Below are 144,179 nucleotides of genomic sequence, written 5' to 3'. Positions count from 1 at the left end.
CATCCACGTTGTTGCAAATGGCAAAATTTCATTTTTTAATGGCTGAGTAGTATTCCATTGTATATATATACCACATCTTCATTATCTATTCATTTGTTGATGAAAACTCAAGTTGCTTCTATATCTTGGCTATTGTAAATAATGTTGCCATGAACATTGGGCTGCACCTTTTTGAATCAGTGTTTTTGTTTTCTTTAGATATATACCCAGGAGTGGAATTGCTGGGTTGTATGGTAATTCTATTTTTAGTTTTTTGAGAAACCTCCATGCTGTTTTCTGTAGTGGAGGCACCAATTTACATTCCTACCAACAGTGTACTAGGTTTCGCTTTTTCCCACATCCTCGCCAACATTTATTATTTGTTGTCTTTTTTTGTATTTCTCTATTCTTGTCTCATCTCCCCTGGGAAAATGGCCTTTGCTCTTCTATGTAGCAACAATACAGGTTAAAACCTGTCACTGTATAACCACAGCTCAAAACCTACTAAGTTCTTTGTTATGTGCAGGGAAGATATTCAGGATGGATTTGGACTATTGTACAAATCAGACATGAGGAATATGTTTAGTTCTGCCTATGCTGGTTTTAATCTGCAAGTATGCAACTATCTTTTAAAAAATTCTTGCAGATTTATATAGAAATTAGAACATTATCAAAACTATCTAGTGTAATCAGATATTCAACAGAAAGAAAACTCACTGTGTAGAAAATTTGAGAGTCAATGCATCTTCAAATTGAAATGATCTTGAGAGATTATGCAGGCTTCCCCATCTTGCAGGCTTATTTGAGGATGAAAGAGGAGAAAGGAAAATGTACAGCAACCTTGCTAACTAGAATCCTGGATTTTAAAAAGCCCTTTAAGTGCATTTAATTCTATTCTTCTATGAAATGGCTTCTCAGTACACAGGAGAGAGAACTTTCTTTCTACTGCCCCTTCCTGGATTTAATTCTTAAGCCCCTTCAGGCCACGAGGGCACTAGTGGTTACCTAATAGTTCTGCATTAGCCACAGAGGGAATGGAAAATCCCATAGACATTGAAAATGCCAAGCCAGGGTGGATGTGTAGGGTGGGGTTACTTGAGGTTGGGTGGGGGAGGGAGAGGCTCAAGATTCTGAGTTGTGTTAAAGCAGAATTTCCCATCTTGCTTCTTTCCAGTCCTACTTACAAAGAGCCATGTCTTGATGTGGGCATTTTGTAAAAGCCAGTTTGAAGGATTATGAGCTGATCAAAGGGGATGTAGGAGGTGGGGAGGATAGGCCCCATTTGAAACTCAGATTTTTCTCTAGAGGGAAGGGAAGGGAGCACTGAATCTATTTGCCTTCTTCAAACATCAGCTACCCAAACAAAATTGGCTTGTCTAAAATTTGCTGTTAGCATAAAATTTCCAAGTTGTAGTTATTGTAGCTGGTGATGGGGTAAAAATGGAAGAAAAATTCTAGAATAAACAATCATACAGTCTAAATAATATTATAATAAATCTCTAGTAATAGAAAAGTGCAGTGCATACAAATGAAATTACCTTAGTAACGACAAACGGAAATACAGCTTCAAATTTTAATTTTGTATTGAGAAATATGATGGCCCAGTCCAGTGATGGCATCACTAAAATGAATGAAATTTCTGGAACAATGTGAGGACTTTGCTTTTCTTTTCCTCACTTTCCAACAGAGAAACCTAGATTAGTTTTTCTTCATTCCAACTATCCTAGACAGGAGTTTCTATTTCAAAATGGATCATTGTACAAGATACCTTGCTGATATTACTGTTAATAGGAGAGCATTTTATTTTAATATTTCCCAGCAGAAGAAGGCATGTCCTCTTTTCAATACCTGGTGGAGGTATTTGGGCCTTGCATTACTGTTCATTTCGTGTCCTTAGGTGGGAATATGACAGATTTGCACTCTATTGCTGCCTTTTTTCAACAATGCATGTGTCATCTAAAGGAATGAGTGAGTCTGGATTACACCACCTTCAGTCTTCTGGTTGGCTGTGCATTCTTGGTCTTATACTCACCCAGTCAGGCTAAGGTTGTAGCCTTTTAGCATTAGGAAGAAGGAACATCTGGATAGTGACTCATGGTAATCTACCTTGTCTACTAAACTGAATTCCATGTAGCATCCAACAAAGTACACACTCCATCCTCAATAGTTTGACCAGGATTTGGAGCTATTAAACTGCTTTATATTTATGTCCTTTGCTTTGAAAGTAGTGTTGATATGCAGGATTTGTACCTAAGATTTTTCTCAGGGCAGGTGGTCAGCTCTGCATATAAGGAATTTGAGTGAATTGACATGCATCTTTTTGAAATTGATTTTTTAATTCTTTAGTCTACTTAGCATATCATGACTGAGTAGAGTGATCATATAATTTATTATGATATTAGGGAAGCTTTTGTCTGGGAAAATGGTCAAGTAGAAGGACTATTTGGACAACAGACACACACTGAGATGGCCCCAGGCAAATTGAAACTGTAGGTCACCTTACATATGAGCAAATGGGCTGGGAGACAAGGGACTGGACTCCAGACATGTATTTTAAATGAGGGGTGTGACAGAGAACTGCATCTTCTCTTCAACAAAGGCACTGTGTATTTTTTAAATGAAATCTATGCCTATGAATTGTCCTAGTTGCTTGGTCTAAGAAAGAGTGAAGGCCACAAAGAAGTGGAACCTGTAGGATGTTGGCTGACCTCTCAAACCATGGGACATCACTGGAAGTATAAGAAAGGTCTCTGCTAGCATATGAGTTCAGTTAGCTCAACAGAGAAGGTTGAAAGTTGAAAGATGGGGTAGAAGAAATATATTCTCATTCATGGCTCAAAGAACACATCACCAACTCATCTTCAATGCCAAAGTAAAAGTGAGATTATAATCTTGCCATTTTCACCACCATCAACCATGGTGTTATGAGTGAATTCTCTCATTTCTTTCTTCTATTTCTTTTTACAGGACTTTAAGATGTATCACTGATTTTAAAACACCTATAAAACTTACTCTACACTTATTATACCCTGTGATAATGATCTTGAAATTCTTAGCACCATTAGGACTTTACTATGAGTACTTGAAGATACATATGTTTTTACCTGTTTTTCCTAATTTGTTAAACTCATTGGTTGGTTTGTTGGTTGATTGGTTGGTTGGAGCTGTTTCACTGACTTAGTTTGGAATTTGACAGTTTCTCTTTAATGTTAGTTGGAAGCTGTTGGCATTGATCAATCCCCTGGCGCCAATCCTAACTAATATTTGAGTGGGTCACGTCATGTCAACCTTGCCAAGATTTGGAGATTTTGTGCTCTATTTTGACTGATTGGTGGTTTCAACTGCCTGCTTCCAAACTGCCTGGCAGATGACAACCTTCTGCATTTAATAACTTCTCATTTCTCTGCTGGATCATAGTAATTTTTAAGGTATTTCAAATGGCAACGGGTGAATGACAATTTTGATTGAAATTCAATCACAGGTGGCACTACAGTTGTAAATATCTCAATAGAGGTGACAATAAATGGGCAGGTACATTTATACACAGTTAAGTTTGCACACGTTCAGGCAGTTACCACAAAGCATAACTTATGCTTCTAGGAGCTGACAAGTTGCTTTTCTTTTAATTATTCAAGGAATACCTGATTTCAAAAATATTAGCATGTTGACAAAATATGTCCATAAATCAAGAAACTATGGTCATGTATTTGGCTGGTTAGTTTTGTACAGGGAATAAAAGCCACTGAAATGGCCAAATGGCAAGAATTTTCATAGTGACAGAGTAAACAAGGTAACGAATAAACTTTCACTCATACTTTGGTTGTTTTCACCCTGCTTTTTAGAACATGAATAATTCAAGGGGTTGCACGTATTTGTTTTTAAGAAGCTGGACTATGGCAATGGTTAGCAGTGTCTGACTTTATAAGGTAGTCAAATCAGCTTTAAAATGGTGTGTCAGCAGCAACAAAAACAACGAATAACATATGAACGGCAAACAGTAATGACACATGGATCTAGGGATATTATGAAGAATGTGGTGAGGCCTTATGACCTGATTAATTGAGAGGATAGATAAATCAGCTCAGGATCATCACCCTTCCTTCTCTCAACTGATTATATCAATTTGGTTCTCATTATCTATAAGGGACTCTGCATGGTCCATTTTTATGAGTTCTGCCTAGGACTTCCTCCCGTCCTTCCCTGTGCAGAGCCTGTGTGTTGGGTTCTGCAGGCTTACCCCACACCTGATGTATCCCTGCGTGTTTTACAAACTTAGAATGGCATTTGGGCTGCTTGGCTTCAAACCTTGCTTGGTGATTATGACAACAGAGTTGCTGCTGGAGAACTATCGTGAGCTTCTCGTTTGGAATTGAGTAGGAGGTGGCACCTGCTGGGCAGGACAGCTCAGAGACAGTGAGGACAAGAAGGTACTCCCCCACATTTCTATTTCTAATGAGTCTTTCTCATGCCATACAGCCTACTAGTGTAGAGTTTTCTGCCACTGGTCATGCTCACCTTGTACTACCTGGATGTTTTAAGAGGAGCCAACACAGCATTGCCAAAAAAAAAAAAAAAAAAAAAAAAAAAGTGGCCACCTATTTAAAAATCAATTATCTCTTTAAGTAATCATATGATATCTATCATTCTGGAACCTATATGCTCCTATATATCAAGAATGTACTGAAATATATCAGGTTCAAATGTGCCAAGAACAGACACTTTAGGATAAAGATGTCCCATGACAGTTGTGGTATCCTAACCTGCCTCCTAATTTCATTCCCTGTCTCAACAAGAGCCAACCTTGAGACAGTAGGCAGATTCAGAGACTGGGTGGCACTGGGAGGAGGTTGGGAGTGCAGGTCAAGTTGAAGAGTGGGCATGCCTTAATAGGATTAAATGAATGCAACAATATCTTTGTAACTAAAAATGGAATAAAAATGGATTATAAAAATGAACTGAAGTAAAACCCTCATACTGTGAGACTAGGATGCAGTAGACAGAGAGAAGGCTCAATCTAGACTGATGGGCTGGACAGAGACAGTGCAAACAGCGGCCCCATGAGGGACAGAGGAGGTGGAGGGTCAGGTTTAAGTCCTCTGTCTGAACAACAGCTTATGAAGCACTCGGAATTAAGTGGAGTCATAAAAACATGCACACACACATCCTAGCTTCGAACAGGCTAGTTTATCATCCTTTAAAACTTTTAGACACTGAAAGGTCTCGTAGTTGGAAAAGTCACCAAAACATCTGCACGGGACTCACCAGAGCTGTCTCTCATTGACTGGTTATGCATCCAGTTAAATGTCTTCTTCATGCGATTCTTGTTTATCCTGCAACAAACTGCATTGCCTCTCCGTGCCTGTGGAATGCATTTGCCACTTCCATTTTTACAGATGAAGATAACTACCCCTGTGGAGTGATATACCAGTTAAAAACTGAGGAGGAAATGGTAATTAGAATCCAAGACCTGACTTGCTTTCCTTTGGCTCTGCCTACTGTGCCAGGCTGTGCTGTTCACGGTCCTCACACTTCCTGGATTTAGTAAACTGTGATATCGAAGTCTATAGAAACTTGAGGAAAGAAGAACTTTCTAGTTTATTTTTAGAGATTTATAGCAGGTGAAGAGCGACGAGGGCCAGATGTATTTTATGAGTTCGCAGACCATTGCATTATGGCTGCTCTCTGCAGGAGGGTGCTTTGGTAGTCTAGGTCTTCCTGTCCGTACCTTTTCTGTTTCCTCCCTTCCTTGCTTTGTTCCTTTCCCCAGATTAAACCTAGACATGACATACACTTATAAGAACAGGAAGACAAGGAAGAGGAAATGCCTTTGATACTTTTCCCTTGGAAGATCTCATCCATATGCAGCTCTTACTCCACTGGGATTAGAAGGTCTAGGAAACAGTCTCTGGGAAAGCTGGTCCCCAGGGAAGCATCCACTGGATTCTCTGGTAGTCATTCGACGGGCCACGTCATTGTGCTACAAATCAATACGTCCTGCTCCTAACGTAGAAAAGCTCACAGTGTGGGCCAGAAGTGCCTTTGAGGAACGCTATCTCCAGGAAATGGAGCTGAACCAGCCCACTGAGAAAGAAGAGTGAGAATGCAGGTCACTGCTTTTCTGCTGCGAGTGGTAATAACTGGAAGCCTGGAGCAGGCTTCTCTGGGGGGTGGGGTGACCTGGGGGAGTGTCTGGATGCTAAGACACTTATCCAGTTGCTCCACACTCATCCACATGGAGACTGCCTTTAGTCTAAAGGTGAGTGTGCTGGGTTTCATATTGAATGCCTTCTATTTCCTCCGTTGCTTTGAAAGGCTATCATCTTACATTTCCCCCAGGGTAGCTTCTATTGCTCTCTTGGCATGATTATCTTAATTTCACACTGATTCTAAACTCAGAGTAGGAAATGCTTTAGGCTTTATTTGTGTTAAAAAGCTTCTTTTTAACTTTCCACATTTTTCAACATTCATTTGTTTTTCCATGGGTAGCCACAGCATTTAGAGAAGAAAAGAAAGTTGTAGTTGGATGTGTTAGTTGGTACCATCAAATTAGGGCACAGAATCATTTTTAAAACACTTATTCCATTACTATACTCTCCAGTTTGATTTGTACATTAATATGCAGTTAAACTTGATTTTTCTAGTTCCCAACACATACATAATTAAAATGGGCACTACTTGTTTTAGTGTGAGAGAGTGACATAAGTCAGATATTGCAGAGAATTTGCAAAGGATAGTCAAACAGAAGGTTATAGAATGGCTAAGAAATTAAAAAAAAAAGAATTACTAAAAATGGCATGATTGAAAAAAACAGGGGAAGCAGCATATTTAAAGAACTCAGTATGCTTTTCAAATTATAGCCTTTGAAAGGTCACAGTGGAATTTAATAGGCTTGTATTGAATACTAATGCATAACATTGGTTGGGTTTCCAGCTGGAAAAGAGTTGGTTCATCTTGCAGTTCCTAAGTGAAGTAGTTGGAATCCAATCCCATGAGCATACATGAGTATGCACAGACAAGTTTTACCGGTATGGGCATTGTTGTGATAGCCTATATAAGGTATACCAACAGGTGAAGGAGCAAGTAATTGACAGCAACAAAACAAAGCCAGACCAATCCATAGAATCATGTCTGTACACAAGAAGTCTTCAAAGGGCTGATATGGTGAGGCTGTCATTATTACTCAGAGGGTGACGGTACTGGCAATCTTCTTGATGTTGGTGTTATTCATGTAAGACACTCAGGGTTACAGTGTGAGAAAATATTACAGAATGATTGTCCTAAAGAGAATGCATTCCTGAAGTCAGAACCTGTTTCAGAATGAATTATATGAGATCAACTAACAAAAATAAGAAGTGTTTGATTCTTATTTTCTTCTTACCAGGGAGCAATGCCAGATAGAAGTGGGGTTTACATTCTGTTTCTACCACTCAGAGTGAATCCCTTAACCTCTTTGAGCCTAAGTTTTTCTCACCTATAAATGAAAATAATGATGACATTTTACATAGTCATTACGAACTTAGAGTTTTAGATGCATGATCCATGCTCAATAAATAGTAGTATTTTTAAAACCTTATCCTCTCACTTATTTCTGAGTGAGTTCTGTGTATTTGATTCAATAGATATTCACTGTGCACCTGTCACTGCTGTGAGGTAGTCTAGATTCTGGAAACAGAAAGATGAATTAGACATAGATCCTGCTTTCAAGGAGCTTGCAATCTAGTGCAGCGGAAGAATGATGCACGGGCTTGATATGGTTGGTGCCAAAAGTGAAGTATAAGCAAAGCTGTACTGGATGTACTGGATCCTTGATCAGGGAGCAATGAGTTCTGATGGGTGGGATTGGAGAAGGCTTCACTGGGGAGGTGGCACTTGAAGTGATGCATGAGTAATGGGTATGTATTTTTCTCTAGTTCAGTTTGTCAGCTCGATTTATTCCTGATCAATTTGTCATGATAATTATGATTGCAGTGAATGGCACACCCTGGACTCGGTGTCTAATTTGGGACAGGACATAGAAATCATATTCCTTCTTCCAAATAGTTTGTCTACTTTATCACTATTGATTATCCAAGAAGTAACATGGGCTTGAAGAAGGAAGATGGTCTGCAAAATCATTTTGGGGGGAGGGATACGAAAAAAAAGAAATAAGAAAAAATTTCCCATTCCCATCCAAGATTCACTACTGCCTAATTCTATATTTCCAGCAACTAAACACTCAAAAACAATAACTTGAAAGGGTGTTTTAAGTAGAAAATTAATTGAAAGGCAAGGTGGAAGTAATAATAGCTAATGTTTACAGAGTGCTTACTATGTGTAAGCGTAGACTGCATAGAGTGCTCTTCTATGCAATTTAAATATATAAATTTATTTATTCCTCACAACAGCCCTGTAAGTTAAATATCAGTATATTGCCCATTTCACAGTTCAGGAAACTGAGTTAAGAAAAAGTTCAATACTGTTCCTGAAACCACACTGCTGAGTAAGAAGAATATTAATTTGCAAATTGGGAGATTGTTAGTTTCAGATCTACGCTACTAACTAGCTAAGAAACCTTGGACAGATCACCTACATTGCCAGAGGATAATAATGAAGTGAATTCTCTTCATTCTTCTAATTGTGCTAAAACTATTTATAATCATTATTTTAAACATTATTAGATGTTTTAAATATTTTTATATGACATGCATTTAATATTTACTTTAAAGAAATTTATTTAAAGTAGCACTTCATAGTTCTTTGCCTTCCTGTTTAGTACAATTAAGAACATTAATACAAAAAGCTTTTATTAAGAAACATTAATAAGAACTTCAGGTGGAAAATGGTGGGAGAAGGACAAAGTGGAGTCATACCTATTGATTTTATCTTGCATCTCTGCTTCCTATTTGTTTTCCTACATTTTCCTCTTGCTTCAAAGTGTCCCCTGGGATGAATTTTTATACTCCAATATGTTAGAATTTAGATACATAAATCTTAGTTAACATAGGACCATGTGGTCATTATTTTTATTCCATCATTTTTTTTTTATTAGGTCCCTCTCTTCATTGGGTCCTAACTAGACAAGTTAAACAATTGTATTTTATCATCATAAGAATGAACAATCCAAACAGAAAGCTGAAGGGGACAGATGAAAGATACTCACATGATGAGAAAACATTAAAAAAATTGCCTGAGTCAAAATGGCGACTCTCTTCGAGGCTTTGTCGGAAGGCTTCACTTGAGTGAACTTGGGAGGAAGAAGAACGGGTCACACAGTCTGGTTGCCAACTCAGCTGGAAACCAGCCTTCCCGCAGATTGGGCTGACTGAGTTACTCAGCCTCTGGCTTCCCCATACAGGTTGTCAGAAAGAAGCCCAGAAAATTGATGGGCCAGAGTCTCACTCTGTGTGACTCCAGGGAAGACTTTTGGGGGCCCGCTGTGCGTGATTTCAAGCCCATCCAGGAGGCAGGATTCTCCTCAGAAGAACTTTAGAATAGAGCATTGTTTGAAAACAAAAGGTTGGATTTGGCCCCAAACAAATATATGAGATTTGGAGAGAAAATCTAAAAATCCCACGGGGCATGATATTTTGCCAGCCGGTTTTCCGGAAAAGCCCTTAGCCTAACATGGCCATCCCTCCTTTACCAAGACATGAAAGTGAATCCAAATTCTTGACATCTTACATTTGGATGAACTGTCTCCTCCCTTGCTTACTCTTAAAATGTGCTTCTTCAAACAATCTCAAGTGCAGGGATGACCTCATAATCCTTTCTGATTTTAATCATGTGTCTTTCCTTCTGAAATGTTTGGCTTCCTTAAGATCATTCCCCCAACTTAAAGCATTCATATTTTATATCCTCTTCTACTTCTCAGACTGTCTTGATTAGTCAAGGCAGCTGTCCCTTCTCTTTGGGATTCACTTGTTATCCCTTCTCTCCTCTCCATTCCTGGAACACTTTAAATTTTGCTTCTTGATGCAGGCTATATTCCATTCCTTGCTTCAGTGCTGGGGAGGGATTCTGTTTTATGCACCTTGTTCCAACTGGTAGCTGCTCATACATTGGGAGTGATGAGGCATGTCATGAGTGAGACGTCCACAGACACTCCATGAACTCACAGGGTGCCTGGGCCTGTCTATGGCTGGGTATAATTTTCCACCACAGCTGACGGTGTACTACATACACATGCACAATACCCCTGGGCTGTAGCCATAACTGTAATAGATGTGGAAGTAGGACAAACCCAACTGCAGGGCTAAAGCAGTTCTAGAGCCCTAGTACCAATGAAATTTATCATCCTTTGATGAGGAAAGGGGAATAGGCAAGTCCTCAAATTCCTTTCAGACTAATATCCCTCCTCTACACTCTACCTTGCGAGTATGCTCTGAAACATTTAGCAGCTACCACCACATCTGCTTCTCTTCCACGTTTCACCCCAATGCCTTAAGACCTCCTATAATCACCAGCAGTAGACATGGCAGTCAAGCAACCTATTAGTTGTTTTTCCCTTTTTCTTTCTTTCTCTTTTTCTCTCTATCTCCCAGTCTTCCCGCCTTCCTTCCTTCCTCTCTTTCTTTCATATACTTTCTGCCTTTCTCTGTCTCTCCTCCCTCCATCCCTCCCTCCTTTTCTTCCTTCCTTTTTATTTAATGGAATGTGGGATACTTTTTCTTAGTAATAATTAAAGGATTTATTCTCTTTATTTAAGATAAGCTTGTTTTTAAACCATTTTTATATTCAACACTGTAATCTACTCTGTTTCACTTTACTTCTGAAATGAATCTGTTGCTTTCATGACTATCCCTAGCATTGCATGTATTTGGTAGAATGTCAGTTATGTGAAATTTTTGTAGCTTCTGGGACGTGAGACACAAATTAGAATACTAAAGCTCTGCAAAATTCTAGGAAGTATAAAAATACCTGTTTCTCTGGATACTCATGCCCTCCCACATTTCAGGAAGGACTTCCATATTTAAATACTTTTTAATAGTTATTCATTATTAAAAATGACAACAGTGATACCTTCCTACTGTACCTGTTAAACATTACTGAGGTTCACACACAAAGCTAACACACACCATTCACAAATCCTTATTATCTATGTCCCTGAGTAATCAACATGAAAGTGTTTGTGTTTATTTTCTCTACATAAAATTATATTAAAATGTATATTCACAAATATACAGCAGTGTGTTGTATATTTGATTTGAGTAAAGGAGATATCCTATATATTCTCTGTGAGCTTGATTTAATCTGTCAAAAGGCCTTAAGAGCAGAACTGAAGCTTCCCAGAAGAAAAATTGTGCTGTGGACTGCAGCTTCAACTCATTCCTGACACCTCCAGTCTGCCCTTCCTGCCCTACAGATTCATGACTTATCTCGCCAGCCTCCACAATTGCATGAACAAGTTCCTTGCTATAAATCCTTTAATTTATGTCTCCTACTGGCTTTATTCCTCTGGTTGCATGCTGACCAAGGCAGGGTCTTACAGGTCTCACATAGGGCCAGGCATTACTCCTTTAGCTACTGGGAGTGTGGAGGTCCAGGGGATTCTAGGAAAGGGGCAAGATGGATGTATGTGAGGGTGTGTAGGGACATGGGGTAGTACTGCTTCCCAAGGGGGTGGAGAGGTATTTTACTATTTCACAACCAGAGCAAGTGTATGAGAGCATGCTGGCTGAATATCAGCTAAGTTTCCAGAAAGAGGGAAAAGAATGTGTGAAGATCCTGAGGCCAGAAAGTATATTCAAAGGCTGGATATAGTAGGTAAGAGAGAGAGTGGAAGGAAATGAAGGAAGACAGGACCAGGGGGTGCAGGTCTGGTAAGTACAACGGCTTTTATTTAAAAGCTCATTGGAGTATTTCCAACGATTGAGAGAATGCTCTGTGGGGAACATATTAGCCTGGGGTTATGGTGAAACCAGACACAGGAGTACATGTAGTGCCTAGGCAGGAGATAATGGTGGTTTGGGTAAACATGACAACAGTGAAGATGCAGAGGAATGGATGGTTTCAAGATATATTTTGGAGATAACAATGTGAATGATGTGAGTGCTTGCTGGAAAAAAGAAAGGAGAGGGAGCTGATGACCCCCCATTTCTATAGGGGATGATAAAGAGAGGATTATTTGTGCCCACAGGGAGGCTTTGCAAGTCCCAGTTGGTAATCCACCAAGTAGTGTGAGGAGTTTTGTTTAGGGGTAGGGGTGTGGCAAAGTTGGCTCTCACACTGTGACACCAAACATCTTGTGGGAGAGAGATTTCACCTCCCCTTCAGATTTCCACTGATTCTTGCCCATACCCAATCTTTGTTTCCCTAACCCATTTCCTTCTGCCCTACGTGTAAAGTGCTTATTTCCCCATTGTGATTTCCATGTTGTTGTGAAGCAGTGTGTTGTATATTTGATTGCTGGATTGTTTCATGTTATGGAATTTTTGAAACACTAAGGTTGTTCTTATACGACTGCAGAAATATTGGACCGGGCTCAAGGAATGTGTTTTGTCTTCATGCAAAATGAGTGAGGGACTCTGATGTCCTCCAGAAGAATGTTGTGCTGAGGTTTTATATATACCTTGACTAATTCTCGAAAAGGATTAGAGGTACATGGTTAATTGACAAGGACCTGTTTAAGAAAACATCAATGAGGCCAACAGGACAACTTTTTTAAGGGTCTGTGGCTACTACTGTGGTTTATACTCAAATATTAAGTGGAATGTGTTGAATTACGTCCCTCTAAAAAAAAAAAAAAAAAGATATGCTGAGTTCTAACCCTCAGTACCTCAGAATGTGACTTTATACGGAGATAAGATTTTTACAGAGGTAATTAAGTTAAAATGAGGTCATTAGGAAGGACCCTAGTCCAATATGACCGGTGTCCTTATAAGAAGAGGAAATTTGAACACAGGCATGCATAGACAGAAAACGAGGTAAAGAGACAGAGAGAGAAGACTGCCGTCTACAAGCCAAGGAGAGAGGCCAGGAGCAGTTCTTCCCTCACAGCTCTCAGAGAGGGACTACCCTGATGACACCTTGATCTTGAACATCTGGCCTCTAAACCATGAGACAATAAATTTCAGTTATCTAAGTCACCCAGTTTGTGGTACTTTATTAAGGTAGCCCTAGCAGACTGATTTTGTTAAGTCTATATACTAAGCATTCTAAAAGATAGGCCAACGCTTGGGTAAATCAAATTCAGCCTCTTTAACCTAGGATATCTAGATCATTGCTAATTTATAAAAGAAATGAGTTCACATAGTTTTATTTTGCTGAATGAAATGAATCTAGATAAATAACTCACTGATTTTTATAAAACATTTAAGTGTTTATGTCTATTTGTCCTTTTGTCAGGGAACTATGTTAATATGTGGATGTGTCTCAATCAGATAAGCCTTTCCTATTGTTTTGAGGAGTTTGGCTTCATCTAATGTAAAATTAATATATAATCACTATGTATGACGCAGTATATTTCTGGATATTCTATATTGTCATACAGATCATACAGTCAACATACTATATTGTTTTAATGTTTGTTATCTTATACTATTAAGATGAGTTTCTTCTTTTTATTTTTCCTTCTCATATTATTATTTGATACAGCCTAGTGTCGTGGCTAAGTGTTCAGTCTTTATGTATACTGATTAGCCCTGCAAACTTAGGCAAATTCCTTAATCTCTTTGTTCTTTGTCCTCCTTGAAGGGTCGCTATGAAGAAAAATAAATAAATGTAAAGTGATAAGAGCAAAGCCTCATGCATAATAATCACCCAGTCAATGTTACCTATTATTGTTGCTATGAGCCAAGCATTATTCTAAGGTCTTCAACTCTAATGGATGGTACAAATAAAAAACCTGTTTACAGATGGGGAAGCTGAAGCCACAGAGAGGCACAGTAATGAGCAAGTGGGGATCCAGAATTCACCTGAGTTGTTCAAAGGCCATTATCCTCACCAAAATACAGTAAGTGCTCGTGTGAAAAGTCTATTTTCTAGAGTTCCAAAATGTCCTGGTTGAATTTCTATCGGTAGAGCTTTAAATTCAAAAATTAACTTGGAAAGTTTATTTTGTATTTCTCTTATTATGAGTGAGGTTGAACACATTTTTCTCTGTTTTTGTTTTGTTTGCCACATGGATTTCTTTTTCTGTGAGCTCTTTTATGTTCATTTTTGCTTATTTTGCTATTAATTTATTAGTTTTCCCCCCAAAATTTACCATTATCTTTTTTTTTTTTTTAAGTGCACTTTTTAAAAAATTAATTAATTAATTAATTTATGGCTGTGTTGGGTCTTCGTTTCTGTGCCAGGGCTTTCTCTAATTGCGGCAAGCGGGGGCCACTCTTCATCGCGGTGCGCGGGCCTCTCACTATCGCGGCCTCTCTTGTTGTGGAGCACAGGCTCCAGACACGCAGGCTCAGTAATTGTGGCTCACAGGCCCAGTTGCTCTGCGGCATGTGGAATCTTCCCAGACCAGGGCTCGAACCCGTGTCCCCTGCATTGGCAGGCAGATTCTCAACCACTGCGCCACCAGGGAAGCCTTACCATTATCTTTTGAGCACACACCATGTAGCCCTTTGTTTCCATCATTCCACCACTCAAAAGTAACTATTGCCTTCATTGAGCTAAAATCGGTGGTTATTTCCTAGACCTCATCTTATTTGAGCTCTCGGCAATGCTGGACACAGCTGACCACTCCCTCCTACTGGCACTGACTCAGCCTAGTTACACTCGCTCCCAGAAAGGGTTCAGCTAGTCTCATGGCCTTCAATACCATCTATCGGCTGATGACTCTCCGATGTAGACCCTCTACCCTGAACTCCACCTCCACGTACCTGCTGCTCACTATCTCATCTGGATGGTCAATCGGCATCTCAAAATTAGCGTCTAAAATCCATCTTCCCTCTATACCCATGCCTCTCAAGTTTTTTTTCTATCCTTCTAATAATGTGAGCAAACAATTTGGATTCATGTTTGATTACTTTCTTTCTCTCAGAGTCTATATCTGATCTCTCAGCAAAACTCATTGAGTATTTCTTCAAATTATATCCAAAATCTGACGTCTTTAATGATCGTCTCTCTCCTGGGTTACTGCAAAATCATCTTAACTGGTCTTCTAACTTCCACCCTTGCTGCTTTTATACGTTATTCCAACATGGCAGCCAGAATGATCCTTTTAAAACGTAAGTCATTATGTCCCTCCTCTGCTCAAAGCATTGCCATAGCTTCCCATTTTACTTCAGATAGAAGGTAAATGTTTACAGTGGCTACAGATCTTATTGGATCACCTCTGGGCCTCTGCCTGGGCCCCATCTCACCCTCCTGCTTTGATTCTGGTTTACTTCACTCCAGCCACACCACCTCTGTGCTGTACTCCTACACACTGAGTATGTTTTCCCTCAAGGGGGTTTGGCTTGCTATTTTTCTGGAACGTTCTTATCCTTCACTTTCTTCACAAATCTCTTCAACTATCCATTTATCAGTAATGCTTTCCTAGATTACCTTATTTAAACACAAACCCATCTGCCTCTACCTCCTCTAGATGGTAATACTAGTTCCCATTCTCCATTTTTCTCTGTAGTACTTGCAACTACCTGACATACTATATACATTACCTGTTTATTCGTTTATTATCCCTATGTGCCCACTTGAATATAAACTCCGTGATGGCAAGAGTTCTCATTTTGTTCATTGCTGCATTCCCAGTGCCTTAAAACAGTGATGGGCTCCAAGTAGCTGCTCAAATATTCGTTGAACAAACCACTATGTGCACAAAGTGTTAGCCTCGTTTTCAACTTAGGAGATTGGGGCTTAGACAGTTCAAGTAACTTTCCCAAGGTCTTGCAAATGAACTCAGGATCCACGCTCAGGTGCAGCAGATTCCAAAGCACTCCCTCCTTGTTTGGTATTGTGCAGCCTCCCAGGAGGAGGGCTTTGTATTTACATTTTAATTTTGAGGAAATAGAGTACAGGATAAATCTTCAGAGAATCTGGGCTCTGGTCCTAGCTTGGCCACTAAATGATGGTGAGATCCTGGGGAAGAAATTTAAGTTTTTTTCGTTCTCAATGATCACTTTAGTCATGAGTGATCTGAAGATAAGAACAGTGTCTATAATCACTAAATTTTTTTCCAGCAAGCATAGTCTATGACCTGTGAGACTTACACCAGGGTTAACTGGATGATATACCCAATTCTTCTTTAGTTCTTAAGGTAATAAACACAGAGAGATCCTAGGTTAGTTTTGTTTTCTTTGGTTTACCTCCTTTTGCTAAATGAGATGGTAACATTCCACAAAGATTTCACTGTTTTTCTCTGAAGCTAAAGATACAACTGAGATGCAACTTAAAAAAAAAATAACTTGTTCCATATCCTTGCCAATGTTTGATAGGGTCGGTCTCTCTCTCTCTCTCTCTCTCTCTCTGAAACAAGACATAATTTCACATCACTGGCCTCAACAAAATTGCTGCATGTTTTAGAAAATCTGCAAATAATATATCATGGCTCGTCAAAAAAAAAAAAAAAAGAGGTCTTTTAAAAAATTTGTTTAAAATCCAGGCATGCAAGCACAGTACAGTAATTATAACTTGAAAAGCTTCTTTAAGAATGTTGTGGAAGTATAAAAAAACTGTAAGGGTGACGCATGTAGCAACAGATTAGTTGGTCTCTTAGCAGTTACTAGATTCTTCCTCTGTCCCCAGGTCTCCACTCTGCTAGTTAAAAACAAAGAGACTCTCACAGAGAAATCTGGGAACTGACAAGCTGGTTCCTGCCACCTCTGGAGAGTGGCACTTGGAATATATTAGGTGAGTTATAAAGGAAATAAATCTCACCTGTAGTCTCTCCAGTTCTTTAATTAGAAAAGAAAAAACAAAAGCACGACAAGCTGTCCTAGGCCCCATGAACTCTAGCTGGCAGAAAGTAATGTTTGCTCTTGGAGCCTGTGCAAATGCTCAGGGGCCAGGTACGAAGCCAGATGCAAATGAACACACACAGGATTACATAGCATCAAAGATCCTGCTGCAGTTTTCACATTTTACCCCCAGAAATGTGGCTTCTTGTTCACTCTTTCCTATAGTCAATAGGGCCAGATGGGAGGCCCATTCCTCACTTCATTTTCTAGAGTCTCTTTTGTGAGATTTATCCAGGGTAGGAGTTCAGTTCTAGAATAATTTCTGGATGAACCTGCAGAGAAAATCCTCTCACTTGTCCACTGCAATGACCCAGTAGAGTAGGGGGATTCACACCACTTAAAATTAGGTTCTAAGCTTCTATTTACCTCCCTGAAATTGTCACTGCTATCAATAACACAGAAGCTAAGGGTGCCAATAATGTAGTTTTGTGGATAATTGTTCAATTCCTTTTGTTTTCTAGTGTGCATCAGGATCACTGGTTCACATATTCAAAGTTCAGATTCATAGGCGTTCCCCTCAGAGAGTATGAGATATTTAGTCTTGTATAAGGCTCAGGAATCTGCACTTACACAAGCAATCTAGGGGCTAGAGATCAAACTGGATGCACCCTTCTCCCAGACCCTGTGTTGGGTTGGAGGAGGGGGCGAGAATCACTAAAAACAAATCAAGAAGTCCCTCTCAGGCCTTCCTGAAGTTCAGTCCAGGTCCTCTCTCAAGAATGTATCTCCCTGATCTTTCTTATTTCTTGACTGGTACTTCCAACCTTCGGGCACTTGCAATTTTTATCTCTGTCCCTTTCTCCACACCCAGCACTTCTGCAGAATGGGACAGACACCCCCAATTCCCCTTGCACCATCAAGACAAGCAAACATATTCTTTCCATTGTAAGACTTTTATTGAAAATTCTTATAGAGAACAAACTGGACACAGATGCAGGGAAATGAAAAACATCTTTATCAAAGACCTTGTATGTCTTATAAAGCTCTAGTCTGCTTGCCATCTGAACGAACTGAAGAAACTTAGAGTTTTAGCCTTTAACTCTTATTCCTGAAACTAAAAATCCCCAGCCTTCCCTTCCTTCCTGCCCGACTTCTTGCTCCATCTTTGGTAAAGGCCTCGAAATCTCCAGTGTTTCATGGACCCCTGCCACCTGAATCGGTCATTCTCTTTGTTTCAACTGTTTGAGCAGTAAGACAAATACAACTAACGTTCGTTTTCTTAGGAGACAAATTTCCTTAGCCAGAGGAGATTTTCAGTATTGGAAAAATAAGAACTATTGGGAAGAGATAATTTCTTTCAGAAATTGACCATTTCTGATAACTGGCACTTCTCTATATGATTGTGAGCACACGAGCTCATGGGGACAGACCTTTGTCTTCCCTACAAATTCTAACAGGTCCAGATTTTTTAAAGTTAACTCATTATTTCAAAGCTCAAACACACCCAGGGGGTTTAAACTGCCAGTTACTTGTTATGCCATAGTGAACTCCTTCCTTCCTTCCATTCACAATTTTATTACTTTTTTTGTGTGTGTTCACATGTGTCAGGCCCCAGAGGAACAGAGCTGAACAGGATAGAAAGGGTTCCTAACTTAATGGGCAATTAAAAAATATACATAATTAAATACATAAAATATTTTTCATAATTATATGTACTTGAAAAAAATAGGAAAATGGGATGGAGAGCGATTGACATACCACTTAACTAAGATATGCAGAAAGTAGGGTTTTAATTGGGAAATACTTATTTTAGAGCAAGGGCACTGCTAGAGAAGAGAAACCTGGGAATAGTTATAAAATACAGGTAAAGACTTCTGGAAGTGGGGCTCATGGGAGGGAGAGGTGAGGGTGAGGAGAGAGGAGAAAAGATGTGGAATGAAACTCTCTCTTTTTTTAAACTTTCTTTTGATTTTGCTTGGTTTGCAATGTCTCTTAGATTCCTGTTGATAATCATCTCGTTCCCTCTGTAAATAAGCATCAAGCTCAGAATGATCAGCTCTTCAGTCTGGATTCTCCAGACTCCCAGCTCCATGTCCCCGATGAAGAAAGTCCACTGAGCTCTGCCTGGGGTCTACTTACTCAGCTGTGCCCTGGTAACTCTCTCCAGATGATTAACTGGGTCAACTGTAGGGCTCCCCTGATTTGTTTCCCCTCCATAAGGGTTCACTGTCCTTTACCAACTGATATTCAATGTCTGAACATTATTATTTCACGTGCTGTGCCTATTTAAGAAAATTATTTCAGGCAGGAGAAAAAATCTGGTCCATTGCTGCCATGAATAAAAATGAGTCCTCATATTAGTGTCAGGAGCCACAGACCTGCTTTGCACCTGGTCACACACAACTGATTCTACTTGAGATCTGCTCCCAAGCCTAGGATAGCACCTATGGGCTGGCTAGGGAACAATGACTAATGTCTCTTACACTTTCCTTTATGGGGACAATAAATATAAAACATTCAAAAAGACCATGGTAGCAGAAGGATAAGAAGACATGGGCACTGAAATAACCCAAAAGCCAAGAGACACAAAGAAAGTGGCAATCAGAAACCATGTGGGAGAAGAAGTCACAGGTAAGAAAGAAGCATGGAACAGAGAAAAGGGGAACGAGAGCTGGCAGAGGGTAGCTTGAGTAGAAACAGAGATAGAAACCAAACTGGAGGCAAGAGTCACAGGGTAGGCAGATGAGAGATTCTATTGTGTTCTAAATGATCTTCCCATTTTCTATAAAGCTTGGCTATTCTGCTTATAAGATCTTCCAATGCTCCCTTACTTTCTTCTGAATTTTGCCAGTAACGGTCATCACTTGAGGTAACCTGACCCCCAACTCTTAAACTCAAAAGAGTTTGAAGTCAGCTGTTGGATTGCTGGTAATGGCAGTTGGTTGAAACATGAGGCAGGGTACCAGGTATGTATACACACTGGTTACCTGTTATAAAGCCATATAGTTGGGATCCGTGTAATGGGAGATAGAAATACATGCCACTTCATTTCATTAATCATCCCTCCTTTGATAATTAATCATCCCTTTCTTTGGTAATTCTATTGAAGAAAGAAAGAAAAAGCTGTTTCAGGACAAATAACAGGATATGATACTCAAAGTGCATTCATTCTTCAGATGACAGCTTAAGCGTCCGCTGCTCAGAGATGCTTCACCTGATCCCTCACTCTAGGTCAGGTATCCTGTGATGTACTCTCACAGCACTCTGTCCCTTTCCTCTGTGCACTTGTGAGACTGCGTAATTAGTATGTCTCTCCCCAACTAGACTGTAAGCAATAGAGGATAGGGAATCCATAAACACACTGAATTAACGAATGGATATTTTAGTGCTGTGGGAAAAGAGAATCCATGTAACAGAAACTGTTAGTTTTCACCAAAATCCATTTTGGTTTTTATCCTGGAGACAACTAACTATATATCTCAGGCTCCCTTTCCCATAGAAGTGGCCATGTGAGTGAGAGCAAGGGAGGTGGTCATTTCCAGGCATGGTCTATTAATGTCTCCCACATGCACTCTCTTCCCGATATTTTCTCCTTTTGAATGATTTTGATAATAATCTCTGACCTCCCTACATTACTTTCCTTCCCTGTCCCCTCCCCTAAAGAATCCCTGGGAGCCACAAGGTGAAGATGATGGAGCCACAGTACGAAAGCAGCTTTGGTATCTGAATCACCACGTGGAATGGAGTTACCACATGGTAAGAAGCACCTGATTTGGTCTATTAAATAAGTGAGAAACAAACTTTCATCGTGTTTGAGTCTATGTACACTTGTGGATCTATTTATTATAGCCTAGCCTACCCTATCACAATCCATATGCACAAAGGTACTGGAGAGATATTAGGATGAAAAATGCATCAAACATGGAGAGCAGGAATGCCCTTCCATAAGTAAATGTTTGGAATTAGAAATTAGAGATGCCAAGGTTCAGGCAATGCCTGGATAGTAAGTTACAGACTCGCCAGTGTCCAAGGGCTTTAAAACACCATCTTGCAGAGTACAGGTGAATGAATCTGGTGATTTCTTGAAATTCCTTACAGCTTTATTATTCTATGTCTATCTACCATGGCTACTTGGAGGAAAATAATTCATCCTTGTTTACAAAGGGGTACATTGTTATGGCATTGAGAAATATGGCATCAGGCTCTCTGGAATAATTAAGCAATCTATTATCCTATTGGATGAAGTTCTAGATTCCATGCCAACAGAGTTCTGTGGGGCTGACTTCATAAAAATAAAAAACAAGAGAAAAAATGCCCATGCATATCCCTCAAATATGTTTTCAAAACTAGCTTTGATAAAAATTCTTATGGTTGAAGGACATAGGTGTCCACCAATCAAATAGGAAAGATCCATTCAATCTACCTGTATCCAAATAACATGTCCAAATAACAGGTAACAAGTTCATTTTATGTCAAACTTATTTGATGTCACTATGGAGTAAAATAATATACCATGCTCTACTTTGGGAAACAAAAGGCCTATTTAGCCATTATTTATTCTTAGCAAGCAAATGACGAAATGCCTATGTATGTGGTCTTTTAAAAAATACAAAACAACAAAAACAGCCTACTAACTCAGCCTAAAAACTCTTGATGTCTGTCCTTTACAATAATTACTTAATTTAATTTGCCAATCTATTTTTCAGGCCATGAAACCTTTTATTAGAAAAAGTAATGTCTTATGTTTAAAAAATACATGCTTTGAATTTGAAAAAGAATGGATGCTTGTATGGGTATAACTGAATCACTTTGCTGTACACCTGTAACTAACACATCATTGTTAATCAACTATACTCCAACATAAAAGAAAAATTAAAAAAAAAAAAAAAACTACAGAATCTAAAAACAAAATACATGCTTTATATCAGGCAGTCAACAAATATCTCTAGCACAACATACTGTGACCCTGTAGGCAAATGGGACGTGGTCCCTGCCCTCACATAGTTTATAATCCTGTCACAGAAATGAATTATGAATCTAACAATGGATAAGCGATGTTTAACTTGCAAATTAGAGGTAAGTATAAAATGAATAATATAAGAATTCAAAGGAAGGAAAGATAGGTCCTGACCCAACTGAAAAAAAGAGTTGCAGAGAGGACATTTTAAAAGATTTGGGATTTGAGATGGACTTTGACTTTGGATACACTATTTTATTGGTTAAGATTTAATTTTAGCTGCACGTAACAGAAAATTTAAATAAAGTAGCGTCAATAAGATATTTTTTTCCCCTCTCCCACATTAAGCAATATGGAGGTAGGTAATCCAGGTCTGGCACAGTAGCCCACGAATGTGTCAGTGCTAATTCTGCTGTGATGCTCATGACCTGCCCTTCACAGGTGCCATGCATATGCTGCAGCTCCAGCCATCTTTTCCTCGGTGATAGGTCACTCACTGGGTATTTGGGTCAGTCTTATAAGGCCAGTATTATCATCTTTTTAAAATATACATTGGAAAATACCATGGGGCAGTTAAATATTTTTCTCCAGAAAATGCAGAGTGCAGCAGCAGCCTTGGGAATCACACTGATGTAGTTTGCTTTCAGAAACCATTCTGTTAACCATTGCACTATATAGTCCTCCTAGGTACTAGTCTTGGCAAAGATGACGTGGGCCCAAGGTGGTAGTGAGGGTAGAAGGTAGACTGAGGTAGAAACAGAAGTTTCCACTGAAATTTCTACTTTTAACAGAAACATTGCGTAAAGGAGAAGTTTATAGTGCTTGTAATTAAACAAACAAAAAAAATCACACGGAGTTAAAAACCAAACCAGGAAGTAATTGAAATACGATGTTCATTTACTTCAAAGCAAAAGAGGAAAATGGTAAAGAGGAGGAGGGGGAAAAACTGTCCAAGATACTCAAACTGTAGACCAAACACCTTTGCCACGTGGTTTAAATTTTCTCTGCAAGTTTCTTCTATCTGTCCCACCCAGTTCATAAATATTCATCACCAAAAGTTTGGCCTTTGTTATTTTTTTAATCATTGCTCTTTTCTTTTTTCCCAGTTTATCCTGGATCTCAGGGAATTTCCTTTTGTCCATTTCTTATTTCCTTTTTTTCCCCATCATCCTTCAACCTAGAGATCTCCCCAGCCTCTGGGAATCTCTTATTTTTATTTAGTTAATTAACTTACAATTATTTATCTTATTGAGATATAATCGACATTTAACATTACATTAGTTTCAGGCGTACAACATAATGATTCGATATTTGGCTATGTTGTGAAATGATCACCACAATAAGTCTCGTTAGCATCTATCACCACACATAGTTACACAATTTTTTTTCTTGTAATGAGAATTGTTAAGATGTACTCTCTTTGCCCCTTGCAAATATACGGTGCAGCATTGTTAACTATAGTCACATGCTGTGCATTATATCCTCAGAGAATCTGTCTTTGAGCTACTGCAGAATTTGAAGGTTTTAATTTGGGGCTTTACAGCTGAGTAAGTGGCAATGGTTTATCTGTCCTCTAATTACCACCGTATCTCTTCCCTGTGCATCCACTTGTGTCTTCTCCTGACATTACTACTGGCTGACCACTGAAGTGCAGTCATTTTTATTTTGGGTGGGAGTGGGAAGGCATTTGACTCATCCGGGCCATGAAGTTTGGGATTTTATGTTCTTAGTGTGCATAGGAATACAGGTATAATCGCGTATGTATATGTTTTTGTAGGCTTCAAGAATGTCAAATCCAGACAAGATATATGTTTTATCAGATAATTTCTGTTAGGACTGTTAACTTGTGCTAAAGAAGCCAAAGTTCAGTTTCTTGATGAACAGGTCCCTAATATGGCACCCAAAATGCTTCATGATCTTGAACCTGCTTCCCTCTCCAAGTTCATGTTTTAGCATGTTGCTCTTTTGCCAGCCTCCCCAGTTACTATGAACCACTCAGACCAGAATCTAGAGTTGGTTTCTTAAAGGAATCTAGTCTGTCTACCCCGTGGCCTTGCACATGCTTGTCCTTCCATCCTGAGATGCCCTTCTTCACCTTATTTTCCTTCCACCTTCTCGGTGATCCATCTCCCTGGACCCCTTGCTTGCCATGACCATTCTGGGTTTGTTGCTGCTTATTTGAGGCCCTTTGGCATCCTGCCAATTATTGCTATGATGCCATATTGACATTGATTACATATTTGTTTCCCCAGTAGACGGTAAGCTCTTGGAGGAAGACTGCATTTGAACTTTGTATACCTAATCAAGCATAATGCCTGACACCTGAATGGGCTATGAAGCTGTTAACAATGAAATATGATGGATGTGTCCGTTAGCTGCATGCAGGGATAGCCCAAGGTGTTGATTTCAAATTTTATTCAAGGATAAAGTTTACTGAGTCAAAACATAAGTCTATTCCAAGAAAAATCCTGAATACCAATGGAAAAAAATACACTTATTCCTATTTCAATTATTTTCAAACTTGATCCTGACAATTTCATCGCCCTAAATCTCATGGAGGTGTCATTTTGATTCTGAAATCATTATGCTTTGAAGTCAGACCTATCACTGCCTCAAATTCATTTACTGATATAAAAGAATAGAAAGAAAATTCGGTAAAATAATAGGAAAAAACCCTCAGGCTAACATGCAGTCCTTATATGGCTTTTTGCTGAAAATTACAAAACTCCAAAACTATGTCTTTCTGATAGGAATTCAGCAGTGCATTTGAAGGAAAACTCATACTGAGAGTACTTTCAAAATTCAAATTTGACATTTTTGTGAGATTTAACACCACAAAGAAGAGAGATTCTGTCAAATAAAAAAGCCAATTTGGCTTTTCTATCCTTTTATTCACTATTTTCTAGGCTTCTTTTCTACTTATCACCTCATTTAACTTGTTGAGAAAAGACAGGGCACTTAGTTGAAGAACTGTGCCCTCCAAAATAATTCACAATTTCTACAGCTAGAGTACTTTCCAACCTCAGTAGGAAGCAAAGATCTGTAACGGGGCCATTAAGGGAGATGAATGATTATTTAATGTATTTTAAAGGGTTGCTGGTTTGCAACCTCACATAGATGCTTTCAAAACTGGAGCATTGGCAGACTTGGAGAATAGTAGCTCCAGGTCATAGCAAAACGAAGTTGCTACTGAATTCCCTTGAATCATAGTCTTTTGACACATTTGGAGATGTTACTGTAGCAACAGATTATGTCACCTGAAGTTCAGAAGAACATTTGAAAATGTCAGAGGAAATGAGTAATCCTTACCTGGAGAAGTAAAGCAGGTAGCTACGCCTCTTACCCGAAGGTGACAGTGGTAACTACAGCACTAATTACCCCTGTCTTTTATTAAAGAAATATACATGGTTATGGCATTTGCTATTAATGAGCATGCATAGACAACCTGTAAGAATCACAATATTTTAGGCATTCCTCTCATATTTTTAAAGCACACAATAAGTCAAATTTGGACATTCTTCTTTTTTTAAATATTTATTTTTATTTATTTATTTGGTTGCACCAGGTCTTAGTAGCGACAAGTGGGCTCCTTAGTTGCGGCTCCAGGGCTCCTTAGTTGCAGCTCGCAAGCTCCTTAGTTGTGGCATGCGAACTCTTAGTTGTGGCATGCATGTGGGATCTAGTTCCTTGACCAGGGATCGAACCCAGCCCCCCCTGCATTGGGAGTGTGGAGTCTTATCCACTGCGCCACCAGGGAAGTCCCTGGACATTCTTCTTACTTTAAAAAATGGCAAGTAATCTGTTTTCTTTTTTTGGTCTCTACTGGTTTACTTTTTAAAAACTTGTTTGGCTGCCAATACATGTGCTGTAATTTTAATGTGTCAGTATCTTAAGAAGTGGAAATTATTCTGCAAACTATCTTTTGTTGGAAAGGTAAGGTGTATTAAGATAAATTTCATTAAACTGTGATGGATGATTTTCACAACAAAGTGTGTAAGATAACTAAAAGTGATGTTTAAAATGCTATGACAGTCTTAAAAACAAAGTTACTAAAGGTGATAGACATATATATGTATAAATATATACATACACATACACACTTATATACTTATAGACCTAAAAAGGAAAATTTGTTTTCAAAGTAGGTTGCCTTTATTTATGTGAATATGTTCTCCTAAATTCATAGGTTCAAAGCCAATGCTGCATTCTTATTGCAATTCTACTTCAGTTTTTTAAGTTTCGTAATCTAACACTTACAGGTAGCTCTCAAATGGAAAGTAGAAATTCAGCTTCTTTGAAAAAGTTGGACTGGTAAGTGCAAGGTATTTCTGGAGGCCACAAAGCAATTGTTCATTAGCACCTAAGTAGAACATCAGTAACTCTGATCACTAATTGCATGTTTTGTCAAGCCAAACTTTTGTCCCAGGGACAAAAATTTTAAACCTGTATATAATTTTTAAGCAATTAAGTCCTAGTTTCCTGGACCATGGTGATTTGTTACGTCTAGACCTGCTTGTAGCATTCTGAATTATGTGAGCACTGCTTTCATGGAAAAATAAGGATACCTGCTGAAAAATGTCCTTCCAGATTTTGACTTAGGCCAACCAGTAAAGACAGAGAGGAGAAAAACATTCCTCAGGGTTAGGTTCATATATGACTCAAAAGCTAACAACTTCAGTCTTGGAATCAGATGTGAATAATGCTTGTTGTGTTTTTTCCTGCAGCAAAGCCATTTTCTCCACCCTCTATTGCCAACTTCCCACCCCTAAGACCAGGTTAGTTGTCCCGTCTGTGAGCATTCATAGACCCTGTGCAGGTCTGATGTGGTCTTCTTAACCTGTGCTGTAATTGTCTGATAACTTGCCCCCAGCACATCCTGGCAGTTATGACAATTCAATGATTGATTTATTAAATACTGTATTTCCTCAGTTCTAATGGGTACATTTTAATATCACTGATGTGTCTTGAAATCAATGATGTCTTGTCATTGCTGTTGACCTGAGGACCATGATCGTAATTGAAACAAAAGTTGTTCATGCAGAGCCATAGAGTATAATTTGGTTTTAGTGAAACATTTATTCATTGTTTGAGGAATAATCACAATTTTCTCTGTTCTTGCAGAGTAACCACTGATTGCTTCTATGGCCTTCCTCCTTCAGCGTATGGCCTGCAGACAGCAGCACATCACCACCTGAGCGCTTGTGAGGAATGCAGACTCTCAGGCCGCATCCCAGACCTCCTGAATCAGAATCTGCATTTTAAAGAGATTCCCAACTACATATGCCAATTAAACTTTGAAAAGCATTGCTTTATGGGACCTATTCTTAGGATGATATCCACAAGGAGAGGAGGCTGTGTCACGTTTGTTGTAGTGATATACGGAAGAGAATTCTCCCTTCTGCCATGCTGGAAACTGCAGCCAAAGGCAGGGAGATGGCTGCAAGCCCTCAGGTTACAAGGAAGAAAATTCAAAAACAAAATAGGTTGGTATCAGTGATTTATATGTAGAACATGCCTTCCTTTAAGGCACTGCCATACTCTTTAGTTAGAAGCCATGCTTTCTTTTTCAGTGATATTTACATTAATGTTCTATCTTCGAACTCCTGTTTTTGTGCATTTCAATGACATTCAATGGTATTTCTTCCCTCTAAAGATCAGCTTTCTGAGTGTAGGGGCAGGGTCTTAGCTGAGCCCCTGGCTCTATCTCTAACACCCAGTGCCGTGTGTCTGGCAAATAGTGAGCACACAATAGCTATTTATAAGAAGGAGAGGAATTTATGCTTTTTAAACTTTTTTCTTTCTTTGAAAAAAATGTGGTAATTGTTCCCGAGGTTTACTCTTTCAAATCACTAAATCCTGTGAACCAGATGGGTATGATAGTTTGTGCGTCTCAAATATAAACTGGGGCCAAGATAAACATTAAGTAGAAAATGATTTGTACAGGTTCAGCATAGGACTTATATGGAGTACGGGACAGAGATCCAGAACCTGAGTTATGGTTCTGGGCTCACAGCTTTATGCAAAGTTCTACCTGCAGCCTCTCTGCTTCCTCATCCTTCTAAGGAATTGGACCACCTGAGGTCTGCAAGATGAGCTCTATGTCTTTTTCCAGGTCAAGCCCAGGTGGGTTGCTTGGCCTTCTAAAGCTCCCGTTGTCCATCCCCATCCTACTTGGTGTGTTTCTTTGTTTGTGCGTAAGTTTGAACTCCCAGTGAGATAAAAGTATACTCGAGAAGGTAAGGGTCATGTTTTTGTCCATATTGTGTTCAGTAACACCTACAAGCTTGCAGGGCATCTAGTTGAAAATTAAATACATAACTGAATTGAAGAAAATTGAAGAGCTAAATAGAAAATTTGAGCCATCTTTTTTGCTCTGTTTCTAAAAGTTTTAATCTTAGCATATTTAGCTTTAAGATTTTTTGATTCTGACACTGAAGAAGGTTTTCTGTCTTTGAACAAGATAGCTTTTCTTTCTTTTTTTTTTCTCTGTCTTTTAACTTTTTACAGACTGTGGGAAATAATGACAACTTTATTTCTAGAATTTTCCAAAGATCAAATAGTCCATTTATGTTCATAAAGATGAAGCCAAGCTGGGGAGACATCTGAAAATAATATCAGAATTGAACTTAAGTTTCAATCAGATGAACAAGTCAATATTCCATAAAGATTAGTCATACAGGTGTTGGTTATGACTTGAATTCTCCACAGCTCTACTTAATAGTATTTTCTGATCATTTTCTTTAAAATGATGACTTCATTTTCATTTGTTTTGTGAATTACATACTTTTCAGTAAATCGATTGGGCTAGAACTGGTATGAAAGGGACTGAAAAATGTACATCTAGCATGAACATAGATGGCAGGCAGAGTCTCCTTCAACTCCCAATTTTGGCTTTGATTCTGTGCTCCCGTTTCTGGCTTTGATTAGAGCTCAAAGGTGCTGTTTTATTGTCCTCCAGATGTAATTGCCACACATAAGTTTGGGGCACTCGAAGGAAGTCTAAAATAATGGGTGTTTCAGGATTGGGTTGAAAACCCCGTTTTAGCTGATTTTTATCCTCACCTTCTTAGAAATTGATTATTAAAACTCTGTTTGTAATTACCCACTATTCATGATTTAGAATATGTAGAATACGATCTATTTCCAGACAAATGTAAATTAACATGCATTTCGGTATTTTCAAAAGAAGGTTTTCGGAATATGCAAATATCCTTAAAAAACACTGAAGGGCTACAGAGTAATCAGAGTATTTGATCTTTGCCTCTTCTCTATGCCACTTGTTCATCTGGATTTTTTTTCTCACTTCACTCTTTTATTTTAAAAAATGTTATGGGCTTCTTACTTCAGTCTTTTTCCTTTGCTGGGCTTACTTTTCTTATTTCTTTGTCAACTAGTTTAACTAAAGTCTTGTAGCCTAGGCCTGAAAGCATGTGCTCATTGCTAGATAAGTTTCTGTGCTCAGAGAAGTCACTTCTGAAGGCATACTTCTTCCCCAGATACCATCTACTAAAAATTTCAAGAAATATGTATGAAAAAGAATTAGAAAGGCCAGAGTAGCAACACTAGAAAGAATCTTAAAAATCAAATAGTCCAGAAGTTGCAAACTGATGACCCTCAGGCCCACACATTATTTTGTTTAAGAGCTTTATTGAAATGTGATTTACATACCTTAAAATTCACTTGACCCACATTATTTTCTAATGGATTTGGTTTCAACACTCATAGAATCTAAATTTTTGGTTTATGTTGGAAAATTAAAGCATTTAGGAACACAGGGTCTGAATTTGCATGAGAACGAATTGTATTGGCTGGAGTTGAGTTCATTTTTTTTTTTTCTAGATGAGACATAAATTCTCCAGTTTGACAGTTTCCTCTGTGCCTTTTTGTCTTCTACTCAGTGTGCTTCATTCCTTAAGTAGTCATCAGGATCCTGTGGGCACTACTCCTGTGATACCGGTAGGTTTAGTCCAATCCCCATTTAATAAATAAATGCACTTGGGCAAGAGAGGTAAAGGGAGTTGCCCAAGTAAATTAAAAACAGTTTATCCACTTATGGTACCTACCATAAGTTACTTTAGAAATATTTAGTTAAACAGGTTTTAATTATAATTCCTCTGACAAAAATAGAATTCATGTAAATTGCTTTCAAGAACCACTAATGAATTTCAATCTGCAGTCTGAAAAACATTGCCCAAAATAATGCCTACGTATTTGAATTCATCACAACAGATCCTCAAAATATTCTAATAAACTTAAGTCTTTAAGGATTAATTTGGGGTCAAAGGTAGGTAGTATATGAGTAATAATAGCGTAACAGCTAGCATTTATTGAGTACCTATTATGTGTAAGACATGATTAAGAGATGAGATTAAGGGAGAAGACTTGAAAAGAGTACATAACAAGATAGGATTAAAAAGTCATCCTATTATATTTGTGTGATTTAATTTTTAGGACATTAATAGAAAAGTGGGCTCTTTATTTGGTTTGAATTCGCATGGAAATTAAAAGTTCCAGAACTGGGCTGTCCAATATCTTAGTCACTAGCCATATGTAGCTATTTAAATTTTTATTTAAATTAATTAAAATTAAATAAAATTAAAAATTCATTTTCTTTGTCACACTGGCCACATTTCAAATACCCAGCAAGCTGTGTGTGGCTAGTGGCTATCATTTGGACAATACAAATAAAAAGCTTTTCCATTATCACAGAAAGTTCTTTTGGACAGCACTGCTCTAGAACAGTAATATCTTTTGAGGCATTTGAATCATGTTTGGGCAAAAATTTAAATTGCCGTGTGCCACTATTTGCAATAACCAAGACATGGAAGCAACCTAAATGTCCATCGACAGAGGAATGGATAAAGAAGATGTGGTACATATATACAATAGAATACTACTCAGCCATTAAAAAGAATGAAATAATGTCACTTGCAGCAATGTGGATAGACCTAGGGATTATCATACTAAGTGAAGTAAGTCAGACAGAGAAAGACAAATATCATATGCTATCACTCATATGTGGAATCTGATTTTAAAAAAAAGATGAAACAAATGAACTTGTTTGCAAAACAGAAACAGACTTACAGATATTGAAAACAAACTGATGGTTACCAAAGGGGAAATGTTGTGGCGGGGCGGCAGGGGGATATAAATCAGGAGCTTGGGATGAACATACACACACTACTGTATATAAGATAGATAACCAACAAGAACCTACTGTATAGCACAGGGAACTCTACTCAATATTCTGGGATAGCCTATATGAGAAAAGAACCTAGAAAAAGGATGATTATATGTGTATGTATAAATGAATCACTTTGCTGTACACCTGAAACTAGCACAACATTGTAAATCAACTATATGCCAATAAAATTTAAATTAAAAAAATAAAAATTGCCATGTGCCAGCTGTATACAAATTAACCCATGCATATTCTATAGTCTTTTATAAAATCCAGTAAGTGGTAGCTGTCATCAGCCAGTCAATATCCGTTTCCTTTAGAGAAGTTTAAAAGTAAACTAATGTGCACCATGAGTTGGCTGTGGAGTTATCTTAAATTGGTTTCTTTAAGCCTATATTTCAATCTTTCTTCCACCTTAAGTGCAAGTGTTTGACATGACTAACATTAATGTCAAGCAATTCTCATTTCATGAGAAGTAATTAGGGCAAAGGCAAGTGTTGATAACTTTCATGGAATTTTCCCAAAAGCTTAATATATAATCTGCAAGACAATGCAAGCCTCTCTGTCTATCAAAATACTGAATCTCTTGCAGTAGGTTCTGAAGGTGAAAGATAAAGTGGCAGGTAGATACATGCCTGTCTCACTGTGGTCTTCAAGCCCCCATTGGCTTGTTAAAGGAGAAAACACGACTTTGGCGCTAAAGTCAGGAACTGAAGAAATGATCTTACAGCTACTCGAATTCATCTACCTAACGCAAGTGACACAGGACAACTGATCCATCTCACCATCTTTTCCCTAGTATGTTATCCTGATTTGGAGAACAAGGAGCTAGATGTACTTAAATTCTGCAAAGTTTCTCTGGCTCCGACTTCAGACTCAAAGCCCTTTCTCTCTTCATCCTCACTGGAATCTAGTCAGAACTCACAGCCCCAGACCAATGTTTTCTGCCTTTTTGACTACAGCTCGCAGAAAGAAATACCTCCTATGTTGGGATCAAGCAAAAGCACACACCTGGAGCAACAGTTTCACAAACAATATTTATCTTTACTACTGAGTGCCTTCTGATATCTTCTATTTTTTCTATTTGGTGTCATTATTTTAAATGACACCATAAATTGCTTTCTGGTTGAGACCCATAAATTGCTTTCGTGACCACTAACGGGTTGCCAGCTGCACTTTAAAAAATATTGCCCTGAGCAATGCTGGAATCGTCTTTATCCATTCCTGGATATGAAGCTTCCTTGAAATTTGGCTAAAATATGCATAAACATGATAGCTCATGCAGATAGGTTGGTCTTTCTGAAACATGAATGGAAATACTTTTTTGCTGCTGCACTTTTGACCTGAGCTTTCCCCGATGATTTGTTGGGGCTGATGTGTCCACTTGCCAGAAGTTCAAAAGCTCTTCTCAAAATGGGCTTATTAATATTTCCACTTGCCAGAAGCAAGTTCACCGGCCTTTCTCGAACTAGCTCATTATGACTTGGGAGATAAATGGGTTCACCTTTCGTAGAGAGCTATTACCATGAATTATTTTTCCCTCTCCTTATAATCTCTTCCAGTACAGTTGTGGTAAAATTATAAAAACAAAAGTTGATTTTTTTTTTACAGGCATGGAAAACATACCATCTGAAAGATTCTGTAGAATATGATGCAAGGAAAATATACTAGCTGAGTGATTTTAGGGAATAAAATTCTTTCTACAATCATTTGTATTCCAACTCTGTAGCGAAAAATATATTGATTTAATAACAATATCCGTATTAAGAATTATTCCCAAAGCTCAGTCACTGTCTGGATTATTTCCAATAATTTTTACAACAAATTTTCAACAAAGAAAAATGTTTTACAGGTCTTTGTAGTTCTCTATTATATTATTACTTTATTTGTTTATAGTACCTTGTGGTCTATAACATTTCTTTTTTATTATGTTGATTAATATTATCAATTAATAATAATAATAGTCTCACAACAACCCCAAGGCCTCAAAGGGCAGGTATTTTTGTTTCTATTATGGAGTAGAAGAAAGTCAGAAATTGACCACAGCAAATAAAGTTCCTAAACTTTACTGATTACCAGGTGGGTGATCCTGGACAAGTCACTTGATTTCCCTTTTAAATATGCAGGATGTTCTATAATTTAAAGGACATAATTTAAATTAAATTGCCAAGCTCAGCAATGGGAGCATGGTATGTCCTGAGACGTTTGTTGTGTTGAATCTGAATGTGGGGCAAGTGTGTTTTTAAGGCTCCACAGCCTGCTGTCTTTCCCTTTTTCAAGACTGCCTCTATCTTCTTCAAGTGGAATTTGTAACATACTTAATTTAAGGAAGAAAGAAAATCCAGAAACCTAAGTCAACATATAAGTTCAGAAAATGAGAAATCAATAAAAACTCTACATTAGGAAGTAGGAGAGGTTAAGAAAGATTATTTCATCAATCTCTATTGATTTGGGTGATGTGGTTTTCTAGTTAACTCAGATTGGTTTCGAACTGTTGTCTTGGTTTGCAGTCTACTGAGAATAGATGACCAAGAGAACCAGGAACAAGGATCATGGAAAGAAAAAATAACATGTCTATTGCTTCCCCAAATATATCATTGATTCCTGAACAAAGAAAAAGGAAAGTATATCTCATTAAAATAAAAACCCAGATGGGGTTTTTAACAAATTAACGTGTACCTACTTCATACCGGGCACATTGCTATGTGCTTTTACATAATGGTGATGGTGATTATGAAGGTGATGGTGGATGTAACCAATAGTTATTGAGTTATTACTCTATCCCAGGCATTCTCCTAAATGTGTATGATATTAAATAAGTTAAATTCCCCCACTAATTTATGAATGGCCACTATTTTTATCCCATTTTACTGATGAGGAAATTGAGGCAGAGAAAAGTTAAGTATCTTGTCCAAGTTACAGACGTATATTTGTACTAGTGCATTTATATGTATATATTCACCGGTAGAACACAGAAGAAACTTAAATAATGAGGCAAATGGAATGTTTCCTTCTATAATTGAAGAACTTAATAATTCTATTTTCATACCTCTTTTATTAGGGTGTAGTTTTGTTCATTTCTGAGAGATAGAATTTTTTAGAGTCAGGAAAAAAGGTACATTTTTTTTTTTCTGCTCTTGATCTTAATATCTTACAACCAAAATTCTGAGACACCCTTTATCATGCCTAGACTAAAGACATCAAATACATTTTAAAATATTCTTGAATAATAAAATAGTTGTCTTTTTGACAGTTTTATCACAATTCAGTTCTCAGTTAAGCTACTCTGATTTAATTGATCCCCTTTCTATAATTCAGAGTAATAAAGGCAAACATTTGGTTTTTATCTTTTACACACTGCATATTGCTGACATCCATGATACTGAATATAAAGCTCTTCACTTAGACCTATTGTCTTAAGAAATCAGCCACAGCCCAATCCAACATCCAGATATGAACACGTTCCATAAAATCATAAGGCATATTTTGTTTCTAGAAGTTTATCTGTGAAATGGAATGAACTTATATAAAAGAACAAAGAAGACATAGTATAGATAACCCCTCCCTCACCCTTACATATTTTCTGAAGGAGATTGGTTTCTAGTCAAGTACGTTCAGCTCCTTTCACTGCCTCACCCATATTTTTTGTCTTAGATCTTTCTCTTAACTTTTCCTTAAACTTCCTAACACTTGACATGCAACAGTGACCACGCTGGCAGAAATGACTGATGTGCTGAAAACATTTCATGAAGGACATAATGCGGTGTTCATCTGAGGGATGAATTTTAACATTTTTGTTGAGAAGAGAAGTTCTTTCTAATCACTGGTGAGGATAGAGGGAAAATGATATTAAGAGATTCATCATTTGTTTTTCTGCTTAGGAATGTTCACAGAATGAAAGCTGTCTTGCCTCCCAGTTTACTTCTTCCTGGTAGGATCAGTGTCCTTAGGGAGAGGCCAGAGGAGGGTGTGATGTCTTGGCAATCATGTTATCTGTCTGGAAAACCTCTTTTCCCTTTGCTTCACTTCCAACTTTACTTTATTAAGACAACTGTGTGAAGTGACCACTGGACTATTTTACAGCTCTTCCTAAGACTTGAAACAGGTTCAGTTTTCCTTGGAGTCAGCTTTGTTTGGAGCAAGTACACAGGGAAATTTTTGCTAAGTAGCTGTCAAATCCAGTGAATTAGACTGACCCTCTAGTTGAGAACACAGAATTGGTTGACTGTCTCATTCAGATGAATACCTAAATTCACAGGGAAGTCTAGCTATTGTACAACTAAATTAATTAATCTAATAATGGTCAAGGAACTAACTTTCTTTCTACTTCCCTCCCTTCCTTCTTTCCCTCCTTCTTTCTAATCAATAGTCAGAGCAGGGTGGAATATGGCTAATGAGAGAAATTGGCACAGAGTTGAGAAGACAAGATTGATAGAATCTTAGGTATTAATTTTGTAATAGAGCTTTAAAGTTATCTTATTTTAACTTCACCAGGGTGATCATAGCCATCCTCCTCTGACTTGAAAGAACTAAATTTTCTTTCCCCAGGAATACACCAAATTAAATTCTGGTAAAGCAGAAACATATGCTAACACAGCTGATCATATTTTGAATAATTAAATGCAAAACTTGAATAAATATTAAAAGTTAAGTGACATGACACCAAGTGTCCCTAGGCTTAAGTGAAATGATATCCTAGGGAATATAATAAAATGTGTCATTACTTGTCAAAAAAGCTAAGAAAAAAAGAAAAGAAAAAGTAAAATACAAACTAACCTCTAAAATTTATCCTCTAATCTAAAATTTCTCTCTTTTCTCTGTAGCCTGTAGAAGAATGAAATAGATATGTATGCAGAAAAATATTCATATAAATAATTAATAAGTGAAAAAAGTAAGCCAGACAGTATGCATAGTGTCAATTCAGCTTTTTAATAAAAACAATATACATGTTTGAACATCTATAAATAGTGTCTAGAAAGATTCCTCATCAGACACGTCTCCTGTAAGAATCCAGGTCCTCTCAGCCTCACCCATCTCTTGTTCTAGGTCCTGCTGGATGGATGTCCTGAGATGCAGTTTATAAGGCTTTTTAGAGGATGATCCTGAGAGATTAGCAATCAACAGCACTTAGCTGCCCCCAAGGAGATAATGCCCTCCTGTGAGAAATCCCTCTTTCCCAGCTTTGTCCTCATTCCTGTCCCATGGACCGCACACCTTAATAAAGAAGAATTCATGAACCTTTGTCTAAGACACACACAAACACACACACAAATTTAGGAGTGGCCATGTAGAAGAATGAGATTAGGGGTGAGGAATTTTGCACCTTTCTTTTTCCGTACTATTTTCACTTTTGTTTTGATGAGCAGATACTACTTTCCTTTTTCTTAGAAGCTTAACATACATGTATTATCTCATTGTCCCCATGAGTCAGGAGTATGGGCACAGCTTAACTAAGTCCTGTGCAATCAAGACGTCCTGGGCTTTGTGCTGTCTGGAGCTTGGGGTCTTCTTCCGAGCTCACATGACTGACGGCAAAATTCAACAGAGCTCAGGTCCTGTTTTCGTGCTGACTGTCATCTATCTGGAGGTCACTCTCAGCTCATAGAGGCTGCCTGCATTTCCTCCATATGTGGCCCTTTCCACAAGTGAAACTTTCCAATTTCATCAGATAAAGGAGGTTTTAAGGGAAACTATTTTCTATTTCTAAACAGATTCCTGGATTAAGAAAAACTTCCCTGTTAATATTGCTCATTTTGTATGTTATTCAATGGTTTTGAAATGTCATCACCCAACCCAATCTACTTCTTATTGTCCTTAGACAAAACAGACTTGAAAAAAAAAAAATCACAGGAGCCTGTATCTACTCCTTGACCTGCCTTTATAGTCAGTGACTTAGGACATATATAAAAATGAACCATTGTTCTTGAAGCTTGAAACTATACCAGGAAAAAGAAACAGAAACAGGTAAAAAATGTCATCATTTTGGTCTAGTTTCCTTTTGTTGAAATGACATATTTTTATTAGATCTTTCCTGGCTCCTGTTGGATCAGTGGTTGGTAGTGACTCCAAATTGTGAAGCAAAGGGAAAATTCTGTGAATACTTTCTACATCTTCCAAAAATTCAATGCCTCCAAATGTGAATAAATCTTATGAAACATAGTCAATTACTATCCTTTAAACCTTGTCTTGATCATCATTAAATATCTCTAGACTTTATGAACTAAAATGATCCTTTGATTCTGTCATCAACTATTGGAAAGCAATCATTTTCAAAACTCTTTGTTAGTAAGAGATTCCAGGAGAAGAATCTTACTTACCATATGTCACCCAGACACATGGGTGTTCTCTATCATTTAGAGCTACACTGTCCAATAGAATCTCTGTAATGATGGAAATGTTCTCTATCTGCCCAGTGCGTTACAGGAGCCACTAGCCACCTAGGACTACTGAGCACCTGAGGTATGCAAATGAAACAAATTTTAAATTTTATTTAATTTTATTTAAATTTAGAGAGCCACATATGGCAACTGGCTACCATATTGGATAGCACAGACTTAAAACAATGGTTTTCAAAATGTGTACCCCATTTGGTTTGGGCTCATAGGTTATTTTAAAAGTCCATAAATCCATAAGTGCAGTGAGCACACTATTAAGTGTATGGGCTTAGAATAGGGAGGCAAGCATTATGACCTTGGGCAAATTACTTAGCCTCTCTGGGCCTCAATTTCTACTTTTACTAAATTTGGAATAACAATAAAGATGCCAGTTCATAGAAATGTTGTGAAATTAATTAGATAAATTAGATAACACTTGTGAACACTTAACATAGTGACTAGATTTTAAGAAAGAACTGATGAAGGCAAAGTGGTGAAAAAAATTTTTGGATGCATGTAAATTTGCTCTGAATTTTAAGAATTTTCATTTAAAAGAGTTACTGATCTATAAAAGATTTTTGTCAATTTGTATTTTCTCCATCAATAAATATGATAACTAAAACTTCTAGGTATAGGGACATTTTTTAATATTAAAGTTGTAATTATAAGGAATGAATATACTGAAAAAATGCACTGTCTAAAGATTTTTATATTGGAAAATAAACAAAAAGTCAGGTCTTTTTTTTTTTAATGATTGTAAATATGTCACTGACTTTGGGGCATTGAAACAGACCTAAGAACAAACATAAGATTCAATTAATTTTATTGACACATTTTCTGTTGATTGTCCAGTTGATACCTATAAATCTTTGAGATAAAAGGTAAGTCAAAAACATATAGTTTTCAACTTCCTTCTGTTAAGTGTGTAATTCTTTTTTATACATTGTTGGATTTGATTTGCTAGTATATATTATTGAGGACTTTGCATCTATGTTCATGAAACATATTGGTCTGTTATTTTCCTTTCTTGTAATGTCATTGTCTGGTTTTGACATTGTGGTAATGTTGGCCTCATAGAATGAGTTATGATGTATTCCCTTTACTTCTGTCTTCTGGAAGACGTAGTAGAGGACTGGTATAATTTCTTCCTTAAATGTTGATAGAATTCAGCAGTGAACCAATCTGGGCCTGGTACTTTGTGGTTTTTGAAGGATATTAATTGTCAGTTCAATTTCTTTAATAGATACAGGCCTATCAAATTGTCTATTTCTTCTTGCATGAGTTTTGGCAGACTGACTTTTAAGGAATTGGCCAGTTTTATCTAGGATATAAAATCTGTGCACAGAATTGTTCACAAAATTCCTTTTTATCCTTTTAACGTCCATGGGATCTGTAGCGATATTCCCTCTTTTATTTCTGATACTAGTAATTTGTGTTTGCTTTTTTTTCTTTGTTAGTTTGGCTATAATCTTATCAAAATTGCTGGTGAAATTAGTGGTCTTTTCAAAGAAAGAGCTTTTCTTTTTTTCTTTTCTAATATATGCATACATGTTATTCTATTATATACATTTAATATTATCAGTGTCCCTCTATACAGTGTTTCACTGCATCTCACAAATTTTGATAAATAATATTTTATTTTCATTTAGTTCAAAATATTTGAAAATTTCTCTTGAGAATTCTTCTTTGATCTGTTATTTTAAAGTGTGTTTTTTAATCTCCAATATTTGGGAATTTCCCAGCTATCTTTCTGTTATTGATCTAGTTTAATTCCACTGTTGTCTGAGAGCAGACATTGTATGTTTTCTATTCTTTTAAATTTGTTAAGGTGTATTTTATGGCACAGAATGTGGTCTATCTTGGTGAATGTTGCAAGTGAGCTTGACAAGAATGTGTATTCTGTTGTTGTATGAATGGATGTCTATTATACCTAGTTATTGATGGTGTTGTTGAGTTCAACGATGTCCTTACTAATTTTCTGTCGGCTCAATCTGTCCATTTTTGACAGAAGGGTGTTGAAATTTCCAACCATAATAGTGGATTCATCTGTTTCTTCTTGTAGTTCTATCAGTTTTTGCCTCACATGTTTTGATACTCTGTTTTTAGTTACAGACACAATAAAAATTGTTATGCCTTCTTGGAGAATTGAACCCTTTATCATTATGTAATACCCCTCTTTATCCCTGATAACTTTCTTTGCTCTGAAGTCTGCTCTGTCTGAAATTAGTATAGTTACTCCTGTTTTCTTTTGATTATTGTTAGCATGATATATCTATCTCCATGCATTTATTTTTAACCTATGTGTATCTTTATATCTAAAGTGGGTTTCTTGTACATCACATACAGGTGTGTCTTGATTTTTGATCGACTCTGACAATCTCTGTCTCTTAATCAGTATATAAAGACCATTAATGTTTGAAGTGATTATTGATATAGTTGGATGAATATCCTTTTGTTACTGTTTTCTATTTGTTGTCCTTTATTTTCCCTATTTTTGTCTTCTACTCTTCTTCTGTCTTTGGTGGTTTTAAGTGAGCATTTTATATGATTCTATTTTCTTTTCTTAGTGTATTAGTTATACTTCTTTTTAACTTTTTTTAGAACCCTAGAGTTTGCAATATATATTTACAACTATTCCGAGTCTACTTTCAAATAACACTATACCACTTTACAGGTAGTGCTATTATTTTGAACAAACATTTATCTGTTAGATCAATTAAGAATAAGAAAAATAGGAGTTTTATGTCACCTTCATTTATTCTTTCTTTGACACTCTTCCTTTATGTAGTTCTGGGTTTCTGACCTATATCATTTTCCTTCTCTCTGAAGAACTTCTTTAAACATTTCTTGCAAGATAGGTCTACACTAGCAACAAATTAATTCAAATTTTTGTTTATCTGAGAAAATCTTTATTTCTCTTTCACTTTTGAATGATAATTTCACAGGGTGCAGAATTCTAGGTTGGTGGGGTTTTTTCTCTCAGTACTTTAAATATTTCATTCTACCCTCTTCTTGCCTACATGGTTTCTGAGGAGAAGTTGTATGTAATTTTTATCTTTGCTCCTCTGTTGGTAAGGTGACTGAGTCCTCCCAGAGTTTTTAACTCTCAGAATTGTCTACACTGAACCTCCAGCTATTTGTCAATTACAGGGTAGGTTTTCCTGCCCTGACACTAGTTTCCAATGGAGGTTTCTGCTCATGGGTTTCTGCTCCAGCAAGTTGTGATTCTTTGTACTCACCTGTCTTCCCAATTCTGCGAGCAGCAGTTTATCTTGTGACCTTATGTCTCTGATGGACCTAAAAAGAATTGTTGATTTTTTAGTTTGCTCAGATTTTTACTTGTTAAAATGGAGTGATGACTTCTAAGCTCCTTACATTCTGGACTGGAAAACCATGATTTCTTTTTAATTTTTTACTTCCTCAATTTCCAAACAGATTGTAAGTTCTCTATGTCAGGAATTTAATAGATCTCATTCATAGTTCTATCCCATGAACCTGAAGAAGTGTGTGGTACATAATATATTCTCAATAAATATCTATTGGATTAATGAATGAATGGATGATCGAATGAACAGTGGTAAATCTTCTACTGTCTTTATATACCTGCTCTAACCCATTGAACAAAGAGTATTCAACACGTTTGTTGTTCTATATTTTATTATGCGACATACTTGCTTCTAGCATCTAATCAGACTTAAATCCCTTAAAAGTTTTTATAGTTATTTTTTCACTGCTTGTATCTGTCTTCCCTCACACTTGTCTTCCTTTTACATGTGTCTTTTAATGGATTTTATCTACCACTTTCCATATTCTACTTTCTCTGCATATTTCTTAAAGTATATTCATATTTCATCTATCACATTTCCACACTTAAAAATATTTTTTTCCACTGTTCATCTCACATAACTCTAGAAAAAAATCCTTTGGTAGTCTGAAAGAGTACACATTCGAATATATTGGGACTGCTTCTTGGGGCGGTGTCAAAGTGAGTCACTAAGTATCTGGTAAGAGTTTCCTTCTAAGTTAAGCCATCAGTCACACATGGAACTCCCTGATATCAATGCATTATATGACTAGGAAAACACCACCCTGCACACACATAAAGGAAAATAAAGCAGTAAATTGTTTTGAAATTCTCTTAATAGTCAATGACTTACACCAATTTTCCATCCAGAGGGTACTCTGTCTCTCGACTCTAGATAGCTAAATAAGTGAAAAGGCTCTATACATTCTAGAAAAGGTAATCTTTATCTTTGTCATGGTAGACTGCTAAATAGCAGCTTGTCATTTGAAATTTTTAAATCTCAAACGTGTTAAACATTATGTAATACTCACAGGTTTCAGTTTCATTTTATAATTAACTTTTCTTTTAAGTAGTTACTCAAGTTTAAGGTTGTCAGATTTAGCAAATAAAATTATGGGAGTACTCAGTTACCTTTGAATGTCAGAGAAACAATAAATAGTTTTTTAGTATATTTATGTCCGATGCAATATTTGGTACAAACATATACTAAGAAAGATTAATTGTTGTTTTCTCTGGAATACAGATTTACCTCGGTGTCTTGTATTTTATCTTGTAAATCTACTCAAGTTATGCATATGGTAGGTAGATGTTTGGGGAATTGATGCTCTTTGTTTTGTTTAGATCAAGAGTTTGATTCCATTTGTGTTCAGAATATTGTTGATGAAAGGATGAGATAAATTACACGGAAGCCAAAGAAGTAAGTCAGAATTGCAGCAAGAAGAATTTTAATTAGGCTTAAGGAAATCTATTTTTGACTCAACAGATACTCGGTTTTGGATAGCTTGGAATAGAAACTTTTTCTCAACCTAACTTTTTCAAGATCCCAGATCCTCTGAAACATTACTGACTGTAAACTCTAAGACATCTTAGGAAAGTAGATTGAATCTGTATGAAAACTTTAGATTGTTAATAATTTACTGCTTATGTCTCAGAGGAATAAATAGTTGAAAGAAACTGAAAGCACCTTTCAGTAATCTTTGTTTATAGCTGAAGACCTTAAAAGAAGTGTTCAAGAGAAAATGGCTCAATAATTAGAAAATAATTTTGAATTTAGGATTTCACCAAATGGTCTTCCATTTGAAAGTAGACTGTAAGCTTCCAGATGGCAGGTCTTTATCTTCTGAATCTTTGAATCACCCATAGTACCTTGCAAAGCAGGTGCTCAGCAAATACTTTCCAGCTGAGAGATTAAAATCCAAAATTTATATGGAAGGAAGCATCTACCCTTGATCACAATGTGTGCCGTAATAGCAGATCTTCCAGCAATAAATATGGATAGTTTGGTACCCTATTTGTAGTACTGATGATCTGTCAAAGCATCTTAGAACTTCTTTTGTTGGTATGTCCCAAGTTTTATTGTCTTTTCACTGATGTCATCTAACAGCCTTGTTTTTCTGGTTCTTCTTTGAACACTTTGATATCCTCCTGCTTTCCTCTAGCTGTTTCCAGCATCTATTATGTTCCTTTTGCCTTTCTGATTTATCACTCCCATTTCCTGCTTGTGTTCCCAGAGTAGTGTTTGTTCCATTAGAGGGATTTCCTTGTGGACGGCTCTGCCCAGAATATGTGATGCAATATGGACAATGGAGAGAGTTTGTTCAACAGGTCACATATCTTTTTTTCCTGTACCTTCAATTAAACATATTTATTACCAACTAGTGTTTCTTAAGTACTCCCATGCTCAGCACATTTTATCAGTAACTGAACTGGTCAAAGTAAGAGTCCAGAATCTTATGTTGCTTACAAAAGACTTAATTTGACAGTTAATTTTTAAAGAGGTATTTCCTTTGTTTCTTTCTTCCACCAACTCTCTCCTTAAAGCACAAATCCTTAATCCTCCCCTCAGATCTTTTTATTTATTTATTTAAATTTATTTAAATTTATCTATTTATTTAAATTTTTATTTATATTTTTGAACAGGTAATGCAAGTGCATCTTATAAAATTCAAAAGGTGCAGATAATTTGGAGAAAAAGTAAGTACCCAGCGCCCAGTCCAGCCACTGTGCAATTCACCTGGAGAGGAAACACTGTTAGTATGGGAATCCTTCCATGGATGAGTTACACTCATAAAAGTACAAGAAATTTTTAAGGTAAAACGTAGTATACTTTAAACACTGTATTGTCAATTGCTTTTAAAAATAATATTTATGAGGAATATAATCCCATTTTAGTACATATCAAGGTTTCTCTTTTTAAAAACGACTGTGTAATATCCCATTTTATAGCTATATAGTGATTTATTTTACCAGGCACCTTTTGACGAACATTTAGAATATTTTCCCCAACTTTTGCTATTACATACAAAGCTGCAGTAAATATCCTTAAACATATGGTATTTCACATATGCTTAATAGCTAAAGGATACATTCCCAGATGTTAAAGTGTTGGGTCAAAGTCAAAATCTCAACTAGACTGCTTTAGTCATTATTGTGCAAGAATATTCTCCAATAAGTTTTGGTTATTGTCATTGATCACAAATTCGTGAAGTAGACTATTGCTATATACTTATCCTTCCCACCAGGTGCACCTTATTTTGGCTATTATTTACATTCCAAATACCGGTAGAATTCAATCAAAATTTAAATGTTCTGAGAAAGCTTATCATTCAAAGGAAACCTAAGGTGAACTTGTATGGAAATGTAAAGAGTGACAGGCAATTTGTTTTCTTTTAATTTTTGATTTACTGAAATTTATGAATTGAAAATTTTATGCAAAGCATTTGCCTTAAATGAAAATTTTATGTAAAGTTTTTTTTTTTTTTTTTTTCATATGGACCCTTGAAGAGGTCACTTGAAAGGTATTTTAGACTCTGAGATGTAGAACCTCAGAGATCGATTACAAATCACATTTGTGCAGGTCAGTCCTAACATTGCTTCAAATTACACAGCCATATAAATCCTTTAATCCCATTACAAGGAGAAATTCTCATTTTGTTTCTCTTTTTGCCTCTCTTTGTGAATGGCTTGCCCAATTCACAGAGGCCTCCCTAGGTGCTGCAGAGAATCTTTTCTCCCTTGTGTTCTGAGGATTGTTTAGATCCTTGACCTACAGCTTAGACTCTGCTACCACTCAGATAAATCAGCCCTGTGCCGACTTCCAGCAGTGAAGTAGGAATGGAAACATTTTATGTGAGTGATTCTCCATAAGTGAGATTGCATTAATCCAGGCAAAACATCATTTCTCTCTTTCCATGCTCAGGGAATGGATAGGAGCCAAGACTTTGTATTACCCATGTTTAAGCCTATTCTCTAGATTTTGATTTACAGTATTCAATTGAAGTAGGTCCTCTGGGGACTCAGAGCTTCCTCGTGACATTTCCTAAGTGTGTGTGTCATGCGATTAAAAAATCACAGGCCCAAAGTGTGACTGGTTTCACAAAGTTGTACTAGTTGTTGTCACAGGCCTCTGGTGCTGATATTTTCATATCACCTGCAGATAGATGTATGATGAAACTTACACTAAGACTTCCTCTTCAAGGGAAATCCAAATTTGCTTAAGTTTGGTGGCTTCCAGAAGGCCAAAGACTGAGAAGCACCTCATTTGTTCTCACTCAGAATGAAAGAGATATTGAGCCACTTTCAGTTATGTGGTCTTACTGGATGAACTTTTGGGGAAATGGAAACAGGTGGTTATGCAGTCTTCAAAAGGCGTTACTATGGAATATGGCAATAGATATACCTCAGAAGATACAAGCTCAGTTTCTCAAATAACTCCCAATAACATTCCTTTACTCTTTCCCTTAGAAATCTTCATCATTGTAATTTGCAAAAATTACTGAGTTTAGAATTGACACCTTCATATTCATGCACAGTTCTGGCTAAGGAAATATAATTAACTGAGACTACCTGGTAACTGAGACATCGTCAACATCCATCAGGTAGCGTTCCTTCATTTACTCAGAATATTGGCTATAGAGCCACCCCTTTACTCACTGAGGTAATTCTAGACAGTTTATCTAAAATATGCTTTGTATCAAATACAGTACTGACTTTTTAGGATTGTTTGGAAGATTAAATGAGATAGCATGTTGCTAAAGCTTTTAGATTCACAGAGCTGTCCAATACAAATATAATGCTAGTCACAAATGTGAGCTGCATATATAATTACAAAGTTTCTTGTAGTTCAGTTTAAAAAGTATGAAGGAACAACTGAAAATAATTTCAATAACATTTTCCTTAATCCAGTGTACCAAAAACATTATCAATTTGACACTTAATCATTATAAATTTTTTTAAACATCTTTATTGGAGTATAATTGCTTTACAATGGTGTGTTAGTTTCTGCTGTATAACAAAGTGAATCAGCTATACATATACATATATCCCCATATCTCCTCCCTCTTGCGTCTCCCTCCCACCCTCCCTATCCCACCCCTCTAGGTGGTCACAAAGCACTGAGCTGATCTCCCTGTGCTATGCGGTTGCTTCCCACTAGCTATCTATTTTACATTTGGTAGTGTATATATGACAATGCCACTCTCTCACTTCATCCCAGCTTACCCTTCCCCCTCCCTGTGTCCTCAAGTCCATTCTCTACGTCTGCATCTTTATTCCTGTCCTGCCCCTAGGTTCTTTAGAACGCTTTTTTTTTTTTTTTTTTTTTTTTTTTAGTTTCCGTATATATGTGTTAGCATACGGTATTTGTTTTTTTTTTTTCTGACTTACTTCACTCTCTGTCACAGACTCTTGGTCCATCCACCTCACTACAAATAACTTAATTTCGTTTCTTTTTATGGCTGAATAATATTCCATTGTATATATATATATATATATATATATATATATATATATATATATATATAAATATATTTATTTGAGACTTTTCCTTTTTTCTTGAGGTAGGATTGTATTGCTATAAACTTCCCTCTTAGAACTGCTTTTGCTACATCTCATAGGTTTTGGGTCTTTGTGTTTTCATTGTCATTTGTTTCTAGGTAATCTTTGATTTCCTCTTTGATTTCTTCAGTGATCTCTTGGTTATTTAGTAGTGTATTGTTTAGCCTCTATGTGTTTGTATTTTTTACAGTTTTTTTTTTTCCTGTAATTGATATCTAGTCTCATAGTGTTGTGGTCAGAAAAGATATTTGATACGATTTCAATTTTTTTAAATTTACCAAGGCTTGATTTGTGACCCAAGGTATGCTCTCTCCTGGAGAATTTTCCATGAGCACTTGAGAAGAAAGGGTAGTCTGTTGTTTTTGGATGGAGTGTCCTATAAATATCAATCAAGTCCCTCTTGTTAATGTGTCATTTAAAGCTTGTGTTTCCTTATTTATGTTCATTTTGGATGATCTGTCCATTGGTGAAAGTGGGGTGTTAAATCCCCTACTGTGATTTTTGTTACTGTCAATTTCCACTTTTATGGCCATTAGCATTTGCTTATGTATTGAGGCACTCCTATGTTGGGTGCATAAATATTTACAATGGTTATATCTTCTTCTTGGATTGATCCCTTGATCATTATGTAGTGTTTTTCTTTGTCTCTTGTAATAGGCTTTATTTTTAAAGTCTATTTTGTCTGATATGAGAATTGCTACTCCAGCTTTCTTTTGATTTCCATTTGCATGGAATATCTTTTTCCATCCCTTCACTTTCAGTCTGTATGTGTCTCTAGGTCTGAAGTGGGTCTCTTGGAGACAGCATATATCCAGGTCTTGTTTTTGTATCCATTCAGCAAATCTATGTCTTTTGGTTGGAGCATTTAATCCATTTACATTTAAGGTAATTATCAATATGTATATTCCTATTAGCTTTTTCTTAATTGTTTTGTATTTGTTTTTGTAGGTCTTTTCCTTCTTTTGTGTTTCTGCCTCGAAAAGTTCCTTTAGCATTTGTTGTAAAGCTGGTTTTGTGGTGCTGAATTCTCTTAACTTTTGCTTGTCTTTAAAGGTTTTAATTTCTCCATCGAACCTGAATGAGATCCTTGCTGTGTAGAGTAATCTTTGTTGTAGGTTCTTCCCATTCATCACTTTAAGTATGTCTTGCCACTCCCTTCTTGCTTGCAGAGTTTCTGCTGAAAGATCAGCTGTTAACCTTATTGGGATTCCCTTGTATGTTATTTGTTGTTTTTCCCTTCCTGCTTTTAATATTTTTTCTTTGTATTTAATTTTGATAGTTTGATTAATATGTGTCTTGGTATGTTCTCCTTGGACTTATCCTGTATGGGACTCTCTGTGCTTCCTGGACTTGATTGGCTATTTCCTTTTCCATGGTAGGGAAGTTTTCAACTGTAATCTCTTCAAATATTTTCTCAGAGCCTTTCTTTCTCTCTTCTTCTTCTGGGACCCCTATAATCCAAATGTTGGTGCATTTAATATTGTCCCACAGGTCTCTGACAATGTCCTCAATTCTTTTCATTCCTTTTTCTTTATTCTGCTCTGCATTAGTTATTTCCACTATTTTATCTTCCAGGTCACTTATCCATTCTTCTGCCTCAGTTATTCTGCTATTGATTCCTTCTAGAGAATTTTTAATTTCATTTATTGTGTTGTTCATCATTGTTCATTTGCTCTTTAGTTCTTCTAGGTCCTTGTTAAATGTTTCTTGTATTCTCTCTATTCTATTTCCAAGATTTTGGATCATCTTTACTATCATTAGTCTGAATTCTTTTTCAGGTAAACTGCCAATTTCCTCTTCATTTGTTTGGTCTGGTGAGTTTTTACCCTGCTCCTTTATCTGCTGCATATTTCTCTGTCTTCTCATTTTGTTTAACTTACTGTGTTTGGGGTCTCCTTTTCTCAGGCTGCAGGTTCATAGTTCCTATTGTTTTTGGTGTCTGCCCCCAGTGGGTGTGGTTGGTTCAGTGGTTTTTGTAGGCTCCTTGGTGGAGGGGATTGGTTCCTGTGTTCTGGTGGGTGGAGCTGGATCTTGTCTTTCTGATGGGCAAGGCCACCTCCGGTGATGTGTTTTGGGGTGTCTGTGAACTTATTATGATTTTTGGAAGCCTCTCTGCTAATGGGTGGGGTTGTGTTCCTGTCTTGCTAGGTGTTTGGCATGAGGTATCCAGCACTGGAGCTTGCTGGCCGTTGGGTGGAGTGGGTCTTAGTGTTGAGACGGGGATCTCTGGGAGCGCTCTCGTCATTTGATATTACATGGGGCCAGGAGGTCTCTGGTCCTGAACTTGGCTCTCCCACCTCAGAGGCTCAGGCCTGACACCAGGCTGGAGCACCAAGACTCTGTCAGCCACATGGCTCAGAAGAAAAGGGAGAAAAAAAGAAAGAAAGAAAAAAATTTTAATAATAAATTTAAAAATTTATTAAAATAAAAAAAAAATAATAATTTAAAAAGAAGAGAGCAACCAAACCAAAAAAAATAAATAAATCCACCAATGATAACAAGCACTAAAAACTATACTAAGATAAACATAAAAATCAGAAACAAATCAGTCACAGACAGAAACCTCAAGTCTACAGTTGCTCCCAAAGTCCACCGCCTCAGTTTTGGGATGATTGGTTGTCTATTCAGGTATTCCTCAGTTGTAGGGTAAATCAAGTTGATTGTGGGGATTTAATCTTCTGCTCCTGAGGCTGCTGGGAGAGATTTCCCTTTCTCTTCTTTGTTCGCACAGCTCCTGGGGTTCAGCTTTGGATTTGGACCTGCCTCTGCATGTAGGTCGCCCTCAGGCATCCGTTCTTCACTCAGACAGGACAGGGTTAAAGCAGCGGCTGATTAGGGGGCTCTTGCTCATTCAGGCCGGGGGGAGGGCGGCGTACGGTAATTACAATTGGAAGGCGGGGAGAGCCTGCGATGGCCAAGATCAGCGTGATGTTGCATCAGCCTGAGGCGCACCTTATGTTCTCCCAGGGAGCTTTTCCCTGGATTTCGGGACCCTGGCAGTGGCGGGCTGCACAGGCTGCTGGGGGTGGTGTGGGGGGCTGGATAGTGAGCTGTGCTTGCACATAGTATTCTTGGTGGCAGCGGCAGCAGCAGCAGCGTTTCATGCCTGTGTCTGGGATCCGAGCTGATAGCCATGGCTCGCACCCGTCTCTGGAGCTCATTTAGGTGGTGTTCTGCCTTCTGTGTGCAGACAGGGAAGAAATCCCCTCTCCTCGCTCACCCTGAAACAATGGTCTCTTGACTCTTAGGCAGGTCCAGACCTTTTCCCAGACTCCCTCCCGGCTAGGTGTGGCGCACTAGCCTCCTTCAGGCTGTGTTCATGCAGCCAACCCCAGTCCTCTCCCTGGGATCTGTCCTCTGAAGCCCGAGCCTCAGCTCCCAGCCCCCACCCTGCCTGGTGGGTGAGCAGACGAGCCTCTCAGGCTGGTGAGTGCTGGTCGGCACTGATCCTCTGTGCGGGAATCTCTCTGCTTTGCCCTCCGCCCCCCTGTGGCTGCGCTCTCCTCCATGGCTCTGAAGCTTCCCCCCCACCCACCCGTGTCTCCGCCCGCGAAGGGGCTTCCTAGTGTGTGGAAACCTTTCCTCTTTCACAGCTCCCTCCCAGAGGTGCAGGTCCCATCCCTATTCTTTTGTCTCTGTTTTTTCTTTTTTCTTTTGCCTTACTCAGGTACGTGGGGAGTTTCTTGCCTTTTGGAAAGTCTGAGGTCTTCTGCCAGCATTTAGTAGGTGTTCTGTAGGAGTTGTTCCACATGTAGATGTATTTTTGATGTATATGTGGGGAGGAAGGTGATCTTCACGTCTTACTCCTCTGCCATCTTGAAGGTCTCCCTCATATTTTCATATTAACACATTATTGACTGGGGGAGTTTTTCAGAAACTAATGCCTGTTACCGGTGATTTGTTATGCAAGTGAATATTGAAATGTCTCTTTTCAATAATGTTCAGGTAACAAAAGACGTATTATACGTCTCTGGTCAACAGTGAGTTAAAAGTGTATTAAATTGTCATTTTTGTAAGTTGGCCAACCATGAAAATATTCTAAATCCAAGCTATGGCTTCATATTTCAGAGAGGTAGAACATGGCCGTTTTGGCTGTGTCACAACTGTTTCAGCATTTTTGGATTCCCTTAATCAAAAACTTAGCTTTTCATTTAGGCTGCCACGAGGTTGTTGGCTAAGGTTGCAGAATTTCTCAGCTGTTCTGTCAGAGGGGAATCCATGAAAAGAAAGGGCCTTTTTTCTCCGCCTTTGTGCTTAATCGAGTTTCCCTTGCTCACAGGGTGCCTCGTGCAGAGACCTCACACCCAGCCCTTCAGCGCAGAGCCCCTGGTGCGAAATGGCTGCGCTGACATCTCCCATTATAAAAAATTTAATGAAATATTTCACATTCTTTCTCTCATACTAAGTCTTTGAAACCTGGTGGGCATTTTACATTTATGGTACATTTCAATTTAGATTGACTACTTTCCAGGGATTCAGTAGCCACATGTGGATAAAGGCTAAGGTATTAAACAGTGCAGTCTTAGAATGATGACCAACATTCCGTAAATATTAGCTATTTTAGGTCTTATTAATATCCTTTTTCTCTTCTACTGGGTACTTTTCGACTCTACTCAGCATTTATTTACTTCTTTTTTGCATTATATCTACTTTTTTTCCTTCTAGAAAGAATGTTCATTGAAAAGCACTTTTGTTTTCTGTAGAGGTTCATTCAGTGTATATCCATTGAGAATCCACCATATTCTAAGCACCCTGTGCTCTATTTTCCAGATTTGCATTTCCCATAAAATGTGACAGAGTGTCTTTCCCATGGTAGGCACCCAATATATATCTGGTGCAAGAATTTCCTAGTTTTGCATACTCATACACATTTCTGAGTACTATTTTTCAATAAAATTTATGTTTTTTTTATAGATTTTTCTTTTTAATTAATAAACAATGGTCTTAAATGGTGACAGTATTTGCTTTGATTGAGTATGAGAATTTAGTCATAGATCTTTGTTTGTTATTATGCAATCAGAGTGATTGCTGCACTGATGGTTTCTTACAAATTCTGCATTGCCACTGGGAAGAACAAACGTGACACTAGTTTATGAATTTTGTGTTAGAAATAAATAAACAAAATTGGACATTTTTATGTAGTGCTTTAAGTGATTAACCAAAATAACATGAAAGTTCTGGACAAATTGTAAAAGCCATAAAAATGTTAGTTGTTGCTAATATTGTTATTGATGGTCTACAGCAGATTTTGCCATCTGTTTCATAGAATGTTGACCCATGACTAGATGTCAAAAAAAAGCATTTGATAAAATCCAACAGCCGTTCATGATAAAAATAAAAGAAAGCAAAACTCTTAGCATACTTGGAGTAGAAGTATCTCTAGAAATCTTGCAGCAAGCACCATCCTTGATGTTGAATTATTGAAATCTTTTACCCTATGAGAGGGGACAAAACAAGGTACTCATTATTATCATTTCTATTCAGCATTGTATTAGTGGTCCTAGATAGTGTAGTAAAGCTAGGAAAAGAAATAAAAGAAGGAAAAAATAAAAAGTCTTTAGTCACTCTGTGATAGCTGATATAGAAAATCTATTAAAAATTATGAACAGTGAATTAAGCAATTTTGGTGGATACAAGGTTAATATACAAATATCAATTAAATTTCTATATTTTAGCAACAATAAGTAGAAAATTAAAATAAACAATTTATAAGTTCAAAAATATCCAATACCTAGGAATACATCTGATGAAAATTGTGCAAGATCTCAACACACACACAGACACATACAACATCCCATAAAATCTTAAGAGAAATTATAGAACTAAATAAATTAAAGGCTTATCATGTTTACGGAAAGAACTTATTTTGTTAATATGTCTGTTTTTTCCCAAATTGATCTATAGAATACATGCAATCACAAATGAAAATCCAGCAGACTTTGAGGGTAGAATTTGGCAAGTTGATTCTAAAATTTATATGGAAAAGCAAATGGCCAAAAAATGCCCAAGACTGTATTGAAGAAAAAGAACAATGGCGTATGACTCATTCTACCAGATGTCAAGACATACAATAAAGCTACAGTAATTGTGATGATATGGGACTGGCACAAGGATAGACAAATAAACCAGTGGGATAAAATAATCTAAAATAATCTAAAAATAGACCAGTATCTAAATGGAGACTTGATGTGTGGCAAAGGTGGAATTACTATGTGGCAAAATGTAACTCTTGACCCCTATCTGACACACTATGTAAAAATTAGTTCTAGGTTAGTTGAAGATTTAAATGTAAAAGGTGAAACAAGAAATCCTCTATACAGTAAAATGTAGAATATCTTCATGGCCTTACATTAGGCAAAAATGGCTTAAGTAGGAAATTAAAAGCACTCAAGAAGAAAGAAAATATCAGAAAATTGGGGTAAGAACTTATCATTTGTTGAAATACACCATTAAGAGAGTGAAAACACAAGTTACTGAGTGGGGGCAGGTATCTGCAATTTATAATACCAACAAGAATAGCACAATACATTTAATAAAAAGTATCCATCATTAGTCATCTAGAATGCATATTAAAGCCACATTGGGATACATGTATCTAAAAACCAGAAATTGCCACCAGTTGAGAACCACTGGCTTCCACGACATGGAATTTTGGTTTTAAAGTTTATCTTTTGGACAAAGATTTCTTCACCTGTAAATAAATGATAACAATATATGCTCAAAGTGCTTTATTTCTACTTTCTGTTTTACAGGCTAGCCTCAAAAGTCAAGTTCTATTTCATGGATATTTTTAAATGGAAAAAAAAAAAAAAATCCATCCTACATTCCAGGCAATTGACAGAAGAAATGTGTTTGGAAAACACATTTTAAACCTTGTGGCCAGGTTGTGATCAGCCAAGGTGTGTTTCATAGTTCTCATTTATGGATTAATGTGAAAGTATATTTTAAAAATTGTCATTATAGTGTTTAACCAGCAAATCTTAACTTTGCCATTGAAACCTAGGAGGACCCTGTGGGGTTCCTGGGCATGGGAGCTTTTTTTGTCATCCCCCTCACCCCGCCGTTTCTTATAGACAAGTCTCCACCCTCCACGACTTTCCCTGAGTTCCAAAGGGTAGATTCAAACAGTTGCTAATCAAGGGAGGTGCAGCCAAGAAACCACCTGAGGCAAGATTAAAGGGATCAGAGAAGCTCATCAAGGTTAGGAGGCTGACCACCTGAGACCCTGAACACACCCTAATCCTGTCAGCAACCCCACCCTTGAACTGTTGCTATAAAACTCCTCATCAAATCCTCCCAGGTTGGGACACATAGTTTTTCAAAGCAGGAGCCCGCTGTGTCCCCCTTTGCCTGGCAAAGCAATAAAGCTATTCTTTTCTACTTCACCCAAAACCATCTCTGAGATTAGATTTGGCACCAGTGTACAGAGAAGCTGAGCTTTCGGCATCACTTTGTTAACATAGACTAATGCTTGGACCAGAGATTTTCCTATGTTATTTTTGTCCCTTTTTTTGATATTTTGGTCAATATCTAATATTTATCTAATATATATTCACAAATGCATACATGCAAGTGCCTAGTAGAATACTCAGCTTATAGATATTCTTGTGTTTGTATATACAGAAATTATATTACTGACTTTGAGAGCCTGAACTCTATTATTAAAGCATTTGCTAATTTTAAAACAATTTTTATTTTAAAAATTCAGGGTCTCACAAATTTCATTCTTTTTTCATCTTTATCCTCTTGTGAAACTTTACAACTCTCAATTTTGATTTTGAATTCTTGCATCATGAATGCCTAGGGGCAAACTATATTTTACACTGTTACCTTAGGAGTGTTAGAGACCTGGGGGTAGGAACATATGGTTGTGGGAAGAAATAGCACCAATTACTGAAAATCCTTGGAAATTACCAATAATCCTAATAATTTGAGAGTTCCTTTCCCCTTTCTGTGAAAGTTGTCCAAAAGTTACATACAATATACTTCGCATTTGGACAATGTTGGTACAGAGAGAAAAATGAGCTTTGAAATTAGGTAGGCAGGTGCCTTGGTTTTAAATGCAGACTTTCTACTTAGCATTTGTATGACATTAGGAAAGTTCTTGATTTCTCGGAATGTCAAGTTACTCATCAATTAAATCTGGAAATTATATATTATTTACCCTTTTTTTGAGTTAGAATAATGAATGGGAGATACACAGAACTGTACCTGATATATGTAAATACGGAATAATTATAAAATTTCTTCCTTATTCTCTCCTGTCCACTTGGATAACCCTTGTAGTCCTAAAAGGTATTTTTCATCCCAGCTCCACTCCCCCTCTTTAATAGCCGTTCCTCAGATGCTTTCTTTTTATTAGCTAACTGTGGTCGTTCCCTTCCTTTCAGCTTTTAAAAATTAACATAGATGAAGGGAGTCTATTGTCTGATTGTCTATTTCTTTCAAACTGCTTGTACTAATTTCCCCTTTCACTGAGAAGTAGCTGTATGGTCCTTTAATGTGAAATTCACTTGTTTCCTCATTTTTTTTCTAAAACTTAACATGTTCCTCCCAAAGCTTTGTGTGATTTTTATCTCCCTCGGTATTTGAGCAGTATTTTCACCAGTTCAGAATGAGTTCTGCTGTTACCTATCTTCCCTTCTACATGGAAGCTCAGTGGGAAAAAAATGTAAGGCTCCTAATTTGACTCTGAAATACCAGGTGGCCCCTAGGACAACCCAGCCACCCATGTCTTGATGTCTTGATAAGCCTTGTTGTCTCCACTTGAGAATAGACCGACTTCCTTAGACTCATGGTTCCAAGATATATTTCTCACAAATAACCATTCCTCTCAGCAACACGAGTTGGTGGGCAGAGAAAAACATATTGGTTGTGCAATGAGGCATCAAACCAAAAATATTCCAGGTGATTCAGTAAACAGTATATGACAAATGAGTCTTAAGATGACTCTGTATTTTAAAGCTGCTCTTCGTAGTGTTTTTAAAAGAGAAATATAGAAGAGAACATTCTTTGCCTAATTATAATTTGCCTGTAGCTTGGCGTTATCGCTGTGGGTGTTTGCAACAATGGATCCACGCTTCCTTTGCTGCCAGCCCCTGGGATATTTGGCTTCTTATACCAAAGCTCTTCTTGAGGACACACAAGTAAAGTGCCTTGAGGAGCACATGCGCCGATTTAAGAAATCCATGGAAATATTTATTTTTAAGTCAAAATATATTTTGTTCAAATACTCAAACTAGTTATTTTCAAATAAGCAAAATGGAAAAGATAATGGCTACACTTGATTAAGTAAGAAAAGCAAAAAAAAAAAAAAGATGAGCTAAAAATACGAGTTTTAGGAACTGGGATTCATTTCTCAGAGGGATCTAACTCAACTGTTTAATTGTCAAAGAAAAAAAATTGTATTTAAGTTAGTTTGTCCATATCTGACAGGAATCTTTAAAAGCTACTTCAAAGTAAACTTTACATTGAGCAAATTTCAGAAACAGTCTTGTGAAATACATTTAAGGAAGTATGGAATGAGGCTATTTTCTTTTGGTATAAAATAGTACTTTGCTGCCTAAACAAGTGTGGTATTTTCTGGGATACTGAAAGTTGTCTTGCTTTATCAACAAATACACCTTCATCTGTTTAACCCTCTTTGAAGTGCAGATGGGAAACGCCCCAGAGTGACATTAAAGGACAAAGTCTGCTACTTGTAGGCAAGGTTTGCATGAGGTAATGGAATAAAAATATAGCTGGGTTGGGGGGCGGGGGTAGAGAGCCCAGAGTGCCTTGTAACATTGCTTAGTTATTAATAACTGCCATTTCTTCAACTTTATAAGTAACATTTCCTGTTCTTCCAATACATCTCTAAGGTAGATATTAGGAATCACAATTTACAGATGAGAAAACTGAGAGACCGAGTAGAAAGATGATTTCCTAGTAAGCATCAGAGGAGGATTTGAACCTAAGACTCGCTGACTCTGATAGGTCTTCTCTTTCCACTCTGCCATGCTTCCTCCACATTATATGCATTATTATATACAGCAATATACCCTCTGTATCATCTAAATTATTCACAAATTCTTTTAGATAAATGCCTCCCTCTGATGCCTCAGCAGACCCTAGATCTGGACTGAGCCAATGGAGCTTCTTCAGTGACGTAATCAGAGTCAGCCATGTTTGAGGGAAAATGGTCCTCCAGCCTCAGAGGGACAGCGGGGAGGAGGTTGCCAGCAATCAGAAGATGGAGCTCTGCCTGGTCTGGCCATCATTCCTGCTTCAGCTTCTGTTTAGAAAGGAATATGGGGAAATGGAAGGGTCACAGTCAGAAAGACAGCCAGGTACCAGTATAGCCTTTTGAGTCAGCACAAACCCTGAGTGACCATGTGCTTAAGTACTCAAATTCCCATAAAGTTCTGCATGCTCACTTATACATCTGTTGTGTGTGGGCAGTTTCTTTGCTCAAGGTATGTTTTTTACTTGCAGTCAGATTCCATTTGAGTCACCACAGTGCTTTATCTATCCTACCATAATACACTTTTGAATTAATACAACTAATCTTCCAGAAGGCTGCCATCCAAATATTAGAAGGGAAATTGGATTATTGTTGGTTTTCTTTTTTTTTTTTAACTTGAGGGCCAATGGTATACTGACTCTTCAATTCAACAAAAGTACACTCTATATTAGTGATGACTAATTTTTCAAGAGTAACCAGATTTCAGACCTTATTCTATCCTACAGAAATGTTAACAAGAGTCAGATGGAAAATGTTGGCAGGTTTAAAGATTAGTACAAAAAAAGATACACTGTTGTTTTTAAAAATTCCTTCCCTTAAACACAATTATATCACCAGCAAAGTAGTCCAGCAAGTTGTTTGAAAGCGATAAGGAACAGAAGAGGAATATTAATTCAACATAACTTTGAGTCCAAAAATTGAGGTGCTGAAGTTTTTCAAATCTTCAGAGAGTAACTTGAGACATCATTAAACTGAGGAATAGAGGCTGCTTCTGTGTCATTTACCTTGTCTCAATTGCAGGAATTTCCCAATTTATCAGGACCTACTGCTCATTATATTGATACTTTTCTCATTATTTTGGTTATGCCTGCCTTGCTTCCGTGAGGTCTTAATTTGAAACAAATGATTTTTTTTGTTTGTGGAGTGGGGAGTGGTAACCCATAATGCACTCTTGTCTCCCCCTTCAAGTGTTTATTTGTGAATTTATGTTTGCTTTCACTTGGAGATGCAATACTGGGATAACCCCAGTGTTAGAAGGAGAAGTAGAATGAGCAGAACTCAATTGCTATTTCCAGAGCTTCAAGGAAGTGTTTTCTCTTTTAACTAAGTTCCCATTTTCCATGCAAACTGTAAAAACGCACAAAATGTCCAAATAGGAAGGCCTTTAAACTCTTGCATCAAGTCTCAGAGAAAACATTTTGTTAAACTGCCGCTCACGACCTGACAATAACAGGTCAAATGACATCACTCCAAATATAGCTCCTATCAAAATTCTGACCTGACAAGAAGATTCCTGGTTATCACTGATGGCCCACTTGGAGACAGAGAATCAGTCAAGCTTCTTAGAATCTGCTGCTGTAGCATTTGATTGGCTTGCATCTTTAGCAATTATGACCCTGCTAATGCATCAGTCTTGCCGTGAAGCCTTTAGAAGTACAGATATCAGTTGTTATGTCTCCACTACCCATTCCCAACCTGATCTTGACACTACTTCAGTAGATCCAGAGCGGGACTTGGAGGACCTGTTTTAAAGACATCTGAAAGTGATTCTGGTCGTCAGCCAGTTTGGATTTTGGCTTGATCTCTCATTAGGCATGTGATTCTGGATTACAGTACTCTCATTTCTTCATCTGGATTACATGTGCTAATGCAGGTTAAGTAATAAATTATTATATTAGAATATGTAAGTATAATGTAAAGGTAGCTTTAAACAATCATTTGGTTTATGATTTTAAAGTCTCATCAACTTTACTCCTAGTATTGGTAGTAACAGTTGCTCTCAGGTTTACAGAATGAGTGTGGTTACTTATCCTCAGAACTAGGAAAATAATGAACTGTTTCACATCCACAATGTAGTGGAGGGGAAAACTTCCCCAGGGATTTCCATCTTGTCCCTACGCTTGATATCTAATGAAGCACAAGATTGCACTGTTCAGTAGAGCCCAGTGGTTAAGCACATAGACTGAACTCACGGTACCTGGGCTTTTGTTCCGATTCTACCACTCTCTATGTATTGACCTGGTATGAGTTATTTAACCAGATATTCTGGTTGAACAGATACTCTGTATGTACCATTGTATCCTCAGAAATCGTTAAGGTAGCCAAATCTACTGGCCTTGCTATAAGTCAGTATATTGTAGTATCTATTACAGTTAAGACCCAATGGTTAAGATTTACTATTAGCTACCATGACAGATATGCTCCTTCTTAATATTTTCCACCATTTAATACAGTTTTCAAGCTCCTTACAGAAGGTGAGAGTGCTAGTTTTTCTCTCTTTGGCCCCTCCCTGAGTCCCAGCTCTAGCCATTCTTCACTCTTCTCTGTCCTGCTCTGGAGGCTGCCCACTGTGGATTGGATCCCCGTGGCTCCTGTGCCCTCTGCTGCCTTTTAGGTTTGGCCAAAGGGAGGTGTCAGCAGGAAATCAGTGTCTCCTTTAGGAGCCAGAGCTCCTGTCATGCAGTCACACCCGCCTCCCCCATTTCCATCTCTGACAGCATTTGGTAACTGTTTTCTCATCTAATTGCTTTAGCTCCAGGGCTGGTCATGGCTTCCTGCTGGTGCTAGTTACTGGGTTATTCATCATGTATTACTAGTTCCCTAGCCGTACTCACATCTTTGTATATGTTCCTTTCACTAATACGTTTGGATAAACCTTTAGAGTGTGCCATCTGTTTCCTCCTGAGACTGATAAACAACAGACATTGTCTTTTATTCAAAGCACTGGCTTTGCATCCTCCTGGGCACAGAAGAGAAGGAGATGCTGGTGCATTTTCCCTTTCTAACTTCATCTCAGCCAGCATAGTCATGTGAGTGGTAGCAACTACAACAGCTTGGGGCACCCTGCCTTACCCGTTCCCCTGGAAACAGCTTCCTTCAAAATGTAAGAACACACAAAATTCGGAGGTGCAGTGGATCGTGTGTGGGTGAGGTAACGGGGGAGAAAATGGTTAATGGGTGCTGTAGCTTTCTATCCACAAAGGGGAGAACTCGTCACCTACCATCTGCCATGACACTTCCATTTCTCACAACTTGACCATCACTGAAACATGAAAGAACCTGCAAAGATATGCTTATTGCCATTCTGCAGACATATGTTAATTGGGTCTTCATTCAGAGGAGTATTTTCTCTGTTATCTCCTAAATAAGTCTTGTGTCATCTCCTATATATTACTATGCTTATAATGTTATGTCAATGTATTGCTTTAGCATCTTTAAAGAATTGCTTTTATATACTAATAAAGATTCTTTTTTCTGGTAGGGAATTTAAAAGTGAGCTGTCTTTTTCATGTAAATTCTAAAATACCTCAAGCCAGTAATTATGCTTAGGCTATTTTACATGCATTAAAGCATATCACAGTGATATAATTTTTATGTATGTTCAATTCCCTTCCAAGTATAAATGAGATCTTGTGCTGCATTAGCTGATCCATATGCATGTGTGTACTTCAGCTCCATGTGTGGGTGTGGAGGCATAATCCATTCCAAACACAGGGTGAACATCTGCCCATGAAATTTACGAGTATGAGCATTGCAGCTACAAGAAGTAGCAAGAACAAACCACATGGACAGTTGATGGAAAAATGTTTTTGAGAAATAATAGTATAGGCAAAGAGGACATTAGATATTTGAGGAAAAGTAGTGGAAAAGTTCAGATTAACTAGGACAAACTTATGGACAGATCTGACTGCTGTTCTCTACAGTTTGCAGTAACAAATGTGGTAACAAATGTGGCCAGCTCTAACAGAGAAATTAGTAAGTGGTGTATAACAATCACTACTTATTTCCTTTAGCATACACATACTGGTACCTCAAAGAGGCAAAGGAGCAACACCAAGAAATTTGATATTGTATTCTTTAGGCAACAGGGAGCTATTAACTGTTTTGGATCAAGGGAGCAACATGATCTATGCACTTTATAATTATTTGGAATGGCGTGTAGGATTTATTGATCGAGGCTAATGTGGATGGGGAGATCAATTAGGGAACTGTTGCAGTGATCCAGGCATGAGGTAATGAGTGCCTGAATGAAACAGTATGGATGAAATTAACTGTAGGGATGAGAAAGTGTGGACTGTGTTACAGAAGAATGAACCAAACATGAAGCTGCATGTGGTGCCTTGGGTCTACGGAGAGGAAGAGGCCAAAATATTTCTGGGATATTTTAGTCTCTGTGCTTGGAACAATGGACAAAAACGAAAAGGGAAATGATGAAAAGAGGTGAGGAGAAGGAGGAGATAGTGAAGATGTTTTAAACCAGCTGATTCTGAGAGGTTGGCGATATTTGTTGCCTATGAAACAGTTGGAAGTTCTGATGGGAAATTTGAAAAAGGATTTGGAGCTATAGATGTCAACCTGAGAATCATATGCCTCGAGGGGATATTTTAAGCCAGAAGTGCTGTTGAAATCACCAGAGAAGAGAATATGGTGCGGGAAAAGAAATGAGGTAAGGGTGGAAGAAAAAACTTTGGAGACTGCTTATCATTGGAGGACTTGAGCAAAAGCAGGTGCAAAGAGCTTACATTCCATTTTAAGCTTTAGAAGTGCTTCCTCATGCATTTCCTAATTTGACCAACAAGATAACCCTGAGAGGGCAAATGGTATTAACCCCGAGAAAGGAATGTCCAGGTATCTGAAGTGACTTGCCTAGGGTTCTCCAGGAAGGAGCAGGCAGAATCAAGATGTCAATCTAGGTCTTGCCATGCCACCTTCATCTTAAAGGGGGCTTTTCATATGGTACTTCTGGAAGCCTCTGGAAGTTGCTGCAAAACTCCGTCCTGAAGCCCTTCCTGAGTGGAGGTGGCCTGAGAAGAGAGGAGAATCCAAGGAGGCAGAGCTGGTGCTACTTCAGCCAGGGGAGCTCTGCTTACACACCAAACTTTACCCTAATATTTCATCTGTATGTAAGGATCAGCCAAAATCAGTGCAAAAACCACAGGTTCAAATATTCCTCGATGTCAGTGAGCTATTCCTAAGAGGAACTCACCTTATCAGTAAGATTCACATTATTCTGTGAAAACTTTTTATTTTACCTCAGGAGAGGTATTCACTGACCAGAAAAAAAGGAAGGGCATTTTTTGTATTATCTGTGCTTCTTGTATTGTGCTGTTTTAAAGCAGTATTTGGCAGGTGGCTTCAAGTCTGAGTGGCAGGATATTAGATTTTTCAAAGAGGACATAGCATGGCCTCCTAATATTTGGAAAGAGTTTTCTTGTCCCTTTTAGCACCTAACTTACCAAGCAGCAACTTCAATATTGAAGCAGAGAGAATTTATGGATATAGGCATCATGCATCCCCAAAGGATTTTCAGTAGAGTAACAAACGCAAACACACATAGGATCATTTAAGTCACTTCCCTGGAATGCGTAAAATGCATCTTGAGTTTTACCAGATTTGCCACTTTTCCTTTTGCGTGTGTGTGTGCCTTATGCATTCTTAGAATTTAGCTTACTCATAACTCCTGTGAGGGATGGGGTTGGAACTCTTGTTAAACTTCTGCATGAATTCAGAAATCAGCATGGGGAGCAAGTTTGGAGTCTATGAAGACCTAGACTTAAAACATATTCCATTGCATTTAAAAATTAATAAAACTCTTTCCTTTAGTCACGTGAATATGTAGAAGAGCTCACTCATAGGAATGAAATCGTCAATTAATTATGTAAAAGACCCCAAGAAGCATCAGCTGCATGAATTCAGGCAGTCAACTGTTTTCTAAGGACTGCAAAGCTCTGGATGGAAAGGATAGTAACACTCTAAGAGCTGGGTACTGGGCTTGAAATGTAGGATTTAAGTTGATTCTCTCATCAACCTTAGAAAGTAGGGATTATTAACAGAATTTTACACATGGAGATACTGATGCTCAGAGAAATGAAGGTATAAGTCAAGTAAAAGTAGGGGACTTGGAATTTGATCCTGGATCAACTTTACTACAAACCTGCTATACCAGGTGGTGTCCAAAGAGAACCTGAGATCGGTGAACACATGGGGAAAAGCATGTCTACTTGATTGTCCTCTGTGCCACTCAGGGTTCGATTAGAGAAGAACTAAGAGTTGCATATAATAAGGGGTTTATTATAAGGATTTGACGTAAGTCAGGTGAAGGAGCTTATTTCACAGTCTATGTGAAGCTGTGCCTGGTGCTGAAGCCTAGAGGCCAGAGGGTGGGCAGCAGAGAAGGGCAGAGGGACATGAAGTTGGGAAAGTGAGGTCAAGCTGAGCTTGAACCCACAAGGATGAACTGGAACCTGAGTTAGACTCTTCACCTCCAAGCCTCCAACTTAGATGATGGGGGTGTGCTGCAGGAAGAGCTGGTTGACCTTCACAAAGCTGAGCATGAATGAATGTGCATACTGTCAAATAATTTGAACATACCTGGTTTATTAGATCACCCTCCCTGACCTTGAAGCAGGAAACTTGGCAGGAGCCAAAGGAGTTGTAAGCCCAGCTGTCGTTGTCCCCTAACCAGAAAAGCCAGCAGGAAGCAACACTAGGGTGCCCTTCTCGGACTTCTTGAGGATAGAGTAAGGTAGCTGCTCCTTTCCATGACCTTCCAAATCTCACACAAGACACTCCGCGTGTCTCATGCTAACATGGGACTTGTAGCAACAGGCAAGTAATACAAAGTAGGCTGTGTATTATGTACCATTTCTTGCCCCCTTTCTGGAATGCTACCCCCTTGTTTCTTACAAACACATTTTAGAATGCAGGCAAGAGTAGAATTATTATATATGAAGTAAATAGTTTGCAATTATTTGATAGTTCAACTATTTTATTATTCTTATTATTAAAATAGGCCGTTTCACAGCTCACCTAGCCTTCCCACCTAAATGAATGTGCATGCTGTCAAACAATTTGAACACATGGTTTATTAGTTAGATCACCCTCCCTAATAAATGCATCTTTCCCCTGTCAATACTAATGTTATGCATTTTTTTTAACAACGCAATGTAAAATAATTGTAGAAAACAAAACTGAATGAAATATCTCAGAAATTCCAGTGGGATAGATTTTACTCAGTTAATCTTCTTTGGATTCAGTTAATTATCATAAAGCACTAGCCAAATTAATGCCTTCTGTTTACATCTTCCACTATATATTCATTCTTTTGTCTACTTGTTTTTGGTGTGTGTGCGCCCGTGTCTTTGACTTTTGTGGTTTTAAGGAGGTGAACAGAATTGGGTTAATCATAAAGTTCGTAAAGCACTATCATCATCTGTCCAGATGTGACTTTCTTTTCTTCACTTATTTCATTTGTTTAATATTTAATAATTTAATGAATATCCACAAATCCGCCACTCAAACCAGAAATGAAAATATTACCAATGACATACTTCTACTTACGTCCTCGTCTATCTCATCCTCTGTCTTCCCATTACAGGTATCCATTGCCCTGAATTTTGTATTTGACATTGCCTTAGAAATGGTATGTATGTATGTATGTACTCACACATATATGTCCACGTACACTTACATGTTTGTGTATGTGTACAGTCTTGCCACACACTCTCAGACATTGCACACATATACATACCTAAAATATTTTGTTGTGTTTTACTCATTTTGAACTTTATAAAAATGAAATCATAGTGTCTCCTAGAATGTGCTTTTCTTATACAATATGTTATTAAAGTTTAACTATGTTGTACAAAAGGCCATGAATTCAGTCATTGTCATTGCTGCATGACATGCCATTGCGTGACTAACCCATACTTCATTTTTCCATGCCCATGCTGGGGTGCATTCCATACAGTTTCTTTTGGGAATGTACTTAGCAGTGGACACACCGTGTTACAGAATATGCCACGCTTTGACTTTGTAAGATATATTAAGTTGTTTTTCAAAGTGGTTGTACCACTTTTCACTCCCACCAGGAAAGTATCAATATATCAGATTCCCTTATTCACATTCTATCCAACATTTGAAAGAGTCACACTTCATACTTTTTGTCATTTGAATGAATGTGAAATAGTCTGTCATTGTGGTACTTGATATGAGTAATAATGAGGTTAACCATATCTTTACATATGTATGTTGCCTTACATAGTTGTTACTTACTCATGTCTTTTGCCTATTCTTGTATTGGGTTGTTAGTATTTTTGTTATTGAAACGTGTAAGATATTCATGATACTGATCCCTTGATAAGCATAATGAAAATAGCTCTTCCAGTTTATACTTGTATTTTAACTCTAGTTTCACTTTTTCAATGAAGAGTTTTTAACTTTAATGAAACCATACATACCAATCATTCTATAGTTATTATTTTTGTCTTGTTTTAAAAAAATCATTCCCTACTCCACAGCCAAAAACTTTCTCCTAAAAATTTTAAAGTTTGCATTTGATATCTAAATTCATAATCCACTAGGAAATTATTTCTATGTATTTGTCAGAAAAATAAAGATAAGTAACAGTAGGTGCTGGCAAGCATGTGGTGAAAAGGGAACCCTTATACATTGTTGGTAGGACTGCAAATTGGTCCAATCACAATGGAAAATGATACAGAGATTCCTCAAAAAATTAAAAATAACTCTTCCATATGATTTAGCAATTCCACTTCTGCATATATACCCCCAAAATGAAAACAGGATTTTGATAAGGTGTATCTACTCCACGTTTATCACAGCATAATTCACAATAGCTAAGACACGGAAACAATCCAAATGCCCATCAACAAATGAATAGATAAAAAAAGATGTGGTACATATACAAATGGAATATTATTCAGCCACCAGAAAGGAGGATATCCTCGCCTTTGTGACATCATGTATGGACCTTGAGCATATTATGCTAAGCAAGATAAGTTAGACAAAGACAAAGACTATAAGATGTTACTTACATGTGGAATCTAAAAAAGTTAAACCTGTAGAAAAGAGCACAATGGTGGTCACCAGGGGATGGGGGTGGGAGGAAAAGAGTGATGGAGTTTAAGGGTACAAACTTGTAACAAGTAATAAATAAGTCATAGAGATCTAATGCACAATGTAATAAATAGAGACAATAATATTGTACTATAATTACATAATGAGATAAATATTATTACATCAGCAATCATATTACAGTATATAAAAGTATCAACATAAAAAAAAAAGCTAAAATGTTCCAGCTTCCATCTTCATTTATTAATGGTTTCTCCTTTCCCTACTGATCTATTATGCCATTTTTTCATATCAAAGTTACATGTATGTGTCGTTCTGTGGGTCTGTTCTATTCCATTGTTCAGTTTGTGGCTGGTGCAGGTATAGAAAGTCTTAATCATTATAGCTTCATATTAAGTCTTGTTTAACCAGGATAGCAATTTGTCCTTCTTCCCCCTTCTTCTTCTTTAACAGTGTCTTAGTTAATTTGAATCTTTTGCATTTCAATATAAATAAATCAGCTTTTCAATTTTCACCAGATAAATGAGATTTTTTTTTAACTAGATTGCATCGATTCTCTACATCAGTTTGGAGAACATTAAAATCTTTATGCAGGTAAGTCTTTTTATCTACAAACAGGAGCTATTGTTTCATTTGCTCAGGTCTTCTTGATATCATTCAGGAAAAAATATGTATAATTTTCTGCATATAGATATGAAATATCTTTTGTTAGATTTTAGATATAATTTTTATAATTTTAAGATATTTATAATTTTTGTTTTCTGAATTGTGTGTTCTAAATTACATTTTCTAGTTTATTTGTGAAATGCAACTGACTTAAGATTTGAAAAGTGGAATTCTATGCCTTGCATCCTTACTAATCTCATTATTCATAATATTTATAATAATATTCTATTAATTTATCTCTGGATTTATACACAGAGAATTATAATGTTTATTTTTCTGGTCTTATTGGACTGGTTATAACTTCCTATAAAATGTTGAATGTAAATGACAATAGTGAGCATTCTCATTTTTGTTCCCAATTTTAAAAGGAATGCTTCCAATATTTTCTTATTTAGAATGATATCTATTCTAAGTTTTCTGTAGATATATATTATCAGGTTAAAGAAATTAGCTTACTGACTTCTTTTTGAATTAAGAATGGGTATTGAGTTTTGTAAAATCCTTTGTTACTCATCTGTTTAGATGATCATATTTTCCTTTAATCTGATAATAGTTTACATAATGTTTATAGATTTTCTAGAAACCATCCTTTTTTCATAGAGTAATCCTAATCTGGATATTATGTATTATCTTTTTATATATTGTTGAGTTCTATTTGTAAATATCTTGTTTAGGAGTTTTGCACCTATATTCATGAGAAACTGGATATTACAATTTTCCTGTCTCATTTTATCCTTATCTCGTTTTGTATCAAGGTTATATTGACCTTGTATAGAATAGAATCAGCCAGGGATTCCTCCCTCACTTTTTATTCTCCAGAAAATGTACTCAAATTTGGAATGATTCTTCCTTAAAAGTTTGGTGGAACTTGTAAAACTTTTGGGGTCTCTTTCTTCTATATGTAAATATGTTTTACTACTGGTTCAAGCTTTTAATAGTGGTATGAATATACAGATTTTTATATTTTTCTGAGGTTCTCTTGGCAAGTTATTTTTTCAGATTTCTTTTGGTATTGGTTAAATTTTATAATTTATTGGCATGAAATTTTTGATGCTATATATTTTGATCTTGGCCTCATCTTTTATCATATCCCCTTTAATATCTGGTGTATTATTTATTCATGTTCTTTTCCCCTATATATCTCTCTCCTTTTTGATCAATCTCAGATAAAGTTTATTTCAAACCAAACTTAGTTCTTTTGATGCTTCCTATTGTACCTTTATATTCTATCTCATTGATACTTGCCCTTATCTATATTATATCCATCTTCCTGCTGTCTTTATTAGGCTACTTTTTTTTTTAATAACCTTTAGTTTTAGAAAAAACTCACGACTTCTCAATTTTTTTTCTTTTGTAATATAATCATTTAAAAGCTAAACAGACCTCAAAACTGCTTTTACTCTTTCCCACAGTTTTAAAAAGTAGATTTTTGGTTGCCCTTCAGTTCTAGGCTTTTTTGTTTTCGTTTTTATTTTTTAATATCCACTAACATTTCTTCTTTGACCCATGGATTAAATAGAAATGTGTTCTTTAAATTCTCAATATATGGCAATGTTTTTCATTTGCCTTTTTGGCATTGCTTCTAAATTACACTTACTAGAGAAGCTGTTCTGGGTAATACCTATTCTTTGAAATGAGTTGAGACTTGCTTTATGAGCTCACACACAATCAGTTTAAAAAATACCGTTAAGTCCCCTACATACAAACGAGTTTTGTTCCAGGAGCGCGTTGGTAAGTCTAATTTGTTCACAAGCCCAACAAAGTTAGCTTAGGTACCCAACAAACACAATTGGCTACATAGTACTGTACTGTATTACGTTTATAATAGCTTTCACACACATAATGCATAAAAAAACCACAAAAAAAAAGAAAACATTTTTAATCTTACAGTACAGTACCTTGAAAAGTACATTAGTACTAGTTACATCACCGCTGTTTTTATGCTTGCTTCCTGACATCCTGGGCTTGAAATAAAGATACTGTACTCTATACAGTACTGTACAGTAAAGTACACAAAAGCACAACCACTCGTAGAGGATGCACGCACGTGACAATGTACACCAGACACATGACCTAACTTATGTGATTGGACATGTGAACACATATTCACATCTTTGAAAGTTTGCAACTTGAAGGTTCATATGTCCTTGAGTAGGGCATGTATAGAGCTCTTAGTTCAAGCATGTTACAAGCTTGTCAGATGTGTTCTATTCTTTTTATTGATTTTGTTGTCTGCTTGCTATGAATAATAATTGAGAGGAGCTGTTTTGAGCTCATTTTGTTGATTGATTGGTCAAAATTTCATTGTTTTTACTACCAACATTTTTTTTTAACATCTTTATTGGAGTATAATTGCTTTACAATGGTGTGTTAGTTTCTGCTTTATAACAAAGTGAATCAGTTATACATATACATATGTTCCCATATCTCTTCCCTCTTGCATCTCCCTCCCTCCCACCCTCCCTATCCCACCCCTCTAGGTGGTCACTAAGCAACTACCTACATTTTAAAGCTATTTTGTTATAGCTATTTTTGTTTACACTTGTTTATATCTTCCTAGTGAATTAAGCTTTTATTATTATCATCATTTTATAGTCACCCTCTATATCCCAGTGATTCTATTTTTTCTTAAAAGATATTTGGTCTATGAATAGTATAGCTACTCCAGCTTACTTTTGGTTATTATTTGCCTGATTTAGCTTTTCACTCTTTATACTTTGTCCCATTAGTTTCCTTATCCTTTAGTAATATTTTCTATAAACATACAACTGGATTAAAAATCATCCTATCTGGTAATCTTTTAATTTGATAGTTTTATGTTTATATATATGCTATGTTTATACATGTTGTATTTATGTATGTGTCTCTAATTGGTCATTTTAGGTATATTTATTGTGATTATTGGAAAATCTGGATCATCATTAGCTTTAAGCCCCCCGACCCCCAGCCCCGTCTTTGGCTCCTAGATGTTCCACCTCAGGCTCACTTCCTCCAAAAGTCTTATTTCCTAACACCTAGGAGCAGTCTTCAGCTGCTCTGGGTTCCATTCACATTAGGTTGTTTGTTCCTGACAGGGGAGAGTTTCCTGGCGACCTCTCTCATATACTGTGAGACAGCAATCATCGCAGAGTCTATCGTGTCCACAACCTAGTTGTTGCAACAGGAGGACCCCTTGGAGCGTCTAGTCATTTATGATAAGAAAGCAGAATCCCTGCTTGCTGTTTAAAATCTCTGTGAGCCGTTGCCTGTCGCTATAGAAGTCATAAAATACAATATCCGTTTCTTCTTGAAACTGGTGAGAAGGCACGTAATCCAGGTTCTGTTTTGAACCAGGTTTGTTTTGCTCCACGGCAGCAGCCAAAACACTGAGACACTGAGGTTTCAGCAAAGAGAAGTTTTATTCATTCCCAAGGCATCCAAGCAAGGGGGAGGGAGAACAAACCGCCTGCCCGGAGGAGAGGAGCTGGGGGGTATTTATAGAATAAGGAGTAAAGCCGCAGGGCGGTTTGAGGCATTGGGGGGGCGTCAGGGACGTGGAGAAAGGTGACTGGGAAAAAGCAAGATGGGTTCCACCTCTTCTTGAAGTATTTTTCAAGGAAGGGAAAGCAGAGGAGGAAAATTAGAATTTATAAGTTAGAGAGATCACTGCATTTAGTAAAGATCTGTGAAATTAGCTAGTAAGATGAATTCCTTAGCCTCAAGCTCTGTTTTGTGGCGGCCCCTGATTTTGAACTTTTTATAGATAGAAAACAAAGCTAAACTAACAGAAGATAGTACAGGGTGGGACTTAATCATAAATGACTTCAGTTGAGCTGCCCATGCTTGAATATAGTATTACATAAAGTAAAATCTATTGAAAACTGTGACAAAAAAAATTTATTTGGTTAAGATGCCCTTTTAGAAAGCTTGTTCCCCAGCCAGGTTCATTTTGCCAAAAGGTAGCAGCCAAAATGCTGAGACGCCAAGGTTTGCAATAAAGAGAAAAGAGAGGGTTTATTCGCAAGGCAGCCAAAGGAGGAGACGAGAGAACAAACCTCAAGTTCACCTCCCTGGAGGCGAGGGGCTTCGGGTATTTATGGACTAAGGAGTAAAACTGCAGGGCAGTCTGAGGCGTGGGGAGCATGGGGGGCGTGGGGAAAGGTGATTGGGGAAAGGTGAGATAATCATCCTTCTAGGCAGGTGTAGCTAATCTACAGGTCCCCGGCAAGTTCAAAAGGTCACGGAGAGGACACGTGCACATGCCCAGTTGGAGGGCTGGTGGTCCTATCCAGTCTTAACCAGTTCAGCTCAAATTAGACATAGCTAACTCCAAGTTCCTGGAAAATAACTCAGGCAAATGTCTTGTTTAGGCTCCCTGCCGCTTGGAGGACATGCAAGTCTTAAAACAACCTTGATTAGTGAAGACAGGTGAAATGGATTTGACTAATTACAGTTTCAGTTCCCATAAACAAACAAACCCGAGCCAATCTTTGAAAAGAAAGCTAGAGGCACTAGGAAGCAGAAGTTCTGCGGGATGTGTTCTAGCGTACATGGTGGCAGATACCTCTAGGTTCCAGAGATGACATTGCGAGTGATACAGCAAACGTATCCAATGATTGAGGGCAATGGAATTGGGGGGAAAAGTTGGGAATCTCTACTGTGGCAATTCTTTTTTTATTTTTATTTTATTTTATTTTGGCCATGCAACATGTGGGATCTTAGTTCCCTGACCAGGGATCGAACCTGTGTCCCCTGCATTGGGGGTGCAGAGTCTTAACCACAGCACCTCCAGGGAAGTCCCCACTGGGGCAATTCTGTAATATGTTTTGGGCACGGTTTCTGAAGCGTAGCTCCTAACCAATTCTTCAGCCCCAAGAAATCCTTTAGCAACCGAATATTTTTTTCATAAATGTCATTTTTAGAGTTGGTTTCTGTTTTTAAAACTTGGGCCCTTTCAGATACTATAACGCAGCACCTGTTTATGATCCTCAGCTCTACCACCAATGCAATGAAATAAAGGCTGCGTTCTCACTGGGCATTTCCTCCATCTTGAAGCCATCTGGAAGTTTTTCTTAAGATGAAGAGGAGGGCAGGATAGGGGCTATCAGGCCACAGAAAACAGGAAGGGCCATTGAAGGGGAAAAACATCTTGATAATACAACCTTGTCATTTGCTGCTTCATTTCAAGAGTATACTACGATGATTATGATATTTAAAACTTTTCCATGATAATTATTTTAATGGAATGAAAGAGTAATCATATAGACTAGTAGACAAGTTGCTTAGCTGATACCAAGAATGAGAATTAATTTCAGTGGTCTGGTATAAGTTTCCACCTTAACTTCTAATGGCAAAACATTAATTCTTTTTAGCAATAAACATTTGGGATCAAATATAAATAAATATCTGGTCAAGAATCAGAAAAAAATTCAACCAGTTATTTTCCAAATCATTTTTATTATATATGTCTATCTATTTTACTTTCTATTATATGTTCTTTTCCTTTACAAACTTGGAACAGTCCTAGAAAGCATTTGATCAAGCCCTGTTTCCCTCTATTTTACTATATAACCTGGACCCAGGAAAATTAAATGAATTGTTCCAATACCAGCATCTGGAGCCTCAAAGTATTTTCAGCAATTCCACCTAATTTATTCTCTTATCACTAAAAAAAGCAATGTAATTAAGTTTATTTTGCTTCCATTTCTCAAATGAACTGTCCCCATTTAACAATAAGTAATATAAACTAGTAATTTGAAAAATCATCCTGATATTGTTCAAGGAAACATGAGAACAAAAGAAGAATTGTTAATTGACTCTCTTCCAATTTGTTCATCTTGCCTAATAATTTTCTTGATTTTGGAAAAATATTTTGAATGATTTTAATTTACATTGTTCCTTAGCTTATTACCTATTGTTTCTGCAATCTCTCATTTTTTCAGAAGCCTTTTAAGATCAGGCTCATTGGGCCATGTGCACAGTTAGAGAAGTGATTTACATTTGTTTTCAACTCTGTGGGCCACTCAATTCCACAGGATAGTTTGAAAAAAAGCCAAAAATATATTTGTCCTTAAAAATTTCAAAAAAGCCAGGGTCTGTCTAGTTCAATAAACATTTTATTTGGCATTCCAAAGCCTTGAAAGTTTTATGGCAGAGCATTTAAAAATTGTGTAAAATGACAAAACTTGTGGACTTTTAAGTTACCACTACCTTTTGGGGGGGGGTGGTTATGATAGGTGTAATATAGCAAAATATTGTAATTCTGCTAAATGTTAACATTTTGTATTTTACCTGAAAGAATTAGTTAAATAAAATAACAATGCACATAATGAGACATGTTTAATAAGCTGTAATGAGCTATGATGAGACATGTTTAATTCTCTGAAGTGAATTATGTTTTAAGGCCATTTTGCACCACAGTTACTTGAGGATGACCCTTTTACTTTTAACTGCATTCTAAATATATTTTAAAGTTTCAACAAAACCACTTTAATCTTATTAAAAATCTTTTTTTTTAAATACAGACCATCTTCTCTTAGATTTATATATTACACAGATTACTAAATAATAAACTCTTACAATTTAATTTTAAACAAAATTATTTGAATCAGTTTTGTGCTCTCTTTTTTTTAAAATTTATTTTATTTATTTAATTTTGGCTGAGTTGGGTCTTCGTTGCTGTGCGAGGGCTTTCTCTAGTTGTGGCGAGCAAGAGCTACTCTTCATTGCGGTGTGCAGGCTTCTCATTGCAGTGGCTTCTCTTGTTGCAGAGCATGGGCTCTAGGTGCGCGGGCTTCAGTAGTTGTGGCTCTCGGGCTCTAGAGCGCAGGCTCAGTAGTTGTGGCGCACGGGCTTAGTTGCTCTGCAGCATGTGGGATCTTCCCAGACCAGGGCTCAAACCCGTGTCCCCTGCATTGGCAGGTGGATTCTTAACCACTGCACCACCAGAGAAGCCCTGTGCTCTCTTTTATATGTATATATTTTTGACACTCATTATATTTGGAAGAAATTCTCGACGGCCTGCTAAACTGTCTTCACATCTATTTTTAAGCAAGGTTACCATATCAAGAGTAAGTAGGAATGATTGAAATCCACAAACACAATATTCATAACTAGACTTCTGAATTTTCAAATATTGGAAGATTTTCTATCTTCTATCCCTTGGAATTTTCATTAATGTAGAATTGTTTTCTTATGCTAAAGTATCAATTTTACTAGACTTCTTTCGTATAAATAATATTATTATTAGGTTTTGAGGGCTTCCATTATTTCCCAGTAATTTTATATGGAACAGGGCATCACATGAGATCAGTGGAGATTATTTTTAAAAATAAAAATAAAATACTTTCACATATAATTATAAAAAAATTTATTGTGGAAAGTTTGGAAGAAACAGGAAAGTTGAAAGAATATAAAATCTAATCTTGTCACTTAAAAATAACCATTGTTCATGCTTCTTTTCCTTCTAATATTTATATTATACATAATGGGATATATATGTGTACATATATATCTTTTAATACTATTAGAGTTATATACATGTATATGGATATATATATATATATATACATTTCCTTTTATACTATTAGGATTATATACATATATTTTTCCACTTCACATATACTCTTGGCATTCATATTATTAAAAATTTCATTAAAACATGATTTTAGTGGTCATACTGAATCCCAGAGTATGGCTCTTCCAAAATTTATTTGGTCATTTTCCTATTGCTGAACATTTATGTCTTCAGTTTTTGACTCTTTGAAGTAATACTGTGATGATAGCTTTGCATACTTCTCAATATTTTCAGGATATGGAATCACTGAAGCAAAGCCTATGAATCATTTAAAGACTCTTGATATATTGCTAAATTGCTTTTGAGAAAGGTTTACTTGTAACAAAGCACGTCACTACTAGGGTAGCTAACATGACACAATGGAGAGGTGAGACATTGAACCAAAGCATCACAAAATGTGTCTCTTTACTGTTGAATCATCCCTTTTGGCCTTGCTATGTCCCATGAATGGGCTGGTTCATCCCCAGGTGGAGACAATAGCTTTCCCTATTTATCTTGCAGAAATAATTAAAGGATTAACTTAGGGAATAAAAGATTCCATTTCAATTGTAGTAAATGTTATATCAACACCTGGTATTATAAGTTTTCATATTTTTCTTATTGGCATTTCTTTTTCTTTTTTCTTAGCAGAGTATAGACTTCATGAAACTTTATTTAGTATTGTAGTTGGAATGACAGTAACACGTGATGCTGAAGATCAACTAAAATTATGAAATTGTGTTCAGATTAAAAGCTTTGGCTCCTGAAATCTTATCTTGCAAGGCAGAGATGGTTAATTACTAATAAGTAAATATGTTGGCAATAACTAATGATAAACACATGTGACACAGCAACAAAGGGAATAGAGATATTTTCTGTGGGCTGTTTTCAATAGAATCGTATAATCCGGTTCTGTATGTTTTTGATGTTTTGCCCAAGATGAAAACATGTATTTAGTACTATTGACATCAGACTTTTGAAACACAGCTGCAAGCATAGCATTGTTTATAATTTCAATGAAACCTAAAGTACATTTCCTTTCTGCAGAGGAAGATGGTGAGTGACAAGGGTGGGTTGGGATTTCACTCTTTAGTTTCCCAGATTTCTCTGGGTTCGCTCAAAATTGCCAGATAAGCTGTGTGTTTGTGTGTGTGTGTGTGTGTGTGTGTGTGTGTGTGTGTGTAAGGGAAACAGGAATTCCTTTCGGAAGAGTGACAATCAATCTTAGTCGAATGCTAGTTTAGGGCAGATGTTCTTAGCAGAAATCTGTTGCAGTAGATTATAAATGCTGTCTGGTTGCCAGAACTCAGGCTCACATTTTTTTCTTTTTTTTTTTGCCTTAATTTCAAAATGCTGATCCTGTTTCAGAAGAAAAGAAATAATACCCACTCTCCCAACCTCTCCCCACTTCCCTTCCTCCCACCCCATCCTTTAGTGAAGAGGGAACAAACTTTATTGTTCTTATTATGCATGAACCTGTTCATTTAGGTGAACTGAGTCTTCTTTAAATCTAATAAAATTTCTTCACAACCACAGTAAATCTTGGAAATCTAATCAAAGCTATGAAAAGTGAAGGATGTCACAAAACCCTTTCAGAAAATTTATGCACTAAGACTGTATATTTAGTTCTGATTTAGCAGGCATGCAAATTTTTTACAATAAAAGCTTTTTAAGGCCCGTCTTCCCACTATCAATTTTGTTTTTATATCATTTTTGGACCTTAAAATTAACAGTATGCTGGTGTGGGTATGTGTTTCATTTTTTGATAAGTCCTTTTCTTTGAAAGAAGTATTTTTATGTCACGTTTACGAGACATAAACGAGACGAGACGAGAATTGAAGTTACTTTGCCGTTAGAATGGCTAGCCTCATGCATAGTACACAGTTTAGCTTTTATGACTTTATGGAAAAATCATTAAAATTCATTTTTTGAAGCATGTATTTTGATTTGTGGAAGGATTTGATCTAAATAATCACAGCTTCAGCAATCACATCATCTCCTTTTCTGCACAGGGTAGGAACAAGCCTCTTGAAATTATGATGCCTTTTGTGAAAACAAATTTGCTTTTTATTTTTGAATCATCTCATTGTTTGAAAATATGAACTGTCATTTTATGTCCTAATATAAAATCTGCAAGGAAATGTTTTGCTTCCCTTTTTAGGCATGGGAAAAATGATGCTATTCTCAGTAGAATAACAGTGAAGTTTTACAGAATATCTCAGCACAGAATTCTAATACATCACTTTTTTTCTTGCAACTCCTCTCACTAAGTTGTGAACAAATTTATACTTCAACAAAAATTTATACTTGAACAAATATACTTCAACTGTATATCTGTTCAGCCTGAAGAAGTCAGTTAAGTCTCAGGATTCCTGAAGAAGAAAAAGTAGCAGAGTTGTCTTTACAATAATATGTGCAAAAGATTATTTACCAAAAACAAACAAACAAACTTGACAGCATTTCAGCCTTAATATTATGAAGCATTCTGAGGCATTGGACTTAATTAAATGTAGCTAAATGCTACATTTTCAGATGTTCTTAAGAGAGACGAGAGAGTCTATGGGTAGTTTCAGAAATGGAAATGGGTTGTCTCTCTCTCTGATTTTCCATGTGTTGCTTCCAAACATGAGCCAGCAGCAGTATGTGTTGAGTTCCCATTGGAGGGATAATGAGAGGTAGGGAAACGCTCATGCAAGACAGTGGTGTGTCTCCTGTGACTTGTAAAACCTGCCAGTCAACACCGCCACATGCTTCAAAGCAAAGAAAACTTTCTCTTCTGTGCGTTTCAACTATGGTGCACCATTTACTGTGAAAATAAATAAAATACCTTCCCAAACTTAGCTAGAAATACAGTCAGACTTTCAGCAAGGAGATCCTGAAAATTATCTCTACCTCTCGGTATCCCAGGTATTGTCTCTAATGAGGCTAAAAAGTATGCCTCTCTGGTTTTCTGAATATTAAGTCTCAATGTTAAAAATACTGAAGAAAAAAATTCCTTTATTATGTTATTACATAAAATATGTTAGATATTTTTTTAGAATAAACATCCACGGAACATTCTTATTCTAGTATCAACATAAAACAAACCCAGACGCACACTCGAAGTTTGCAGAACTAGAAACTTGATAGGTGTTTGATTGTTACTTGAATATGAAGGAATGAAAGAACCAATCATGAAATAACCATCAACAAATTGCTATACCAATCACTTTCTTTTTATTTCTTTCTTTGGACAGTGAGTTGATTGATTAAAAAGGAGAAAATGCAATATTTAGAGTATTAGAATAGCCTAAATAGTATAAGTAAGGTTGGGGACTGTGTGATAATTCTATATATTTAAACTACACTTGGAAATTCCTTTAAATCAACCATAGGAAGGTTATAAACAGTGAAATTCCATTAAAGGAAGAGGGGTGCTCTCCCTAGGAAGCAAGAGGGAATGAGACCCTCTGCAGGTGATGACCGTCCCTCATGTGTCCATTGGGTGGAATGGCCAACTGAATGCCCCACAGTATTTACATTATTTCCTTATTTCAAAAACAATTTTCTTCTAGCCTGTGCAGTTGAGCCTGCGTAAGTCAAGTGTGTTTCTAATAGCAGTCCAGTGAATTACTTTTCATTATAGGCATGTGTTTCCCATCAGCGTGTCTTTCATCATTGTTCCTACACTCCTCCAGCTTTCACATTCAGAACCACGCTTTTAGAATGTAGTTTACCTTTAGTTACTTCATTTGGTTAATTTTCTCTTTTTACTTAGATTATAAAGTTCTTATAAGAATAGTCTGTGTCAGATGTTTCCATAAGGTAGTTTTTGTCTAATAAATGCTGTTTTACAGGCAGATTAGCCCTCAAGTATTTGGTGGGGTACTATTAAGAAAGTATACCTTATTTACCTCTTAAATGCATCTTGCTTTGTTTGGCATTCCGGTATTCTATTATTCCCTTTTCTCTCTCTCTTTCCTGTCAGCACACTCTTCAAATCCCATAAGTCCCAATCTTAGAGATTCATTCACTCAACAGATATTTACTGAGTGGCTTTTAAGTGTCAGGAACTGTGCAAAGCACTGATCAAGGGGCATCACTAATTATCTTATATTGTTTCCAATGCATGTAATTGTTAAACAATGGTCAGAAAAGTGTCCTTTTACTTCTTAGTTTAGACTTGTAGAATTCATGGAAAATGAATTAAAGCCTGTGCCAGATTCAATCCATATGTACCTAAATTCCTGTGGGAAAATCAGAGGTCATCTTTGCACCTCTGCTCACTGGGTGGGTTGGGGGGGGAGGAGGAGGGGAAGTTGTTACGAGACATCTGCATCCACAAGGATGGAGAGTTGCCAAATGCTTCGCTGGGTTCCCACAGAGGCCAAGGTGAGCAGGAAACACGTTGCAAGAGTGACGCAGGGGAAGCCTGCTGGAGTTGCTCAACTCCCTCACTTGACACAGAGCTGCAGAATTAATGGCCAACACCATCAAGATAGAGTTTTAATGACCTTGAGGAGCCCTTATAAAGTCAAAGGGATTCTACCTTCCAGACTGAAACTGCCCTTAGAAAATAGAACCCTCACCCTCCCTGATAGGCTAAGGGTAGAAAAGTGTTAGTCCAGGAGAAGCTGAAATCAAGCCAACCAAACTTTTGATTTATTCCAGTGACTAGCAGAGTTTTCTACTATGAAATATGATTTCAGACATGCAAAGAAGGCCCAACTCCACCCCCTAACAGTTTGCAAATGAGGAAATTTTACTATCAGGCTGGCCTATGAACTCGTATTTCGCATTTTCATTGTTTAGAGTTCCAGTTTGAAATGCAAATATTTATGCACTCATGCTTTACCAGATTTGCTTTCTTTAGGACTGGGAGACCTAGGACTGAGAGGAAATGGAAAGAAAAGAGGAGGGAGAGAAAGGAGAGATATGTGAGCTAAGAGAGGACAGGAAGGGGAGCTGGAGAACGTTAATGAAGACAAATTCAGACTGCACGAGTTTAAGAAAATCTGTGTCAAGGACAACTTAATGCAAAGCTATCAATCGTGGAAGTGTCACTTTAACCTCCCTTAGCATCTGTAAAATGTGAAATAGGTATCTTCATGATTGAGAACACTGTGATTTCAAGTTTCCTTTAAAGTTAAAAATCTTGGAAGCATCACTAACATAAATGGTAGAGATTTATGTGGGAATCAAACTCTCAAGAAGGCCAGAGATGCTGCCGAAAGAAACACATTTTCCATGCTAACCAATATGCTCAACCAAACAGTCATTGTGATTAGCTTGGTTTAACCCACATGACACACACCTGTACCAAATCTTAGCCAGCAATCATTGCTGCAAGTTCCATGCTTTAATTTTTGTGTTTAAAAAACATGTAACACTAATTGGCATTGATGTGTAGGGAGGGTTTATTTTACTTGATTATCTCAAATTGGTTATGTCTTTCATTACTGCTTCTTTTATTTTGGTGGCTTCACTAGGTACAGTGAAGGTGTAAGGGAGGTAAAGTGATTGCGGGGCTACCATTTACCTTCATTCATTCGTTTACCCATTCAATAATACATCAAGTATCTTAGTTCACTGTGTGAGATGTCAAGAATTTAATGAGGGGCACATCTAGGCAGACTTGCTCATAAAGTTTGTAGTTTGTAGGGGACACTGCATTTAATCAAATAATTACTAACTTAGAACCATCTACAGGGGACACTTGGCCTCGCTTTGGGGATCAAGTTGATTCTTATATTTCTGTGTCCGCACTCTCAGAAAATGGCAAGTTTTGCTTGGGAACCATCCCCAACTTTTATTTCATTTTTATTTAATTTTTTAGAAAGGCAGTTATTGTAAATAGGCAGAAGAGCCTATCCTGATACTTAAAAGAGTACCATTTATTACACATTTTTAATAAAAGCCAGCAGCCCAGCTATATTAATAACTCTGATACAATAAAACAACTTGAATTTAAAAAAAAACAAACATTGGGGCATAACATTTTTTCTCTTTTGGACACTCTAAGTTTGCATTTCTGTGAATATGTCAGAATGTTCTGAATGCCCTAATTACCACATAGCCACCAATAAACTGATTTTTTTTAAACATAGAACAAATTTATTCATCAATTCCATAAAAAATTTCCAGACCCAACTAGAAATATTTCCTACTGAAGGAGATGGACTCTAAAGCAGAGAGTTCTTGACATGAGAAATTGTGTTCCTTTAAAAAATAATCTGTGATCACTTCTCCCCTTCTGTAACATTCTGATGCCATTTACTCTTCCATTTCCTTTTGTTCTTTCTTGGCACTATGTGTGACTAGTGCAATTCAGATGGGCCTGTAGCCATGGAAACTATAGAAGGCAGAAATATAAGTCTATTCACTTGGGAATATCGTTCACATCACCCATACCTGTCAATTTCTTGGTCACTGATATACTGAAATATACTTTATCCAAAATTTAAAATGGAAATTGTTGTTTTTTATTTTGTCACCTTCCTGCTTCATTTTTAAAATGGAAAATAGTGGTGTTTTACGAATTATTAATGTACCCAGGCTGCCTCAGGGTTACTAAGGGGAAGATGTCATATTCAGAGATAAATTCAGGTTGTGATTTCAATGAACATGTTGAAGAACCGCACAAAACATATCTAATAGTTATATATTTGTGGAACTACTTACTCCTGGGATACAGAGCTGTCTTGGGAAGAGTTCATTCAATAAACACTCTATACAAATTAAAGCACTTGGAAAAGCCATTCATGAGCAGGAGATCATTATCTTTAATGTCATTTGATAATAAGAAATTTACTACCAAGCAGTCACTTTGAAAACTGTTGTTTTAGCGTTCATGAAAACCAAAGATGTACATTATCAGATAGGAACTCTTCTGTTCTTATTCCATTTTAATTAGTTTCTCCTCCCATCTTGGCCAATTACCTTTGTCTCTTTTCTAAAAGAATATTTTTGTTCATCCCCATTGAAAATTGCTTTGATTTCTAGTTTGTAGAGTCACAGAGTATTGGAATCGGAAGGGTCCCACCAATGACCCAATTCAACACATGCGTTGTACGGCAGCGACAGAGCTCTAGCCTCAAATGCAGCGGCCTCCTCCACATCTCCTCTTTGATCACAGGCAAGGCGCACATAATCTGCCCCAGAACGAACTCTTACATTCTCCAAACCTGCTCCTCCCACAGTCTTTCCAGTGAAAAAAATGTCATGAGCGTGTACTCAATTGCTCAGGCCAAAAATCCTGAGGCCATTCATGACTCTCATTTTTCCCTCTCAGCCTCACATCCTATCCATCAACCAGTCTCAATTCAAGTCTCAGCTCCAAACTTGGATGCTGTCCTTAAGGACGCCATTGCTGACTCCCATCCCCCAACTCGTTCTCTCTTCACTAGAACCTGTTTTTCTCTGGGGAACTCCTCACCATCTGAAATTGCACTGTGTGTTAATTGGCTAAATCCCTGTCACTACACTGTATTGCAAAGTCCTTGAGGGCAGGGACTGTGCATACTTGTTCATCACTGTATCTCTAACTGCAGAACTGCTGATGCACAGAATATGCTCAATAAATTATAACTGAAGGATTGAATAACTGCATTAGCTGAGTCACTGAGCAGCTATTTTATATGACTATTTAGTAGCAAAGCTGGAAAGAGAATCTCAAAATTCTTTTCTTTCTAATGGTTTCCTCACTCTAACAAGCTGCCTCTCATTGTTCTCTCATTTTGCTCTTACCCCCTCAATATTCTGCTTAAAATATAACTTTTTGCTTTCAAATATAAAGAATAATCATGCATTTACAGAGTTAATCTTATGGAGCTTCACAGATTGCTTGTTTTTTCTGAATGCTACCCTATCTTCACAAGATCTAATGATATCATATTTTCCTGTTCATCTCAAGCCTAGTTATATCCCCTTTCCCTAAAGGGGAACGAATATTTCTGATATTGCAAACCAGTGTCCTTTGTTCTATATCCAGTCCACTGATATATTTTTGGATGGGACAATTAAGATATTGCAAACCAGGGCTGTGTATTATTTTAAGCTTGCAGTCCTCTTCCTTGAGTTCATTCAAGTTATTGGCAGAATTCAGTTCCTTGTATTGTAGGACTGAGGTCCCTGTTTTCTTGCTAGCTATTGCCTAGGAATTGCTCTCAGCTCCCAGGGGCCAATCCTTTCTATAGTCAGTTCACAACTTTGCTGTTGTGGAATTCTAAGCCACCAGAAGAACATACCCTTGACTTCCTCCTCTGCAACTAGCCTGGAAAAAACTCTCTTTTTTCGGCTTCCCTGGTGGCACGGCGGTTGAGAGTCCGCCTGCCAATGCAGGGGACACGGGTTCGAGCCCTAGTCTGGGAAGATCCCACATGCCGCAGAGCAACTAGGCCCGTGACCCACAACTACTGAGCCTGCGCATCTGGAGCCTGTGCTCCGCAACAAAAGAGGCCGCAATAGTGAGAGGCCCGTGCACCACGATGAAGAGTGGCCCCCGCTTGCCGCAACTAGAGAAAGCCCTCGCACAGAAACGAAGACCCAACACAGCCAAAAAAAATTAATTAATTAATTTAAAAAAAAACCACACTAATTAAAAAAAAAAAAACAAAACACCTCTCTTTTTTAAAGAGTTCAACTGATTAGGCCAGGCCCACCTTAGATATTTTCCCTCTTGCCCTACAATATAACAATCATGGAAGTCATGCCTCATTATATTCATAGGTTCTGCTCACACTCAAGAGGATTATAGGCAACATGTACACCAGGGGTGGGACTCTTAGGGACCATCTTAGAATTCTACCTAAGACTTTACGATTTCCAGTAAGAGTCAGAAGTGCTAAGGGTATACAGAGAAATAAATAAGTCAATAGAATCAAGATCCAAGCACTGATCACAATCAAAACCTTTTCAGACTGGGATGTTTCCCTTTCCCTCAGCATTTCCACTAAGTGTGTCTCATGAGATGCTACTTGATTTAACAAAAACATTCCATGCACCCATTCATTTGAAAAATTTGTAAACTGGTCTTTGTTCTTAATTGCATGACCTTTCAGAACCTTTCATAATCCTGCAGAATCTTTAAAAAGAAGCATTTCCCAAACTTATCTGACCAAGGAACATGTTTTCATGCCGGAGTGTTGGTTGGTATTTGGTTGGCCTATTGCATGGCTATGCTGGTTGTTTACTGCCAGGATTCTTTCTGATTAATCAAATTTTCTTTCTAATTGGGGGGCGCCTGTAGGGCACCTAAGTGTTTTTAATACCACTCCTGCTCCAGAGCTGTAGTTCTCAACTCTGTCTTCAAATTAGCATCAGCTAGAGAGCTTGTAGAAATAACTAATGCCTGGGTCCTAACTTCAGAAATTGGACTATAGCTCTCTCATATATGTGAAAGCTGAGGCCAATACTCTAGGAATATATTTTAATGCTTCAAGTATTTAAGAATAATAGCCATACCTATGCTTGTTGAGGATATTCTACATATTAGGTATTATGCTATATGATTTGAATCAATGGCATTTTATTTAATATTTACCAAAATCCTATGAGGTCAAGATCATTACATTGATTTTACAGAAGAGAAAATTTAAGATTTGAGAAGTTGTTACTTGTCCAAGGTCTCACGGGGTGGGAACAGGATTTGAAACTAGTTTGTCCTGTCTCCAAAACCCATGCCTCTGTTTAATCATTCTGCTATATTTCTTATAAATTGGGCTTTTGTGAAAAGAACATAATATAAAACGTGCAACAATTTCAAAAGAGCTCCTCTCTCTCTGGACCTGTAGTTACATGATGACAGGAAAAGAAAAGCACCCTGCCAGAATTTGACATGATCGCTCATTGAAGCCGGAAATCCCAGTCTTGCTGAGTTGAGAGCATGGAGCTACCACAGGATAAAGAGAATGGATGGAACTTGGGCCAGGAACTGAGCTTGCCTGCTATACATTTCCAACTGGTTCAAGCCTGCTTCCTTCTACTACCATGCTGAGCTAGTACACAGTCACTTTCTAGGCAAATTATATTACGTACCTCCTGCCAGGGAGAGCCAGCTATTCTATTGTCTGTAAAAAGAGTATCTTTTAATTTCTGTCCACTCTATCGCAGCAGGGCACATGCTGATGGAGATCTGGGGTGTAACTGTTGGGCACTAAGACGTGGCAACATACAAGGCATCAAGGATAAATTTATTTCATGCTTATTGAATTTTTTTCATGTTCCTTTTAAGAGACTTAGTAATTGAACACATCACCAGTTTCAGCAAGCCGAGGCCAAGATACTAGATTAATATTTATGCTTTGAAAGTGCCTTTCTTTCAGTCATCCTTTGGTACGTCACACACATCCTGTCTCATCAACACATACTGTCTCTAGAAAATGTAGGGTCCTGAGGCCTCTGAATAACAGGTAATGGTAATAAAATCACAAACAGTATTTCAGGATGATGGACTGAGAAAAAGAAGTCCTGGACTCCATTCCCGCTGTTTGCAATAATTCACTGTGATCCCTTGAGCAAATATGTAGAATAGAATTACAATTGTCTTCTACCTTGTAGAAGCGTGGTGAACAAAATAGACTGGAGGTGATCTTGGCTAACCTAAAAAAAGTAGGTGCTGGTGATCCAATCAGAATCAACAGACATTTTGTTGAACATCAGGACACCGTGAGGTTAGTGAAATTAAATAAGAACCGATCTCCATTTTCACAAAACTCAAAATCTAGGTAAAGCAAGATAAATAAGTGGAATATCTGGGAGAACTGTATAAACTCTATTATACAAAAATGCAGATACAAAGTGCGTTGGGGAGGGAGTGTAGTTGATATCAGAGCTTTAAATCCTAAATCCAACATTTACTTGAATGAGTAAATAGTAAATGACTTAACTCAGGTAAGCCTCAGGTATTATTAATCAATGGGCCATAGTAATATCAATCTTCAGGAATGTAGTAAAGACAAAGTAAAAAGTAAGCTAATGAGTGTGAAAAAAGTACTCTGGAAAGTGGAAAGCTCTTTATAGATGCTGGTTGTTGCTATAATCATTGATCCTTGGACCTAGAAATGAGGGATTCAGGGAGCCTTCAGATAAGAAGGGATATTGGCAAGATAGATGTCAATATCCCGCTGATTATTGTTTGTTGTTTACCTGAAATTCAAATGTAACTAGGTGTTCTGTGTTTTATCTGGCAAGCCTACCTGGAACTTACTCAGGGCCCAGCATTGGGCGAGTCACCCAGCCTGTGTGAGCCAGGCTGGGTACACTGGGTATTATTTTGTTCTTACCCTCCTACCTCTTCCCACTCCATACCCCAGCATCAGGCCAGTTTCTTTTTTAACAGCCTGTATTGCTGACTCATGCTGGGCTTGCAATCACAGGGCCAATGAGTAGGCAAGAATGTAGTTTGTCACTCACTCCGAGAGAGAGCTGCAAATGCCCTTGGAAAGGAGCCTGCACAGCTACCTGGATCGCATTCCAAAGGAATTAGCACGGTTCAGTGTGAGTGCCCGCTGAACTTGGGAAAGCCCCTCTGAAGGAATCTGACACTTTAAACTCAGGGTAAACTAGCTGTTACCTTATCTGGATTATTTGCAAGCAAGTTTTGTTACTCCCTGAAGCTTGTGACTTTGTTTTGTTTTATGTTTATTTTTATTCTCTGAATAAAAGTATCAGCCACAGGAGGTTGGTGTTTTTGGGTGTCTAATTTTTGTTTTAGTTGTGTTTGATTTTACTCTCCAGTTAAAAGTACGGTGTCAGTAACCTTTGGATTTGGGGGGAGATGACCAGAAGCAGTGAAGACACCATCTCTTTATACTGGAGTGGAGGGACTTGGGTCCAGGCAGCCATCGGTGCAAGTGGTCCCAGGGGGACCAGATTTTGGAGCTGCCTGTTTTGGCAATTATGTTGCTTTCATTTAGCTCAGTTGTTACAGAGTAATAAAAACAACCACAAAGTTTCTAAAGATGCTTTCATGCGGGCTGTATATAAGTGTGAGAAAATGACAATTGTCCTCATGACGACTTTTTTTTTTAAGTATTTGTTTATTTATTTATTTATGGCTGTGTTGGGTCTTCGTTTCTGTGCGAGGGCTTTCTCTAGTTGCGGCAAGCGGGGGCCACTCTTCATCGCGGTGCGCGGGCCTCTCACTATCGCGGCCTCTCTTGTTGCGGAGCACAGGCTCCAGACGCGCAGGCTCAGTAATTGTGGTTCACGGGCTCAGCTGCTCCTCGGCACGTGGGATCCTCCCAGACCAGGGCTCAAACCCGTGTCCCCCGCATTGGCAAGCAGACTCTCAACCACTGCGCCACCAGGGAAGACCCTCATGACGACTTTTATATATTTTTAAATTTGAGGTTGCGTTAAGTGAGGTCTTGATGGAACACAATGATGAAAGGCCCCCCTCACCTCACAAAGCCAGCCCTTGATGCTCCCACTGAGAAGAAATAAAGTAACTAAAAGTAACTACAATATGTTCAGTAGCTTTCCCTAACAAACAGCAATCCAGGAGGCCTGACCATTCCCCACAGCGCCACTTCTCCAAATTTGCTGCAAATACCATTAGGAAAGTTCAAAATGGGAACATTGTCTGGAAAAAACTATTTGACACTGCAAAAATCACTTCTTTCAAACTCTGGGGAGTTTCAGGAGATACTGTGTGCTAAGGGAGTCTTATTTGTTGAGCCCTATAACAATGGGCTCATAAGAAAGTCCTTTCTGCCAGACATCTGCCATGGCTGAAAAAACATATCTTAAAAGCATCAGGGTATGTGCCTGCTCTTTCAAGAACAGGAGTCTGAGTGATTTATGCTGGTTGCAACCTTGACCATGGGAACAGTCAGAGAGAAAGCAACTTAGCCTGGAAAATGGCTCACATCAAAACCCGTAAAGGTCAAGAACATTGTCAATAGCATAAGCTTTTGCAATTTTCGTTTTCAAGTCTCTCAGCCTTAGGACTTTAGGGGCAGAGCAGGGTGATGATTTAAACACTGGAAATACAGATTTCACTAATATGCACAGCACTATAGGCTTATAAGCAATTACGAACATGAGTTTACACATTTTAGGTGGTAGCCTAGTTTTAAGTTGGTTAATCTAATGTACTTGATTGAAGTACAGAAAAGCCTTATTTTCCAGATTCCCTTTAGATTGTTTCTGTGCATATGTGAGTGCACGTGCATGCACTCACACACACACACACACACACACCCCTACCTCTTTTCTAAAAACAAAGTACTAATCAACAAAGGAAACTTTGAAAATGGAAACATGTCTCCAGGGTTCTCGATCGTTTGTTCTAACTTTGTTCCCTTAATACTTCACTAAAAATAGGAACATTTAGGTCTAACAATAATAGTGTAGCTTTATCACTGGAAAAAAGTAGGAATCATAGTTAGTCATACCAAAGAGGGGTAGCCTCCCTGCCTCAGTAAATGTAGGACTAAGCAGATTCTCAAGTGTTCTTTCTCTGGAAACCCTAGAAAATTATATGCTTTCTGATACCTTCTATAAAGTGGTTCTTGAGCTTCTGACCTAAAGCTGGTTCCCTGGAAAGGAAGATAGTAAATACATAAATAATTACGAGTCTGAGTGGAAGGTATGGGGCCAACTGACCCACGACTAATAGGAGGCACAGTCCAAGATACACTTAGGGGCTCAGGAAAATGTTTAATTTTAATTTAAAAAAATCAGAACTAAAAAATGAATATCATCATAATAATGGATATATAATGATGAGTCCAGCCCAGATTACAATTTTCTTTATACCAGTGCAGTTATAAAATAGAATTTTTAATATTTTCGTATGGAGAAAAGAGGCTCACAAGGCAAAAATGCTGAGAGCCCACAGGAGCCATTCAGCAGATCTGGAAAGGCTCCACAGATTAGGAATTGGTCAAGCCCTATGGTGGCTTAGAGGAAGGAGGCAATTTATGGCTGGGGAGAGGCAGAAAAGTCTCAACAAGGGAGGTGACAAGTGAACCAGGCTGTGAAGCATGGATAGACCCTTACTTGTGATGACACGGGAAAGGCATTCCTGGCAGAAGAAGGATATAAGCAGAGACTTGGAAATATAGCATGGGCTAATAGTTTCTTAGAAAACAGAGTATGCTTCTTTTAATTTTCTTTGAGTACAGAACATAAGGGGCATTATAAAATGGTGTGTGTGACTTAGTTGGTTTGCTTAGGATGATGTTTCAATTTTTTCCATCTTATTCAGTTCTATCCTTAAATGATGTATCACTAGGCTTAATGCAAAAGTATTAAATCAGGTCTTTGAAAAATTTTCAAATGTATTAAACAGGCACCTATTTTGAACTAGGTGACTAAAGATGCAAAACAAATCCACATGATAGGAAAAAGATTATCCCTTTCCTTGTCCCTCCCCCCACCTTTTGTCTGCTCCTTCTGTTTACTTGATTTTCACAAAACTCAAGTTGTTGATATGACCTTACATTTTTTAATAGCACTAAAACTCACAATATAAGGATAATTTTTTAAAAGATGACTGACAAGAAATGAATTATGGGACTTTCCACGTTAAATCAGAAGTTTATACTCCTTCAGAGCTTGTTTGAACACTTCACTCTATTTTTAAAAAATCTTGGAGTGGGCATCTAGCCAAAAATAATGTATTTCCCTTTATCTTTTTTTTTTTTTCTTTAAAGTTATACAATTTATTTATTTATTTATTTATTTATTTATGGCTGTGTTGGGTCTTCGCCTCTGCACGAGGGCTCTCTCCAGTTGCGGCAAGTGGGGGCCACCCTTCATCGCGGTGCGCGGGCCTCTCACTATTGCGGCCTCTCTTGTTGCGGAGCACAGGCTCCAGACGCGCAGGCTCAGTAGTTGTGGCTCACGGGCCTAGCCGCTCAGCGGCACGTGGGATCCTCCCAGACCAGGGCTCGAACCCGTGTCCCCTGCACTGGCAGGCAGATTCTCAACCACTGCGCCACCAGGGAAGCCCTCCCTTTATCTTTTGAATGAGGTACTTCTTAGTGGAAATTTACTGTGGATGTACTCCTACTGCCTATATGAGACACCAGGTAATCTTGACAAATGGGAAAAAAGTACTTTTTTTTTTCTTTTTTTAAATTAACTGAGATACCTTCATACCTCAACAGAGAAGTCTTAATAAGCTGGACTCTGAGGGACTTTACCTCTCTTTGTCCATTCCCCACTCAAATAGTATATTCAGCTGGACACCTATGGGCTGGGTGCACTGCAGAGAGGTAAACCACAGTTGCCAGTGTTTCTCCTACAGGCAAACAGATTCAAATTAATGTTCCAGTTTCTGGCCTATTCTTGGGAAGGAACAAAGAGGTTGGAGGGAGAGGGGCAGAGATATTTTCTAGAGGCCAACTATCAGAACCATAGCTTATTGTGAGCCTTCTCTGAGCCAAGTACTGTGCTATGAGTTTTACATACATTTCATTTAAATGCTCACAACAGACCTGCAGGATAAATATTGTTGTCTCCTTTTTTGGTGGAAGAATGAAAGTATTTGAATTGTTGCCAAATAAATGGTACAGAAAATACACACTACAGAGTTCAGAAGGTAGGAAAAAAATCACTGGAATACGGTTGCCCAGCATGGTCTCAGGGTAGAGCTTGAAATATGTGTATCATTTGGACTAAAGAGAGCAAGAAAGGGGTATTTCAAAAGATGAGTTAGGGGGCTTCCCTGGTGGCGCAGTGGTTGAGAATCTGCCTGCCAATGCAGGGCACACGGGTTCGAGCCCTGGTCTGGGAAGATCCCACATGCCGCGGAGCACCTGGGCCCGTGAGCCACAACTACTGAGCCTGTGCGTCTGGAGCCTGTGCTCCGCAACAAGAGAGGCCGCAATAGTGAGAGGCCTGCGCACCGCGATGAGGAGTGGCCCCCGCTTGCCACAACTAGAGAAAGCCCTCGCACAGAAACGAAGACCCAACACAGCCAAAAATAAATAAATAAATAAATTTTAAAATGTTTAAATGTAAGTAATTTACTTTAAAAAAAAAAAAAAGATGAGTTAGGGATCAAAGGGAACCTTGGGCTTCTAATAATCAGGGATTTGGGTTTCTATAGGGGAAAAAATGGAAGAGAAGGCTAGTCAGCTTGGGGACACGTTAAGAGCATGACTTAGGTCAGGTTTCTGGAAGCAAAGTCTGAAGCAGGGATTCAGGCCCACGGGTTTCATGATGGGTGTGCTATCAAGAGGAAGGGAGCAGGACAGGAGGATTCACCACGGGAAGGCGCTCATCACAAACGTGGCCTGGAGTCTGGAGCCTGAGGAGCACCTTGGGGTTGGTCTCACCTTGAAGCAAATGGCAGCAGCCTTTGCCTCCCTGTACACTTTTGGTTGTGGGCTGCCCTGAGAAGTGGGACCCACTTCTAGGGCTCACGTTGGTCTGAAAGCCATTCTCCAGAGAAGGGGTACCTGCCAACAGTCAGCAGACGGCAAGTACTCAGTAGCTGAGGACGGGCGCACAGCTTTCTATCGGGGATTGGGTGGGACCCCAACGATGTTCACTCTGGAGGGACTCAAATGCCATGGTGAGGAGTTTGAGGTTTTCCTCACTGAGCACTAGGAGACTATTAAAAGAGGCCAAGGAGGAGAGTTCCAGGTCACAATGCTATTCTGGGATGAGTAATATGGAGTGTTAGGAAGAATGGATTAGAAGGATGAGTGAATAAAAGGACGAAGACCCTTTCTCAGACAATAATGACAATAATATCTAACATTTATCGATCATCTAGTGCTTTATGTGTATTATCTCAGTTCCCAAACTATTCTCCCAAATCTTACTTTATTGCAGATGGGGAAAATGAGGTTCTGAAAGGTTAAGTCACTTGCTCAAGTCCCAAGGCTGGTAAGTGGTGGAGCCAGAGTAATCACTGCTTTGCATGGCTTGCCAGTAGGTAGAACTCAGTAACTGTGTGTGAGAAAGGAGGCCATTTATACTAGCTTCCTATGTGCACTATAACACATTGCTACAGATCTGGTGTCCTAAAACAACAAAAAAGTATTCTCTCATAGTTCTAGAGAACAGAAATCAGAAATCAGTATAACTTGGCTGAAATCAAAATGTCAACAGGTGGCCATTTTCAGCCTACCACATTGCGGAAAAAAGTCAAAGATTCTGGAAGTCCTATGACCAGGAGAAGAGTGGCATTAATGAAAAAAAAAAAAAAAATGAGGACAAGCAAGAGATTGGATTAGAGACAGAAATGGAGGAGTCTGGTTTGGGGTATACTGAGTCTGAAGTGTTGGCAGAGCGTCCAAGTGGACAAATCCAAAAGGGAATTAGAAGTCTGTGACTGGAGCTGGGAGAGCAGAGATGTAGATTCAGCATTGTGAGGAGGAAGGGATGGGTGAGGCTGAGAAAGTCACCATTACCACACAGAGCACTGCCTGAAGCATGAGGGCTGGCCTCTCCTCTCCATGCACTGTGCCCTGCCTGCTTGCTTTTCTTCTTACCTAGGCGCAAGACAGCACTTACCCAGGGCTACACTTCAAGTGTTCCTGTATTCCTGCCCATCACTTCTTTCACTTGATTCACAACTTCGCTATACACAGCAGGGACCCATGGCACCTCTTTCTTTCAGATCCCAATCTAATTCAGCCTCGTCCCCTTCCCCTCTCACTGTGCATCCACCTCTGTCATGTCCAATCCTTTACTTGTCTTTTCTATTCTTCTTTGTATAATGGCCTTCTAATTATAGGTTTTATTTTCCTTACCTGGTTGCCTATCAAGGAAATGCTGTCTTATCACTTACGCTGTAGAGTTCTTCCCCCATTTCCTGTACCAAAGCTGGAATATGGGTTCATCCATTTCTCACTCCTCCTTGTTCTCTCAGACCATTGAAATACAACTATCACCCAAAAGTTCTTCATTTGAGATCTATAAGGACTATTTGTAGCCTTACCACTCTTCACTTCCACACTCTCTTCTGCTGTGTATGTCTTTCCAGGATCTGTCTCCAGCTTCCTCTAGGACTTTAATAGAGAAATTCCACTTGTCCATTCCATCCCAGTGACATTACTTTTCAACATCACTACTTTGCTTCTTTATTCCTTTCAAAGCATTCTCATTCGTTACATCTCCACTCTCCATTCATGCCAGTACAGATTCCAGTCTTTCAAGTGCTGTATCTTGCCTACTAAAAACACCTGATTGTATTCAATCTCTACTCAGCTAGAACATCATGATATGAATTACATTCCTTCAGTGGTCCAGATTCTGTGTTCAGTACTATGGGATATGAGATGAATCTGACACAGTCCTTGTGTTTAGCAAGTTCACAGCCAAGTAGACAAGTTAAGTACACAAATAACTATCATGTACATAGAGTATGTTTCAATGAAAAGAGAGGGCTAAATGGTGAGAAACTTCAGAGGATAAAAAAATTACTTTAATGAAGGAGACATCAGGGAAGGCTCAAGTGAGAAGGTGGCCTTTGAGTTAGGTAGGATACAATCATGGAAAGGGAAGGAAAAGGATATTCCAGACTGAGGAAGTATCATAAGGAAAGGCAAGGATTGCGGCAGGACTCAAGTATTTTAGTTTTGCTGGAATCCATGTGCTTAGGCTGCCATAACAAATTACCATAGACTGGGTATCTTACAACAGAAGTTTATTTTCCCACCATTCTGGAGGCTAAGAAGTCCAAGATCAAGGTGCCAGCGGCTTCGGTTCCTGGTGAGGGCCCTCCTCCTGACTTGCCAATGGCTGCCTTCTTGTTATGTCTTCACATGGCAGAGAGAGAAGGATCTCTCTCTTCCTCTTTTTATAAAGTCACTAATTCCATCACAAGGGCCCCACCCTAATGACCTCATCTAACCTTGATTACCTCCCAAAAACCTCATCACCAAATACCATTACATTGGTAGTTAGGGCTTCAATATACGAATTTTGTGGGAGACACAATTCATCTCATAGCACCATGGTACAAAAAAGGAAGTAAACTGGAGAACTAGGAGAGCTAGATTGAGGTTACATTGTAGAAAACATTAAAGTTAAGGCTAAAGAATTTTTCTCTTACTTGATAAGAAATGTGGAATCATTAAGGCTTTTTGAACAGGGGAGCGCCATTATTCATTCCTCAGTTAATTCAGTAAGCACTTATCATGTGCCTGCTATGTTTAAGGTACTAGCCCTAGTATGAATGGCTGCAGCTTTATAATATGATTTTAATTTTAATGAGCTCAATTTTAGTGGAAAGACAGCATATGTGTATAGTTAATATGCAAGTATATATTATTAATGATAGAGTTATTAATGAAGTGTAGTTTTACCCTAAGGAAGTCAACAGTGCTGAAAAAGTAAGGATCTCTTTCAGGGCTGTGTTTGGGGCATTAATGTGGCAACTGCTGTTAGGAAAGTTTGGAAGGGTCAAAGAATGCAGGCAGAGAGTTAAGTTTGGCTTTTACTAAGCAGTAATCTAGGTGGGAAGTAATCAAGACCTGAAATAGAAGGATAGCTCTTGTAAATGGCTGTGAGAGACACTGAAGAGACACTCACATGATTTGGCAACTACCTAAATTGAAGTGAGGGGGGAATAACCAATGGAGTTTATAAGATTATTTTGAGGTTTTTCCTCCGGCTGCCTAGTTAAAGAATAGTGTCACTAATGGAAATGAGAAGGTTGAAAGCTGGTATTTAGTTTACAAATTGAATTGGGATTTGAACTTGAGGGTGTAGTGACACAGGATATCTAGACATGGGTGTTGAAATGTAGCATTGGAGCTTAGGATAGTAATCAAGACCAGAGGTGCAGATTCAGGAGGTATCAGCTAGAAAGGATTGATTAGGCCATGGGAGAAGATGTGATCATGAAGCCAGAACAGGAGTCAAGGGCAGAGCTTGGGAAACACCTACGTTTATTGACCCGGAAGAGAAGCCAGAAAGAAATTAGGTAAAAGGCAGCCAGAGAGATAAGAGTGTGTCACAGAGTCATACCTAAAGAGTATGTCACAGAGAGGGGAGTTTTTATATGGAAGGTGATCAAAGGAGAAAGATCAAGATCAAAGAGTTTGAGGACAGAGCATAGGTCGCTGTCTCTGCTTACTTTGTGCTTATGGGTTACCTTCGAAATGATAGTTCCAGCAAGCTGTGATAGATTGTGTTCTAAGGAGTTTCTAAGTGCCAAAAGCTGGAGGAATAAGACTCTCTTCAACATTTTGATAGCAGGAAGGGATGGGTGAGAAAAGATCAAAGCCCGATTTATCTGAGAATAATAATAAACAGTTGAGTACTTAGAACAGAGCAGACTTTCTTATAAGTGTGTTATATGAATTTACTCCTATAAGTCTCATTAATTCTATGAGGTAGATTATTTTTGTTACCTCCATATGACTTATCATACAACTGAGAATCAGGGAGGTCAAGTAACTTACCCAAGACAACATAGCTAGTGACTAACTGACAGAGTTGGGGCTCAAGTTCATGTAAGACTTACTCCAAAATTCTGGGTCAGGAGAAAGAATTTTACTCCTGTGCAAACTGTCTAGTATGTCTGCAGATTTAGGGAAAGAGAGAGAATAGGATTGTGAAAGACAAAGCAGAGAGGATGGTCCCAGAGATGGTCAGCCACTTCCAAGCGGTCTTTATAACAACACAGACTCCTGACTCCCCTGCTCCTTTGACCCCCCTCCATGTCTGCTGTGCCATCTTCCAGTGTGGTATCACTGCAACTTTCTTGTTTTTCAAGTCCCACTTTCCATTTTTTTGAGAAATTATGCAAAACATGCAGACTCCATCCACTGCATAGTCAGTAATACGCTATTTCCCCTCTTTCTTGTCATCTCTTGTGGGTTACCTCATTGATTCCCCACAATAGGCACTGAAAAACTTTATTTTCCAAAAAGGAACAAATTTATACTCTCTACCTCATCGAATAAATACCACAGACTATTACCAGATTAACTTTCCTAGAGAATAATACCAGCACCCTCTTTGGAAACCTGAAACGTTTCCCCGTTACCTATGAGATTTCTGTTCAAATTCCTCAGCATGCTATTTAAAGCCCTCTTAAGTTTGACCTAAATCTTTTTATTCCTTCTATTTACTATTCCCTCTACATAAGCCGTCCAGAATACTCACTATTTCTGGAACTCTGGCTGTTTTTTCTTCTTTGGGTCTTTGATTTTGCCATTCCCTTAGTCTTGGATGCTGTTCTGTCATTTTCATTCATTGAAATGCTAACTACCCTTCCACCCCAAAGTCAAATGTAACCTCTTTGAGAAGCTTGATTATCCCAATAAGGAAACTATCACTTCCTCTTCTGAACTCAAAATCTAACAGGCAAAACACAGATATTATTGCCACAGAACTTCCATACCCTTGCCTTTACACTTCGTTGGAATAATAAGCCTGCTTCAAAGGGTCACAGAGAAAGTGACATAGGGTAACTTATCCAAATGCCCTTACCATTTATATATTCCAAAGTATTTTGAGAGTATATGGTAGGCTTAATTTATTCTTCAATTCCCAATAGAATTGACCACAGTGACTTGTCCTTAGCCAACTCAGTAATGATTTTTTGAATCAAAGAATGAATGATGCTTTTAGATGTAGAGTCATGGTGATGAAAATAGCATGGTTATTATTGTTGAGGTTGATTCTGTTTTGGAGTGTGGAGGAATTCCCCACCACCGACCGCCCAAACTGTGTAACACTTTCTACTGTAATGCATGGTAGGGTTCTCTATGAATTCTGCCAATTGCTTGTAGATAAGAAGTACCAAGTTATATCAGCATTTATATGATAAAGACATAAGTCACTTGTCATGTTTCTGATAAGAAAAAAACTAGAGAAAATCTGAACCCCAAACTGAAAAAAAGGCCATAATGTCCTTTCATGTCAAGGTTTGTAAATTTTATAAATTCAGAAATAGTCATATTTGACTCAAAATTTTATGAACTGTAACATATTGAAAATCAATCTGAATAAAAATACAATAGTTCGGTTTTAATTTTTATCTCCCAAGGCCTTTTTTTTTTCCAAAAGTGGATAACGTTGGTGCCTTAAACAAATTAAATTGGACTTTGCTAATTTCCTTCTACAAAAGTGTGCCAAATGATTTAATTTTGAACCAAAATTATTGTATAATTACATTCACTGTTCAAAGTGCATATGGGAGAGTTATATAAATTCCAAGATGGTTAATTTATTTCCATCAAATTATTTTTTCCATGGTCTCTTTAGAGGAAACAAATACAAATGATTAAACTAATTACAATCAAACATCAACTAACTAGAACCTAAAACTGGATAATATTTACTGCAATCAGCTTTTATGAGAAAGAAGCAAATACCAAGAAAATAGGTTGGGAATAATTTATCCTCCCTGGCCATGCAAATTCCACTGTGTGTCTTGAGTCCTATACCAGTTCATTCTTTATTGATGTAGTTATTTCATCTTCAGTTTTGTTTTTTTCAATAACAAATATTTACTGAAGGCACTCTAGGCCATGTACTGTAAATCCATGCTGAAAACTTAGTATTTGTAATAAGCACTCTCAAATACTGCAAGGACCTCAAAAAGACATTAAATTATATTCAGTGTACTATACTTACAAAGGCGAGAATATGGATTGTGGCCACTGTTAGAATGCACTACTCAGCTCGCCTGCTGCATGGAGTGTAATTGACTAATGGCCCCAGCTGCTGCCCCTCTGCATCCATGATGCTTCCCACAGGCCGCTTTCAGCCAAAGACTGAGCATGGCTGGAGTACCAGTGCAAGGTCATTCCTGTGAACTTAGGACTCTACTGGACATCTTCGGCTCAGGTTTCCCTACGGGTCTCTCTGTAGAATGATGCACTTCCAACATACTCTTCCTTCCTTCTCTCTCTCTTTTCCAGGTCAGACTTTAATTGCCGTTTGAGGGCTCTTCTGCATTCTCTTGTCCCTCCCTTTATCCTCCACAGGCTTTTCCGTAAATCTCTTGCACATCTCTACCAACTTGGCATCCGAATCACTGGAAACTTGAAATAACACATTGACTGACATGTGCTGAGGCTCTCAAAAGCCTTGCTACTTCAAGTGCAACAGAACTTCCACTTCCCCTGAGACCTACTGAATTAGAATCTGCCTTTTAGCAAGATATTAGGTAATTCCTATGCACAATTAAGTTTGAGCAGCATTGGTCTAAAACAATGGGCCATTCCAAACAGGTTGACCATGTAAATGGATTTCCTTATCTTTATAATACCAACTTGCCATAGGGATACATACATAACCGGAACATGTGTATTGTCTGATTTCATTAATATTTGTCACAGAGAATTTGAATGATGGCAGAAAGACCACACTCTATTTTCTTGTTTAAGAATCCAATTCTCAGTTCTACAAGGCCAGATATGCAGCTTCACTCTGTTAATTTGCCCTTGGTTTTATTTGCAGACTCACCATCTAGATAATGATCACCTCCAGCTCATTCTTCAGCATGTTACTTCCGTGTGCTAGTATGATACTTCAGAGATTTCTATTTTCCGTATATTCATACTAAACTGTGGTAAAGACGATTGGTTGCCTACATCAACACCTACTCTCCCCCTCTTCCTTAAGGACAAAATCCAAATTTTTGCTTCTCACATTGCCATCAACTAAAAAAACACAACCCACAAACAAGAACACAAACAAAGACTACATTTTGCAATTGTCCTGACCGCTGGTATGCGAGGTAAGCGGACGTGTTGTATGGGATTTCCAGAAAGCGTGCTTAAAAGGGAGGGGCAAACCCTACTCCTCACCTTCCTTCTTCCTGCTATCTGGAATGCAGTTACGATAGCTAAATTTCCAAAAGCCGTCTCGGACTATGAGGCAATGTATCAATAAGAGCAAAATAGGAGGAACCTGAATTCCTCATGACCTTGGAATTGGCCATATCAGCCTTAGACTGCCTCCTTAGGAGTTTTTAATCTGAGATGAAAATAAATTTCTATTGTTTTTAAACCACTATTATCTTGGTTTTTCTATAACATGCAGCTAATTCTAACATAAATCATACAACTAGTAGCGAGCACATGCAATGACTGAATAGACTTTTTACATTTTGCGTTAGAAAGATGTAGATGGAAATTTTGGTAAGGGAAGATAGAAAAACAAATAGGGGGCAGTGTTGTGGAATTTAGTCATGTTTTTCTATAATCTTTGTCTTGCTTTAAGGAAAATAAACATGTTGTAATTAATACTTTCTGCTGTAAAATGTCCTGCAGTATCAACAGGAACATTCTCTTAAGTTTGTGTGCATGTGCTCTATTGAAAAATAAATCACCGTAAGAGGAAAACAATGATTTATATTCATTCATTAATTTATTTATTCATTAGTGTATTCATTTAAACAAACATAAAGTGCCTATTTTGTATCAGGTTCTATACAAAGCATTGCAAATTTGAAAAAAATAAATAGGGCAAAGTTCTTTAGGTTTAGGAGATAACTTAGACACATATAGAGATTATTAATACTTTGTGGAAAATGCAGCAACTCTAAATACGAAGACTGGATGTGTAGCCTTAGATGCGAGTTAAAGGCGTATAGGAATTAGCCAGAAAGACAGGCTAGGCTGAGGGAACAGTATCAATAAGGGACAGAAGTCCTATGTGCAGAGACCTACAAGTATTTTTATGTAATATATGAAGCTGAAAAGGTCAGCAGGACTAAGTGATTTTATGCCATTCTACAGAAGATGAACTTTACATCACAGGGAATCAGGAACCACTGAAAGCCTCTAAATCAGGGCAGTGACATTGTCAGATTTGTGTTTTATTAAAAATGCTCTGTTGTCACATGGTGGCTACGGGTTTGAGGAAGACAGCACTGGAAGCAAGCAGTAAGAGGTTATTTTAGTAGTCTAGTCGAAATATAATGATAGTCCGGATCCAGGCGGTGGTGAAAGGGCTGTGGAAATAGGGAACACAGACTGAAGACCCATATAGCAACTGAAATCATCAGGAGTCAGTAATTGATGTGCTGTAGGAGGTGAGGGATGAGGAAGAATTAAGAATCAATCAGTGATTTCTGAGTTGAGTGATGGCTAGAGGATGGTGCCACCAATTGTTATTTATGAAAAATGAACTCCCAAATCTCTATATGCAACCCAGGATTTACACTTGAGCACAGGCTCTGTAGCTACACTTTGCAGGTTAAAATCCTGAGTCTACTCCTTCTGACTATGGGCAAGGTATTTAACCTCTTTGTTTTGTTTTTTCACTTATAAAATGTTTGTTGTAAAATAAAGATAAATTGAGTTACTACATGTAAAAGTACTTAGAACAATATCTGGTACAAAGTGCTCCATAAATAGTGGTGATTATTGTTATTACTACAGTAAGAATCTCACGCATCCAGAGTGAACTGGTTACCTAGGAATCTATATAAGGAGAAGTTGTTTTGTGCATAGACTCCTGGGGAAAATCTGTACTTATACAGACGTTTCAAGGAAGAAAAGTCCATGCCAGATTTGAAGAAGAAAATTATTAGAGAAAGAGGAGAAAAAACAGAGGGGTTGAGTATAAAGAACCCAAGTAAGTAATCTTCAAGAAGAAAGTGATCTACAATGTCCAATATGGTAGAGAGACCAGTAGGATAGCAATATGCACATGCTGACTATTGTACAAGAAGGAGATGAATGATGAACTTAAAGCAAGTTTAGGGGAGTGGCAGGGCTGAAACCTGGTGGCAGAGAAAAAAATAAAAATAGTAAATAGAAACTAGTCTTTTGAGAAGCTGAAGCGGGTAGGAAGTCAACTGAATAAGCAGGATTTGAGGTCAAGGGAGGGCTGTTTTACAGACTAAAGAGAAATAAGGACTCCTTGGGAGGGAGAGCAAATTACAGTGGCAGGAGGGTGGGGGAAATAGAATGAAACACGTAGAGGCAACAGCTCTCTGCAAGAGATACCTCATGTTCTTATAATTAAGGAAAGAAAGAGAAGAAGGGAATACTTGTTGATGTTTCTAGGTGTGAGAGGAGGGAGTCAAGACCGAAGGACTGCATGCCTAATGGCCACAATTCTTTTTACCTGGTGTAGAATGTACGTTCCGTGGCCAGCCATCGGTACTTCTATTGCTCTATCACTCAAGATACCCCAACAGAGAATTTACCGTGTGTTAGACTCTGTTGGAAATACCAATTTTTGCAATGCAAACTGTTGACCTGTGAGGAAATTTTCAGTCTAGCTGGTGCCAAGATATGTACGTATAAAAAGTGACCCACAATGGAAGGCAGAAAATGACCACTGCCAAGTAAGTCCAGCAGGTAGTAAGTACTCCTGAGATTCCGTGGAGAGGAAAATTAATGTGGGCTCCCTTCTTCCTTCCTTCTTCCTCCTTCCCAACAGAAGGAGGGTTTCTGTTGGGACTTTGAAAAGTTGATAGGCTTCAGTGAAATAGAAAAGAGGTGAGCTGGGGACAGATGGCAAAAATCAGTGTAAGGAGAAGATGTAGCATTTTCCAAGTAGAAAGTTCTTAGAATAATCTGAAAACTATAGTGGAGGCATGAGTATTTTGCAAGAAGACTAAGAAGTTCAGAATGATTCAGAGGTGATGGATGCTGGGGTGGATATTTCTATGAAGTCAACCCAAGCAGAAAAGGATAATTAGGAATGGTGTTATCTGAAGGTTTTGATCTCCTAACGCTGTCACTTTAAAGGAAGTAACCAGTCCCTGGAGAGTGACTGATGAAACAGGATATGGTCTCTTTTGGTTTGGAGTCCCTTTTAGTGTGGGAGGAAGTCCAGGAAAGGATGGTCGTGTACTACATTCTTAGTTCTCATCAAACCCAGCCATGTTGACTGAGGAAATTCCAGAGTGGAGTTGGGTTCTGTAGCACTGAGCAATCTGCCTTCAAGTACGCAGAAATATTTATACTCACACCCACTCCTCTCATGCTACTATCACCAGCACAGCTACGGACACCCCAACACAGACGCATTAGAGTGTTAGTGACGCATCAGGGCTCCTTTTATCTCGTGATCAGGTTTTTTACCTGTGGATTTGTGCCTCTTGTTTTTCTATCAAAGGAATTTCAAACGACTATTTCCATTCTCAAAGTCAGGGTTACAAATAGTCAATAATAGATGAACATCCATCTGAGCAGACAGCAGTACACTCTTGATCCCCGAGTCAAGGCTTAGGCTGAGCATAAAGTTGTCATAAGCTCCCAGGGTGTCTCAACAAACTTTAGAGTACTAGGAGACTGGGCAGGGGGATGAGGAGCCCAGTTTCTCTGCAGAATGCTGGCTTCTGAGACAGGTGTTTGGGATGGGAGTGAATGAGTGGGTGAGAAAAGGACTTATACCCAGCAAAAATTATTGGTATTGTATTAGTGATACATCAGAGCAGAGGAGGCGGGCAGTTCCCTTGTTTTCCATTATTACGTGGGCTTAAGAACTTACTCTGTGTAAAAGAAATGGGCTGCAACAGGAAAAAGCTGACAGTACATGAGGTTTTTTAGAAGCTCTATTGAGACATTTATTGACATTGGTTGTGAATGCAAAATGCCTGAATTATAATTCTAGTTATAGGCAATGCGCTTAACCTCGGGCGTACGCGTCTTTGTGCATATGTGGAGAGTGAGGTTACTCTGGAAGGAGATGTGATTTCCCCAGCCAAGATGGCTCATTTATTTTGATAGCTGCGAACGCTCAAAAGAGAATGGGCATAGCCTTTGGTTGCAGGTGTTCCCAAGCCAGTGCAGATTGGTGGGGGCTGGATGATGGAAAACCTGTAGACTTCCTCTCCAAATAGAAGCTGGGAAATCATCCAACACGTCCCACTTTCCTGAGAGGAAGCAAGATGTGGGGACAGGAAGACTGTGTCAATAAAGCAGTAAGGCAAAGGCTTTTGTGATTGTTTTCACATCATAACTATTCTGCAGCCAAGCTTATGAAATTTTGATTCTGACCAATTGTAATGTGCGGATATTCTTCAACGAAATAGAAGAGGAACTGAGTTTGTGGTCCTTTCCCGTGAAATCTTCTGTAAAACAACACAGAAAGGAAACTTCAGAACGGGGAGCCACCCTTGTCACATCAAGAGCGCTAATTAGGGCATCCAAGATCGTGCTGCCGCGTCACAACCGCCCAGAGAGAGGAGGATGTGCGCTTCTCAGGAGGGGTTTCCTGCTTGGGCCGGTAGCCTCAGCTCTGGGGCCTTCCTGACCTTGATTTAAGAAATAATCCATTCCACGCTTCCAGAGTTGCCGCCCCAATTCCTCCATCATGCTTCCCAAAGACTCTAAGATCGCTTGCCTTTACCCTCACCAGCCCCTGTTCCCCCAAACACACAATCTCACTTCTGACAGTTGTTCTGGGTGATGACTTAGTTAATTCAGCACAGTCCTTCCCAACTGCATCGGCCCCTCGGCTTCTTCCTCTGATTGTAATACGGCCTCACACATCCCCCACCTCGTCATCCCTCCTAGCACAGCTGCTAATGGGACTGAGAATTATTCTGCTTCCCACAGCTCCTGCGGCTTAACTCTGTGCCCAGGTCTAGGAGGGGAGACATGTCAGGATGGTGGAAAGAAGGCTCTCAGGCTGGGAACTTGAACCTAATGCGACAATAGCTGAATCACTTTGACTAAACCCCTGAATCAAAATAGCCTGGTCTCTGTAGCAGGTTAGTTTCCTATTTTAAGAATCAAGGATTTAGTGCTGTGTTGCTTCGGAAGGGAAGCTTTGTGTCCTGGTAGAGGTATGGAAAAACTGCATGGTCGGTCCACTGCATTAGGCAAAGCTGTGGAAGGAACATATTGGGTGAAAAAGTAAGAAGAAAACTGGTGAAGGGTTTTCAGAGGACTTGTAGAGCTGCCACATCTTTTATTTTCTCCTAGTCCTTCATCAAGTCAACAAACTTCTATTGCACACAAAGTACATGCCGGACATGGTTCTGAGTAATGGGGATACCAGACAAAGCAATATCAGACCAAAAAAAAAAAACAAAAACGGGGGGGTTTGTTAGAATAGAGCTTGTATTCTGGCTCAACACATAGTTATAGAGCATACACACCCCTATTTTCCAGGGATAGCCCTGGTTTCCTCCTACTGTTTCACATAATTATTACTACTTCACCTTTTCACTCCCAAATTTCTGTTTGTTCAGTGCTTTATATGGGCATGCTAACTCACATGCTGGGAGCTTGTGAGGCACTTTGCCCACGAGGTGAGCTGGCCTTGGGGAAAATGCTTAGCAAAGTAACAAGCACAGAAACAAAATAATTACCACTCAAAAGTGCTCTAGTAGAAAGTACAAGTTGCTGAGAGCACTTACCTAGATCTTAGAAAAATAGCAACAGTTGGCTGGAAGATAAGGGGAAAAAGGTAAAGGGGTGGGATGAAAACATATTAGAATTAATTACTATTTTTTTTGCTAACTGGAATAGACAGAAAACACAGTAAGTGCCACTAAGCAAAAAGCAATGAAGGAAAATGATGTGTTTGGGGAAGTGTATGCAGTGCAAAGCCCAAAAAATTTGAATATGACAAGAAAGCAGAGTTTGCTAAAAGGATAGCATATGGCTGATATAAATATATTTTTAATATATGCTTTTAAATATCTTCTGTTCTTTATCACACTCTGGACCCCATCTCTGCCTTATGTATATGCATACACACACACACACACTCAGAGCTGAAGAATGGAACTTATATGTATATGTGTATACATTTTATGTATATGTGTAAACATTTTATGTATATATTCCATATTTATATATATTCCATTCTTCAGCTGTGTGATAATCTAAGGTAAGGGATGCTTTATGTAAGAGACCCAGAAAGTACAGACTTCTGAGTGCTTTCTGAACGTCCCCCTTTATTTTGACTTTTCCCTTCCCATTTCCTTCCAGATTTACTTTCCTTCTGTAAGGGAATTTTTGTTTTTTCCCTTTTTCAATTAGGAGCATATATTCCTTTAATTTTTTAAATTATTTTTTAATTTGTTTCAGCTTTATTGAGGCTTAATTGACAAAATTGTAAGATATTTAAAGTGTACATCATGCTTATTTTTTATAAAGCTTTTAAAGGTTGCTGTCCATTTACGGTTATTACAAAATATTGGCACATTCCCTGTGCTGTACAGTACATCCTTCAGTCCATCTTATGCCCAGTAATTTGCATCTCCCACATCCCCACCCCTACTTCGCCCCTCTCCCCCCACTGGTAGCCACTAGTTTGTTCTCCAAATCTGTGAGTCTGTTTCTTTTTTGTTATATTCACTAGCTCGTTGTATTTTTTAGATTCCACATATAAGTGATATCATACAGTATTTGTCTCATTTTTTTTCTCGTTTTAGAAATAGCTAAAGGACATTAATGAGTCCTGTTGCTGATGGAGAAGGCCTTTTTATTTCTTTCCAGACAATGAATGTGAGGCGATTGATATGCAGAATCTCCAAGTCTATGCTCTCAAAACTTTCCCTTAATTGGCCACAGGCTGCTAGCTGGACATGCACTTGGCACAGAGCTCCCCACTTCTCCTTCCTTGACGTGAGGGGAACAGCAGTGTGACATGTTAAGCCATTGGGATGTAGGGAGCATTTCTTACAACAGCCGAATTGATTACTTTAAATCATACCCCTTCACTTCCTTTTCACCTTTTCCAGTGAAGTTCTGCAACATCTGAAAAGGTGCATGTGGACGGTTAGAGAATTATTCTAGCCATTCTCCCATACACTCTTTTCTTACTCTGGAACTGGCCTAGGTAGATGAAGGAGGCCTAGGTCTTCGGTTTGCATTGTTCTTCAGTGTTCAATTTCAGTTGTGACTCCTCAGCTGACCTGATCATTCTATCACCCAGTTCTTCTTCCCACATTTGTCAGAGAAACAAAACATCTTGTGTGAAGATAGCAACTTCTACTCCTTCCTTATTATTCACATTTTATGAGCACAATTAATGGAAGGAGCAATGAATTGGAATTTGCTTCTTGGCCTTTCTCACTAATTGGGTGCAGCTTGGGGAGCCCCCTGAATCTCTCTGGTTTGGCTCTACCCACCCCCCTCCCTCCATTACACACTCTCCTACTAAAGATGTCTCTGCTTTGAGGCAGAAGCCAGCATTTGTTCACTTGTTAAACAAACTTTGAGCCTCAGAGACCAGAAAATTCTTGGGATCCAGAAATAAATAAAACAAAAATCATTCTCTTTAAGGAGCCTGGAATCTGGTGGCAGAGAAAAACGTGTCAACCACATATTATAATAGGTGTTTTGATGGAAATACAGACTTCTAGTAAGACAGTGGGCATGCCTAACTCTATCCAGGGTTCTCAGGAAAGGCTTCACAGAGCACTTGGCATCTCAGCTGGTTTCACAGGCTAAGGCTTCAACTGGTGGAACAAGGAGATGAAGAGGGCAAGCTAGGCATGCGACACCGTAAATTCAAAGAAAACAGAAGCAAGCGTGTCACATACAGAGAACTCTGGGGAATGCGTTAATTCTTGGCGCATAATGTCCGTACAGATTGAAGAAATGGGTAGGTCTAGATTGGAACACTTTGGGAAGCAGCCTAAGGAACCCCAGCTTTATTTGGGGGGCAGGTCTTTACATAGTGAGGCTGTCGCGATAAGCCCATGACTTTGTTTGTAGTCTTGTTATGGTTGACACCATTTGGTCATTTAAGCTGTGTGTGTCTAAGGCTTTCTGAGGTCCCTTTGAAGCTTCCTTAGCTATGATTTCATGTTTGGTGAGTCAGAGGGAACCAGTAGGATCAGGAAGTACTGAACAATGGGACTGGGACTAACCATTCTCCCAGGTTGAAGGCAGCTGATAAGGTCAGAGGGTGGGGCCTCTCTCACCATCCTGCACTGGCTGGGCAGAGGCAGGGCTCAGGGCAAGCCCTGCTCTTCTTTGGAAGAGCAGCAGTGTTGAAGGCTCTCAGACACAGGGACACTGTCTTCCCCCCTTAATACCATCATCAGAACCAGCATCTACTTAAATGCCATGTACACAGCAGGTGCTCCACATATACGTATTGTTGGCAACTACACTGACCTTCCTCAAAACCCTTATAAAAGGAATAAGAACAAGGTGTAATCTTCACAGCTACGACCCCCCCAACTAAAATATGTTAGCATAACATGTGTGTCTGTTAACTTTTAGAGGGTAATGTACTTGGGTCTATAAATTTTGGAAATATATAATAATGGACCTACAACAGAAGAGCTGGAAGGAAACTGAGAGTTCACCTAACTCCTTATTTTTATACATAATGAAACAAAAACCCAGAGATATTTTGCCAGGTACTAAAAATCTAATAGGATTTTAATAAAGATGAAACTCATTCCAGTAAATTTATATCTGTTTCCAATAAAATCAAAGATTCTTATAACCACACAGCATTGTTTTACCTTTAAAAATATCATCAATAAGAATCTCAGGATTCTTCTTGGTTCATTATTATTTTCCTCAGTTAAGAAGTTTTCTACTAGACTGAAGCTCTATGAAAGGAAGACATTTGCTCTTCTGAATAGTATGTAGCACATGGTCTGTGTCCAGAAATTCTTGTCAAATGAGATTTAGTCATACCTTCTCCAATTCCTGCAAAATTCTAATACTTCTATTAGCTAAACATTAGAGATAATCTTGAAACACATTATTGAAGGAAGAAACAAGCCATGTCTACAATATCACTATCAAATGACTACTTCAGAAACAATCTTTCACATTGTCTGGAAGCTTTAACCCAGTGGATTATTAAGAGAAACTTCTAGTCTATCTATGCTGATTCTTGTGGACTTTGTCATGCTTTTGCCATGGCTGGTGATCGCTTGCATTTATAGGAAACATTAGGATGACCAGAGAAAGCTGCTTATGGATTTCTTTCCATCCTGAGTGTTTAGATCCTTTTATGCTGACCCTAGAATGGAAAACAGTTCTCTTAAATAAACTTGGCCCTCAGGCATTCTATAAAACATTGTAAACATTCTAAAATCTGTGAGCCAGTGCATCTCAAAGGGGTGGTACCAGATGATGAAGGATGCTCACTATTTGGGAGCCATGGCAAATAAGGTTGAGTATAATTTGAAAAATGATATTAAATAAAACACAAAACCTACTTAATCTACTGATTTCTGCAATACATACTACAGAAAGTCAAGCTTCAAAGAATCTAGACTGGTTGGGAGAAGCAAAAGATAGACTAGAGATGGGGGTGGGGTGGGCGTAGGCAATAGTATGTGAGTCCACTAAAGCCCAGGGTAGGAATCGGCTTCCAGGCAGAGCCCATAGGAGAGATCAAAACTGTCACTCCTATGCTAAGTCTGCTAAGTCTTGTTCGTACCTCCCAGCTCCTGCTGACTGCTATTTATAACAGGTTCAGCTGGAGAATGTGATCCATCTTCAAGGATAAGATCAGGATGGCTTGGGAAATAGCTGTCGCATTGTTGACTTTCTCATGACCTTCCCTCCCATGTCACCCAGCAGGTGCTTTCAGAAGAGTTAGCCCGGGGAGCAGGGGTTGAGGGGTGGGAAGTACCCAGAAAACAACCGTTAAGCATGATTTTCTCAGTTGATAAACTTGGAACAGGATCCCATGGAAGGAACCCTGCCTTCACGTCCAGGAAATAATGCATGTCACGTGCTGACCACAACCTCTTGCTCCATCCCTGTTCGAGGAACATGTCAAGCTAAACTCTTGCAAGTTTTCCAGATTCTCAAGGTTCACCTCCAATGACTTAAGTAGAGTAAACACAAAGCTTTAGGTCAGATATGTCTGTCACAATAACCTTTGTCATTACACATACTGCAGAAATAATTGGGAAGGGTGGGTTCGGCCCTCACAGGAGAGCAGAACAGAAGGCAAAGTCTTGTTTTGGAGCCAAAGTTTAAGACTGTTGTTGGGAGGAGTGGTGATGGTGAGAGGTGGGGGAACAATGACTTTTTGTTTATAAAACTCATTTTTGTAACTTTGCTGTTTGAGTAGAATAGATTCGAAGTGTTTCCTTTCTGATTAGTACTCCTGCAACCTTGCTGAGTCATTTCTATTAATCATATCACTTTTTTTTTTCCAGGAAATAAAGTAATATCTTGACAAATAACAAAGCTGATTGTAAACAAACATTTGCTAAACAGCACAATGGTATCAAATTCCACCTGTAGTTCACAGAATGTTTTGAATTTTACTTAGGGGTGGGGTCAACCTTCCTTTTTGGTGGAAACTATTATGTAATAATAATATCAGCTATTGTTTATGAAGTTCACACTTTGCACTAGGCACTATGTTAAGCACTTTACATTCTCTAATTAAAGTCTCATAACAAACCTATGAGGAAGGAAATATTATTATTCCCACTTTGCCAATAAAGAAACTAGCTGAGAGAAGTTCTGTAACTTGCTCAATATCATGGAGATATTAAACGGCTTGGGATGGTGGTGTGCAGAGCAGGTTAGGGGGAGGTAAAATCCAAACCCAAGCCTATTACTAGACTTTCTACTTTTGATTTTTATCCTTCTTGAAGGCGGTAATCACTGGGAGACATAAAACTTTAAGCTGTTATCAGCTTAGTGCGAATGAATTTCAAATTCTTTTCTGAAGGTTATGAAAAGCAAAAAGGATCCCTAGGAGATCAAGAAGGCAGGGAGGGTACACACATAGAGGGAAAATACAGCCTGGAGTTGAGATTTAGGTTTGTGGTAAGAGAGAGGGTACTTGGGGTGGGGAGTTCTCCAAGGCAAACTGCTAGCTTGATACTTTTGCTCACAGCCAATGCTTAGTGGATGCTTTCTGAGTTTATTGTTGACAGAACCCTAAAAAAAATGGATAAAATAAAGTTACTATGATATGTTTAAAGTTATATCCAATTTATTTGTCCTAAGTAATCATCAGTTTCTTAGTCTAAAATAAATGCCTAATTTTGGAGTACTTAGCTGGTACGAACAAGTTGCAGAGGCATTGTGGTGAGGGCTAATTTGATTGGTCCAGGTTGGGGGGAACTTGCTCCCAGAATTCTGGCATGCAAATTTGTAGGCACATCACTGGTGGTGGAGTTTGATGTGACCTTAGGTAGTATGTGAGCAGACATTTAAAAAAATAGTGATGTACTTTATTGTTATCTTTAATTTACAACTATGGCAAGCGACCTATATTTGTCAAGTTTTCTTTCAAAGTAAATTTATTTTGGTTAAAATTCCAAGTCAACGTTAACTAAAAAATAGTAAATAAGTTATAGTATACGTGGTTTGCACCTATGGACCTATGACAAGCAATGTGAAGGTGGTGTGCAGTAAGCTCATGAAAAGTGCTCAGCCAATTCTGCTGAATTAAATGTGACTTCCAAGGACCTATGGATTTGGAACTGTGAATAGAAGGTCAACTGTAAAGTTATATATGGATATTCAAACTCACAGGGGTCTGTGACCCTAACCCCCTCATTATTCAAGGGTCAACTGTATTTCTTTTGACATTATAGAGGTAAGCTTTTTTGTAAAGTCTCTTTGCTTCTACTTAGAGTTTTGAAGAAAACTGGAAAGAAAAATTAATATCAATCCCCACATAGAAGATACCATGCCTGTTCAAAAGCAGGTTTTGCTATAGAGCAGGAATCAGGAGATAACTGTGGGTGGCAGCTTTGGTGTAGAGGTGTCCTGTCTTCATGAATGAAATTACTTGCCAGGTTTAGGTGCTGCAAGGCATCGGCTCCGTGTTTTGGTATGAACTCATGGCAAACTGTAGTGTTTGGGAGGTCAGGGGCCTGCCGATCTCTCAATAGATGACTGTGATGTCTACTATTGGAAAAGTCACACAACATTTTGATTTTCATCTTGAATGTCCAGTCTCATGGGTTGGATTTTGGCCAGTTGAAATCAGGCATATACAGTCTTGGTTTTTGCATGGGAATTACTGTAATGCTTATAAATGAAAACGAAATCATTCAACCGTCTTAAGTCAAACAAAAATAATAATAATAAAAGAAACATACTGGCCTTGGGGAAAAAAAAATACTTTCTGAGTCCTTCAAAATGATCTCTAATGAAGTTCTCTGAGGTAAACTAATATTTTAAATGAGCCAGATGCATAGTATCAAACATATAATTTGAAAATAAAACAGTACTTTAGCTGTTGGCCTTATTTTTACACGTTTATTTTGCTTTTGCATATTACATAAGCACCAACTAAGAGAAGTCAAATAAGTATGTCATCTATGTTAAGAGGAATTAAGGTATTTTAAATGCCTATATCCATTTAATTGCCCACAGTCCCATCTCCAAGCGATTTGGAGCAGTAGATTTTCTCAGGGGGTTATTAAATTTCAGTTTTTTCATATAATGATGGTTGCTTCAGAGATGGATACTTTTTTTTTTTTTAAAGGGCTACTTTTTTTTAAATTTATTTTATTTATGGCTGTGTTGGGTCTTCGTTTCTGTGCGAGGGCTTTCTCTAGTTGCGGCAAGTGGGGGCCACTCTTCATCGCGGTGCGCGGGCCTCTCACTGTCGCGGCCTCTCTTGTTGCGGAGCACAGGCTCCAGACGCGCAGGCTCAGTAACTGTGGCTCAGGGGCCCAGTTGCTCCGCGGCACGTGGGATCTTCCCAGACCAGGGCTCGAACCCGTGTCCCCTGCATTAGCAGGCAGATTCTCAACCACTGCACCACCAGGGAAGCCCGAGATGGATACTTTTTGACAGCTCAGAATAATAAACCATCCCAAGCCACAGAGGCATAGCATCTCGGACCTGCTTAGCAAGCTCCCCGTACAACCTCTTCAACTTACAGAGGAGGAAACTGAGGCCAGAAACATACCTAAAGGTATTCAGTTAAAACAAAGCAGCTTATTAGCCATGCAATGAACTTTGAAAATTAGAACTGTCATATTGCTGAAATAGAATTCCTTTATTTTGCTGGATTTATTCATCTTCTAAAAAAAAAAAAAGAGCCTGGTGAGAAAAGGTAGCCTTCAGAATCCGAGAGAATCCTCTTTCTTGCATATATGGTGTAATCCTTCCATGCCTCAGTTTCCTGATTCCTGTAGGGATTTTTTTTTAAAAATCATAGAATTGAAGACAGGATTGAATGAGTTGACATAAATATATAAAGCTCAGAGCACAGCATCTCTCAAGAAGTTAGTTCTATTTCCTCTGCACTTTGAGGGTGTACATAAGAAAGGATTATTTTAAGGTCTAAGAAAAGGATTAAGGAGAATATGGAAAGTGGCTTTCTTATTGGCAATTAAAACATTATAAGTGGAGGCAATTTTACAAGGAAAAAATGATCAAATAAATTTTAGAACTCTATCCATAAGCATAAGTATATTTTCCAAAGTTATAATTAATATTCACATATTATTTAGTTTTACTTGTTATACATGACTTTCTATATATTTCCATATTGCCTCCTAGCCACATTTTTCTAGCTTTTGACTGCCCAGGAGAAGAACTGACTGCTCTCTTTGATCCCCTGAACACAATACATGCTTCCATTTTATCACTTTTGTCCTTAGGTACCCATATGTTAAATGTCTACATTTAGAAGCTCTCCGACGGGAGGGAGAAAGCCTGATTTGTTCCTCTACCTCCAGGGATTAGCAAACTGCTAAACCCGTATAGGTACCCAATAAGAATTCCTTGAATGAAAGAAAATGTCCAAGGGAGCATACCATGATATCCTAATTTCTTTTAACTTCTATCATACTTTACATATGAAGATCAAGTTGTCTCAATAGCCTCTTTTAAAAACATGTACCCTCCTCAGTGTTGTGCTAATTCTTGGTTGTCAGTAGGTAAATTCTTCTAATATGTTCAACCTATTTCTTTAATCTTCATTCCATCAGTAAAATTTGCTCTTGACATTAATGGGGTGTAGTATTGACCATCACTGAATTTTAACACATTTTTACATGGAAAAGAACAATGTCTGACATTTTAGAGAGCCTATATTACCCTGTTCCTTGAAGTAAAAAAGTTTTAAGAACTTAGAAAGTTTAAGTGTAACTAAGGTAGAAAACAATAACAGGAAAATTAAGGTGAAAATACAAAGGGAAAATATTACAACATTAACTCCAACTTCAGAAAGTAATCCCACATGGTGAGGACGTATTGCATGCTTTAATCTACATTGTCTCATGAATTTCTGTTTTCCTGAAGGAAAGACAATCAAGCTATTTTCTCTCTGGACCCATTTAAAAAAAAAATATACTTAAAACAGGGACGGGGACAAGCTGCTCTGAAAAGTAGTACAATAATGGTAGATTTCTGTGTTTTGTTATTTGTGAATTTTCAGATGTATAAAGTGAAGTCAAGTCTTCCCTGAAACGGAGAAAATATCATGTGGTCATTGGGAGACAGGGTTGTCCTGGAAACCAATCCTTTTTTAAATTGTGAAACTGAGAAACCTAACACGCCAAAGACTAAGTCCTAAATCTGAAGATTGACAGTTTGCAAAGCCATGCAGTATATATTTAGCCACAAGGTCATCTATTTCCCAGATGACATCAGCAAGAGGTTTGCCTGTTTCAGCTGAGACTGACAAAGATGAATTTACGTCACAATAGCAGGTACAAGTATGAGGAAGTTTGAGGAAATACACGCCTAGTTGTGACAGGATTGCTGAGAAGTCCTGGGCTTAGCCTAAGAGAGACAAAGACACATGCAGCCTAGTTGGCAAATATTGCATTTATTCCTGGTGATACAGCCACAGATATACAGGAAATCATTATAAAATTAGCACAAAAAAATGTTCTTTAATTGTTTCCATTGGATGTGTGTGCTGAAAACTCCTTGCTTTTCACAACTCAGGTGTTCATATTCCTTTACTAAACGTTTACTAACCACGAATGCCATGGAAACATTTAGGCTGGTTTTCATGATATGGCACAGACTTGATTAGGGAACATTTTATAGAGAGAATTAGCAGCCTCGCTGGGAAAGCAAAAGAATATTATCTCTGTTTCTCTATATAATGTCAACTGACTTGAAAGAGTTTTTCCAGACTTGACAGTTTTTTGTTTTGTTTGCTTGCTTACTTGCTTTGGGGTCATTATTTTTTGTTTCTACAGAAGGAGGAGACATTTAAGCAAACGATTAAAGTGAGGAAGCAATGTTTGTGAAAGTGTGCCCTATAAATACTCCAAACAGAGGGACTCATAGCAAAGGCCAAAACCCAGAATTGGAACAAGTTTGAACATAGTAAGTACTTTATTGAGTGTGATGGGAAACTAACAGAGGATTTTGAGCAAAGGCAAATATTTGAGCAGATATTAAAAAATTTTTGAGCAATATTTCTGAATGTTACCTTTTCTCCCAAATTTCCATTAGTGACTGGGCTAGGCTGCTGAAATTTGGGGATTTGTAAAATGACAAAGTGGTTTGGAAACCTTAGATCTTGATTCTTTTATCTATTTGATGTGGGGGGCTCCTGTCACACTTGGGGGGGGGGGGCAGCTGCCTGAGGGTCTGAAGCACAGTCATAATGATATTTGCTCACCAGGGTAACTGAACTGAATTCAACACAATCCCAGAGTCTCAGCAACAAGTTTGTTTCTGGAAACAGTGAGAAGTCTGTCACCTGTGGCCTAGCGTACTCTGCGACAGCAGCTCTTATGAAAGAGCTGCAGGGTCTGAATCACCTTCCTTCTGCACCAAGGGGAAGATGAGCCCCAGAATAAGGGCTCGTCTTTTATTCCTAAAGATAGACAGAAGCTGCAGCCGTTGCAGCTGGTTTCCTTGCCCAGTGTTGACCCGATGTGCTTGAAAATTGAAGTCGCTGTGAACTGGATTCTAACTGAAATCCAAGAAAACCTGCCCTTGGAATAATGTTGTGTTTTATAAAAAAATTTGAAAGCCGGAAGATTTAGAGAGTTGAAGCTGAAAGCTGGTTTGCTGTCCAGTTTCTTGGTTCCAGTGACATTATTTCACACTAATATATTGTTATCATGGGCCATTCTGAAATTTCATTACAGATAGAGACAGTAGAGTGATTTATAGATATAGAATTATAATACAGAATATATATTTGTAATGCAGAATATACAGAGTAGAAACAAGCTTTACCATAAAGAATGTCTGTTGATGGATAAATTAGCGATACAACCCAACTTCTTGTTTAGAACTGTAACTGATGGATTGTGTGAAGGCCTGGTCTACTACCCTGTGATGTGTGGGTATGTGTGTGGCGGGGAAAGGGTGAGGGGAGAATGTCACTGTCCATTCAAGGAGAGGCTGTGACAATCTCACGTGGAGTTTGCCTCAGGTCACACTTCCTTGTGCATGATTCTGTTTACTCTTGCAGGCAAAATGGATGCCATTTTGAAATGCCGATTGTGGATGTAAAGTCACATTCAAATGTCTCTCCTATAATAGTTATTCTACCTTCTAGTTAATACAGTAATAATCTCAACTACAGGACCAGCTGTGTCCCTACTCTTTCCCCCACCCCAAACAGACTCACTTGAGATTGAAGTTATGAAACGGATTGGATTATTTGGTGGGGTAAAGTGGTTTAAAAGACAGGATATGGATGTAGTATAAAGTACAGTATTCTAAGCCAAAATAATTCTGGCTATGTTATGTTCCCTTCAAAGATCTTTTAAAGAGAAACATTGACTTATTCTGCTACAAATTTATGATTTTATCAGTTGTTCTAGTTGAATACTGGCATTTTCACGTTTCAACCTCATACACTGGTCTTAGGGTTTGTGGTCAGAGTGGAGAATGACAAGGAAGCATTATTTAATCTTAAGCTATATAATGCTATAAAAACTTACTATACCTAAGAACATTAAGTTTCATATCTTTGAGGACAAAAATAGCTGCCAAGAAAATATTTTTAAAACAGACTTTTTTCATGAGCTTTACTGTCAGGAAAAAACCCCCAAAACCTGAGATAGATATTTCTAGGTTGAATTCAACCCCTATAAAATGACTAGAGTGAACTTCATGGGATGCTTCTTCAAATGTCTTAAAATTTAATAAATTTCTTTTATAGGAATATCACTAATTTTCTGGCTTAAAATTTTCCACAAATGTTTCTGAAGCAATGCTAGAATAAAGTACATCAGGGCAAGTTAAATAGCTAAAATTTTACTCATTTTAGCCCTATATTTGACTAAGTGGCCTGGAAATAATCACTAATCTGTCTTGGTGCATGCAAAGGACTTTTATGCAAGAAAAAGTACTAGTCTGTTTTATTATCCCATATCCAATAGACACAGAGAAAGCATCATTATCACCTCCCTTTGGTGTTATATACAATTGACAACTGAAATTCCATGTGATGTGCTTGTACACACACAGATATAGTGTAGACATAGCATACAGTAGGACACACCTGGAGACCATGAAGTCTCATGTGAAGAAGCTGTTCCTTAAAGATCTCTGAGGAACTGGTGGGATGAAAAATCATGTGTCTTGGAGGACCTGATAGCTCACCAGTGCCCAGCCTTCCTCAGAAGCCCTCTATGGTGGCATTCATTCAACCAAGAAGCTCTCCAACCCCACACCACCCTACATGCACTAACTACTTCTGGCTCTAAGCGACAGCTTTTAGAATAGTCATGAATCATCGAAGCCCCTAAAGGGCCATTTACTAATCCAGATTTTCCCCAACTGCATATACTATCACTTGGGCCTTTTGGCTTGTGGCCTGACCATTCCCAAGGCTTCCCAGAACCATCTTATTGACAGGAAATAGCAGAACCTGTTATTCTATTTGTGTCTTAGGTGCTAAGAAGGGGACTACTCTCACTGTGAATCAGAGGTCTGAGAGTGAGGAGAAAAAGCCATCTTACCTATTTTCCCCCCAGTTATTTTTCTTCAAAATAGAAAGAGCTACCATTTTCCTTATCACAGAACATACAAATTTTCTTCATAAAAAAACCAAATCCATAATCCCAATGATAACCATATTTTGCTACATATAACATTTGGTAAATATAACCCTTTTACTTACTTCACTCTGTATGACAGTCTCTAGATGCAGCCACGTCTCTACAAATAACCCAAGTTCATTCCATTTTATGGCTGAGTAATATTCCATTGTATATATGTACCACAACTTCTTTATCCATTCGTCGATGGGCATTTAGGTTGCTTCCATGACCTGGCTATTATAAATAGTGCTGCAATGAACACTGGGGTGCATGTGTCTTTTTGAACTATGGTTTTCTCTGGGTATATGCCCAGTAGTGGGATTGCTGGGTCATATGGTAATGCTATTTTTAGTTCTTTAAGGAACCTCCATACTGTTCTCCATAGTGGCTGTATCAATTTACATTCCCACCAACAGTGCAAGAGGGTTCCCTTTTCTCCACACCCTCTCCAGCATTTGTTGTTTGTAGATTTTCTGATGATGCCCATTCTAAGTGGTGTGAGGTGATACCTCATTGTAGTTTTGATTTGCATTTCTCTAATAATTAGTGATGTTGAGCAGCTTTTCATGTGCTTCTTGGCCATCTGTATGTCTTCTTTGGAGAAATGTCTATTAAGGTCTTCTGCCCATTTTTGGATTGGGTTGTTTGTTTTTTTAATATTGAGCTGCATGAGCTGTTTATATATTTTGGAGATTAATCCTTTGTTCGATGATTCATTTGTAAATATTTTCTCCCATTCTGAGGGTTGTCTTTTTGTCTTGTTTATGGTTTCCTTTGCTGTGCAAAAGCTTTTAAGTTTCATTAGGTCCCATTTGTTTATTTTTGTTTTTATTTCCATTACTCTAGGAGGTGGATCAAAAAATATCTTGCTGTTATTTATGTCAAAGAGTGTTCTTCCTATGTTTTCCTCTAAGAGTTTTATAATGCCCAATCTTACATTTAGGTCTCTAATCCATTTTGAGTTTATTTTTGTGTATGGTGTTAGGGAGTGTTCTAATTTCATTCTTTTACATGTAGCTGTCCAGTTTTCCCAGCATCAGTTATTGAAGAGACTGTCTTTTCTCCATTGTATATCCTTGTCTCCTTTGTCATAGATTAGCTGACCATAGGTGGGTGGGTTTATCTCTGGGCTTTCTATCCTGTTCCATTGATCTATATTTCTGTTTTTGTGCCAGTACCATATTGTCTTGATTACTGTAGCTTTGCAGTATAGTCTGAAGTCAGGGAGCCTGATTCCTCCAGCTCCATTTTTTCCCTCAAGACTGCTTTGGCTATTCGGGGTCTTTTGGGTCTCCATACAGATTTTAAGATTTTTTGTTCTAGTTCTGTAAAAAATGCCATTGGTAATTTGATAGGGATTGCATTGAACCTGTAGTTTGCTTTGGATAATATAGTCATTTTCACAATATTGATTCTTCCAATCCAAGAACATGATATATCTCTCCATCTGTTGGTATCATCTGCAATTTCTTTCATCAGTGTCATAGTTTTCTGCATACCGGTCTTTTGTCTCCCTAGGTAGGTTTATTCCTAGGTATTTTATTCTTTTTGTTGCATTGGTAATGGGAGTGTTTCCTTAATTTCTCTTTCAGATTTTTCATCATTAGTGTATAGAAATGCAAGAGATTTCTGTGCATTAATTTTGTATCCTCCAACTTTACCAAATTCATTGATTAGCTCTAGTAGTTTTCTGGTGGCATCGTTAGGATTCACAGATGAACCGGTTTGCAGAGCAGAAATTGAGACACAGAAGTAGAGAAAAAACGAATGGACACCAAGGGAGGAAAGCGGTGGGGGGTGGGGTGGTGGTGTGATGAACTGGGAGACTGGGATTGACATGTATACACCGATGTGTATAAAATGGATGACTAATAAGAAAAAATATATATATATATATATAACCCTTTTAATGTTTTCCTATGCAATTATATTATGTTTATATAATTAAAAACTTTAATGGAAATGACTCATTTCTATTTAATAATCTTTCAAATTTGGTGGTGTATTATGAGCCCCATTACATGTCAAGAAAAGTTTACTGGCTACAGAGTGTCCTTCATGGGAATACACCACCATTTATGTAAGAAATTTCTTATTGTTGGGCATTTAGTTGACAGTTTGTATTTTATTTTATTATAAGCAACATTGAAGTGAAAGTCCTAAAAGATCCATCTTTTCAATTGTCTATTTCCTTCCTATACATTCCTAGAAGTGGGTCTCTCTGGTTAAAATATGTTATTTTAAGGGCTTTTGAGGTGTATTACAAAATTGCCCTCAAGAAAGGACATGTGTGTTTTTCCTCCCACCAATAGTGAATGAGTGTGGGAGGTTCCCTTTTTGAGTCAGCCTTCAACGTGTCATGAATTTCTTTCCGTTGGGTCATGACAGAATATAAACTCAATGGAGTTAGGGTAGATTTGAGAAGGAAAAAATATTCTCAAGAGAAGTTGGGACTCTTGTGGCTCTCTATGAGTCACATATGTGAACCTTCCTTCCTGCCTGTGCTCTTGTGGGGAGCAGGCAGTGTTAGGGCCATGTGTGGCATGCTAATGCTGTCTGGCATATGCTTACAACTTCATTGGGGTTTGATGTGGATCCAGGAGGAAGTGGATGAGTCCCGTAGTGTTTACCAGACGCAGCATGAGAAAATAATCCCCGTCCTGCAAAGTGGGTTCTAATAGTCAAAGCTGTGTGAGAGGGCCAAGGGGACTGAGAATCCTTCCTCTAGCTCATGCTTTAAGGACGTTAAATAAATGCTCTGAGATAGTCTACAAAATAAGGCATGAATAAGCAGGAACTGGATTCTTGATCTAACACTCCTTGTCAGTGCTCTAGGAAGAAAAAATATATATAAACTGAAAAGGCTAAATGAAAAAAAGAAATGGAAACATATTACACTGTTGGCAGGAATATATTTCTGATAAAATGACAAAATCTGGGAGCTTCATCCTTCTTTGAGTCTCCTGATGAGTAAACATTATAAAGTCAAATTCCTGTAATAAGCTAATCATTCTGAGATTTCAGTTTTGCTCCATCATTTATCCTATCCTGTAACTCCACCGTCGCTGAGTTGAAAATCAGTTAGGAGGAGGCTTGTCAAAGGCAATTGTTCCTACATTCTGTTTCTCGTCTTTTTAGAAATGCCTTTGTACAATAGGCTATTTTTCATTTCTGATCGTGGCCAGCTTGACTGGCCTGTTGTGTATGGGTCTTACCCTAAGTGTGATGAGAGGCCACTGGAGGATTGCAGGCAGGGGAATGACATAACGTTCGTTTTCTCAGGTGCGTCTCTATTGTCCTTTCTTCTGGGCTGGTGGAAATAGTGAGTCTCTCCCACCTTCATCAGCCCAACATACATGAGGCAACCAGACCCCTTAGAACTTCCCTTGGTAGCTTAAGGAATTAAACTAAACTAAACTATAATATAGTGACTCAGGTTGATCAAATGTCTAATACTCATTCTGTTGTTTCGCCACCCACAAAGGTTGGGGGGAGGAATCCCACCACTAATATCCACCAAGTGGACCCTCCAGTTCCAGAGCCTGTTCTGAGGTGTCCTTGTCTGGCCTTGCCAATTTCTCATCCAGCTGCCATGATCTGTTCCTATTGTTAATTTCTGTGACTCTTGTTCCTTTTATCTCTTCCTGCTTCCATGGTTTACTACCACATCCTGCAGTTCAAATTCCTATCATTGCTTGGGGCTTTCTGTATTATCTCAGATGAGCTGTTTGGCTGCATATATTTTTGGACCCATGGTGAGACCCCTGCTATACATCATTGTGGAAATGCACAACCATAAACTTTTTCTCTCTGGGACAGAATGACATTTATTCTTGGTAACGATTTTACTCTTTGTACTCCTCTCTATTATTTTTGGAGTGTTAAGCAAGGTGAGAATAGTTGTGTATGACCCATTACATAATAAGATGAAAATAATTTATCAACAAAAAATTGGGGGAGAGAATTTCAATATCTAAAATGAATGATAACTTTTCTATGATGCAGTGCTTTCTCTTCAGATATTAAACATCCTGCTTCACTTTAGTACTCAGTAGTAATAACGGGCTGATAGAAACTGATCAGATCCAAAATTGAATCAGCTTGTGTTTATCTAAAAGACAAAGAGAAAATATTAATCAATTATACTTGCTTGAAACAAGTTCTATTTACATGAACCTCTCACAATGATATGACACTACTAGCAAAATACTTGCCCGTCCCTAGGACCAGGTGCTTAAAGATCTAACCTATGTCAGCAACAGGAAGATGGCAGATCGTCTCTTTTTTAGATCCAGACACTATACTCGAATAGTTAACCACAAACTATTAAAATGTTTGAGCCCTAGTAATATACCTTCAGAAAAAGGAGGAGTACAGGTGGGGCTAAAAGAGAAAGAATCTTACGTCTATACCGCCTCTGCAAGAGTCTGGAGATATAAAGCCAAGAAATTTGAATAGAGCCTCTTTATTTGTAAGGTTTACCCAGTAGAATTAACTAAGAAGTAGTATAGTGTCATGGCTGAGGGCACAGAGTCTGTAGCCAGACTGTCTCAATTTGAACACAAAGTCAGCCACTTACCTGAGTGATCTTGAACAAATTGTTCAACATTTCCTTGCTTCAGTTTTCTCCACTATACGACGGAAATCACGAGATCTACTTCCTCAGGGCTGTTATGAATATGCAATGAGGAAATGCATCTGAAATGCTTAGCCTAATACCTAGACCAGATTGAGTACTTGATAATGGCATCGTTATGATCATCATCACAAGATTTTACCTTAAGAAAGATAAGCCAGTTTTAGCATGGGAAGGCCCAAGATATTGTAGAAAAAAATTTTCATCAGCTGCCAGAGTAGAGAATTCTTCCTATGGGATTCCAGAAGAAGGAAATGTACTGAAATAATCTATTAAAGTATCTACTATTTATTTTTATAATAAACTGTATTTTTTTAATTATCATAGAGTAAAATGGGAATTTTCTTTTATGAATGTTAACACATGTATAGATTTGTGTAACTGCCACCACAATCAGAAGAGAGAACTCTCTTCTGACTATATCACCACAAAAAATTCCCCTGTGCTGTCCCTTTGCAGCCAACCCTCCTCCATCCCTAACTCCTGACAACCACTGATCTGTTTTCTATCATAATAGTTTGACTTTTTGACAATGTCAGATGAGTGAAATCATATATTATGTCATCTTTTGAGATCAACTACTTTCACTCCGTATAATGACTTTGAGATTCATCCATGGTGTTGTGTGTAACAATATTTTGTTCCTTTTTATTGCTGAGTATTCCATGTACCTCAATTTGTATATCCATCCCCCCATTCAAGGACATTTGTAGATAGAGCTGCTACAAACATTTGTGTCCAAGTTTGAGTTAATCTAAGTTTTTATTTCATTTCTGTTGGATCCCATATTGGCAACTTACACTTTAGTTGGAGGAGTAGAAACCTCAGTAGTCAGAGAAGTGATCCAAGTCAGTAAGTGGATTTCAACCATATTAGTGATACCCCAATAGATACTCCAATAATATAAGAAAATCTGTTAAATTCATGGACATTTTAAATAGAAAAGCTTAATTGAAAAGTGGTTAGCTGATATTTTTCTTCCTTAATATCATGAAGAGTGTATGTTTATTGTCCATTTTGAGTTGTTTTTGTTTGTCTTTTCAAAAGCAGGATTTTTATCTAGAATTTCTAAAGGTTGAACATTGTATTGAAGTTCTGATTCAGTAATGCAACTGCTTTCTAAGTTTAATAATGCCCTTTTCCTTTTCCAGTCTGAAAGCAAGACTATTTTTAATGTTTTCACCAGGATCATCAAAATAACCTTTCACAAAAACAACTTTTGACTAAGGTTATTGCTTGTCTCTTTGCTGAGAGTTGAGAAATCAAGTAGAATTGTCCACGTGTTAGGAAACTAAAATTGAATACGACAAGAAGTCCAAATATTAGTGTTTTTTCCTGCTGGGCTAAATAAAGCTTCTGCTGATTCTTCAGTGTTTCCTATAACATGTTAGAACCAGAGTTAAACAGTTAAAAACTCTTTCCCCTGGTAGGCTGGCAGTTTAGTTTCCATCATTATTCACTCTGCTATAAAAGAAAATTCATCACAAATTGTTTTAGTCTCTCAGAACATTTTTATTGGCAAATGAAGTCAGCAGTTAATGGGTTCTCATTCAAAACAGAACAACAGCAATACCAGCCAGTGAGTATCTAAAAACAGTAAGAAACACTGTTTAGATTTTGAAAATAAAAACTAGCTAGGAGAAGGCAGGTTGTGGGGTAAGGTGGGCTTGGCCTGCTTTAGAACATCTTCAGTGTCCCCATGGATCTGAGCAGAATTTATCAGACAACTGATAGAAAGAAAACCATACTATTTCATAGGTTCAGCTTATGTCCTAACTACCATCCTATCATGGGAATTTTATTTCGTGTAGATGAATTTCCTGGTGGAAACCATGTCTTTGATTTGCTCACATAAAGAATTCCTTACAGAAAAATGTAAACACAGAAAAAATTAAAAAGGTGAAGAGAAAAGAGATTTTTCTCTAATCCTTTAGGATCTTTTCTACAAATAGCCCTGGAAAACCTATTTGATGAGGGCAGTTTGCTTTGTGAGCAACGATTTTCATGGCAAAAGATTTGATTGTCTTTTAGGATATTTTCATCAAGCTGTGATAAACCAAGAAGTTCCCCTTCTCCATGTTAGGAAACTGTCTGGATAGTTATCACATTGAAATTGCATAGTTATATCACCTGAGGACTTTATTGTTGTGTTTCTCTTCCATATTTTGAGTGAGTTCTGTAAACACTACATTGATAACTAGTTTCTCATCCATAGGAACTCAAAACTTTCTATGTTGCCAAACTTAAATATACATAAATAAAGGAAAGTGGGCTGTGTAGCACAAGTAATCATTAAGGATTGAAAATCGTGGTTTCTTAACTGGGCTCTGCTGTCAGTTTTGGAAACTTGGACCTCAGTTTTCTATAAAGCAAATTTTAAAGTTAGTCAAATGTTGGTTCAATCCTAGCATTGCCATCTAATAACTGTGATTTGGGGGTAAGTTATTTAACTAATATAATCCTTACTTTCTTTATCTTTGAAATGATGAAAATTGTCCTTAGTATGCCTACCTAATAAAATAGAGGCAATGCGTGTGAGAGCACTTAGAGAACTTTCAGGTCCTGTACAAATATATGGTATCATTTACAACCAAAGCTATGCTGAAAGGGAAGAGACTGACTTGGGCCATATCCACACTTCAGTGCTAGGATCTATGGTGATGTCATGGAAATGGCTGAAATTTTAGATTGTTGTTATTTGGATACTTCTGCAAATAAACTCAGTTTTTTCTGAAAGCTATGCTCAAGTTCTAGAATCATTTTTGTTGCCAAGTGATTAGAGACAGCTTGGGACATAAACTCAGCCTTTGGCAGTTGCACTCACTTTTCCACGCACAAGTCTATCTTCCACAAATATTGTTTACCAAAGTGAGCTTGTTCACAGAGCAGGTTCTGGCCTAATATTTCTTACACTGGAAAATATTTACATTCTCTCTGGCCAGACCAACGCAAGGATCAGCATCTGTGGCCTGCACAACTGAATGGGACCCTTGAGATGAGCTGTATGAGCCTTGTTTATCCTAGTAAGGTGAGCGATTCTTTGTTTGCAATTTGGAGCATGGTTCCTTTTTGTGTCAGGTCCTGAAATCCCTGTAGGACCATGGAAGGACTTCCTAAGCCATTAAGTAAGAAGGCAATGGTAGTCAGACACCAAAGAAGCCTGGCTAGAGGTGGCCTAGGGTCTGCCCTATTTGGGATTTATCACAGACACAGGGCTATAGGTCAGGGATCGAAAATCAGTGATGTGGAATTCAGGCAGGAACTCAGGATGAGTTTTCAGCAGGGCCAGGCAGAACACAAGGAATGCTCTGAAGGAACACTGGTCCTTTTTAATCTTGATAAGTTTACACACGCTCTCTTGGTCATTTCCCTGAGCACCACTGCTGGTCTTAAATGATTAAGATCAGCTGGGGCAGACCTGAGTTTCTTAATGGGGATGGAATATTCTCATTCCCACAAGTTTCCTTGCTCTCTACCAAGAAGGGAGACTGTGTTCTCTAGAAGGATTTTGAGCTTTGGATTTTAAGGTTGTCAGCTCTCAGGGTGAAGAGTGTGGGTGGTCAGAAGAGACCTCTCCTCGGCTTGGTCTCCAACTCCAGGTCCAGACCTCAACTACATGGCTCTGCTAGAGTCGGGACCATGAGGACCCTAACAATTTCCACAGCAGGTGTAACCATCCTGCTGATGAGGATGCAAATGATCGACTCCTGTCACCAGGGTCCTTCACTGTATGCTCACACTTGCACCACTCACTTCTCATATTTCAGTTTGTTCTGAAGAAAATAACCAGCCTTCATTTCCATTGCTAAAACCTGAAATTAAATAGTTCCCTTTCAAAATATAACGTTCTTCATTTTTGTCTGCCAAATTCACACTCATGGCAGGCACTGAATTCTATATGATTAATTAATTGGAGTTGGAGGTGAGGTGAAAAGATTGCTTGTAGAGAACTCTTCAAAATTCATCCCTGGGTTATACACACTGAGTAATTATGCCTTTTCTATATCTAGGTCTAAAGTAGGAAGACTTTTCAAAGATTTCTTTTCAGGGTGTAGATTATTCAAGTGACTTTTCTTCACTCCTCTTATTAGGTTTATTTTTTCCATTTCTTTTTTCTTGAACCCTAACTTAGTAAGAAGGTAAAGGTAATCAAGTAGCAGAGGAAATAAGCCATTCATTTTTCTGTCAGCAGCATTGTGGAAAGTTTTGATAGAGAACAGCAAAACTAACAACTAAATTTAGATGTTTGAGTTACTTGGGAGTTTTTTTCTTTCTATTTGTTAATGTGATAATTCCACCTAGGGATTAACAGAATGCAAAAATAGCAGTATAAAAATGTACATAGGTGGAACAGATATCTTGATGATGCTAATTGGAATAAAGGGGGAAAAAGACGAAACAATAGCTTGTGCCTGTGTGTGTATTTGAGAAAAACCAATGAGGTAAAGTGACAAGGTGATTATATTTGCAGCAAGAAAATTGATATGAGTCCTATCTCTTCCAGTTACTAACAATTTAACCATGGATGAATGAAGACACTTAATTTCTCTAAACCTGAGTTGACTCCCAATCCTTAGCTGTATAACCAGGTTACTGTGAAAACATGGGATAAAATAAATGAAAACATTATTAAAACTCAAAGGTATGAGAACGTGCCTTCAAGCATTGTCAAGCGTCTGTAGAAAGTGACGTATCCTATTTAGAGGAAACACACAGGACATATACATGAAAAACAACATCTCATGTCTATTTTAAATGCTCATCAGCCCCCCTTCACATGATTAGAATTTAACTAACCCCCAATCAATGGACCCTTGGGTTTTACTTCTGACTTTCCCACTAATTCATTGGGTAAACTTTGGCAAGTTTTTTGAACCTTCCCCACCACTCCCCACCCCAGGATTGTTAAGACTGTTTACCCAACATCCCCCAAGTTTCCTGACTCCCAGTCTTGCCTTTAGTGAGTGGGAAGAGTGCTATCAACCACATACAGAACTAGATACCTGTCTTAGACTGTGTTCCCTGAGAAAGCAGATGCTGAGACAAGGACTTGAGACTAAGTAGCTTCTTTGGAGGGTGATCTCAAATAGGGGGATGGAGAAATGAGACAGAGAAGGGCAAGAAGTCAATGCAGAGTGCATTAATGAGCAGGTTAACAGTGCAGACAGCTGGGGCTCCATCCCTCCGGGGACATTTGGGACACTGTGTGGAACATATGGGCAGAGTTGTCCCATTTAAGAAGAGAGGAAAGTGGATTATATTTTTCTCCAATTCTTTTTCTTCCTCAGCTGAGGGTTATTCTTGAGACAGCACCTCTGGGCTGCTGTGCACATTGGCCAAGCATGTTGGAGAAATCCTGCAGGGACGCATCACAGGTGTCTACACAAGGGAGTCATCAATGTGCATGGGGAGGGTGGGTGCCAAGGACATGTGGGTGGGGTCATGGCAGCACATGCTACACGTAGCCATGTGGCTATATTTGCCACATGCCAATCCCTGTGGCAGGCAGGGAGATGCGCGGCACAGATCCCCCTCAAGGCGGGAAAGCTGCTTAGCTCAGGAATGGTTAGCTGACAGCCTCCTGCTGTTAGTGCCGTCTGGACCCTCCTCAGGTTTGGAGCTGAGTTACCGCTCTGCTTGGGGTGAGTGACCCTCCAGCTAATGACTGAGTCAACCTGCGGTACAAGGGCCTGTCCATCCTGCCCAAAGTAGGACTCCTCTAATGGGTGATCTTTGATCCACAGCCCCCCCATGGTAGAGGCTTTCTTAGGTTCACTGCAGCCTGACAGCTCTCTCTGCCCATCATGCTTCATCCCCTTTTCCTTTCTCAGGTGTTACTACCTAGTAAACCTTTTGCTGTCTCATGCTTACTCCATCTTGGTGTCTGCTTCCTGGAGAACCCAACTTGTGACAAATACCTAATTCTAAAGGGAGGTTTGGAAAATGTCAACCTCTGATCTCAAACCAAAGAAGCATCTACCTTCTATAGGTGGACAGGAAAGTTGGACTGAAAAGACCTTTTCTACAGTAGGACTAGACAAGACAAAGATTCCCCCAAGTATATCAGAAGTCAATCAGGCAAAAATACAATCAATGAAAACAAGAAAAAAATGGACATAAAATAAATGGTAGGCAGACTCAGGAGGGTTGGTAGACATTGAATAAATACTTGAAGGGGATGATGGAATTTCCCTGTCTAAGCATTTTTAAAAAGAATAGATTATTTATTCCATTGAGGTGTGTCACTTCAAAATCCTTATTATAGATAGTGTTATTTTTATTTTTTGAAGTTTTACAGATGACTGTATCTCTTAAAGAAAATAGCAGAAATATTCAGGACTGAATTGCATTAGTCGCTAGATTTATACACATGACATTATAATAGTGGGGAAGGCTGGACCAAGAATCTGTATTTAGATTTAGCTGCTTGAAAAGAAGGGGAGGAAAGGGAAATAGTATGTTTGAGAGTCTTTTGTGTACTAGAAACTCTAGCAGGTGTGTTCTTTATCATTCACCAAATATTTTTTTGAGAACTCTGTTTTTGCCAGGCACGGTTCTAGATATTGAGATACATCAGGAATGAAACTACAATTTCCTGCCACTGAGATGACATTCTGGAGGGAGAGAAATAGATGCTAAATATTAAAGTGAAATAAATAGCCATCATCAAAAAATCTACAAACAATAAACGTTGGAGAGGGTGTGAAGAAAAGGCAGCTCTCCTGTACTGTTGGTGGGAATGTAAGTTGGTGCAGCCACTATGGAGAACAGTATGGAGGTTCCTTAAAAAACTAAAAATAGAACTGCCATATGACCCAGCAATCCCACTCTTTGGTATATACCCTGAGAAAGCCATAATTCAAAAAGATACAGGCACCCCAATGTTCATGCAGCATTATTTACAGCAGCCAGGGCATGGAAGCAACCTAAGTGTCCATCAACAGAGGAATGAATAAAGAAGATTTGGTACATATACATACAATGGAATATCACTCAGCAATAAAAAAATATAATAATGCCATTTGCAGCAACATGGATGGACCTAGGGATGGACTGTCATACTGAGTGAAGTAAGTCAGACACAGAAAGACAAATGTCATATGATATTGCTTATATGTGGAATCTAAAAAAAGGGGGGGTATAAATGAACTTATTTACAAAACAGAAATAGAGTCACAGATGGAGAAAACAGGCTTATGGGTACCAGGGGATTAGGGTGTGGAGGGATGAATTGGGAGATTGGGACTGACATATACACACTACTATATATAAAATAGATAACTAATAATAACCTGCTGTATAGCACAGGGAACTCTACTCAGTACCCTGTAATGGCCTACATGAGAAAAGAATCGTAAAAAAAAAAAAGAGTGGATATATGTATATGAATAACTGATTCACCTTGCTGTATACCTGAAGCTAACACAACATTGTAAATCAACTATACGCCAACACAGATTTTTTTTTTAAAAAGTGAAATATATGATAAAGTATCTTAGAATGTGATACACAATATGTAAAAATAAAAAGAGCAGGGAAATCCAGAGTTCCCGGTAGGGTGTGGGTTGCATGTAAATAATGTGGACAGGGTAGGCCTTATTGAGAAGATGACATTTGAGCAAAGACTTGAATGAGGTGAGGGAATTAGCCGCCTGGATACTTGCAGAAAGAGAATTCTAGGCCCATGTAGGAGGCAGTGCAAAGTCCTAAAGCGTGTCAGAGGGAAACAGAGAGGCCAGGAGAGGGATGGAGACTTATACAAATCAAACCCCCCTCCTAACTCTCCGAGCCAGTGACCTCAGGTTCTTATTCATGTCTGTCCGACTCCCAAACTCACCCTCTTGTTTATCCTGCTTCTGACATTCCATAAAGGGGAGGAAAACCACCGCACTTCCATCTTTCCAAAGTCTAGTCCTTTCCCTTCTAACCGCAAACCAGTGCAGTTTGATGAGACAGTTGTCTGGCCTCAGTGCATGCTCACACTCACAGAGGTAAATATAGATTGTCTTTGCTATACCAGAACATGCATACATACAATGAAGCAGATTGGAAAGCGGAGTTTGAGAAGCATCACCGGCAATCACATTGCATTTGTGGTATTAGCTGTTCTGTTTTCCTAGAACACTCATTAAATGGTAAATGGTTACGCGTGACTTCAGCAGGTCTCTAGGAGACCGAACAGCTTACTTGAGAGTCATTTTTACTGAAACAGCTGGAAGAACTGACTGGTCGTTTGGACATAGTGGAGACCAGCCTAACCCTCAGGACAGTCCCCTTGGAGCATCCCAGCTCCGGCAAAATATTTGAAGTGACATATTTCATAATTGCTCCCAGTAAATAAATGTTTACTCCTTCTGTAGAAACCAATTTCAGTGCCTTTTACTGAAACTAGCAACACCTCAGCTTACTTGCTCAGAATTGTTCAAAAGATATACACATTATTGTTTAATTAGAAATACATTGGTTGACCACCCTTATCTGAGTGGAATTTTTATACCAAAATGGACAGCTCCACATCCCCATGGATATCCCACCAGTTGACTGTCTTGGACCTCTTTTTGACCATCTCTCATCCTTTTCTTTTTTTCCCCTAAAGAACTCTAGAATGCAATATCTCCTAAAGAACATCAATAAAATTAGAAATGAATTAGAGGGAGGATGTCAGCAGCTCCTTGCAATGAGAATGACACTGAAAAGCATCTCGTTGTGATACACATCTTATATAATAGATGCTGTGGATTTTTTAAATGAGATTCTTTTATGCATAAAGTGCAATTTTTGGAGTTCCTTAGAAAATAGGTACTGTGTACTTTAAAATTGCACTATGTAATCTATGGAACAAAGATAAAAACATCTAGTGTTTCCAAAGCATTGCTTCCCAGGGATGTTCAAATGTGCTAAAGATATGAACTCATTGATCATCCTACTCTCCTTTTAGTAATAAGAGTCAGATATTATTGTCCTGATTTCATAGACAAGGACCCAGTGCCAACCTCTGGCTGTTCAGAGAGAGAGAGGTGTCTAGGGATTAAAGCTCTATCACCACACGTGTTGCTTTCCTGAGTTTTAAATAAAAGCTTGTCTCCTTTACATTTCAACACTGTAATTTCTTTTGTCTTTTGGAAAGCATACAAATACACACATGTTTACACATACAATTTTTTTCCTGACTGCAAAACAAGAATTTGCTGTGGAGGTCACTCTTGTGCTGAAACTTAAAACAGTTTTGTAAAAATGAATGAAGGTCATTTTTACCCTGAGCTTTGCAAAAAATTAAAAATTAATAATATCCAGTGCTGACAATGGTATAGGGAAATAGGTACTTCGATCCATGGTTGATGTGAAAATGAATTGCCACAAAACTTTTGGAAGGTTAACTGGAAGTTTCTATTAAATGAACATATTACTATACTTTTGTTTTGGGGAATCTATTCTACAGAAATAAATGCACCAGATACATGCACAAACATGTTAATTTTAGCATTATTTATAGTGGCCAAAAGCAAACAAACCAACCAAGAAAGCATAGGAAAAATGCAATTTCTCATCAATGGTTGAATGATTCAATACTTTCTAATTCTAATGAATCTAATGATTCATAGTTCCTAATTAATTAGAATTTTAATGTAACCATTAAAAGAACAAGTTAGTTCTATGAGCACTTTCCCTGGAGGGAAAGCCATGGAAACGAAATGAAAAAATCAAATTGAGGATAATATATATAACAATCTGCTTTTTAAATTAAAAAAATACTCATATATAAGGAAATATGTATTGTCTACGTATTTACATGCATGGAGGAAACTACAGAAGGATAAACCCTAAATAGTTAATAATGACAAGCTTTGTGTATCCTTGTGTTGGTGGAGCTAAGAAGGAGAGGAAGAGTGAATGGGGAGAGCCAGGGAGATTTGGGATTTTATTTTGATCAACCTGTCTGCTTAAGCATGGACTACTTGTGAAGTTTAAAATAAATATCTCACAAAAAAAATTTTAACGAAGAAAGTCATGACACAGAATGATGAGGTAGAAGGATAGAGATCTGAGTGTCAGCCAGATGGCGTTGCCCCTGTTTTGCTACATGCTGCTCTGTAACCTCCAATACATCACTAACTCCTCTGATTATCCATTTCCTCATATGAAATGCAGATAATATGTAAAGCATAAGGCACATTGCAGGCAGGTAGTAGGCACAGAACAAATGTTATCTATTACTACAGAGGAAGAAAGTTTTCCAGGTGGGGGTAGAAAGAAGCAGGAGAGAAAGGTTGGGCAGAATGGGAAGTAGATTCTCCTGGGATCTCTAGGTCAATTCACAGAATTAGGAATTTGTTTCTACTGTCTCAAAACAGAGCCCTCTGGGACACACAGAAGGACTCATTATTTGCGAATGACTGTGTTTCTCTCAGCAGCCTTAGAATCTCAGGCTGGAAGCTGAGAGGAACTGATGGATGTTACTTCTGAAGGGTCACCTTTTCACCAACCATGAGAATCAAATGGCAAACTGTTAGTCTTTCTGGAAATCAAGACTCACACTGACAGATTTTTGTCTCTAACTGGAAAGAAGGGACAGTCATGCTGCTTCTAGGATTACAATGCATGTCAGGAAGCAGAGAAAAGAGGGACAAGGGCAGGGGGGATGGGGAGATAGAAAGCCTATGTGTCAGCCAACAGAAATGATTAAATTGGGCAAATATCCCTGTTAACCAGCTGTGAGTAAATTACTGCTAAAAGGAAATTATTCCAGCCCTGATGGGCCTGCCTTGATGCCTTATAGTTTTATCCTTAAAAGCTACCAGTCTCAAGATAAAACCCAAGGCAGAGATAAAACCAAAGTTTTAGATAAAGGAAAGGCAGTGGCCTCACTGCAGAAGTGAAAGGAACCAGCCTCGAAGAGTAAGCCAGTCCGAGTGAAGGTTACTAGAAGGTAATGCGTCTAAGACTGTACCAGAAGCTAGAAGAGACAAGGAAGTATCTTTCCCTATGACTTTCAGAGAGAGCATGGCCCTGCCAACGCTTGATTTTGGACGTGTAGCCTCCAGAAATGCGAGAGAATAAATTTCTGTTGTTATAAGCCACCCAGCTTGTGGTACTCTGTTAAGAGAGCCCTAAGAAACTCATATTGATTTTGGTGGGACTCCGGGGACTCAAAAACCCTAGATAAGGTGTCCTAATCCACTTGGGCTGCTACAACAGAATACCATAGACTAGGTGGCTTATGAATAACAAATTTATTTCTCATAGTTCTGGAGGTTGGGAAGTCCAAGATCAAGGAGCCAATATTCCCAGCAGATTCGGTGTCTGGTGAGAGCCCACTTCCTGGTTCATAGAAATATGTCCTCTTGCTGTGTCCTCACACGACAGAAGGGGCCAGGAAGCTCTCTGGGGTCTCTTTTAAAAGGGCACTAATCCCACTCATGAGGGCTGCTGCATCTTCATGACCTAATCTCCTCCCAAATGCTCCACCTCTAACATCATCACATTGGGCATTAGGATTTAGCATATTAACTTGAGGGGGACACAAATGTTCAGTCTAGAGCATATTGCCTCTCCTTTTGGGGTAAAATTTTAGGATTTATGTTTGGAGAGGCTGGTTCTTTGTTTAAGAAAAACATCAAGATTCCACTGCTTATTCTAGACAGAGCATGGACACCATCATTCTAAAACCCCCTGCACAGAGCAGGTAGGAGAGCAGAGACTATCATATATTTAAATTCCTGTTTTGTTGATGCTAAGCTGTGGATGGTATGGAATAATTTTCAGTGCATTAACTTATACATTTATATATTTAAATATTGGAGATCACAAGATAAACTTGATTAAGGATCTGGTAATTCTCCCTAGTTGAACTTGGTGTCCTGTCCAATTCTGTTGACTTTCTTCTGGGTGAGCCATGGAGGTTTCTTGTCTGATGTGGTTCTATGATGGAAGGCATCTGGCTCACGTCAAGGCCTCTAATACTATTTTCAGATAGCTTTTAGTCTTTGGTTCAGCACATACTGAAAATACTTTTTATAAATAGTTTTTATGGAGATTGTGCTTACCTTCAATGTGTTCTGTAAAATATGGCATCTTTCCCTAGTTGCTTATCTTGAGAATGGCATTTTTGTCTTTTCTTGAACTTGAACTTTACAGTAGCATAAGTACTGTGTTTTCTTTGCCTGCTGTGTTCTTTTTCATTAGTTGCCTTTAGATTCTGTTCCTTGACCGAATGCCTCGTGTAGCATCATGACACTTCCTGCATGACACCATTAAACACCTTATAGCATCCTCAGCTCAATTCATAATCATATCTACTATACCTATAGTAAAAGACAGTCTGGCTTTATTAACCCATCTTGCCATTCCCCACTGTAATAAATAAACAGAATAGCTGTTTGTGCTTATTAAATTGCCAGATATTTTGACTGACCCTTATACCACACATAGAGACTATTATATACTGCGTTATTTGTCCATAAGTTTAATGCTTTGAATTCCCTTAATTTCCCATGAAATAATGTTTCAGGTAAGCTGCAAACTCTTATTTATTCAAACAGAAATACCTGCAGACATAAGCCTAACATGTGATCAACTGATAGGGCAGTAAAATGTAACAAAAAATCTTAATATCAACAGGGTTATCAGTCACCCTACATCATAGGGAAAATATGCCTACGCATTTATACCCTGTACCTGGAAAATTTTTTCAATAGCAAATTTCCATTTTCCACTTACTGTATAAAATCCTGTTAGCATGTCCTTTTGCCAAGGAAAATTGAGTTATTATTACAAAGTGTTTGTAGTAAAAAAGATTTGATGTTTGCAAGGAACAACATTCACTTTTTTTTTTAAAGTCTTTATTGAATTTGTTACAATATTACTTCTGTTTTATGTTTTGCTTTTTTGGCTGAGAGGCATGTGGGATCTTAGCCCCCAACCAGGGATCAAACCCGCACCTCCTGCATTGGAAGGTGAAGTCTTAACCACTGGACTGCCAGGGAAGTCCCAACATTCAGGCTTTTAGAAAGCAGAGCTACTTAATGAAGTGGGTTTGTTTAAAATCTTTTTAGAATTTATAATATACTCATAATACCTAAATGTTTAAAGCAATATAGGACAAGACAATGATTAAGAATCAGTATCAATTAGGGAACACTTCCTTAAACAGAATTGAAGCCAAATTTGACAGAAGTGACAAAGTAGTTTGCCAAAGAGGAGAGGAGAAGTCTAAGGAAAAAAGAGACCAGGATTTTCAGCTTAGTGATAATACATTAATAACTTGGGTAACTCACATAAACTATCTGGACCCAGCTTCCCCAGTGAAAAAATGCATGGGTGGAGTTTATGACTTCTACAATTTAAGCCTGTTGATAGTCTATGGAGATGGACTGAAAGACAAAAGTGGAAAAAATGATTTTACGGGAGAAGTTATTACTATTCATTTTAACCTTTGTCTTGAAAATAGAGGGAAAGATATATATTTTTATTGCTGATGATCAAATATTTAATTTAATAGTATTACAGTTGGTTTATTGTGACAATTTAGCTAAGCTATAATCTTTCCCATAGTTTCCTCCCCTGAATGGTTCTGGTTGTATTTGAGTGTTTATTTTGTCACCCAAAAAAGAGAGAAACTTTACATTTTCTTTCCAGTTCTATTAAAAAAAAAAATGACTATAAAATAATGAGGGGTAGTACTGGATCACCATTCTAGCTTTTGGGGCATTTTCTTATACTTAATTCCAATGACCTCCCTTACTGACAAAAAAAATAAAGCATCTCACATGGGCAGCACTGTCTTCTCCCCCTTCCATTCTGCTATGCAGTCCATGTGAGCTAAGAGTGACTTTGGAGGGATAAGTGGAAACACAGCCAACACAATGGAGAAGAGTAAGAGGCCAGAGTGTGAAGCAAGTTAGGTTGTTTCCAAGAACAACTAAACCTGAAAATCACTCACATTTTCAATTGCATCTGCTTAATGAGCTGTTAAGCAGATAATATGGGGGAGGTGTCCCAATACTAGGTTAATCCTTTTCTCTCTTTTTCTCTTCTTTTCCTTTTTAATATTTTCCATGGTTGGAGGAAATGTCTTGGTGGCTGTAACTCCAAAATTCAAAACTCTGATAATCATGAATTTTTAATACTGCTTTTCATTTTTCTGTCTTTCTCTACTGAGCATGACAATATATTGAATCTTTTAAAGGACAGTCATGGAAATAACTCCTGTGTAGAAAAAAGAACTTTGGAATAGGAAATCTTGGTTCATAGACTATGTCTGCCACATTTTCATGTGGGATGCTAAGTATGTCATTTAAATTCTTTGAGCTTCAATTTTCTCATCTATGCATGGATGGTATAATCCATACTTCATAGGGTTGATGTGGGAAATAACATGATGCCATATGTAATAGAAGAGACAGGCATTAAACTCAAAGTAGGTGCTCATCCGTGATGGCTGAATCTCCATCCCAGAGGTCACCTGCAGGTGTATTCTGCTATATGCAATGGCAGTGGAAGATACATGAATTTCAGAGTAAGCAGTGCCAAGTCACTGATGTATTTCCAACATTTAAATAGAAATGCTAAGTGCTACCTTTAGCAGAGATTTATCAGAAATTGCAAATTTTGTTGTGGAATAAGAATCTGTTCCTATAACTTTAAGACGAAGTCTCCACTTCTGCTCTCCCTAAAGATACAAATACATTTGAAGATATTTTTGTTCTTCAAGGTCTCAAATGTACAAGTACACCCCAGTTAATTCATTGCTTAAAAACCTTGGCATTTTAACTAGTCAATTCTCTTTTTAGTCTCCCATGACCTCAAAGGCACTGAAAGACTGGATTACTGGAAAACACTGATCCTTCTCTAGAAATACAACACGATGGCACCATCTGAGGAGGATTGCCCACTTGAGAGTTCTCAGGTCCCTAAGCTCTCGCCTCTCTGAGGTTCTCATGCAGCTTCCCTGAAGACCTAGGGCCCCCATTTAGCAACTCCTCTGGGAGTCCTCTTCATTACCGTCTGCATTGCCTGACTCTTCTGGCTTTTTATTCCACCCCTGTGTTCCTTTCCCCACATCCCAATACATCAGCCCATCAAACACAATAATGACTCCTAATGGAAGACTGCAAGGGAAGGGGTTCACGCTCATCATCTGTGTGCTAGGAACCAAGTCAGGTATCCATCTATGTCATTTAATTTAAAGAGTTTAGATATTCATGGACTTCCTGGAAATATGGCTTTATGGCTGTCTAAGAGTGACTGTAAAATAAAATTTGGGCTCAGTGGGGTTGCTTCTGGTTGGGAGAACTTATATGCCACTTGGCATCTCATGGTAGTATGGAAAGATGCTGACTCCGCCCAGGGGTGGGCTAGTGCTGGCTAACGTGGCGCCCACTCAAAATGTGGGTGCAGCCTTAAACGATTGAGCCCTCCCTGCCTCTGAATTTACCCACAGCTTCTCACTGCTGTCGCTTGACGTGAAAGGCGAAAGGAAGGAAGATGCCTAGTGTGGGTAGGTAAGGGGAAGAGAATGTTAACTATGGCTTTAATATTGCCTTCTAAGAACTGCTCATAATTATTTAACGTCTTCTCTTAGAAAGAGACCCCCCATTTCTGATTTCTACACGCAGAACTGGTCTCTCTAATCCTGTTGCTTCTTGCTTTCTTGTCTATACCTCACTGACGGTCTTAGCGTCAAAGCTGCATCAATCCATCAGAACAGAACCATGACGGCTAATGGAGGAGAGCACAGCAGAGGATGACAGCATCAGCACCAACACCAAGTCACCTCCAGCTGATACAGCCTCTTTCAAGGACTTCAGCACTTTCTGCATACATCACCTCACTTATCTTTACTGCATTCCTAGTGACAGGACAACTACAATTATATAATTCTACCTTAAAAGGAATGCAGCCACAACGCAGAGACTGAGACTTGTCCAAAGTCAGTCAACTTGAGGAATAGAATCCACAGCTTCTGTTTATTGTTGGTGCATATTAAGGTACCTTCTGATGACACTTAATGAAGACGGTAAGCACTCATATTTAAGGAGCAGGAGAACTGAACTAACTTCGATTCCACCCTGACTTGTGTCCAGCCTCCAGTCACTTACTTCCCATGTCCTTGCATAACAAAACACAGCTTGACCCTGATGATAAAGAACCTAATTATGCCAGGCTGGAAAGGATCCGTGGCTGTAATCACATTGGGATAACCCAATTGGGCAAAGGACAGAAAAGCATGTAATAGAGGGCACTATATCAAACAAACAAATTGCAAATGTTTTTAATGATGTTGAGCTGAGGCCAATGATTTTCAAAGAAGAACACTGAACATGAGCTGCTGAATATATTGATGTCATTGAGACCAAAAGAAAAAAAAATGTTCAGAAAATCCTAAAATGTTGCTTTATCTATATCATTAGTCACACTGAACTCTTAGCCTCCCCGAACTTCTGAATTCAGGCATCCCTATTGCCCCAAGGGTTAGATTAAGAATAAAGTGTGTTGTTAAAAGTATAGAAACATTCTAAATATTGGAGCTTACCCCTTTAAACATCAAAATGATTGTAAATATATATATATATATTTTTTGGGGTGAAAACTTACCAAAAAGTACAATACAAAAGAGGACACAAAGCAGAATCTCACATCTGCTGGATGAAATTCTATCACTGTTACCAACATATATGACCCCGGCAACAGCAGACAGTGATGGCTTGAGGGGATATTGCAGTGTGTAGGGTCACCTTCCCTTCTCTGAAATGTCCCAGACTGGAGTGTTTTTAAGTTATTAAATGTGCTTTTTAAATTTCTCCTGCTTGCTCCTGTGCTGTCATTTCATATCACAACCTTCTTGCTACTGTCATTACCTGAATCTAATAATCCCAATCTCTACCTCACCCGCATGCTACCCACCACTACTTCTTGAAAAATATATGAGCTTTCGGGCGTAAATAATTGGTAGCATAGACAGATGAGAAGACACTTTATAAAGGCAGCATCCTAAGAATGTGGTTCTTAACATTTGCAAACCATGGAAACATTGGAGAATCTAAAAAAAGTTGTAAACACTCTCCCTATATTTACATCTGCATGTGATTTGTCAGCAGGGTTTGTGAAATATATCCACAGAAACAGAGTGCATAAACCCAACCTGGAAACAGGAAAATTTTCTTAAGCACTTTGTGGGGATTTTTCCACCAAAGGGTGCTCCTACTTACTTATGCTTCTCTGGGCATCAAAATATTTCCTACCTCTTAATCAGTTTAGACATCGTTGGTGGTAGGAAGCAATCAACAAATACCTGTTAAATGAATATTCATCTATAATATTAAGATTATTTTTATTTTATTTATTTATTTTTTTACATCTTTATTGGAGTATAATTGCTTTACAATGGTGTGTTAATTTCTGCTTTATAACAAAGTGAATCAGTTATACATATACATGTGTTCCCATATCTCTTCCCTCTTGCATCTCCCTCCCTCCCACCCTCCCTATCCAACCCCTCTAGGTGGTCACAAAGCACTGAGCTGATCTCCCTGTGCTATGCGGTTGCTTCTCACTAGCTATCTATTTTACGTTTGGTAGTGTATATATGTCCATGCCACTCTCTCACTTTGTCACAGCTTACCCTTCCCCTTCCCCATATCCTCAAGTCCATTCTCTAGTAGGTCTGTGTCTATATTAAAATTACTTGATATTAAAAGTTAACATGAGATGTTATAAATGCAATAAAAGAATTGGGCATGTCTGAGCCCACACAATAGGATGAGAAAAATACACAGCTGACCCAATCATAAACACCTATAAAATAATTGATAGCTATTATGTATGATTTCTGAATTGAATTTTAATTCTATTTGAGGCGAAGGGCTATTGTGATTTGCTCTGGAGTCCTTTCTTCATTCCTCATTCAGATTTGTCTTCCTCCTTCTATCCATGCCCTTTTATTTTTGGAGTGACCATTTCCTCCTGCAGGGACCATATTGCTTCTACCTGGGACTCACAGTTCTCTGAATCTGCAATTGCTCAGAGGTCAGAGTTAAGTTATAATCTTTGTTACCTGCATTTCTAAGATCTAATTGATGAGGCCAAGTGGATGACTTGGAGGGGCTGTCTCAAGGCTTACCAAGGAGTAGGAGAAGATGGTGGGCATAATCCAATATGACTGAGGGCAATACAAGTGTAAGTTGCCTGAAACTTCATTGGCTACAGCAAGTCACAAGACAGTGCCCAAATTCAAAAACGGTGAATATTGCAGTCCCACCACATTCTAGGAAGTAAGAGGGCTGGATGATTTGTGAACAGCACAGAAGACCTTAACACAGCTTGGATGCATGGATGTTCCAATTCCCATTGTGGTTACTCACAGACTTTTGATTTTTACACTATTTCCTAAATAGAAGAGGTTGCTGGAAAATTGATTTTTGAATAATTAGGTGTTTGTGTGCTTGCTCAAAGGGGTCCTGGAGATATCATCTTTGTCATAAGATGTGTTTTTGAAATATTTTAACTGGACATCATAACTGTTTGTGGTCTAACTCCCTCAGTTGACAGTTTGTTAAGTCCTATGTATAAATTTTCCCCTTTAACTTTTTCCACATGACAGAAGAGATCATAAATGTCTTCCTTTCGTTTTCCACTCTGCTTAAGAATGTGGTGTCTTAGCGATTTTATTGACTACTTTGTGGAGGTTTTCTGATCCTGTAGTTGCATCTTTCTTAAGGAGCTTGGTTATTTGGGGAAATAATTGGAGCCTTAGGAGACTTTTCTAATTGATGAACCCAAGTGGATGACTTGGAGGGGCTGTCTCAAGGCTTACCAATGTGTAGGAGAAGATGGTAGGCATAATCCAATATGACTGAGGGTGATACGAGTATAAGTTGCCTGAAGAGCATTTAAAAACAATGATAAAACCAATAAAAATTCTGTCTGTTTTTTACTCTCAGAGCTCACTGGCAAATCTAAACAAAGTCAGTGAAAGCAATATTCCTTTGGACTGGACCCCTTCCACTGCCATACTTCCCCCATATGATAATTTAAGTATCAACTTCAGCAATGGTAGTGCTTAAAACTTTTGCCTTAATGCTTTCTCACTATTAAGTTTAATATTAACTGTAGGTTTTCAGTTGTTATTAATTTAGGAAATTTCTCTCTATTCCTAGTTTGCTGAGCATTTTTACCCTGAATTGGTGTCAATGCTTTTCATGCTTTTATTATTATAATGAATGATTTTTCTACTTTAGCCTATTGATGTGATGCATTAATTTTTCTATTTTTTAGATGTGATTAACATTTAACTCAGTTGACTTTCAGTAAAGCAGATTATTCTTCACAGTGTACTAAGAGAAAAGACTGAGGTCCAGAGAAGAGGAAGGAATTTAGCCTCCAGACTGCCTCTGGACTCAGAACTGTAACAGCACTCCAGCCCACCACTCTGCCATGCTAATTTTGGACTTGCAAGCCCCTATAATCGTGTGAGCTAATGTCTTAAAATAAATACCTCCCTCTCTCTCTCTCTCCTGTTAGTTCTATTTGTCTGGAGAACCCTAACTAATACCGATGGATTTGAATAGGCTGAAAATAAGATTACTAGTTCAAAGTTACTGTAATAATTCAGGAAATAATGAGGGCTGAATTATAACCATGGTAGTGAGGCTAGAGAACAACAAATAATTTGTAAAGATACATTGAGGTAGAACTGATAGCTCTTCCTGACATTTTGGATGTGAGAGCATGAAGGAGATAAAATACTTGAATAATTCTATTATTTGTTTGGGGACTGGTAGTATCTCTAAATGAAATAAAGATAAATGGAGGAGAAGGATAGCTTGGAGGGAGGAAAAAAGCCATAAATGCTTTTCAGTTATTTTAAGTTTGAGCTCCCTGTGTAATATCTAGGAAGATATCCTGTAGGAAGATAGGAAGTTTTAGGTTATTTTTAGAAGTATCACTGCCTGGTGATGGTTGAACTTATAGATGAGAATGAGATGACTCAGGAAAACAGACTAAGTGAGAGTAGAATGGGGGCCTGGGGCCTGGAGAATCCATTTTACTTGGCAGAAGTAGAGGAATAATTTCTATAATTAAGTTTCTGGGCCATGCATTCTATTGCATTGAGATACTTCTCTAGGTATGTTGAGCTGCACATTCCTTGCTCTGTCTTTCTACAAGGACCATGAAGCAAGTGTTGGACAGCCTCTGCATTAGGCTTCAGAAAACTGTCTGTCCCATGACAGTCGTTTGTGAATAGCTACTAACAAAATCAACCCTTCTGCCACCTTGAAAAAGAACTGAGGAAACAATCATAAAGTAAACACTAGTTGTTTTTGTTTCTTTCATACTAGGGAAGCTTTAACTTACAGGCTCCATCAATGCATTGTGACTCCACTGCAATTTGTGCTTTGCCCAATTCTAGTGAGATATAATGGCCATCTTTGACATCGTGGTTGTTCATAGAAAGAATCTCCCACTAATAAAGCGTTTTAATGGGAGGAGACTGAGGCACATGGCTGCAAGGACACACATTGTTGTGTGTGATTGAAGATGAATGAGGAGGGAGAGGTTTAAGTAGAGAATACAATTCATAAAACTTAGCTTCTGGGTAGATAACGCTCATCGCATGCTTCAAGATAGTTCCTTGAGGGAGGTCAGAGTGTATGTGACTTCAGTCTTTCTTCAGCTCGGTGTCGATCTAGTTCACTGTCAGGACTTTATTCTTGTCGGCAAGCACAAGATGAAAGACTCTCAGAACAGCTTTTATTTCACAGATGCTCATGTCACGTAAAATCTCAAACTGACCCAATGTACTCACTTAACAAAGTCATTTATTACCTAAAATGTACTTGTACTGCCTGAAACATAACAAATAAAGCCTGAACATGCCCAAGAAAGATCAGAGTAGCTTAGATCAGGACTAAGTAGCTCCAAGGACTTCTTAGTATATTCAACAAGAAGACTTCAACAAACACCTGTACATTCTGAGAAAGAGAGAGGAGAGAGAAAGGGTGACAGAGAGAAGAGAAGAGTTTTTCAAGAGTTTTTCTTCACTTAGAAAAATTATTATTAATACTTTTATGAAAACTATGAAAAAATTAAAAATATTTGTAAAAACTTAAAAGCAAAAGAACGTTACAATACTTATATACCTATAACCAATATGTAACTGTCATAAAGATTTTGCTGTATGTCACTTAATTTTTTTTTAAATCAATAAATAGATAGTTTATTAATCATATTAATAACAATGATGGGTCAAAGAATCAGGAATTCAGCCAATCTGTCAAATATGGATGAAAATGAAAGGAGGCCTTTTTTCCCCCTCTCTCATACCCTAATAGGTTTTTGTTTTTTTTTTTAACATCTTTATCGGAGTAAAATTGCTTGACAATGGTGTGTTAGTTTCTGCTTTATAACAAAGTGAATCAGCTATACATATACATATCTCCTCCCTCTTGCGTCTCCCTCCCACCTTCCCTATCCCTCCCCTCCAGATGGTCGCAAAGCACCAAGCTGATCTACCTATGCTATGCAGCTGCTTCCCATTAGCTATCTATTATACATTTGGTAGTGTATATATGTCAATGCTACTCTCTCACTTGGTCCCAGCTTACCCTTCCCCCTCCCCGTGTCCTCAAGTCCATTCTCTACATCTGCATCTTTATTCCTGTCCTGCCCCTAGGTTCATCAGAACCATTTATTTTTTTACATTCCATATAAATGTGTTAGCATACAGCATTTATTTTTCTCTTTCTGACTTACTTCACTCTGTATGACAGACTCTAGGTCCATCCACCTCACTACAAATAACTCAATTTCATTTCATTTTATGGGTGAGTAATATTCCATTGTATATATGTGCCACATCTTCTTTAGCCATTCATCTGTCAATGGACACTTAGGTTGCTTCCATGTCCTGGCTGTTGTAAATAGTGCTGCAATGAACATTGTAGTACATGACTCTTTGAATTATTGTTTTCTCAGGGTAGATGCCCAGTATTGGGATTCCTGGGTCGTATGCTAGTTCTATTTTTAGTTTTTTAAGGAACCTCCATATTGTTCTCCATAGTGGCTGTATCAATTTACATTCCCACCAACAGAGCAAGAGGGTTCCCTTTTCTCCAAACACTCTCCAGCATTTATTGTTTGTAGATTTTTTAATGATGGCCATTCTGACCAGTGTGAGGTGATACCTCACGGTAGTTTTGATTTGCATTTCTCTAATGATTAGTGATGTTGAGCATTCTTTCATGTGTTTGTTGGCAATCTGTATATCTTCTTTGAAGAAATGTCTATTTAGGTCTTCTGCCCATTTTTGGATTGGGTTGTTTGTTTTATTGATATTGGGCTGCATGAGCTGCTTACATATTTTGGAGATTAATCCTTGGTCAGTTCCTTCATTTGCAAATATTTTCTCGCATTCTGAGGGTTGTCTTTTCATCTTGTTTATGGTTTCCTCTGCTATGCAAAAGCTTTTAAGTTTCATTAGGTCCCTTTTGTTTATTTTTGGTTTTATTTCCATTTCTCTAGGAGGTGGGTCAAAAAGGATCTTGCTGTGATTTATGTTATAGAGTGTTCTGCCTATGTTTTCCTCTAAGAGTTCTATAGTGTCTGGTCTTACGTTTAGGTCTTTAATCCATTTTGAGTTTATTTTTGTGTATGGTGTTAGGGAGTGCTCTAATTTCATTCTTTTACATGTAGCTATCCAGCTTTCCCAGCACCACTTATTGAAGAGGCTGTCTTTTCTCCATTGTATATTCTGTCTCCTTTATCAAAGTTAAGGTGACCAGAGGTACATGGGTTTATCTCTGGGCTTTCTATCCTGTTCCATTGATCTATATTTCTGTTTTTGTGCCAGTACCATACTGTCTTGATTACTGTAGCTTTGTAGTATAGTCTGAAGTCAGGGCATCTGATTCCTCCAGCTCCGTTTTTCTTTCTCAACATTGCTTTGGTTATTCAGGTTCTTTTGTGTTTCCATACAAATTGTGAAATTTTTTGTTCTAGTTCTGTGAAAAATGCCATTGGTAGCTTGATAGGGATTGCACTGAATCTGTAGATTGCTTTGGGTAGTATAGTCATTTTCACAATGTTGATTCTTCCAATTCAAGAACATGGTATATCTCTCCATCTGTTTGTATCATCTTTAATTTCTTTCATCAGTGTCTTAGAGTTTTCTGCATACAGGTCTTTTGTCTCCTTAGGTAGGTTTATTCCTAGGTATTTTATTCTTTTTGTTGCAATGGTAAATGGGAGTGTTTCCTTAATTTCTCTTTCAGATTTTTCATCATTAGGGTATAGGAATGCAAGAGATTTCTGTGCATTAATTTTGTATCCTGATACTTTACCAAATTCACTGATTAGCTCTAGTAGTTTTCTGGTAGCATCTTTGAGATTCTCTATGTATAGTGCCATGTCACCTGCAAACAGTGACAGTTTTACTTCTTTTCCGATCTGGATTCCTTTTATTTCTTTTTCTTCTCTGATTGCTGTGGCTAAAACTTCCAAAACTATGTTGAATTAACAGTGGTGAGAGTGGGCAACCTTGTCTTGTTCCTGACCTTAGTGGAAATGATTTCAGTTTTTCACCATTGAGAACGATGTTGGCTGTGGGTTTGTCATATATGGCCTTTATTATGTTGAGGTAGGTTCCCTCTATGCCTACTTTCTGGAGAGTTTTTATCATAAATAGGTTTTGAATTTTGTTGAAAGCTTTTTCTGCATCTGTTGAGATGATCATATAGCATTTATCCTTCAATTTGTTAATTTGGTGTATCACATTGATTTGCATATATTGATAAACTGTCCCCCATCATGGTGTATGATCCTTTTAATGTGCTGTTGGATTCTGTTTGCTAGTATTTTGCTGAGGATTTTTGCATCTATGTTCATCAGTGATAATGGCCTGTAGTTTTCTTTTTTTGTGACATCTTTGTCTGGTTTTGGTATCAGGGTAATGGTGGCCTTGTGGAATGAGTTTGCGAGTGTTCCTCCCTCTGCTATATTTTAGAAGAGTTTGAGAAGGATAGGTGTTAGTTCTTCTGTAAATGTTTGATAGAATTCACCGGGGAAGCCATCTGGTCCTGGGCTTTTGTTTGTTTGGAAGAGTTTTAATCACAGTTTCAATTTCAGTGCTTGTGATTGGTCTGTTTATATTTTCTATTTCTTCCTGCTTCAGTCTTGGAAGGTTGTGTTTTTCTAAGAATATGTCCATTTCTTCCAGGTTTTCCATTTTATTGGCATATAGTTGCTTGTAGTACTCTCTCATGATCCTTTGTATTTCTGCAGTGTCAGTTGTTACTTTTGCTTTTTCATTTCTAATTCTGTTGATTTGAGTCTTCT

The sequence above is a fragment of the Balaenoptera ricei genome, chromosome 3, assembly GCF_028023285.1.
Source record: "Balaenoptera ricei isolate mBalRic1 chromosome 3, mBalRic1.hap2, whole genome shotgun sequence".
Classification (NCBI taxonomy): domain Eukaryota; kingdom Metazoa; phylum Chordata; class Mammalia; order Artiodactyla; family Balaenopteridae; genus Balaenoptera; species Balaenoptera ricei.
The sequence above is the reverse complement of the archived record's forward strand: the minus strand, read 5'-3'. Positions refer to the sequence as shown.